This window comes from Salvia splendens, chromosome 14 (genome assembly GCF_004379255.2).
Source record: "Salvia splendens isolate huo1 chromosome 14, SspV2, whole genome shotgun sequence".
Taxonomy (NCBI): Eukaryota; Viridiplantae; Streptophyta; class Magnoliopsida; order Lamiales; family Lamiaceae; genus Salvia; species Salvia splendens.
Genome location: NC_056045.1, coordinates 2,017,973 through 2,122,373, shown reverse-complemented (window position 1 = coordinate 2,122,373; position 104,401 = coordinate 2,017,973). Strand labels below are relative to the sequence as shown.

The window sequence follows — 104,401 nt, the reverse complement described above, 5'->3', positions numbered from 1 at the left end:
ACTACACAATTCTCATCTAAATTCTCTCACTTCCATTCTTACAATTCTCAATCATTCTTTCACTCTTACAACAAAAAAATATCCGGCTCCGGCTATCACCCCTCCGACTCCCGCGGTTGGAACCAAGAATGGTTCGGCTCGCAACCATTTCCTAGTCCGGAAACGAAATTTTCGGCTCCTCCTCAAACCCAAAGTTCGCAAGCTCCGGATAGCTATCGGCCTTACCCGGTGGACGACCAAGATGCCCCCGATGGGAAATACGGGTGGGCACCCGAACCCAGATCGGGAGGGAGCATCGGCTCTCAAACTCCTCCTTTTCCTACTCCTACTTATACTCCTCGTGGTGTCCGCACCCTGTACACTCCAGCGGAGATGGATCAATTATTCAAAGCCTATTTGAGTATCTCCAAAGATCCGAAGGTTGACACGAACCAAAGCGGAGATAGGTTTTGGTGGCGCGTCTCTCGCCGGTACAATGAAAACCGCCCGGCTGGAACCATCGAGCGCAATGATAGTATGGTGCGCAATGCCATATACAGAGCCAACAAAGAGATCCAAAAGTTCCAGGGGTATTACCTCCAGGAAGAGCGATCGGCGGGAAGCGGCATGAGCGAGATTGATATCATCAGTGCCGTCTTGGCGACCTACCAATCCATAAATTACAAACCGTTCAAGTACCTCAGCGCTTGGCAGGAGGTGCGCGTGTGCATCCGAAGTATATGGGAGGTGTATCATCCTCCTCTAGCTCCTTCAACAAATGGTCGAGGTCGGTATCCCTATCCGACGCCGGCTCCAATGATGTGGCTAGTCAACTTGCCGGAGCTAACTTGGGTAGCCCCGACGCCGGCCCGAGCAGTTTCCAACGCCGGCCGCAAGGAAGGAAGAAGGCGACGGCCAACCGCTGTCGCGCCGCGACTCCATCCGACCCCGGTCCCTATGTGCCACCTCAACCCCCCACCAACTCATTGTGGGGGGTTTTAGCCCAACTCAATTTTGCCGATAGGTCAACTATGACCCCCCGAGCAACTTCGATCGCATGTGGCAATGATACGGGGTCTCCAAAGAACATTGGGGGTAGAGCCGGATGAATAGTCTTCCACGGGGGTATTTTTAGCCTTTAATTATGTAATTTTTATTTTTTAGGAGTTTAATTATGTAATTTTTATTTTTTACGAGTTTAATTATGTAATTTTTAATTTTTAGGAATTTAATTATGTAATTTTTATTTTTTTTATAATTTGTAATATTATTCCGGGTAATGTTAATGCATTTTAATATTGTGGAAATGTTTTTATTTAAATTGAATAATAAATGGTGGGACCATTGAGCTTGTCCTTACGGAAGAACACGGATGTGGGTGTTGTGCTCTTGCCTAAGAGCATGGAGTAAAAATGGGTCCGGACCTACATCCGTGCTCGTTGGCAAGAGCACGAATGGGGATGCTCTTAAACTCGAGTTTCCGAAACTCAGGATTACCAAATTCAGATATTAAAAAAAAAACATTTCAGGAGCCTTAATCATATTAATGCATAAAGAAATCCCTTCTTGAATTGGGACTCTTGAAGTTTTTTATTTTGTTCGTTAGTTTGGATTTGATTCGCACTGCAGGTTAATTTGGCCCAATTAATTAGTTATAAGTTATTAGGCCTAAAACATGGCCTCATTAATTGGTCATGTTGGGCTGAATTCCAAATAATGTCTATGTGATGATTAATGAACATGTACTCATTCGTACACGACGAATAGACTCGATAGAAATAATAAGATTTTAATAAAACAAATTAGGAAAATATGAGGCCACCCGCAATGTTTAATAAAAAAAATTAGGAAAATATGAGGCCACCGGCAACGGAAAATATGAGGCCACCCGCAACGCGTCACGCGGGTGGCCCGTATTCTGTCACTAAGGGACGCGACGGCGGCATGACGCGTCGCAGCGCCCCGTCTCGTCCCCAGCCCGTTTCTCGTTCCGTCCCGCCGTGACGAATGGCGAGACGTCTCGCCACGCGTCGAGGCGACGTATCGCGCTCCGGCGCCATGCGTGACGCCCACTCACCGGCCCGCGAGTGGACATCGTCACGCTGACGCAAAAAATTATTTTTTTTAAAATTCGAATTAAATAAAAAAATTAAAATTTTAAAAAAATGAAAAACGGTAATATTACCGTTATATTTACGTTTTTTCCTTTTTTTATATTTTTATATTTTTTTACTCTATAAATACTTCTAATTCATCCTCATTTCACACACAACTACACATCTATTCTTCCCAAATCATCTTCATTTCCTCTCCAATTTTCATCTAATCTCTCATCACAAAATGTCCAGCGACAGGAACTCTGGCGGTGGCGGCTCCGGCGGGTTCGACATCAACACATTCGGCGACTGGGGGGCATGTACAATGTCCTCGGTGGTGGTTCCGGTTCGTCGATGTCGGGCACCCAGGGTTCGTCGACGCCGGGGGGTACTAACCACCCCATTTTGATGTGGATGCATACGCCCGTCCCTCGACCCCGAGGTATTCGCAGGGATTATCCCAGATTCGGGAGGATTATTCCGTTGAACCCACTCCGGAAGAAGGCCGAGGCGGGGGAGGAGGCCGAGGCGGTGGAAGCTCCAGGGCAGAGGAGGAGGCGGACGAGGAGGAGGAGGATCTAGGCCGGCATCCGTACGGCCCCAAAGAAACGCTGGCGGTGTACAACGCCTGGATCAGCGTCTCGTACGATCCTATTGTCGGGAATCAACAACCCCGGAAGTGCTTCTGGGAAAAGGTCACCGAGGCCTACCACGAGATTAAGCCGAAGGGCTCCCGCCGCCGCACATATAAGATGCTCCGGCTCACTTTGACCGAGTCGACAGAGAGATCAAAAAATTATGCGCCATCTACAAGGATGAAGCGGCTCATTACCAAAGCGGAGCCACGGGAGCCGACATTCTGAGGTCGGCTTTGCGAGTCTACTTCGACGACACTGGTAAACAATTCAAATATGTCGATGTTTGGGAGGTCGTCAAAAACGAGGAAAGGTGGGCCGGCGGTGTGAGGTGAAGCTCAGGCTCGACCTCGAAGCGCACGAAGCACACGGCGGGTGGCCAATACTCGTCTAGTGAGGGCGGTTCAGGCAGCGCCGCATGCGAGTTTGCCTCGCAGGAGGTTGAGTGCACGACAGACGATGCCAGGGAGTCCTCCCGTGGGCGCCGTCGGCCGCAAGGGAGAAATGCAGCGAAGGCGGCTAGAGGGAGAAGGGGCCGAGGCGAATCAAGCCAGGCGGGCTCGGACTCGGGGGGACCCTCGAACTCCCTTATGTCTATGTACATGACCGCCACAATGACGGACACTTCCCGCATGACGCCTCCCCAATACCAAGCCTATCTTAACGGAATTGCGTTTATGGCAGCACAACTTGGCATTCCACCTCCTCAAGGCTTCAGTGCATCTCCACCGCCTTCAGGGGATGATTCGCCGGCTGAGTAGTTTTTTTATTTTCTATAAAATTGTATTTTAAATTATGTCATTTTTATTTTTTTAAGGTTTTAATTATGTGTTTTTTTTTTGAATTTTAAGTTGTATTTTTATTTTATGTTGTAATTTTATTTTATTTTTAATGAAGTGTGTTTTTTTAATTGAATTTGGTTGAAAATAAAAATAAAAAATGAAATTGAATTAATAGTAATTTAAGGGACGGTTAAGGGACGGAGGGTTGCAGGTTCCGTCCCTTAGTTAAGAGATGGAGTAAAAAAATACAGTGAAGTTCATGAATAGTAATTTAAGGGATGGTTAGGGACGGATAAGTGACAGCTTTGCCGATGGCACGAGAGAAAAAATAAAATATAAGAGTAAACTAATATCATTTCATCCCAATCGATTATAATACTAACAAGTAATACTACTATTTGGTTAGTTATAAGAAACGTGAATCATGATCTTTCGGCACATTTAATGTAACGTATAGATTAATATTAAAGTAACTATCTGTTTAAGTTTTTCTTCAAATAAAACTTAAAGATCTAGTGGGATATTTCATATTTATAGACACACACATAACATATTCCCCAGCAAAATTTTCCTGTCACAAATTAATAAAATGTGATATTTTCCAATTGATAATAATCAACTCACTCCCCCTCCCCCATCTTGTTTATACTTAAATGACTACTCTCAATTTTATGCCAAACATAATGAATGAAATTTATCACTTGTTTATATTTAAATGACTAGTCTTAATTTTCTACCAAACAACTTAATGTATTGAATTCATCACATAATCCACTTTTATTTAGTATTAATGACTATGCATTTAATTTGTAGTCGGCGTACAACAACTTGAGTGAACAATATTAAATTTTGACGATGGAATAGTAAAAATAATCTTTGGTAGGTTCAAAATAAAACAAGAGAAAAGCGAGGGCAAGTTAAACAAATGCGTTTTAAATACAACTATGCACTGTACATATTCATAGGGTAGAATAATGGAAGACCTAGTCGTATTTGTTCCAAAAAAGATAAATTAGTCATATTCAATGATTTGTGTATTTTATGTCGTTATATGCTAGTTACGCTACACATTATTTGAGTACGTGAGCACATTTAGTCAACAAAAGTATTTTCTTGTATGCCTCATAAAATATTTTCCTGTATTTTCTTGTATGTCTCAGTGAAGCATGAATAATTTATATGGTGTTTTATTAATAATAATAATAATAATAATGGAGGGCAAACATTGTCTTTCCTAATCTTAGTAAAATACAAAAAATACCAAACTATATTAAAATTAAAAAATCTGCTGGGACATTATTTTCAACGAAATTGAATAGATCAAACATACCAAACAATACATCACAAAGACAAAGAGAGTGAAGTAATAATTCCAAACTGCATGAATTAAATAAACCCAAAGTTGGCATGCCAAAAACATTCAATTTAATCAAGCAAACCATTAATTATCCTTTAACAATGTTTTGTTTGAATTTCAAGCATGGCTGCCTTTGGAAAAAGTCCACACGCCACATTCATATTTATATTTTCCTATATATATACATACATTCACTTCATATCATTCTCCAAGCAAAAACACAAACTAAGTTACTAAAACACTTCTCCTTTTCAAAAAAGTTCAATTTTTTCGGGCTAAGATGAAGTCGAAAGCGGGCCAGCAGAAGCGGTTCATGAAGTTCATCACTGTCCCGGTCCGGGCCCTGAGCAGAGCCCGGGATTTCTACGTCCGTAGCCTGTCGGACTACGCGGACAAGATGAACTACGGCAACAACGCCATGGCGATTCCGGTGACGGCGCAGGTCACGTCGCTGCCGAGGAGCTTCACCGTAACCTCGGGCCGACACGAGGCTGAGCCCGAACTGAACCGGGCCGCGTCGGCCCGGAGCGTGGGTGAGCGGGCCGAGGTGGAGTCGTTCATCAAGCAGCAGATGGGGGCTGGGGCGGGCCCATGGCCGGGCCCTCCGCCGAGGAGCGGGAGCGTGGCGATGGGGAGGATTGATGAAGATAGGGAGTCTGTGTATTTTGGTGATAATAATGTTAGTAGTACTATGTTTCCTAGGAGTAGAAGCCATGCTGTCTCTTCAAGAAGATTGCCAGCCTTTTGAATATTCTTGTGTATTGGTATGTAGAATGGAGAAAGGAAATGCTTTCTTTTGCTTTTGTATATAATAGTGTTGGTTGGGGTTTAATTGATGTGATTTATTTCTTTTTTTTTTAATAATTTGGGGGAGTTTGCTAATAAAGAATGATGATATCGTTTATTATTAGTATTCATAATAAATCTCGTAGCGCTTAGGGCACTCACAACGCAAGGGCTTATATCGGGACTGAGGCACGGGGCGTGGTAATGCAGGGCAGAATGCGTCGTTATTGTTGGAAAGAGAACATGCGAGTCCCAAGTATGTTGGGAAGAGAATAACATTTGTAGAGTTCCCGCAATATAGTTTCTAGGTATATTTATATTTAGAGTCCTATAAATACCTATGTGTACTGTATCAACAACAACAATTCAAGTGTAATACAATATACTCTATAAAGCTTTTAGTGTCTTTTATTTTCTGCATTTTACTTTTCAACAGTTATTTCTTCAACGAGCCACAATGAGGAGCACATGTATTTCGTCGGTGGTTCCATATGGGCATAGCTATAATGGTAGGGCAAATGATAAGAGTATTTCTAGCAAAGCCATGGCGATCTTAGTTGTGATCTTTGGCTTGACATCCAATCCCGAAAACACATCACATGGTGCTCCGTATAAATTCGGAGCATATAAAAAAACCGATGCACTTCTACTTGCAAAGAACGAGTTTGTAGCATGTATGTTTCGGCGTTTCAAACTTGTGACATGTGAATAGTATAAGTTGACAAAGAAGAGTTGCTTGCATTTTCTGTTAAGTGGCATAGATCTATGATCTAGCTAGAATTTGCAAGAGATGGTTATCCAATAAAGAAAATAAATTTAGCAAGACTCAGCCCACTTTTGGTACAATCCAATAAAAGAAACAACCCCCAAAAATAAAAAAACTACAAACCAAAAATAATATCCACAATTGTCTTTTTCAGAAGTAAATGAATGAATTGATTTAGGAAATTTACAGCCAACCAGCAGCACCACATTTAATTATAGATTCCATCATTCAATCAATTGCCGTATAAAGCAGGCTTGAAACCAATGACAAACTCTTCAACAAGAATCTTAACCTTTTGCTATATCGGTACGATTAATTCGATAAACAAAGGCGAAAATACAGCAGGCAAGATCATATTTCTTGTGGCTAATGCAGGGTGGATTCACTCTTGGTTACTGGCTAGACTTCAGTATGGAGTTCCATTACTGTATATCCAGCAAGGTCTCTGCTTTCTTTCACATGGTCAGGTGATATACCGCCATAGCTAATAGCCCTTGTTTCCACGAATTCGAGCTCTCATGTCAACCTGAAGGAAAGGGAAAAAGCTGTATTAACATCCATCTACAGAGGTGTGTTATCAACATAAAGGAAAGCAGACACATTTGCAGAGATGGCCTTTTTGTTACTAGGGCCTGAAACTTAAAACAGAACTCAAAAGGAGGATATCTAATCTTTGACTACATTAGCAAACTCTATTTGATAAGGAACTACCATGTGTAGGACGCACATTTCAACTTTTAATAAAGTATCTAGTTTGATCCCGAAACATATATAAAGGTGGGTTATGTTGAGAAAAAAATCATGTTGAGATTTTTTTTGGATAGTGAGAATTTTGTTCCTGAACTATACTCAGCACTTAGGAGGGATACTTGGGCAGTTCGAGGGTATCCTATGAAAAGTATCAATGGAGGTACAAGTGAATCTTGTGATTTATTTCAAATGTGGAAAAAACCATATAGGCATGCCTAAGCGTTCAGTAACATTCATTTAGTGGCAGTCTATAGGACACCCAAAACAGGCAAGGAGTCGATCTTTCATGAGATTGTCATCTGTTCACCAGAAAGATTGAAATAAACCAAAAGGTTGGCAAAGCAGATGAGCTTTTCATCAATGTGAACAGTGAGGTGAAGTCATAATAGCATATGGGAATAAGATAGGCCAAATATACAATAAACATGTAGAAAGAGGCAAATATAGTTGCATGTTATTGTCTTCCCCAGCATGTATGACCATAAAACAATAAAACATCATCACAAGAATGACAAAGCCAAGGATTTGTATAGTACTTCTTGGTCTATTCAAAAGCTAACATAATGCATAAGTATCCATTCCACAGAAAGATAGTAGACTGATCCTTGGAAGCTATTTTAGTTCATGCTTAATATTTCTTCGTGTAAAAAATTAAAATCTAGCCATCTCTTCTTTTTTTACCCATCATTTACGCATATTCCATTCCCTCCCCTGATTTCCAACTGTGTTATACTTACGTACTGACCCCTCTACCATGCTTGGCCCCATGTCCAGACCTGTATCTTCCCTCTAGCCACATTCCTCCATGCACAAGGCTCTCAAGACACCCTTCACTTTCTCTCGAGTGTGGGGCCGCATGTAAGTCCTATTCTATCTCAATATTAATCTGTCGAAATATGGCTTAAGTTTACTGGTGCACAATATTTAAAAAGCTATGGAAAAATCTACACAAAATCATATATGCGATTTCCATGACAGTTTATAGAAGGGACATTAACTTAATAGTAGTTGAGTAATATCTGTTTTTGAGCTTTGAATCTTATTTGTAAGGAAACTTCTAGAGTACATGACTTGACTTTTTTTTGCTAAACAAGTGCAAATACTGTTGCATGGGACACTGAAGCAACCCAAAAAAATCTAAAACTTTTCCTGAGCACGATGCTTTATGAGCACCTAGTAAATTTTTTGTTGATCTACGGAATTAAAAAATACCGAAAACAACCTACTATTATTATCCTTGAGCAAGTATTACAGCAGGACGTCTCGTGGAGGAAGGCAACCTAGGCAGCATACCAACGCATGAGCCAATAGACTCGCTTAAATTCAGGTGTAGGGAACAGTAACTATTTATAACAATCTATCATGTCTTTTCTGATGCCAAGAACACGAATAGATAGAAACTAAACATACTCCTAGATACTTAAGTTGAGATTATTAGATAGAATGTACTCCCTAAATTTGTCACTGAGCATAACTCAAAGCTAAAAACACTTAACATTATACTGCATAAAAAAAGGCAAAAGGAAATGAGAATAGGTCGCTATCTATATCTCCCGATTCATACGAATACCATATCATCATACAACTATGATCATCAAAAAATTACCAGATATATAACTGCCATTACAACAAAGAGTAAACGCAGTTAATCAACACGAATCAATTTTCAACTAAACTACGATAAAACAGCCTTTGTTCGCAACAAACAACATGAACAAACCACATCTGCAAACCAACTAACTGAGATAATGGTGGCGAGAGAGATTACATACCTGTCCTCTCTTGCAGTTGAAATACGTTTCTCTCAGCCCCACACACTCGCTCGAAATATTAGGGCTTTGCTCTTTAGCACACTCTCTGTACGGCCGGTTCTCCACCTACAAATGATTCATTCAAACTCTTTATAAACCAATCTAATTTTAAGCTCTCCAACTCTAAATCAAGCTGTGCAGTAAACCTTAATGCAATCCGATTCACTGAGACATTTGACGAGCTCCGTAGCCAGACCTTTGCAGGACTTCGCCATTTCCGAAAGGTTACTTACGAAAAATAGCCTATTTGGAAAAAAAAAAAATTCATAGTCTATATGTAGATCTCTAACATATATAGAAGCTCAATTGCAGGAAGGTATATGCAATTTTGCAACTTTCAACGAAATTGATAGCAGAAAAAAAAAAGAAATGAGCATTTACAATTCCAATATCAAATTGAAATTAAAATACTCAGCAAATAGCTTATTAAGAGCAGAGGGAGAACACCATACTCAGAGGCGGCTGCGTGCCACTTATAGATGAAATTCTTCGCCGGAATTTGAAGAAGAAAGTGAAGGAAGGAATCCAGAGACAGAGAGGGGCTTGGTTTGATGATGATTGAGAGGGCCAATTGGGCCTTGCTTAATTTAAAGATCAAATAATAGTAGTACATGTTTAACTTATTAATTTTGGTCACATTTTTATTAATTTAAAAAATATAATTAATGAAATAACATCGTTTTGTATACAGATATAATAATTGAGAAAATAAAATTTTCGTGATTTATTCGTTTTAAAATCTTATAAGACTCAATAGAATTTAACTAAATCTCAATAGCTATCATCTCTTATTATAGTGGCTTATCTCATTGTTAAATTTAATTGCCTATAAATCTATAAATAAACGGTTTAAATATTTGATCTTCATTTTCATCCTCATTATAGTCTTCCATTGAAAAAGAACAAAAAATTGAATCAGTGAAAATCCCTGGAATTAGGCAATAACCCAAATTATCGTCGCTTTGGGGGTCTTATTAGGGAAAAGCTTTCACATCATGAAATCAACTTCAATTAAAAAAAGTTAAAATTGAATGAATCTATAAGTATTTGATAGTAAAGAACATAGTCTAGTAGTTAGTATATTGTTGATAACACAATCACATTTAATGTGTCACCCTAATTCAAGACAAATAGTCAAAATATGGCTAGTTGTTAACAAAATATGAAAATACCATAATCATAAACCATCAATAACAATGTTTATTCAATCTTCAATCCATAGTGGGCTAGGGCCTGCTAGCAATGATGAGAACAACAAGGATGAGGCCTTGAGCAATCTTGCTGGCTTCCTTCAAGTCAGCCGGCATCTGATCACCGGGGTTCATCTCGAACGCATCATCGCACGTCGCGACATATGTTGCGGCCCCCGAGAGGGTGATCTGCATATCGTCTTTGTCCATCTTGGTCATATGGTTCAGTGTTTTGCCAACACTGTTCAATATGTCAATGGCGATGTTGCACACTTTCATGCACACACTGATCTCGCCCGTGTTGTTGAGGTCTTTGATCGACTTGGCTACATTCACAGTGTTTTTAACCGCGACTTTGGCTATCGTGATGGAAATTTGCTCTAAGGTGCCAAGAGTCGCCTCGTGGGAGCGTGGGTCCGACCTCATAAATCGGGCGCAGGTTGTGCTTGTGACTTTGACTGAGCACATATATCAGCATGACAACTCCATGAGAAAGCCAAAATTGAAAGAGAGGCTAATAGAAAGTTGAAGGACATTTGGATTATTTTTCTTTAATTATTTTTTTTGCATATGTTCATGTTTTTTTTACATTGAGTGGAACTAACTTTCGATGTTTATATAGTGGTGAAGTTGAGTGTAAATAGGACATGACACCATGGATATATTGATTTTAAAGAAAGATTATGAATTTAATTGTCAATAAAGTTTTGCAAGTTTGTGTGACATGTTTTTGTTCGACAATATATAGGTTTTTTCTTCTTTTTTCAGGGAGTATTATATTTTTTTTTTTACCATTGATCTTATATTTGGCACGCAAAAGTAAAAAAGAAGGTAAGATTTTTTCATATCAAGGAGTGTGCATGCATGTGAAGTGTTGTTATATTGATTACATATGCCTTATACCATTCTTTTGAAGGTTGAACAAAATATATGTAATCTGAATAATTGGATCAAACCAAATCGTAGCATATTAAATTCATTTAGATTTTTTTGGATTTTCAGCTCAGATTAGATGATTTTTCATCAGCATTCTGATTTTCAATTTGTATCAAATTGATTTTGGGGATGAATTAGATGTTTAAAAAATGAAAAAAAATAAATTACAAAGTGAAAAAACGGTAATAAAACCGTAATATATTTAGGAAGAGTAAAATTCTAAAAAAAAAAATCAAATTTTGCATTGGTAACGCCCACTCGGGGGCGATTGGGCGTCACGACCGCATCATGGGAGAGCTCCACGTCGGTGCAGGCGTGTGGCCTGCCTCATGGGAATAGCCCCTCATGTCGGGCGTCCCTTTGGGACGGTTCCACCACAACAACGGCAACCCGACGTAGTAACGGCTGACCTTTTCGAATGCTCTAAAGGATGTGTTCGGTGTGATGGCAAGCGATGGCATGCAACATTATTTTCCAAATTATAATTCATTGAATTATATAAAATACACGCAAAGAATTTAAAATGCTTTTGAGGCATACGATGAGATTCATGCGAAAATAATAAGAGTATGAGAATTTGGAATTTGTCTTGTGCCCGAGCTATAATTATATGATTATTTCATTTTTAATACTCTTTCCATTTAATTTAAGATTAATATCAAACACCATCATAAAAATACGTCTTTTAAGTAAAAACAAAATTGAAACAACCAAAAGTTCAATAAAATAGACGGCAAGAATTGCCTAAACAAATCAACATCAAATGCAAATTTATTAAATTTCATCTCTTATTAATAATTTAGATGGATAGATAATGTGTCACACATTACTCAAAAGCTATTAGCAATCACAAGAAACACATTGACGAGTTCCTTGGCTCTCTTGGTCGCTCCCTTCAACCTCGCCGGCCCGCCGCCTCCGAACGCGTCCTCGCACGTGACAACGTTGGCCGACGCGGCCGAGCCCCGGGTCTGCAGGTCGCCCTTGCAGCTGGCTCCGCCGCAGCTCCTGAGCAAGTCAGAGCACTTGTTCAGGTCGTAGATGGAGCGGCCGCATGTCTCCATGCACACGTTGGCCGCCCCGCCCCCGCCCGAGGATTTGACGACGCTCACGACGTCGCGGGCGGCGGCCACGGATTTCTCGAGCGCGATCTGGCCGAGGCCCACGAGATCGGCTCGAGAGGCGCGCGGGTCCGACCCGAGGGCTTGGTTGCATAGGGAAGGGTTGGTTGCTTGGGAGCAAATTTTATTGATTAAATCATTTGCTTGGGAGAAGTATAACAATGTGAGGAAGAGAGTGGAGAATAGGGAGATTGGGGGAGCCATGGATGAGCTAGGGTTTTGTTTTCTTTCTTTTGCTTGTTTAATTTGGGGGTTTTTACTATTGGGATATGATCCTATTTATAGAAAAATGTGATGGTGAAATGTGTTTTTATTCTTAAATGATATTAAATTTAAAGGCCGAGCTATGGAGAACTCGAACCAAAGATATTTGGCCTCGGACATTACCACTTAGCTAACTACATGTACATGTACTAAGAGCACTACTCTCGTTACTTTAATTTTTTAGTTTTATACATTTATTTCAGTTCTAAAAATTCAAAGTATTAATGTCATTAATTGTGTAAATTACAAAAAATTATAATTATGTAAAATTTGTGGAGGTCCTTGAATGGTTCTCGGTTAACGGTTAATCAATAATAGAATTAGAACTGATCAGTTATTAGTTAATCGGTACTAAGTGTTAGGATCGTCGACTGCAACATTAGTTTGATATTGTCCGCTTTGAATCAAGCCCGCACGGATTTGTTTTTGGGTCACTCCCAAAAGGTCTCAAACTAATTGGGGTTGGACAGGAATTATATACACCTTCCAACTTCCCTCACTCATCCGATGTGGGATATGTTTGTAACCCAACAAACTTCTCCTCAAACCGAGACCACATCGGGAACGCAGTCGACACAAACATGGGTCGTTCCAACCCTGGCCCCTGGGTCATCCTGGGCCAGACTCTAACCCGAGTCCTTCAGGGCCCGACCCTAACCGGGGCTCATCTAGGCACAACCCATAGCCACCTGGGCTCTGATACCACTTGTTAGGATCGTCGATTGCAACATTAGTTTGATATTGTCCGCTTTGGGTCAAGCCCTCACGGATTTGTTTTTGGGTCACTCCCACAAGGCCTCAAACTAATTGGGGTTGGACATGAATTATATACACCTTCCAACTTCCCTCACTCATCCGATGTGGGATAGGTTTGTAACCCAACAAACCTCCCCTCAAACCGAGACCACATCGGGAACGCAGTCGACACAAACATGGGTCGTTCCAACCCTGGCCCCTGGGTCATCCTGGGCCCGACTCTAACCCGAGTCCTTCAGGGCCCGACCCTAACCGGGGCTCATCCAGGCCCAACCCATAGCCACCTGGGCTCTGATACCACTTGTTAGGATCGTCGACTGCAACATTAGTTTGATATTGTCCGCTTTGGGTCAAGCCCGCACGGATTTGTTTTTGAGTCACTTCCAAAAGGCCTCAAACTAATTGGGGTGGACATGAATTATATACACCTTCCAACTTTCCTCACTCATCCGATATGGGATAGGTTTGTAACCCAACACTAAGAAATGTGGTTCGCTTGGTTCTTAGTTATAGTTTAGGGATCGAGATGTTAAAATAGAATTGAAATTGGTCCATTGTTGGTTAACCGATAATAAAAAAATAAATCATCAATCATAATCACGTGAGAGTAGTTCTCAGCTATAGTTCAGGGACCCGATCGATTAGAGCCGAAAATGATTGGTTTCATTTTGTAGGTGATATACACGATCATGTAAATATTAACCCAATACTGAAATTATGGGACATAGGATCTCATATCAAATTATGTAATTCAATTTAATGATTTATTGACTTATATTTTTTTGAAAATTATAAATTCACACAGTACCTAATTCATTTAAATTATGCAAACTTTTAACATATTAACTAAATACAAAATATCTTATTAATCAAGTGTTCGTGTTTTTATTTTTTTTTATGTGCTCCATGTATCCATTTCTTTAAATAATTCGAATTTCTAATTTTGTAACATTAGATTTTATCTGGAACTAGCTCTTCTCGACCGAGCACTTGGGCATTGAATATTTATTTACACTTAGGACCATACTCGATCTTAGAAATGGATAGTTGTCATCTTGAAAAAAATGTTAAATTCAAGTATCATATATTTAGATATATTTTTAATTAATAAAATTAAATTTCGATAATGAATATGCTAGAATAAAGGTTTTAGTTACTTACTTTTTTAGTCTCTTTTCATTGTATATATGGACTATGGAGAATTTGACTATTGAGTAATGTGCGTTTTGTGGATTTTATATAGTCAGTTCGTTCCTTTATTCGAATATGCAAAAGTCGAGAAAAATAATACCACAAATATGTATGACATCGTAACCGCTACGTGACATATATCATAACAGCAAATCTGCAAATGCAGTCACAAATTCTTTGAAAAATGGCAATTTTAGTATAAACACAAAAATGCTAGTTTAAAAAGCCATTTGCCAAAAAAAAAGTGTTTTAATTAACTGTAACTCTACTCTTAATTTTGATAAAATGCTAGCTCACCAATTGTTCTGTACACCCAATCAACCATGCACACTCTACTCATAACTCATGAAAACTCCCTTAAATTAATTAAATTACAAAATGATCAACAATGACAAAATCCACATCCTATCTGAATCCACAACAGCCTCCTTGCTCGAGTCGAGGCACGCGTCTCCCCTCGATCCTTATTCGATTAATTCACAAGTGATTTAGCCACTTTTATAGTAGAATAAGTGGTCGATCGCGCTTTATCTCGGCCAGCTCTCTAAGACCTGCTCCACGGGACTGCGAGAACGTGGGTTCGATCTTAAGGAGTTGTTAAGTAAGCCATTATATTTTGTTTAACTATAATAATATGTATGCTAGTTTATATTTCCTTTATATAGTTGGTGAAGATTGATTAGGTCAAAAAGTTGAAATGTTGTTTTGAGTTTTCATAGTTTTAGTTGGAGTTATTGTTTACATGTATTGAATTTGGTCGACTAATTAGTTAGTGCTTTGGTGTTTCTAATTATTAAGTAAATGTTTGATGATAAATAATTTCCCGAGTCCTATTTAAGAGGCAATAAATTGTTGAAATTTATGTGCACTGTTCAAGTATTTAAAAACATTTAAAGGTAGTCACGCTTTGTTAGGTTATAATTATAAAACCATGATCCCCTTTTGCCATGTTATTTAAAATAGTAAAATAAAAATTACACCAATGGCAGGCCTGGACCTCACCTTATTGGATCCAAATTTAGGCGAGCCCATTTTCAATTTCAATTTCAATTTCAATTAGTAGCATTAAAATTTTATTATTTATAGGTGGGTAAGATTAATAAGCAGTAGAGCTTATTACTAGGCTACCAAACACTTGCATTGTATACAACTATTGAATGAAAATTATTATGCTAATATCGCCATTGTACAACCTTTATTACAAAATATAAAGTTAATATGACACGAAATGAGTTTGTGTAAAAATAGTTGATGCATTATAAATGCTAATATATCTCACTTTATGGGGTGTTTTAATAGAACACTGATGCTTTTCTAGTCGATTAAAAAAAAATCATCTCAAAAGTCCATAGTCTTACCATAGAACAAAATTTAAGATAAAAAAGAGAAAATATCTACAAAATATTTGATTATAATAATCTAAAAAAGAAATACCGATTGCAGTGTAAATAAAAACGTTGATGACAAATTTGAATCCTAATTAAATACTCCTATTCCATTTGGAGTAAAAAACTTGTGTGTAAGTGAAACGAGAAGGATTGGAGCTTAAGTATAACTGTCGAAAAGTCAAAGATAAAACTATGAAGGGTTGTTGAGTCGATTAATGGAATTTCATGATGTCACTCATAGATCGATAGTAAGATTGGACGATCCTACCCTATTCCAATTCTATATGTCACTGATTATTATCTATAAATAAAAATGAGGTAATTTTATTGGTATCAAGATGACAAAATTGAAAATAATTTTTGAGAATGGAGAAAGTACTCCAAATTCCAAAACTCCCATTTTTCTTTTACTAATTTAATTTATTCGCTGACGATAAGAAAAAGAAAAAAGGATAATTAAAAAAGAAAAAAAGCTCAGCCTTCAGCCTTTCTTGTACGCCGGGAATTCGCCAGTCCTCTACCCTCCGCCACCGGCTGCCGTTTTATTCTGAGCTCCACCACAAATTTGGCGGAGCCACCACCTTCTTCACTTACCTCGTGGAATCTCCGCCGCCCAGGACTAACTAAAGGTAAGTTCTACTTTGTCTTGAAATTACCAATTCAGCACCCATTTCAACTATTCGAAGAAATGCACAAGAGAGAGCTCGGAATTTCCATTATAATCAGTTAATTGTTTACTTCCGTGTTCTTGTAAGCCATGGGTGAGTTATAACTAGTTGATTTCGAATTAGGTCCCTGAATTTTCATTGATGCAAATGCGACAAATTATATCATGATATGTGATTTCCCCCCTTTATACTAGTCCATTAGAATATCATTGTTGCACTCTATCCTTTTATCTTCTCTCAATTGATCGATGAAAACAACTGTTTTAAGCATGAATTGTCAACTTTGTAATTCATGAGTTATTTCTAGTTGATGTTGGATTGGGTCCCTGAGTTTTCATTAATGCAAATGTTAAATTATATTTTATGTGTCATTTTGATCTTTTTATCAGCCCATTATGTTCTTGCTTGCATTCCATAGCATTTGGCATGTTTATTGCATCATTGTAGCAGTCCATCAGTTTATCTTCTCTCAACTGAACGACGGGAGAAACTGTTTGAAGCATGAATTGTTTGATTCATTACTTTTCCCCAGGGAAAGCTTGCCAAAGCAAAAGAATTTGATTAACCTGTTAATTGGTAATTTGTTGCTGCGATGGTTGTTTATGTAAATTGTTTTAAGAATTCTTGGTGCACCATCCATTCAACCATCCAATGTGGAATGTACACCTTCTTTGATAATTTGTAAATCAGATGAATATCGTTGCTCCTTAGTTATGAATACGTAAAACAAAACATTCTAGTTGATTTCCTCTTACATATCTCTCTTGTGCAAAATGCAGGCGATTTCATATTTTATTTTTATTATTATTTGCTCTTGTAAGCTTTGTGACTATGCTTCTCTTTGCAGTTGACGTTGAGGGAGGAATGGCTAAACAATCCCAATATTTCTTCCTTGAAGAATGGTTGAAGAGTGTCGTTTCTATCAGTAGCAATGAGAATGGTTCGGTTCAATCCTCTACTTCCTCTGCTCAAGCATTAATCCAAGCTTGGGCCGACCTTAGAGACTCACTTAAATCCCCGGCCTTCCATGCTCGACACCTCCAGGCATTGGAGATTCTTATTGGTTCTCAAAATGCCCTTTATGTAGCAGATCCACAAGCAAAACTTATAATTTCAATTTTGTCTTCAGAAAGTCTCTCTCTTCCACAGGAATCTTATCCCTTATTCTTTAGGCTTTTATATGTTTGGGTGAGAAAATCGAGGCAAAATTCTTCGGTTGTTGAATCTGCCATCGAAGTGCTATCGCACATTTTCTCTAGCAAATCTTGTTGTGGACAAAGCTCCCTTTTCTTCTCCAATGGGATCCTACTCCTTGGTGCCCTTTCTTTCCAGACTTCTGCTTCTGAGAAGTCCAAAAGGCTTTGCTTGGAGTTGCTTTCGAAGTTACTCGAAGAGGATTACCGATCTATTTTCCTGTCCGATGAGCTAGCAACCAGTACTCTGGCAGGTGTTGGTTACGCTCTCACTTCCCCTGTTATAGTAAATTTTAGAAGAATTGTAGATATTCTGTTTAGGATCTGGGGCCGAGATGGTGGACCCTTTGGTATTTCTCAGGGACTCATGCTACTGCATGTGATCGAGTGGGTTCTATCGAATTCCGCAAACCTGCATTCCATGGATATTATTGATGATGTAAGAGAGCTTCTGGAGAATGTCAAGCCAGCTCATTCTTCAGTTGCTGTAGTCATGACTGCTGCTGGAGTGTTGAGGACTATAAATAGATCTGGATTGACTGGCTTCATGCCCATAAAGAATTCGGTAGAGGATTGTCTCGAGGTTGCGGCAAAAGAATTCGCTGCGACCAGAGGTGCTGACTATCATCTTGTGCACTGTATGGCACTAGCTTTGGCTCGAAGTGGTTCCGTCTCCTACAGACCTTCTATTCTCGCGACCCTTGCACTGGCGTTGTTGACCGAAGTATTCCCTTTGCAGCGTGTCTACGATAAGATCCTTAAATTTCCTGAAGAAAATCGGGCATCACTACATGATGAGATCAAAGACCACCTGTGTAGCTTCCTTTTCAAGGAAGCAGGAGCTATAACTGCCGTCTTCTGCAATCAGTATGCACATGCGAATGAAGATAGTAGAAGTTCGGTGGAGAGTCTGGTGTGGGATTACTGCAAATCAGTCTACTCATGGCATCGGCAGGCGACATTGTTGCTTAAGGGCCAGGGACATTATCAACTCATTAGTGACATGGAGAAAATTGCCGAATCTACTTTCCTTATGATTGTGGTTTTTGCATTAGGAGTAACAAAACATAGATTAGACACGAGAATAGACCAAGATACTCATTTACAAATCTCGGTGAAAATATTGGTTTCGTTATCATGCATGGAATATTTCCGTAGAATGCGCTTGCCTGAGTATATGGATACAATTAGAGCTGTTATTGTAAATGTTCAGGAGAATGAATCGGCATGTGCCACGTTCATAGAGTCTATGCCTTCCTATCATCATTTGATCACTTATGATGGTATTACCTTTTATATGCTTTTCTTTCTTTTTTGTCAAAGTTCTCAGCTTAGAATTCTCCCTGTATTTACTAACTCTTTGTAGGTTCTTCTAATCAACCTGAAATGGAGCATCCGTGGTCCACCGATGAGGTTCAAACTGCCCGTGTCGTATTCTATATGCGGGTTATACCTACTTGTGTTGATCGATTACATGCCTCTGTATTTAGGAATGCTGTGGCTCCCATTATGTTCCTGTATCCTTTATTAATTATGTTCCTGTATCCTTTATTAAACTGGGAAATTCTGAATCCTCAAAAGCCCTTCACCACTTTCTTGTGCAAAATTTCTCTGTATTTTGATCTTGTTAAATCCTTATACATCATCTAAGATATATGGGACATCCCAATGCAAAAGTTGCTAGATGTACACATTCAGTTTTCGCAGCTTTTGTCACTTCTGGGAAAGATCTTGATCAGGATGAAAGAGATTTACTGAAAGAGCAACTAGTTTTTTATTACATCCAGAGATCATTAGAGGTACTGATTCTTCTACGTTGTGCATGTCTGGTGAAAGCTAGTAGACCGTTTCTAGTTTGATAAATGAGTTGGAAATGCAGGGTTATCCCAGGATTACTCCATTTGAGGGAATGGCTTCCGGAGTAGCTGCACTTGCTCGGAATCTTCCTGCTGGTAGCCCATCTACATTTTATTGCGTTAGTAGTCTCATCCAGAAAGCAACCAGCCTCTGCAATGCAGTTGATGATCTCGATATTGATCTATGGAAGAGCTGGGAAGGAGAGTTGGAGCCTCCAAAGAAAGTGCTAGATCTGCTTTTACGACTACTTTCCCTGGTTGATATACAGGTATAGCATTCTCATATATACTTAATTGATCTGGCGTCACACATTCGGATCTTGGCTTTCAATTCAGTTAAATTCGGTGACCACTTGTAGGTTCTACCACATTTAATGAAGTTACTGGCCCAGCTGATTGTCCAACTACCCTCGACTGGACAGAATGCGCTCCTTAATCAACTGTATCAGCAAATCGCAGATTCTGACGATGTTATAAGGAAACCAGCTCTGGTTTCATGGGTGCAGTCTTTGTCTTACCTATGTTCTCAAGGTACCGACAGAAAAAGACCGGAATTGGTAGGAGAATCTGCATCTGCTAGCACCACGGGCATGATTAGCCTGAATAGAATCAGCGCACGATTGTAGACGTCTAGGTGGAAACTGGTTACGTCCTCTTCTGTGAACTCTATGCAGCTTGAACTTCTGAGTCACTAATCACTGCCAAGAATTGATTCGAACGGGATAGCTACCAGCCGGATGATGACTAACTCCGACGGCCTCAAAATCATTATTACATATGTAAAGAAGCAGACATAAGTTACAGGCCGACGTCAACATTGCTGTCTATGTCTCTCCTCCATTCTTGATTACCTGATTACTGAGGTATTTTGGTGTATACTTCATCAAGCCTGTTGAAATCTTGTGTAAATATTACATAGTTAGGACTCTAGGATATAATTATATGGTGGGTTTTAGGATGTAAGATTTTTTATATTTCTCAGTATTTGGATTCTGTGTGTAACATTCAACTACAGGTTACTGCTCTGGATCCTCAAGAAAGTTTCTTTACTTCAGTTACAAATAAGAGAATTATAGCTTTGGTTCAATTGGCTTTATAGTTGTATTTTTCGGTTATTAGCTCTTTTACTCACCCTATAAATCAATTATTTATATTCTAAATTTCTAAACCCCTGTGTTTCTCGTCTCTCTTTTTTTTTCATAATTTCTTAATTTTCATATAATTTATGTTTATGATATGGTGAGGGTAATTAATGATGATTGCAATTGATGGAGGAAGAAAGGGAACAAAAATCTCAATCACATGGCATAGAACAGCACACGTGTGGAACTAAAGCTGGTCCACACGATATCCGAATTTCCTAACATTCCAAACAATACAACATGAATTATATCATATGATTATATGATAAATCACAATTATTGATCCTCAAATGAAATTTCATTTTTTTTCTTAAAGTTAGTAGGAAAATCGAAATTACATCCAATGATAGTATATAATTGACATCTCAATTTTAATATAAATATATGTCAATTTAGATTTTGGGGATCATGGAAAATCGACAATAACATCAAAGTTTAGAGTATTTCTGACCAAATATTAACCAAAATCGCAACATACACATTACAGATTGAAGATGCTATCACTATATGGAAACGGCAAGATTAACCAAATTAAGGTAATATAATGTAATGAACAAAAATTTAAACTAAGTATATCATACAACTACATACTAGGTAATCCAAGCCCCTTGGCCTAGCGGTAAAGGGTGCTGGATACCGCGTCCATCCTGGAGGTCTCGAGTTCGAACCCATGGAGGTCTCGAGTTCGAACCCTGGGTGGCGTAATTTGTCTTTCCTCCTCCATCCTGGAGGTCTCGAGTTCGAACCCTGGGTGGCGTAATTTGTCTTTCCTCCTTGTTATAGGAGTTGATTTGTAATATGAAGTTAAATTTTTTTTAAAAAAAAATAAAAAATAAAATACAACTACATACTAGGTAAAAGTACATAGTTACATTTTTTATTAAATTAATAGATTGTCTGTTGTAAAAATAGCATCCGTTAAATTTTCAAATCCAATATTATTTGTTCTACTGCAAGAATGTGTTGTGATTAATTTGAGTACATGTATATATTAACTTATGATTATAAATGCAATATATATGACATAAACTAATATTAGTTGAATGATTGACGAAATGTGACGGGAGAGAAAAATCTACCCCACCTATAATTTAAAGTTGGCATTAAATCACTTCCAGGAATCCCTATCACTTCTATTATGAAAAGGGTGTAACAATTAATAATTAGCTGCATGAGAAAGACTGATCTTATAGAAAAATTGAAGTAGTAGGATATACTATTTTAAATGCAAAATGTAGGGATCAGATCACTTAGGATTCACTAATTACCGGGACCTCTTTTGTTTGTATCACCACTGAGATGGCTAATCTTAGCAAGTACAAGCCAGTTACAAAAACCAAAGTATTACACTAATACAACTTGAGACAAGCACATATGGTTCCTGGTGAAGCACAAGTACAGAATCCTTTCTGTTCCTATGGATATTAATACCCAAAATATTTTGAGCATCACCAAGATCATTCATATCAAGATTTTTCACATATAGGCAAGCATCAAAGGTACTTCTCATGAACCTAAGTTTTTGCATACAAGAATTAAATTTGATATTCCATTGTCTAGGGGATTGCTTTAAATCATATAAGGCATTTTTTAACAGGCAAACATGATTGGGATAGGGTCTACAAACCCTTCAGGCTGTTTCATGTAGATAGGCTTATCTAAATCTCCATGTAAAAAAGCTGTTTTTACATCCATCTGTTTCAGTTCCCAATCAAATGTGCACACAAAGCAAGCATGAGTCTAACAGTAGTAAATTTCACAACAGGAGCAAATATTTTAGTATAATCTACCCCCTCTTGTTGAGTAAACTCTTTGGCCACAAGTCTGGCCTTGTATCTCAGCCCATCTACCTCATGTTTAATCTTGTATAGCCATCTGCAATCAACAATAAAAGCACCAACAGGTAGAGGAACAAGCAGCCAAGTACAATTAACTTTCAAAGATAACATCTCATCTTCCATGACTTTCTGCCACTCATTCCAAAACTTAGATTTTACAGCATGTTTATATGAATGTGGCTCATCACAATCAGATTCATGCACATTAAAAGCTAAAGCAATCAAGTTGACCATACCAGAATATCTATTAGGTTCATTAATGTATCTTCTGACTCTATCTTTAGACATGAGATAATTCCTCAAGTCTGGACTAGGGTTAACAACATGTTGATCTACAACAACTTGGTCATCATGATGGATCACATTTTGGTTGTCAACTAAAGCAGGTTCAGGTTCAGGTTCAGGCTCAGGCTCAGGGTCATGGCTTATAGGGTTTGAATTCCAGAATTGCTCCACCTCAGTTGGAGTATCCTCAGACACCTCCACATCAGTGAGATTCTCAGCAGACTCCACCTCACTAAGAGGCTCATTGTCAGCACTTGTTGGAGTGGAATCAAGGGCAGTTTTAAGACAGGGAAATTCATCTTCATTGAAGATAACATCTCTACTTATAATGACCCTGAAACCAGACTTACTCCTATTCCAAATCCTATAACCCTTGACATCCTCAGGATATCCAAGTATTTCTTAGATCTGGGGTCCAACTTATCAGTTTTGGTATGAACAAAGGCACTACAGCCAAATACTCTTAAGTGTGACAGAGAAATCTTTCTACCAGTAAATACAGATTCAGGACATTTTCCCTTCAAGGGGATAGAAGGAGATCTATTTACTAGGTAGGCTGAGGTCATTAAGGCTTCACCCCAAAACTTTTTTAGACAAACCACTTTTAGACAAAAAGGCACCTAACTTTTTCTAGAAGGGTTCTGTTCATCCTTTCAGCAACTCCATTTTGCTGAGGGGTATAAGGGGCGGTCTTGTGTCTTTTAATCCCAAATTGAGAACACATTGAATTCATTTGGGAATTACAAAACTCAAGACCATTATTTGTCCTAATTACCTTAATGGTTTTTCCAGTTTGATTTTCAACAAAATTTTTCCATGTTAAAAACTTTTCAAAAACCTCAGACTTGTTTTTCATTAGAAAACACCAAAGTTTTCTGGAAAAATCATCAATTATAGACAGAAAATACACAGACCCTGAATGAGTTGAAACAGAGGTTGGACCCCACACATCCATGTGCAGGTATTCAATAACCCTGTGACTGATATTTTCAGTCACATGTGTTGAGAAAGACACTCTATGTTGTTTGCCCAAAACACAAGTGTCACAGAAGGGAACACCATTTTGAAAATCATTTTCAGACAACAACTCATTTTTCTTCAAAATATTAAGACCCTTCTCACTCATATGACCAAGCCTATTATGCCACAACATGGCTTTGTTAACTCTGACCACATTTGAGACATTATTTACACAGGCCAAGGGCTGAGCAGAACACACATAGAGATTACACTTTTTCACAACTTTAAACAAGCACATAGCACCTTTACAGATCTTCATAACTCCCCGCCCCCACTTACCATCTAGCCCATCTAGCTCTAAACAGGTACATGAAAGCAAGTTATAGCACAAATCAGACGCATATCTCACATCTTTCAAGCTTAGCACATAGCCATTACTGAATTTCAAACACACAGTACCAATGCCAAGAATTTGACATTTCTTATCATTTGCCATGGAAACAAAAGTATTTTCAACAGGTTTGAATTCAGAAAACACAGATTTGAAAGGCGATATGTGATAAGTGCATCCAGAATCAATCAGCTAGTCATTTATAGTAAAAGAACAGCCCAGGGAAGAGTTTACAGACAGAATATCATGAGTCATGAAGCAAACCCCTTCAGGATCATTATTCTTAGCTAGGTTAGCTATATAATCCAGATGATTGTTACCATTTTTCTGCCTTTTTAGATTGGGACAGTCCTTTTTATAGTGACCAACCTCTCCACAGTTAAAACATTTCCTATTAGCCTTCGGATTCTTGCTCTTAGACGTGAACCTACTCTTTCCTTTCTTTTTCCCATGGTCATTGAAATTACTGTCCTCATGACTCCCTCTAGTTTTAGACCTGCCCCTAACATACAAAGCTTTTGATTGAGCAAATTTAAAAGCAGGATTTTCTTTAATTTCAATTTCCTTTGATTTTAAAGAATTGATAATCAGATCCAGAGGGGCACTATCCCTTTCATATTTTATAGCAGCTTTGACATCATTATAAGAATCAGGGATAGCATTCATCAGAGCAATACTAGTATACTCATCAATAGTTTTGTCACCAGGTCTTTTAATATCTTGAACAAGTTTATGAAAAGTGTCAATGTTGTCATCAATGTCCTTTGAAAGATCAAGTTTAAATTTGAAAAGCTTTTCCAGCAAATACATTCTTGAGGACATTGAAGTTTCAGTAAATAAGGTATCTAGTTTTGCCCAAAGTTCAGAAGCAGAATCAATTGCTCCAACTTTCCTTATCACAGAGTCAGAAAGATTTAAAATTATAATTGATCTGGTCAATTCATTCATTTCTACAACCTTATCTTCAGTTTCAGTATCAGGAATGGTTCCTTCTACTGCCTTAAACACTTTTTGTTGAATCAAAATGCATTTTATTTTCTGTTTCCAGATTACAAAATCATTTTCCCATTAAAGAGCATAATGCCAACTGGCTGAGTCATTTTGAGAAAGAGTTTTACACACACAAAGACACCAGCAACACAGAAGGCACAACAAGCAACCCTACTATCACAGAGAGTGGACTTAAACACACAGCAATTAGAGAGTCCACTTAGAACAGTTATGTAGGGATTTTTCATGCAGATTTCACAGATGCAGATACACAGCTAAGGCACACACACAGGAGAACAATTCACACTATTCAAAGTGATTCCAGACACAAGAATCAGGTCAGAAACGAGTTCCTCCCTACCTGTCACGTGTACCCCGACAAGAGGATTTCCCAGCTCGCAATCACCCAATGTATGGGGGCGCAGGGGGTCACTCAAGGCGGTTAAGGCACAGGGTGGATAGGTAATTCACTCAAGACACAGAGATCAAACTCTGGAATACACACTTTGAATCCAAAAGAGAAAAGACAATCACAGAAGAGTCAACGGAAGCAAAGTAAGCAGTCACAACATCAAGAAGCATGAGAGAAGACGAGAGCACATCCACGGCCAGTGGCAACTACCAGCAACAACTACCCAATCCTAGACTAGAAAGCGGTAAGAGTTTTAGGGTTCACAGCCAATATACCAGAGCAGATGTCCTTCGTTAAGGAATACTCGTCTTACCTCAGGGTCTACACCGGGGGCCGAGCTTTACTCTGATGAGACCACCTCCTTATTAATTTGCGACCCGGCGTGCCCAAGTGATCCCCCCGTGGCTCTGATACCACTGTAGGGATCAGATCACTTAGGATTCACTAATTACCGGGACCTCTTTTGTTTGTATCACCACTGAGATGGCTAATCTCAGCAAATACAAGCTAGTTACAAAAACCAAAGTATTACACTAATACAAATTGAGACAAGTACAAGATTTACATCTATTGCCGAATCTTAACCGACTGCAATAGCACCGGATTTCTCCTCTGGAAATCACCTGCATAACTCAGTACACAATTTAGTAACACTACAGAAAGCATCCTCTCGGATCTAAGCAACAAAACTGACAACACAAGAAATATTGGAACACAAAGATCAGCGAATGGCTTAGGTCGCACACACGACTTCACTGGGCCAAGGACCTCCTCGATCTTATCCAACAAGTCATAAGAGAGCACCGTGAAACAATCTGACCCCGAGCTAGGGTTTCCCGATTACTACAACACGATAAACCGCCCCACGCATTCAAAGACTCACAACCACAGTCTCAAGCCTCAAAAACACTCGCAACATCCAGATCTATGGAATCAACCGAAGAACTCTCCAGAAACAAACTAGAAACGAACTCAACCGTTCGAATCTCACACAAATCTCCAGATCAACACATGAGTTGAGAGACGACACTCGATCCTCACTAAAACAGAGAAAGGAGCCACCGGAGAAGAAGATCGGACGGCATTTCAAAGAGAGAGAGAAGTGAGTTTAGAGAGAAGCTAGAGCAAAGTCGAGAAGAGAGGGAGATAGTACATGAACAAATTGAGGAGTCAGGGAGGCGGATAAGAGTATATAGACTTCAAACAAACATACCCTAAATCCAACGGTCCAGCTTCATGATCCACGTGGGAGGGCACACGTGCTAGCCATCGGGACAGTCAATTAAGTATTTGGCCAAATCCAGATTGGATCAATACACAATCACAAACGGGCCATCAAAATAAACCAGCCCAGCTGATTTAATTAGCAAAGCCCAAAAGTGTAGTCCATTATTTCACACAAAATATTTCAATTAGTTCACAGAAAAATCAAGGTTGCTCAAAAACTAAACGACTTAAAAAAAACCTATTTTTACAATGTGAGATTTAAAAAAAGAATTTTCAGACTTCATACTCCTATATGAATTATTAAGTAAAAAAATATCAATTTAAATATATAGTGAGTCACTCCTCTTATTATCGACTGGTTTTGCGACAGAATATAACTAGTGTTTGATTTGTCTCATCTTCATATATCTGGTACCTAGTCATAGTAAAAATTGACCGTATGACACTATTAGAGTAGACCTTATGCTCAAGTCGAATATGTTATTGGAGGTGACGGGACATAGGTGATCCTTGCTAAGATATTAACGGATCAGAGGTAACGAGGCATGGGTGATCGATCTTGTTAAGATATTAACAATTTAAGAAACGCACGTGCAAAAGATGCATTATATTGAGTGATAAGACATATTTCATGTATCGATTTAGGGGTAAAATATATGCTACTTGATCAGTTTATCTCGCAAAATGAGTATGAATTGTGCAGGAATGCCGCTTGACCAAGGGCAACAAGGCCAAGCTGATCAAGTTGGTACAAAAGGCAAAACAAACCAAAAATCGGGTGGAATGATCAATGGGGTGATCAAGCAGTTAGGCAGGGACCACTGTATTCTAGAATGAGAACACGTGAGGCTGATGCGCTGGATGGTGATCATCAATCGGTTATCAAGGACGACGTTCTAAGGGGACACATGCTGATACGTAAGACGCAAGGACGATGCTGAATCATCATTCTGTTATTAAGGAGCGACGTCATTCTAGAAGGAAGGCACGTATCAATCGATGAGACGCTCGATCACAGGGTGAGCAAATATTCTCTGCCGAAATCGTTATGCAGCTGGGGGTCGTTGCGACGAGCTTATAAATAGAGGATGTGCAACCATAATGAGGAGTTTCTTCTTCGGCTTTTAATCTTCTTCTTTTCTTTGAGCGTTTTTCTTTTCTTTTCCGTTTCTAGTTTAGTTTCCAGTTCCGAAGATAACTTAGTTAGAGAAATGATCAGTTAGAGAGAGCAACCGAAGGGAGCGCGACATAATACTCAATATCTGTTCGGCGCCGTCTCAAGTTTCCGACCGAGAGCTTCTCAGCTTTACTCGCTTTCTTATTTTCTGAAGTTGTTAGCTTAGTTTAATTCCGTATTGATCTGTAGTTAAAGAATCGATCTTTTTGTATTCAGCATGTTCACAGTACTATTTTGAGCATTGAGTATAACAATCGGAGTTATTTTGTTTTCGTCATCTCGATTACTATTCCAGTCTAGTTCAGCTTTAAAATCTCTGATCCAGTGTTTAATCACTATGAATGGCAAAGTGTTTTTTGTTTTCATAGCAAGCCTAGGTAGTTAAGTCTTTTTCCAGCATGATGAGTTACTTGATCAAGTAGATAGTTTATATTCTGCCTAGTGTAATCCAGTAGCTTAAAAAACTCCCAATTTAAAGCGTGACAGCAACCGACCCCTGTTCACTACTCACACACTCAACGCACCGGTTTCTCTGTGGGATTGACCCCGTACTTGCCGCTTTACTGTTAAAGTAGTGCATGTTTGGGAGTTAAAAATATATTTGCGGTGGGAACGAGAGAGAACGCCTTGATCAAGTGGCAACGATATTTGCTAACTGATCCACTCGGTTCAGTTATCTTCCATATAGCTTGATCCACTCTCGCGTCTTCAATCGAGTTCCGACCATTGAGATATTCACGTATAATTAAATTGACAGACGTCGAAAATGAAAGTAGAAAAAGATCAACATAAATCTATATTTCAGCAAGCCACTCATTCTATCATCATATACTTTTCAATGAATGTGATCGTAGATACATTAAATATAACATTTACAAACTAAACTAAAAATATTATGTGCTTAACATAAAATATCACAATAGTACGTGGTGATAGCTCCATGCAAGCTGTGAATGAATAGTAGGTTCTCTTGGGGCGTATCATCGACGTTGCTTTCTAATTATTGTTAGAGAATTGACATATTATAATATTTACAAAAATATTTCATCATTCATTGAATTGAAATGTTATTTAGTCATATGACATGACTTAAAGATACCAAATTGGGACAAGAAAGTTGGACCTTACTCTAACATCAGTTTTAAGTTACAGAAATTAGACTATGATTGATTGTGACAAAATAGGATCAAGTGAGGCTTTGGCATCTAGTAATAATATATCTTGAGCTGTGGAGACCTAAAACTTTTAAAATTTGCCAACATAAAAAAATTCACACCTAAAATCTCAATGAATATCATGTTAAACATGGGTGACCACAAACGTTTGTCAAGATCGATCGCACCTACTAGAGAGGGATTGGACTACGAATCGAATCGAATTATATTGATCATTATTTGATTTTAACTTATGTGTATAACTTTTCTTGATCAAATAAGTCAAATGAGAGTTTTACATTTTACGAAAAAATTCAAATGAAAATTTGACAAATTGGATGTATATATCGGATTTTTTTTGACATACTTAGATGTTGATGGAAGAAGTGAATATTTCTAAGAGAGGAGAGGCCTAATTGAATATGCAAATATGCTTGAAGAAGACATGTGTATATTGCATAATATGGAGAGGGAAATTTAGACAAAATTGATGTGAAAGGGTAGAGGTTTATTTGCCATTCGATTGATCAATGGAATTTGAAAATTTTGGTAAAAAATGTCGTGTTCTCATGCATAATATGGAGAGGGACATTTAGACAAAATTGATGTAAAAGGGCATATAGGTTTATTTGCCATTCAATTGATCAATGAAATTTGAAAAATATGGTAAAAAATGCTCTCATGAAAAATTATAGACTAAAGTCTATTTCGGTGAATTGTTGTGTTCGATTAGTTTGGTTTTTTGCGCGCTCTATTTTGATAGTTGATGTATTGGAGATTAAGCACGGCACATGTTGGTGTTTTGTTTATGTTATTCATAAAAGAATATGTGATCATTTTACGATTTCGCGCAAAAACATTACTACTAGCATTTAGTAGCTTTTGAACCTCAACATATGATTGGGGTCGATTTTAGACCAAAAAGTGATGGAGCTGCTAATTTTAACCGTCAACTCTTTTTTTACCTAACTAGTCAATTATTTTGTTCCTCGACATAATAAACTTACCGTATATTTAATTATGAATGTGAAAATGAATCGAATTTAAAGAAACTATCATCTGAAAATTGGGCCATATTGATCGAGTCTTTCATCCTCACAACAAGAGCTTCACTATTTACATATGGGTCAACTCAAGGAAAAAGTAAAACCATAAATAAATAAACAAAGCTGATTTCCATTTTCCTACAAGTATCTCAAATGTCACAATCACAATGAATAACAAATAAAAATATAATGAAACAAGTTAAAAGTTAAATCACATCACCAATTCAAACCAATCCATACATGTGGAGAAGGTTTGGCCACAAACACACACTTACACAAGGAAACATTGGAAGAAATGAAAAAATATTTAGGGAGATATATAACAAAATGTGACGAAACTACTTGACATTCGTTCTTGCATAACATAGACTAAGATGGTTAGGTTGAGGCGCGGATGCTTCGTTTGTGAAGACAAGATCATGAGTGGGAAAATTGAAATTAATTATGTCTTGATTGATTTCAAGAACTCATATGGTTGTCATGATAAGAGAATATATACATGTGGGATGATGATGTTATCAGCCATATGCATGTGTGTGTGTGTGTGTGTGTTCTTTCTTTTAAGTTGCAATTTGACATGTATGTAATTGAACATCTATGTATCTTTTGATTTTGACTAGGAACATATATATTTCTTATGTGGTTATACTAATGCCAAGATATATAATTAGCTAGCTCTTCCATACATGTGGTACCAAGGTTTTGAAAACCGGACTAGACCAACAATTAGACCGGTTCAGCCTAAACGACACATTGTTTAATGCGGTTTGGACATAGAAACCGTTGGAATTTTGAACGGTTATGAACTAAAGAAACTGACCAATTCGACCATGAACTGGTTGACTAAATGGTTTTTGTAGTACTCCCTCCGTCCCGCACTATTTGCACTTATTTTCTTTCTGGGCGTCCCAAGTTATTTGCATTCTTTCTATTTTTAGTAACAATTTATACCTACAGCCGTAATTGTTGACTTTGTCTATCACTCATTCCTTAATCTCCGTGCCCAAAAGGAAAGGTGCGAGTAGTGCGGGACGGAGGGAGTATTTTTTTTCAAAATTATCCCTTTTTCTTACTCTTTCCCGTGCGGCCTTTTCCTCTTACTTGCAATCCATGAGGATAACAACAAACATATCATCTTTTTTGGATATCATGCTTTGGATTCATAAGTTTTAGTTTGTTTGTTTTAAGAGATTTGATTTTAAAAAAAAACCTACTCTATGTTGTTTAGTATCTCATATTTGAATTTATTTGTACTTGCATACTTGTTGACATTTAACTTTAATAAGATTCAAGACTTGTGTTTTGCAATATCATTTTCATTTCTCATTTACTAAATTTCAATAATTTTATACAACCATTCATATTCATTATGATCCAATTAGTAGTTAGATGGGCCGACTGATTGAACCATGAACATATATCTTCGTCGGTTTGCTGACTAGTACTATCATTGTCCATGAATCTCTGTCATGCCCCAAAACAAAAGAACCAAAGTAGCCTAGACAACTGGCAAAATTGATTCCAACAGCAACAGATGTATAATACTAAGCAAAGGGATAGAGCCAAAGACACATTATTTTCTCCCACAAAATTCCTTCACACACACATGCACACATACACCTATCTATATAATAGTATTAAGGCAAAGGGATTTGAGAGTGATTTATTTGCTCTCACAAAATTCCTTCTCTTCCTTTAATCTCTCTTTCTCCCTAGCATTAGACAAAGACACATTTTATTCCATTTCAAACACACACATATCTATCTATATATCTTTACAAAGCCTTCACAAATCAATCACAAATCATTGAGGAATGAACACATCCACTTCTGATTGCACCAGCGGCTGCGAATCCGGGTGGACTACCTACTTGGTTCATCCCTCCAACTCGACAGATCCGTACACACACTACACGCACTACCAAGGCAAAGGAGCCAACGCGCATGATCAAGAAGATGAAGATGAAGATGACAAAGATGAAGAAGACCTTTCAATGGTCTCGGATGCCTCATCGGGGCCTCCACATTTCCCGCCCCCGCCTCAGCAAGACAAAAAACAGAAAAGTAAACCAAAAGAGACAAAGTTGAAGAAGAAGAAGAACAAGAAGCAACATAGCTTGTGCCTTGATGATACTGCCAGCTCTCATTTCTTGCAGGCAAGTCCAACAACTTACTATTATTATTATTAATTGTCAAATAAATTACGAAAGATGGTCAAATTCTAGTCATACTTTTCAACAAACTGAATTATAAAACCACTAGCCACGTTATCGTGGATGGTTGCAAAAATTACAAATTTAATGATTTATGATTTAGTTTTGAAATGTGTGATATACTAGAATTTGACTACCTTTCGTTCGTTTATTAATCAATTTGCTTTTGTTTTTTTAATATTAACCCAAATTTTGATTTAATTTTACATTTGATCAAAATGGAACGAGGAGTTACATTTGTTTTTTTATAATATTGTTTAGGAAGAGATCAAGATGCCAAAAAAGAAAATGGGATTCTTGAAATTATCAGGTGAGGATTTGGGTTAGTAGTATTTTTTATTTTATTTTTGTGACATGAAATTAATTGTTAGCCAATAATAAGGACTTGTGCATATTTGCAGGCAGTTTGCTGGGAAGAAAAAGGCAGTAACTAAGAAAGAAGGAAGACATATGTTTCTATCTCTCTCTCTCTCTCTGTGTCTATTTTGTTCTTCAATTTCTCAAGAAATTCTATTTCTCCTTTTATTTATTTATTTCCTTAAAGGAGTAACAAAATATTATTCTATGATTTCTATTACTATTAATTTGTACATAAGAGCTAGTGTTCAGCAACACACAGTAACTCATTTAACAGAAATTGAAGCATCTAAAAATTCAAGTACACTATATTCGATAACAACTTATTAATCTATTTATTTTATCAATTGTTTGAGCACTCGTGTGGGCACATCTCAATAGATGATAAGAAGACGAAAAATTAATACATACGAAAATAATAAAAATAGAGATACATAAAAAAATCATCCAAATAAAATCTTGGGAACAATGCTTTCTCCACATTCCTTTCTTTACACCAATGTCCAATAGAGACATGTTACCACTTATGATAGCAACATGGTGTGTGTGTGTTGCTATATATGCTATTTAGCCATGGTGCAAAATTTGGGAGAGGGGGTTCTTAATTCTCATTAATCATGTGTTGCTATATATGCTAAGATTGTGAAGCTCATATCTTAGATGAGATTTTGGGAAAGGGACAAGAGATCCCATTAATTATGTATAGTCTTATCAATCTCTCACTACATGGTGGTACCTCTAATAATTGAGAATAATATCATAGGGTGTAATTCAATTTAGTAGTACTATTATAAGATTATAACAGATTTTATTATGATTTGTGTAGATTTTTGTTTATGTGAACAAGTAATTAATTATGACTGACTGCTTCAGTTATAGTCAAATATTTGGCTAGAGGTTGATACATGCATTTGTCCACATCATAATAAAGAAAACAAGAGTTTGGCCATGGTGCATAATTATTATTTTCTCTAACATTTAGTGCACCAATTATTGAATCAATCCATGCACGCACGTGACCTACATTTTGTCACACCTACAAACTATCAAAGATGGACACCTTTAATGAAAAAAAATCCAACCTTGACAATATTATCAATTTTCACATTAAATTCTACCGTTACTATCTTTTTATTCTGATCGTATTTATTCTGATCAACAGAAACCACATGATTGATCGAATAATTATCTATTTATCATTGTCTACGCATTCTTCTAGGTTTACTAAGCCACATATTCTCAACTATTTTACTAAACTCAAGCGTCGGATACTCTTCTATCAACACCACATTAACCAAACTTAAAAAAGATGCTTGCGAAGAGGCTAATTAAAATTTGTATAGTTTATTAGTGAGAATTGTTTGACTAAGATCGATGTCAAACATGAAACTGGTAATATTTCTGACATTACAACTAGAAAGAATCTTTAAAATCCCTTCTACGCAATGCTATTGACTTTGTACTTTCATTGACTAAAATAAGTTACAAAACCTTTCATCAAAGCTGCAAGAAGTCAAGAACCGTTGTCTTTCCTCACCAGCTAGACCCGATCGAGATTGAGGTTGCGGTCGAGCACCAGTGCTAGGTGCCGATACAAGTGGGCCGCTTTAGGGGCTTAAGCCCATACCAAGCTATTTTTTTTTCTTTTCGTTATTGTTTAATTAGTTGAAATTGTCCTATCGAAATCATCTTTAAACTTTAATTAGATAACGTAGATGAATATCAGAGGTTAAAAATCCGATGAAGTTGAAATTAGTGAAAATATAGAAGAAAATGTTTGCAAAATATTGATTTGAGAAGAGAACATAAAAATATTAAAATTGAGAATATATAAATGAAAAGAAAATGGTATAAAAACCATCTTACATGGAGTATAATTTTAAGTTAAGCTAAGGTATTGTAGTAGTACTAGTTTTAAAAACCATTTTAAATGTAAAGCGACTAATGTTTTATACGTAATCCTGTGAAAGTTACATACCAATATTAAGTTAAAACGACACTCTTTCATAGGTAAATTCGTTTCTTACACATAAATTAGCAAAAGAAAATATGTGTAATTAAAAATTTCAAGTCTGGGCCGACAAATTAACCAAAAACCAAAAGTTTAGCCCAACCCAAATAACCAAATAGCCTGAGAATCCAATAGGGCTGGCCCAACCTAAACAGATTCGATTTAGGATCCACGACCCGTAATCCTGTCCTATTTAGATTTCCATGCCCTAAGAAACATATTAGTATCATTTATATCTCTATCCGTCCCAAGGTAGTTGAGATATTGCTTTTGGCACGAGATTTAAGAAATTGATGTGTTAAAGGTTTAAATAGAGAGAAGATAAAGATTTTACCAAAATAGGATATGATCAACTACCTTAGTACAACCAATAATAAATATGTACAACTCTACTACCTTGGTTATTACAATGTTCCAACATTTTTAAACTTTGGTTATTACATGAAATACAAGTAGTTTATTGGAAGAAACATGCATCAGAACCAGATCTAGAATAAATAATAGTAGTAAATTTGAAAAAACACTATTTCAATTAAAAATTACAAAATATATAAGCCTTACTTATGTAGAAATCTTATTTCCAACATCCATCATACACACAAAAGGCCTCACTCTCAAAGTTCCCACTGCTTTCCCAATCTCCATTTCATTCTCAAAAAACAACCAAAAACACAAGACACACAAACACATATAAAATCAATGTGGTCTCAATTCAAACACTATAATATGAGATGAATCATGATCTGGAGCTACACTACACCACTTGTGTTCTTGTTCTCACCTTCCAACTGGCTCAAGTTGCCCTTCTCTTTGATGAGTTGGATGTGGTGGTGCTTGCAGTAGAGCCGCCCCTCGTGAGCTATGTAGTTCGAGGGGCTAATCGTGCAACCCCCGTGGGTGCACTTGAAGCAACTCTTGTGGTAGGACGTCCCATTCACCGACACCTGCATGACATCATGGTATGAGGTTACATGTGATGAGACGAGCCCCTCAAAGTAAGTTCGTCTAAATGTCATGAGTTTGAATCCTATGTGCTAGTAACATAGAGGGGGCCAAGTATTGTCTCGTTTGTTGAAGCATACATGATACGAGATGGGGAAACCAATTAAACGACTCGCTGGTTATTTTAGTTGTTCTCTTGTTAAAATGTGACACTCTTTACACGCTTCCTCACATGTTAATCCTTCATATTTGTTTATATCCAAACCAGATCATCCATGGCCCCTCTGTCAATGGTATCACTCATGCCCCTTTTACCTTCCAATGCCACATTCATTCGTACTCATATCATCCATGCCTCATCAACATGAACACTCACGCCCCGTCAATAGGATCACCCATGCCCCTTCACCCCCGACCCACACATCCCTTCGTATTTGTTAATATCTGATCAGGATCACCCATGCCTCATCACTTCCACGGTACTTCAGCTCAAGATACCATGTTATAACTTTACGGGTTAGGTATGATTTCATTCATTGACTAACAGAAGGCTAGTGAAGTTTCCTTCCGAAATCAATTGGTGAAAGAATAATTGACTTGATAGGTATTTAAGTTGATATATTTTTACTTCACATTTTCGATCTACAACAGAATATCTTAACACACCGCTTTCAACGTACCTTCTCAGTGGGGTAGACGGTGTTCTTGCAGGCCAAGCATTTATCCCTTGTCCCAGCAAACATGCTTGAAACTTTTGCAGCATTTGGTTTCTACACCAACACTCAATCTTGATTACTTAACCAAAAACCATGAAACAAAACAAGCAAAAATCTGTTTCAGACACAAGAGTTTGCTTACCTCAAAATCCGAAGGCTTTTCCGGCTTCACAACTTTAGGTGTGCCTGAGGAGATAGAATCATGAGCACAATGTGAGTGTTCTTATCCTACAAAACATGATTTTTTGAGGTTGTTACAATGTTTTCCTTAGCTGAATCGATGATACCTTCAAAGCTTTTGTCGAGGCTGCCAGTTCTCTTGAAGAGCTGATCAAAATGAGGCCTGCAGTAGAGAACTCCCTCAAAAGAGTTGTAGTTCCCTAGCTGCAATCAACAACACATACTCATTGTTATTTCCCCCTTATGTTCTCACGGTACCAAAACCGATGGTTCCTGTTCGGCAGAAATGTGAACCGTTCAACTGTAACCGGCCAGTGAACGAATTATCCTATTCCAGTTCAAATCATGAACCACTGGTTCCGGTTCCAGAAGATGTAACTTAAATGCTTCTCCATCAGTCAAACCTAACTGTCTAAAGTCTCCTAAGATCTAAAATTAGCAAACTTTTAAATAATTTAGGCGGTTAACCAGCGATTCCGGTTCCTTTTATTCCTGAACCGTAACCGGCACAACTGAACCAATAGCATAGTTACGGTTTAACCACCCAACCACGGCTCTGAACCAGCAGTTAACCGTCGTTCGGGTTAAATCCCAGCATCACTACATTCCTCCATTAGCAAAGTCTTGTTTTATTTGGCTTAAAATTAGGCCTTAATTCCAAGACAAGATCTTGAAGTTAATTAGGCCTTAATTCCAAGACAAGATCCAAGAAAAAGTGGGTTAAGCAAATCTTGAAGAAAAAACTGAGGATTTGAAGTTAATTAGGCCTTAATTCCAAGACAAGATCCAAGATTTCTTGCTAAAGTCAAGTTCTTTCCAGCTATTACACTCATTCAGAATCAAGAAAATCGAAATAGATCGACCCAATATAGAAAAACTCATTAATGATGATTCAGCTACATGATTCAGAATCTACATAATAATAAAAATGGGATCTTGAAATACAAAATTGTGAAGCCTCCAAATTGTGAGCTCTAGGGCTTAAGCACATAAGCAAATAGTATTTCCAGATTCAATCAAGTAATCCAAAACTCATAAGTATATCTCTCTTACACACACATAAATGAAAGATAAACATGAAAAAATGAAGTAAAAAAAAGTGTAACCTTGAGAGTGCCTTTGCAGTGGTGGCATCTAAAGCAAGCCTTGTGGAAGATTCTGTTGTCTGCAGTGAGCTTGTCTACAAGATATACAGTCTTCTCACAAGCCATGCATTTCTGGGTAGTGCCTGCAAATGCCATGGCTTCTACAATACCAATGGGAAGAGATTGTGTGTGTGTGTTTGGTTTGAAGAGTAGGGAAGATGTGAGTGAATGTGAGGAGATAAAGGGATTTTTGTGATGAATGAATAATAATATGAGTGGGTTTCAAGGTTGGAAGAATTTTTTATATGGTCCCATTATAAAGATATTTACCTACCATTTTTTTTCTTTTTTATTTAAATCCTCTTCTCTATTTTTTTCTGTCTTGGAGCCACTTCACTAATTTTGGAGGCATTTGCTTTCCATTTTTTAATTTAATGGAAATATTTTGAAGAAAATAAGTTGTTTTGGTAAATCCACTACTGGAGATGGTCTGATTTTCTTTGTCTGTATTATGAATTGTCCAATGCAGAAGAATGGCGATCAACAACATTGTTATATATAAGTAAAAAGATAATTAAATGAAAGTGATAGTATTTGATTGTCCATAACATTTCTAATGAAGGTCTTAGTGCATTTTTTTTATAGCATGTTGGCCCCAAAAGGGAAAACCAATAATAAACTTGAGGGAAATGGCAGTTGATAATCCTGAATTTTCCAAATGGTGAATAAATAGGGCCATTTTCTTCCATTTAATAAGTTAATTAATGAGTCGAGTCATTATAGGTTCAGATGAAGAACTATAATTAATTATCTTTAAGAAAATCATGAATTTTCCAAATATAGTATTACATGGATAACATGGCGTTATAGTTCCACGTCTAATAATATGAGTCTTGCTTTTTTTAGGCATGCCTTTTATGAATGTGAATTAACATTTTAGTTAAATGGTCTCATTTTTATATACTACTATTATACTATTTATAATGAAATATGAGTATGATAAATTAATGGAATATGAAATTTATTTATGAGTGATAGCAAGAATGAAATAAGATTTATACAGTTAAATAATAAAATGAGACTTTTATTTTCAGATGAATGATAATTATTTATATATCTATATTGGTTGGTTCAAGAAATTAGAATCATGGCGTTAGAGGTTAGTTTCTTTCAAGGCACACATTAAATCGCATTATTGTTACTTCAAATATAATTGAAGTCACATTCTTGGTAGCAGGCAACAGCCAACAATTGATTGGTTAGAGCATCCGCAACTGTTGTATTACGTTGTCCGTCCGTCCTTGCCGCTGGCAAGGACACGCCTATCCGCCGCTGCGTTATTGTCGCTGGCACGGACGTGCTCTTAGCTAAAAGCACGTCCGTGCCAGCGAGCAGGACAACGTAGCGAATTTCTATTGGCCGTTGACATTTTCTTTTTTTCTTTTTTTAAAAAAAATCGAAAATAATACCAAAAATTAAAAAAATATATTTTCGGATTCTAAAAAATATAGCCGTTTTATTACCATTTTTTTTAAATGTTTTTTAAAAAAATTTAATCCCAAACTCATCTATAAATACACACATTCATCATCCATTTGGACGAAATTCGGCCACTTATGAATTTAATTATGTAATTTTTAATTTTTAAGACTTTAATTATGAAATTTTTTTATTTTAGGATTTTAATTATGTAATTTTTAATTTTTTAGTAATTAGTAATATTATTTTGGGTATTTTTAATGAATTTTAATATTGTGGAAATATTTTTATTTAAATTGAATAATAGAATCGTGGGACCCTTGTGCTCGTCCTTGCGGAAGAGAACGGATGTGGGTGTTGTGCTCTTGCCTAAGAGCAGGCAGAAAAAGTGGGTCCGGGCCTACATCCATGCTCGTTAGCAAGAGCACGGATGTCTCTTATTGACATTTCTTGACCGATCCACTATGTTAGAGTCTAATATTATTATATACTGTAATAGTATATTCAGTTTCTTGGTAGAAAGCTAAGTTGTTTTTATTTTTAAAAATGATTAATACTAGTAAATTTTCATTTATTCTTTGATCACAGTACTTCGAATGGCTAATTTATTAGTTAGAGGGCAATAATTTTGATAATTAATGACAAATGGACAAATGGTGCATAACTAAGATTGCTATGTGTTAAAAGTTACTATCAGATTTCATGTCCAACCAAAAATATTTTATTATTACAATTTTAGTTAATTATATATGAGAAATGTTGTCATAAAGATTGGTAGGTGTTAAAAGTTAGTACTCTAATTAAGAATTAATTTAAAATGATAACTTATTAGTTTGCTAATTCATTAATATTGACTTCATAAACATATAAATTATCAATACAGTATCAATTCGTTGGTTCATGAATATTAGATAAATTTTGTGAAATTAAAAGTCAACAACTTACATGTTTTATGTTGCTAACTGATATTCATGAATCAGCTAACAATTAAGTTTTCAAATTCTTAATTTAATTTATTTAATATTCATTACAAATATCTACTCAGTTATACATAATAAATGTTGTCACATAAATGGATCATGCAACATGAGTGAAGGTGGAGGACCACTTTTAATTCGTTGATATGAATTCAAAAATTCAAAAAAAAAATGAAAGTGATTGATGCTTATTATTTTGCCAGACAGAATTGGTTTGCACCCCCATAAAGATTCATGATTACTTAATTCTAAATCAGATAAAAGTGTGCTAAATCATTGAGACTTAGATATGAACATAATAATACATCGCACATGCCATACTTATTTGTACCAATTAAATTTCATTAATTGATAAAGGGGCAATAAAGCAACATACTATAAAGAAGAGATTCTTGAACTTTCCCTTACAAAATAATAGTGCTACATCTGGAGATGAAAGTATGAACAATAATTCAAATATAATAATAAATGATCAATAATTCAAATATAATAGTAAAGCTAGATCGACGAATAAAATGAATTTCGACTAAAATTTCTTGGTGGTCCATTTATTGATATAGATTCAAATTCATGCAAAAGTATAATAAAAAAAATTCGAACAGCTAGCTAATATATGAAAGCGAGTTAGAAAACTTATTTTCAAAATTTGATCAATTTAAATATCACAAAAATTGTATCAGATCGTCTGAAAACAAAAGACTCATTAAAATGCTTTATATACAATTCTAAGTCCAGATTTATGATTGTCATCGAATTGGAATATGTGAATTGATTGAAAAAAAAGAAACTCCACTCAATATAAGGCTAAAGAATAAGGTATGGTTGCTTCAATTTCACTTATATTTGATGTGTCCATTACAAAATCTTATTTTCAAAGCATATAATAGCGACAACAATCATTAGATGTCTTCTCACATAAAATAATATGAAAAAGATAGGAAAGTTTATCACAAGGGCATTTGGTCTTGTGGTATGATTCTCGTTTTGGGTGCGAGAGGTCCCGATTTCGATTCTCGGAATGCCTATTTATATCATATTTATTTTGTTTTATTTATTTTTTAAATTATCACATTAGTATTCTTTTAATAATATTCATAAATAAAACCTTTTATTCTAATCTAGAATTCACCTATTTTTTTGTTTACCTCCTAAACAACTCAAGTTGTGTCGACTTTTCCTACAAACATACTATCAATAATATTCAAACAGTACTCATATTTTCAAAATTATATTATAATCTTACTTTCTATATATTTTTCACTAATGAATCGTCAATTTGCTAGTGGAAATGCCATAAAAATTTACCATGAAACTTATCATGTAATGGATGAGGATTCCGAAAAATATACTCAAGCTATTAGTAATTTATCACATTTGACTTTAATCTTAATTTGTTAAATTAAAAAGTTATTTAATTACCCAACTAGAGAATCAAATTAAGGCTGAGAGAGCATTTGTAACTCGAAAAAGGTAGGGCTAATGGGCTTCTCAATAAATAGATTAGACTTCATCAAAAGATTATTTGATATCAAGATTAGAAGAAACATGAGCGATCTATTTTTGATATTCTCGAAAGATTCTAATTAAAAGTTAGTCTTGAAACATTTAACTTAAATAGAAGACTTCCTTTGATATCTAGAGTAGAAAGAAAGATAAAAAAAAGGGTCTTTATTCACAATTATTTACACATCTAATTAATGGCTATTTTTGCTCTAACTTTCAAATATTGGAGCCAAGAACAATAGCTAGGAGTCACATGTAAAGGTAATACGCATAATAAACATTTAATTTGTTTTTGGAGATAATTGAATTTTGATTTTTTTTATTTGCATTTTGTAATACGCATGTTTTTAAACATTATTGGAACTCGAATATCGAATTAATTAGAGAGTTGTGCCCTTAAATTTTGGGATTAGAAAGATCTTACAAATCATAGAAATATAACAAATTCCACTAGAGAGAGAGTAGTAGATCACACGACTTTATAAAAAAACAATTTATCACAATGTCGTGAACAAACCGCACTATCAAGTCCTCTTCTAGATTACCTTGATTTTCAATTATATTATTCTACTTCTAGATACCTTGATGAAGACTTTTTTTAATTTTCATGTGTAATTTTACTTCATGTAAATTTCTATTTCTATTTCTATTTCATATGTGAAGCATGAAAATTCTTGCACCACGTGGATAAATGAGCCATTTTGGCTTTATCACATGGCTGGGATTAAATTCTTTGGGATGTATCTACAATTATTGCACAAGTTAAATGATAGGAGAGTAGGAACAAAAAATAGTACTACTAAAATTTCCACACACATTAATAATTTCTTATGTTCATATTTAAATATTACTAGTACTCTCTCCCTCTGTCCAGCTAAGATAGACACATTTTTTGCACTTGTTTTGAAAAAATGTTGATAAATAATTAAAATAGTAAAAAAATAAAGTAAGTTAGAGAATATTGTAGAAAACACCGGTTTGACAGTGTCTTCCAGGAGGAGATTCAGCTTGGCGGGACGTCATTTTCTCGTAATCTCACTGGTTTGTACTCTGCTTTCTGTTTTTTAATTTTATTACTATCCGGTCATTTTATGTAGATCAATGTTATCTTGTCGTAGCCTTATTTATCTCTTGTTCTGTTTTGTTGATTCGTCAGAAGTGCAATGTACCTTTTTGGTATTTTATTTTATTTTTAGTTGGGTAATATTGTATAACAGCAATCTATCATTCTACCTTTGTATTTAAAGTAACCTGGGCTTGCCCTCAAGCATTCTTAGGACCTTTGTATTTGAAGTAATCTGGGATTGCCCTCCAGCATTTTCTTTGATCGAAAAATAACACACGATCCATAGTGGAGCATATATACCGAAAAAGTTTGGTATATCGATCAACATAATTTAAGTCGAGCCTAAATCTATAGACGAATTAATTAAATATTTGCTTTTGTAAGCACGCCGTTATAATAAAAGCATCTGGTCAGTGATTAATTTTAGTTAGGCAGTGAAATATAGTAATATAAATTGGATATATAGTACTCCCTCCGTCCCCTAAAAATATACAATTTGGGTTCGGCACGGGTTTTAATGCAAAATTGGAAAAGTAAGAGAGAGATAGAGAAAAAAATAATAATTAAAGTATTGTTAGTAGAGAATGAGTCCCACCTCACTAGAGTCAAAAGAGTTTCCAAAATTGGAAAGTGCATATTCTTGTGAGATGGACTGAAAAGGAAAGAGTGCATATTCTTGTGGGACGGAGGAAGTAAGTTATAGTCATCTAGACAATACTTGGAAATTATAATATTTTGAAAAATAGGGACTCAAGAAAAATACCCCATGAATATAAAAGAACAAAATCCCATGAATGAACTCAGAGTCAGCAAAGATCAACATAAACAACGAGAGTTCATAATAGAACAATCACATTCAATTAGAGAAAAAACAAAAAAAAAGGATAAGAAAATGACAATAACAACAACACATTGAAAAGCTTCGATGCATCCCCGACATAATATAGCAAAGATAAATGGCTGAAAAGTCTAAAACACATGCTGATGTTGTAATAATATTATTATTTATACATATATAACTCGTGTAGTTCTCTAAAAAGACCTATATTTTAAGTTTATATGATCCAAACCTGATTAAATGATCTTGGTATCCTTAAGCTTTTAAAGTGAGAATCAATAAAATAAACAAAACAAACTCAAATTTATATATCATTATTCGACTTGTAATTTAGTACTCCAAACAGGAGCGATGAAAAATGGAGTTACAATTAATTTAAATGAGTGATTTAATTATTTAGTGAGATAAAAAATACCCTATGTTGTGATTTAATAATTTAGTTAGATAAAAAATACCCTATGTTCAAATATCACTACTGCTTATTATAAAAACTGAAAAAAAATTTATGTAGTCAAAGTCGTTGCCTATGTTCTTGATTAACGTGGTACAACTAACAAGATATACCAGAATTTCGTCATTCTCTCCCTCATCCATTTTCATAAACTAGTACTACTACTTTTAGGAAAATTAATTAAAAATAAAATAAATGCTGCACGTTACAAATGGATCATGTGCTCTCGTTACACGATTTCAGGACTTTTTTTTTCAATAAAAATTTATTTCATCTACTTTACTAAATTATTAGTACTAACGATATTTTTCTTTTGCTTAACCAAAAAAATTGAAAAAAAAAAGAACCGGTAGCAGTTGGTAGCTTGCAAGTCACTCCACCTAATTATTTAATATCCAGCCGCCATATATGGTAGTAGTAATAAACGAAAATAGGGTTCCAAACTTAGTAGAATTGTTATATTTTTGTGATTTATCTTGATTTATGATTATCTTGATTTGCATTATCTAACTAAAAAATATGGGCCATATTTGACCGTTTTGGCATTGGTGACATCATAGCACTCTTCTAGAAATATAGACTGCAAGAGGGATCAATGACGCCATAATTATTAAGAAAACAATTAGAAAAAATATTATAAATTAACATATTTTAACTATAAGAAATATTAAGAGCTTTTAAACGAAATATAGGTTGCTAAAAATCTTCAGGTGTAGGCGTTCCAAATTAAATAAATAAACCAACTCTACGAGTAAATTAGGTATTCTGATTATTGCCTATATACATAGGTTGATTGGACATATTGAAAATATATTTATAAGTTGGACTATTTCATCAAATCAACGAATAACATCGAAATTATTTGACTAATGCATTAATTTACCATGTTCGACTAAGATTATAATTGGATATCTTTCTTCCATTTGTCGATTTCACATAATCACCGACTAATTGATAGAAGAAGCTTTGATATGGAAAAGAACTTGTCACTACTTCGAATCATATTCGAGAAACATCCACTATGAACCGCAAAAACAAAATTAAAATCTCTTGAGTTTTTGCACAATAACAACCTTCTCCAATAATATACTTAATAATTTAGGAGAGAAATCCAAAACATAATTTTGACACATGAAATCAATGCCGATTTGGCATGCATTTGCACGACTTGCCGTTTATGTTAGTTTTTCACTCAAATTGGAGAATGGTTGCAACATTTTCTGATCAACCTAATCGCCGGGAGTCAGCTGCCCCTCCGGCCCCTACCAAATCAGCCGGTGTCGTCGTCTTATTGATACTCGTATGAAAGTACGATCATAATATACACCATATATGTTACATTTCCGATTGATGATCACCTAACTTCATAATTTTCTGAAAAAAGAAAATTAAAATAAACTATTTACATAATCCGATGGACTTTTAACAAAATTGAAAACAAAAAAAATAAAAAGATCAAAATCTTCACCAAATTCATGATGTTCTACTGCTGCTGCCGAAGTTGAACTCAATTGAGTCCATTGATCACGCTTTTCGGCGAGGAAGGACCTACACTATTCACAACCGCTATCTTCTCACTCTTTCCCCTGACATACTCCTTCTTCCTCTTCGGTTTCCTCTCACTAGAAACCGCCGCCGCGCCGCTCCCTCCAGCGATCGTCGGAGCCAGATACCACCCGATCGACGTGCACAGGATCGCAAACGACCGGCCGTAGATCGCGAGAAACACCAGAATCAGAAACACCATCACCGGGAAATAGAAATGAGGTTGTTTCAGATCCTCAATTTTCAAACTCCCCTTGCACCTCAGCGATCTCTTCTTCCTCGTCGATTTCTCGCTCTTTGCCTCAATCGGCGTCGCCGCGCTGTTGAAACTGCTCTGGTCGGTGAAATTCTTCGCCGATTTAGGCAGATTCTTCTCCTTGAGCTTGACGACGATCGGTTTAACGACGTCGGAATCGCCGGTGTAGACAAATCGAACGAAGGAGATCTCTTCGGATCCTCTCTGCATGTAGATCTTCTGCTTCTTATCGTCGAGATCTGCTAGGAGCGCGTAGAATTTTTCGAGGCCTCTGTCGGCGTAGGGATTTTTGCTGCCGCTGTCTCTCCCCAAAATTCTGCAGAAGCTGGTGCTCCGCCGTGAGCGCTTCGGCGTGGGGCAGGGGCTGGCGTAGGCTTCGTGATCGCCGCCTTCATCTTGATTGCTGAAACTTCCACTTCCGCAAATGAACATCTGTTAAAAAAAATTCCCTAATTTTTGATTTTTTTTTGGATGATTTGATTGAATTCGCAGCAAAAACTGAGGGGTATGAGTAGGGGATATATTATATATATGTGGGGAGACGTGGGCGAATTAGTCAAAGAAATGGTAGTTTTTCTATGGGATAATCTGAGATATCATGGAAGCTTCTATTTTCTTGCTTATTGTATTTAATTATTTATGAATGTTTTGACTGAGGAATTAGCGCCATGTTTGAAAACATGGGCCAGGGGCCCTTAATTTAAGTGATATGGTGTTATTTATTGCGTGGGGATATAATGTTAGAGCATTAGCAGTGGTGCGATGTCCCGGCGGACATCCCAAAAACACCTCCTGCCATGTTTTACAGACATCCCACTGCGGATGTCACGTCATACGGATATCCCACTGCACAGTGGCGGACATCCCCAAGGACAACACAATTTAAAAAAAGAAATTAATGCAATAATCGGGACGTCCGCGCGGACGTCTGTGGGAGTCAACGCAATGGCGGGCGTCCGCACAGACGTCGCGACGGATATCCGCGGAACGCCGCGGAACTCCGGTGTCCATATTCGTGCCTCCCTTGCACAATGGCTGACGTCCCGCGCGGACTTCCGGCACGCCGGTCGAAATTCCGCCGGACGGGCGCCATTGCTAATGCTCTTAGAGCATGGATGCCCTAGTGGTTGCCACATCAGCATACCCCTTCTTTCTGCAATGGTTGCGCCCTAGGGTGAGTCCTAAGAATTATTCATTTTTTATTTAATTTTAATGTTATTGTTTTTTTATATTTTCACATATTATAAATTGAAAAATTAAATACTAAATTAAATGAAAAGCATGCATTACTTAATTTTAAAAAAAGAATTTATACATTTTATATTTAATTTTAATCAAATAAAAAATAGTAAAATATAAATACACTATTACAGAACACAATAAATTTAAATAAAACACATACATTAATCGAATAAAATGAGAAAAGTGTAATAAAGGTCAAAATAAAAATAATATGTTGAGTTTGGGGCTTGAACAACAACCTCTATAATTTTCCAAGATATATTTACCATTAGGCTAAACATACATTGTGTATTGAAATCAAAAAAATTTTTACATAAAGTAACAAAAAACTCTCTTGGAATTGAAAACCTATCTATAAAACTACCATTTATCCCACATCAAAGTTACAATGAAAGTTGGAGTTGAAAACCTATCTATAAAAGATTTACTCAAGCAATGCAAAACTTGCTCATTTAGTGTAAAGAATTATATTCTATAAAATATATTCTTTCACTAATTCAAGGATCCGTCTTTTAGTATGGATCATTGTGAAATTATTGTTTTTTTATTTCAAGTTAAAAAATGATTTTTTTTAATTTAAAAATTGATTTTTTAGAATTAAAAATCAGTTTTTATAATTAGAAATTGATTTTTTTATAATTTTTTTCCGGGATCGAGAGTCGCAATGGAAGCCCGATCAGGTGCCTGATGGATCGGGCACGACCGAAAGATCGGTCGCGCCCGACGATGCCCGAGCCCGTTCTCGGGCGATCGGGCATCCATTGTGGATGCTCTTAGATGCACGAATAATGTGCAATGTTTTCAGTGAAATTATTAGTTCGTAGTTCAATTAATCGGGCGAGTTTGATTATTGATCGAACGGAAATATTGTATCAAAAAAATTTAGATGTAGTAGCTTCATAATTGCAATTTAATTTATCTGAAATGGTCCTTACACTAAGAAGGAAATTTGAGTATCTTAAACAAGATGCACATAGTTGATGAAAATAGATACTAATTGAAACAGGACGTGACACGTCCAATTGAGTACCTGCTCTACTAGTCTAAGGAAACCATCTTGAAATTACGTTACATTTTCCTTAACATTGTTTTGGTGTGAAACACAAGTAACCAAATATGTTGATTTTATCCAATTCTATATAATTGACTGGTTCTTTTTTCTCATTGGTTCTAAGATCTATTTCACATTTCAGTTTTTTATTTCTTCCATGGTTTGATACGAATTTTCGCTTGTTTTACTCTGGTGTAAGTTTGTAAATATGGAATATTATTGGATATTACCTATAAAAGAATTTTATTTGGGAAACGAAAATTGTTAGGTTAATTATAATCTATTTTTTATTCTACATATATGATAGTTGTACGGTTTTGATCCAACATGTTATATTCGTTACCTTTTGTTTTTTCTGAATTTATTTTAAACTAATTTATTAATTTTTGAAAAATTAATTAAATTTATTTATAAGGTTGATCAAACATATTGAAAAAAAAATGGAAATATTGAGGGAGGGTGCAATTTAAAACAAAATTAGATGTAATAATTTAATTTACTTATTGGGTCAAACTTGAGTTGACCGTTAAAATTTAAGAAAATGAAAATACAATCATTAACAGTTGAATTTATAAATATTGAACTCAATTGACAAAATAAGACATTCAAACAACTACGCCATAAAATGTGACCAGGGTAGCAAAATTGAAAAAATTGGTGAAGATAGATTATAAATTAGTAAGAGATAATTAAAGTCAATTAATGTAGAGTAGGGTATAATTGTTAACAAATCTATTTACGCGACTCTATAAATTGCTCCATTGCCATAACCAATACCAACCCTCTATCCTACTTTTTACCTTTCACCTATTTATTTACTTTTAATTAATAATACTATAATCATTTTTTATATTTTATGAATTTTCACCTATCCTAAACCCTAAATTTAATTTTTAAAAATGAATACATTTAAAACCCAATTTTGGTAGTGGTTGAGGAGAGACTTTGGCGTGTATTTGTGATCAGATGAGAGTGAAAGTTCATGTATATTGAGTTGTTATTAGCCAACTAATCTTGCTTTCAATATTTAATTTTGTAGTAGGAGTACAAGTGAAAGTTTTTTTATTACTACTAAGTAACAACTATGGAATTATAAAATGGGTGGTTGAATGGCTACATAAAGTATAGTTATAATAAAACATAGTATTTGTTAAGGTCATCCCACTTTTCCATCACAATCTTTCTAATTAAGTTTACATTAGTATTTCGAAATATTGCACAAAAACCCTATAACTAGTGTATAACATTTTTGCTTAGAGAGGAGGAAAGGTATGAAATCTAAGGAAATAAATAGGCTGTTTTATTGGTAGATGAGACAAAGAATAAACTTTTGGTCTTTGAACAATATATCCTCGTGTTATTTCTTTATACATGTCTCAAATACTCAGTAATTGGAGTTAGAATCTGAAATATCCACTTTATTACTAAATCATCTGATGGATCAAGAATTTTTTTTAATTAATTGAAGGACTAATTAATTTATTTTGTGAAGTTAGTTGTCTGATTTTAAATTAAATGGTGTTTTACATTGCGTTGACTTAGTTTTTTTTAACTTCTTTCAGAGCATCTTCAAGTAATTAGAAAGGTAAATTTTTCAAAATAAAATTTTAATAATATCTTTAAAAAAAGATAATAGAATTAATTTAATAAGAAAATACTAATTTAAAAACTTTATTTAAAAATTGGACAGTTTTATAAGGTACGAAAATGAGATACAATTAGAAAGTTCTATTTAAACATAGTTTTATTAAAATAAATCTTTTTTTGATAATGAAACAAAGTCGTTTAATATTCACTTTCAAATCTTGATGACTCCAATTTAAGCAAATTTTATACTAGTAATTAAAATACCATAATATTTTTAGCGTGAGGAATATGTCCGAATCTAGAACATAAATACTAATCTCGTAACAGAAATTAATTTGACTTCACATATATCCATAAACTCAATCAAATCAATAACAGATAGATAGAGGAGAATCGTGATATGGGTTGCTTCGCTTGTTTCGATGGCGGAAGCAAGCAGCGTCGACGCGAAGAGGATCGTTTGGCCTCCGAAGAAGCCCGCGCCAAAGCCGCCGAAGCTGCCCAGAAAAGGTTTTCTCCCTTTCCTTTTAATTTCTATGCATTTTTTGTCGAATTAGGGCCTTTAGCTCTTGATTGGAGCAATTTTTACTTATCTCGGACTGTGATCGCATGAATTGAGAAATTATTATTCAGCCGTAGTTGATCAAGATTGCTTTTTTAGACAAGGTTTGATTTTGGATTAGTAATTTAGTTGGGCTTGATTGATTTCGTTTTTTTTTTCTGAATTCCCTTTTATGCATTTGATTGTTTTGATCGCTGTTATTGGTAATATTATTTAACCTGATGTATGAAGCTTTTTGTTCAATTTTTGTACTACAAGTTTCATATGCTTCTTTGAATTGATGAGCTAGTTTTAGTATGAGCTGTGTGTGAGGTGTTTTGAAAGGGAAATAGAGAAGATTAGGAAGGTTCCGGAATGGAAACGAGTCGAAAAAACACTTTTCTATGGTTATTTTCGTTGATATTTGTCACGGATTGATGAGTGTTTCGAATAGATATTGAATTTGAAATCTTGTGTGCCGTTGCTGAGGGGCACTCCTGCTGGTAGAAATGAAATGTCTGTATTGATAAGCAGAAAATGGGAATGCTCGATTGGAACTCGTAATGCTTATTACTTTTGGTGTTGTTATCCTTCTAATGATGCCACTGCAAAGACTTCATCAATGATTAAACTCATTATTGGAAATGTTGTCCTTTTTCTCTTGCTGATTTATGCAAACAGTTTTCTTAACGTATTAATTTGATCTTTTTTTCTTGATAAATGTTTTCTTGATATATGGAAAGATGATTAAAGGGAAATAGAGAAGACTAGGAAGGTCACGGAATAGAAACTAGTCGAAAAAAACACTTAAATGTGGTGCCTGTTCATTGGTTCGTATTGTGGATCAATGAGCATATCGAATAGATAGCGTCTTTGAAATCTTGTGTGTCGTTGCGAGGGCCTCTCCTACTAGTTGAAATGTGTGTAGTCACTGTAGTGATGAACAGAAACTGTGACTGCTCAATTGGAACTCATAATGCTTACTATGCTTAGGGTTATTATCCTTCTAATAATGCTACTGAAATGACTTCATCATTGATTAAACTCATAATGAAAATGTGTTTTTATCCCTTGCTGATCTATACAAACAGTTTTTTAACGTATTTGATCTTTTTTTTCTTGATAAATCTTTGAGCAAAGTAATATATGTCCATGAATCACAAGCCTAACGAGGAGCATAGATGTATGTGTTAATGATTGTCTCACTCAAAGGGAGTATATCTCGTAAAACAATGGTGTCTATGATTATTGCTGAATGGCCTTAAGATCCGTAAGAATTTTGTCAAAAGACACAGTTGATATGTTTGACACAATGTCACTCTCTACAGAAACCAAAAGGGATAACCAGAACCGTAATGCAGAAACTTAGGTGCCTTTTGGTTATTTAGCCCACCAACGTTCATCTCTAGTAAAGGGGGATATGTTTCAAGTGAAAATTCCATGTATTCTCTCTTTTGGAGAGAGTAGATTGTAGATGAAGGGACCATCAAGGAAACTAGTGAATAAGCCGGCCTCTTGGCTGGCTGACATAATAAAGAATGTATGGACTTTCAGTTGTCGAGTCTGCCAATTAGGATACCTTAGGTTTTACCTTAGGAGATTGTGAAACGGTGTTTTCGAGGTAGTGATGTTCTAGCGTAATATATTCAGGGTGGATATATGGTACAGACTCGTCCGTTAGGAATAGTATATTTTAGTCTGAAAACGTCAAATTCAGATGTTAATTACAATAAGTAATTTAGAACAGTTCTTGGAAATGTTAACTATTTTAGTTCCGTTTTCTCTGGGCTTCTGTCTGAGAAGTTGTGTTATAGTAGGGACAGCACGGTCATGAAGCAAGCAAAAATATGTAAAATATGACCATTTTCAGTCGTTGAGAATTTTATGATGCCACTTGCTTCTTGAATAAATAACCAGCTCGCCTGACAGCTTCCGAAAAATATTGTGTCATTATGTTCACGTTGAGTCGTTGAAAAAATTGACTGTTAGAATCATTAATACCTATGGCATTATGTTCAAACATTGTGTAATATGCCTTTATGACCCCGATTGTAGGCAAGAGCAATTTGAGCAATCCGCAGCAGGAAGAGCTGCAAAAGCGCAGATAGCGGCTGCTGCAAAACAAAACGCAAACACTAACAAAGGCGAACCAGTTCTTAAGGTAATGGTCCAAGTTGCAGATTCTCTACTTGATGGGCATTATTCTGATTTACGATGCTTCAACTTGCTTATTTTCGTTTCTTACTATAACTGCAGTGGCAAATGGGATGAGGTTACACTTCATTGATAGACCTTCAACTGTACTAAGTGAGTATACAAATTGTTTGCACAATGTTTTCGACTTTGCCCATTATTACGACTGTATAAACTCCTCTCGACTTCTTATGTGCTCGTAAGGCCGCATGGTGAAGATGCTGAAGCGCGACTTGATTATGTAATTTTCTCTCCTGCAGATTTATGAAGTTTGGCAAAGTTAATCCATCTATGAATGTGGAGTAGGCATCTTTTTATTCTTAAAATTGTAAGTCTCTGTATAGGAAGTGTGGATAAACCGAATAATTTCTCGTTGTATTATGTCAAGTTATTGCTCTGTAACTTTTGTTATTGTTATATAATATGATAATTCTCACTTTTCTTGAATGATAGGAGTATGTTTTTTGAAAGATCACCATTATACCCTAGCGACTCGAACCCTTGACCTATTACCAACTGAATCGTGTTTGAATCGCTTAATAAAATAAATTGCGCAGTTGTGAAAGATTGAAATTATAGGGACTAGAGCAATTTAGGTTTTTAGAATAACTAATTTTGAAGATATGAATATTCAATCCATTCTCAAAATCATTCTATAATAAGGGCTATTCTCAAATCAGGAAGGTATGATAATATTAATAGTGGAATTAGAAAACGAAAATTGTAATGTTAGATGGTGAAAAAAAAAATCATCTTTGGGGTGTCTGGAGGAAAATAGCGATGCGCATATGTTTATCATTTGTTTTTACCCACTAGTGAAAATGAGTTAGTGAAATATGAGGTCCATTACCAAAACTGTTAAAACGTGAAATGTGACAAATTTTGTAGGATGGACGGAAATTGAAAAATGTGACAAACTTTCTAGGACGGAGGGAGTATGTATGATGTAGAGGTTTGATACTTCTTGAGGGTTCGGTGGGGTTTTGATTTGTGGAAGGAGGCATTTGAGGTGTGCTCTTTTGTGATTTTGGTGTTTTTTTCTTTCTTTCTTTTTCTGTATGGCATATCTGCTTTTCTATTGTTGGTGTCTTGTTCTTGGTCGAGCGGGTGGTGTGGTTTTTTTTGAGCGATGGCTCGGGGTCGGGTTGTTGCTTGCTTGTAGTGTTAATTAATTAAATAAATAAGGAAGGGGACAAAACATCATATTGCTCTTTAAAGCTAGTTTATGAATTGAGTTTTTGTTTTATTTATTTATATATAATATGTTTTCGTCTTTTTCTAAGAAATAACAATTTTTCTAAATTTTATTGCCTTTTATTAATACAGTAAGTTTATTCGTTAATTATGATTAATACATAAATAAAAAATAAAAAATAGTTTGATGGAAGAACAACAAAATTCATCTGTTCAAAAGAAGTGCCATGCAAAATTCATCGGTCCAAAAGAAGATCCATGCAAAATTAAATTAAATTAAATTCACTACCTACCCGTTTCTATCCTTCTCTCTTATCCCACGTACCACTTTTCAATCAGTAAATTAGGAGTAGTAGATTTTTTTTAAAATCTCCAATCAACTCATGACACACGTACTCTTTTCTCACCGTATTTCTCTCTTCATTTCTCACCCTCTATTAATCAACGGCGATATCTTCACCGGCGATTGCATCCCCGATCTTGCCCGATTCGGTACCACACTCACACTCAAATACTATAATTAATCTTACTTTTTAGTTAACACTAGTATCACGCCCGTGCTATGCACGGCTTATTTTATTTTCTTCAAATTTGAATTAAGAAATAATATTGTTATATAGATATAAAATTATAAATGTAGTAATAATGATAAGATATACTACAACAAATAACCTCATACATATAATAAGATTTTAAAATAGTTTCAATGATATTTAATACTAATAAACATATACTACAATATTACTACATTTGATAAATATAATTAATTTGTTAAATAAGGTTGTGATATACTCCCATTGTGTAATTTGTGTAAAAAAATTAAGAATAATTTGGAGTACAAAATTATGAATTTAGTATAATTTGTGTAAAAAAATGAGAAGAATAATTTTATTATATAATGATAGTATTGATAAATGTTCATATATTTGTAATAAAGATACCAAAATTCAAATTTTATAGTATATTTTATTAGTGTTAACCCCGCACTATTAATTTGGCATTGTGAATACACTACTAAACTAAATAAAATAAGAAACAACATTATCACATAAGATTATAAAATTTAAAAATGTACTACTATATAGTAACATAAGTAAAATAATTATAAATATAAAATTAAATAAGTTTAAAATGAAACCAACACGAAAAATATTACACAGCACATAAATACTTTCTATATTTTTTGCTATCTTCTTATTCAAAACTTCTTTCTCCTGTTGCATTATTGGATTTTCTCAAACACTTATATAGGTCTTTACAATTAAGAAAATATCATCCTTAACAACATACTCGCTTGAATACTAAAAACTATCGAGTTCAAATTGATATAAAATATTTAATATACAATTAAAAAATATTCGGAGGACAATGATATTACACTAAAAAGATAAAAGATAAACTACAAACAAATAAAAAAACACACACACAAATATTAATAAAACTTAACATTAGAATACTAAAACAATAGTTCCTAAGTTAGGAAAAAACTTAAGTAAACAACATTAATAATATAATAAGAGGAATAGCAAAATAAAGAAAAAAAATAGTAAAGCACAAACTCAACCAAACACGCACCATCGAAGCGCCGCAACTTCTCTCCCCTACTTATTTCTACCCCATTGTCTCCCCCGGTCTATTTAATCTCCAAATTGTTGATTTATGCATGTGTGCAAGAACAATGTTATATTTTATGTTCTTCGTCTTCTTTGCTTCCTTTTGTCATATCATTGGCTTTGGGTTCGTTTTTTTTGTACCAAAACTATGAAAGTGACGACGAATGTGCAAAACATTAGCTTCAAAATATTATAGACAGTGAGATTCTATGACTTCTTTATTGAAAAAAAAAAGAACTATAAAACAGAATGAATTAAAACAAATTAACAACAAGAAAAAGTTTAAATATGAACTAACATCACTCAAACAAAGAATGATCCTCAAAATATGATTTAAAATTGATAGTTTCATTTCACCTTCATCTCAAAAACACATACACACCTCACTTTGATGGCCGATGCAGTATTGTTATTCCGCAGCTCATTAAGGAATGCGAATTCCGTATTGAAATTTTTTTTTCTTGTTGGAGAAAAATCCAATAATGTAACAGAAGAAGCTAATGAAGTTGTGAATAAGAAAATAGCAAATCAGACATATTTATAGGCATGTCATAATTATTATTTACGTTACTTCTAATTGACCATAACCGCCTAACATTTTTAAAATTCCAAGGAACGATGAAGGAAATTTTTTAACGGCTACTGCATTCTTAGAGAAATAATTTCATCATAAATTCCCATCACCATAACCGTCCAATTATATAGTACATGATTATGATTGTAATTTGTAATCAATTAACCAATTTAATAATTTTTGTTTATTGCATTTACATCCTTGGCATTAAATAGTTATACAAAACATCTCTAAATTCGTTTTTATATATGTATAGATACCATCTATATAAAGAAATATATAAAGAAAAATAGTGCGAGTACTTCTATATGTATGACTATTCAATTTGATATTTTGATGCATGATAGATTAATTGTCACATTGCATCTCGTCATGCATACATACTATTTTATGTAAAAATATGGACTGGACAAAGACTACCATATTTAATGAAAATATGTGATATATAGATACATCATTCACGAGCATCACATTTTTACTATCCCATTCCCAAATCTCATTCATTCTCAACTTTACAGATATCATGGAGGAGGAGGAGGAGACGCCACACGAATTACCACTAGGAGGCCAATCTCTTTCCTCGACAATTTATCATCTTTGGAAAATCAAAGAGAATAGCAATCACACTTTGTCGGTTTGAGCGGTATTGGAAAAAATGTGAAGGCGGGGTCGACTGGTTCTGTCACGACCCCATTTTTTATGGATAGAAAATTCTGTTGATGACGACTAGGGGTAGAAGACGGATCTCCAATCCGGCATTTTAATTCTTCTTTGGAATTGTTGGGCTACGGTTTTAACAACAATGTGTATTAAATTCATTTGCCTTATACTAGGAGAAAAGATGTTGTTTCACTTCTAATAAAATCGGAGATCAAGATGCTTAAGAAAATAAAATGGAATTTTTTCTTCACTCGGATTTCAAATACTTGATCCAGTAAAATGTGAAAGAACATGGACTTAAAAAAAAGTTTGGCTACACAACTGACGTTCTTTCAAATCAATTGAAAATGATAGGAAAAGTCGGGGTATTACAGGTTTCGCAAAGCAAAATCAGCCTCCGATCGGTCCATGTCAGACGCCGGATCCAAGTCCGGTCAGTTCATGTTACCCACGTGGACCTTGACAATCGCAAACACTACATAGAGAGCGTTGGATACTCGTTCCACATCTTTTTGTGTAAACTCATTTTTTTGGTCAAAACAAACTCTTTTCAGCTTATTAGTCAAAATGAGTTATTTCTCATCGCCCAAGTCTCCAATTTTATGAGTAGAACATAAATTAGATAGATTGAAGTTATATGTTGTTTGTTAAGTAGTTTATCATTAGCACTACAAAACATCTTTTTTTACCATACAACAAAGTAGTTGGCTAAAATTATGCTAAATAAGCCTTAATCACATATGGATCTAGTTAAATGTTATTTGTTCAGTAGTTTTGGATATAAAAAAGTTAAATATTTTTGTAGTTAAAGAGGTTAGATGTACTCTTTCTTTTACCGTGCACCAAAAGTAGTTAGTGCTACTATATAGGCAAAAAAAATGCTAATGTCTCTGTCCCACAATAAGAGTCACACTTTGTCATTTTGGTTTATCCTATAATAAAAGTCACACTTCATTTTTATTTTAAATGATAAGTAAGGTCTCACATTCCACTAACTCAGTTCATTCACATTTTATTATAAAACCAATATAAAAAAGTGAGTCTCATATTCCACTAACTATTCCAATCCACTATTCTTTACCTTTCTTAAAATTCATGTCTATAATAAGAGTGACTCCTATCGTGGTGATTAAGCAATTTTCGAGGTCGTCAAGTACACACCACTTTTCGGAATCTTAAATTATAAAAAATAAAAAAATTAGTAATCAATTTAAGGTAATGAAAGAATTGCTTCTTTTATGACCAAAATATCAGCATTCAGTTTACTGGAACGAAAGAATGTTTTTGCTGTCATAAAAAGCCTTGGACAGGGGCAGAGAGCTCGAGCTCGTGCGCAGCTTGGAACGCGTCTGCTGCTTGCTGCACCGATCCTTCCATCTTGTAGGCGAGTCCGAGATTCGACCATGCCTCGTGGCTAGTGGGCTCCAAGCGTAACGCGCTCATCAGGAAGCTTTTTGCTATGTGGAGCGACCGGCTGCTCATCTTCATCAGTATCCCGGCGGTCGAGATTATACTCGGGACGTAATCCGGAACAATCGATAAAGACACCGCGAACGCTGCAATCGCGTCTTGGTATTGTTGTTTGGCTTCAAAAAGTCTTCCTGCTAGCGTCCAAGTGAAGTAAGCACAAAATTGCATGAAACGATCGGGAATAGGGCAAATATCGTATTCTAATCTAACCTTTAAGACGACCCTAAAGGTCGGGTTAGAATACGATATTCGCCCGCAAATAATAAATGGAGGCACGGAAAGGTTTATTGACCTGTTTCGTGCCAGGTTCGAGCAGAGTAAAAATTAGTTGCCTTTGCCTTCCTAATGCAGATGTCCGCATCCAACCATAGCTCGTGACTCGAATAAAGTCGAGCCAAATCTAACCATGCATCTAACTCGATACTCGTCTCAGCTTCCACCTGCCAAGAAACAACGCCAACAATCAAGACATCGTTATCCACAGGAAATGTTCGTGCAGCAATGCAACGTTTGAAAGTGTGCAAACCTTATTCGCGCTTTTCTCTAGATTTTCGCCTTGTCCCCGAATCAGAGCTAGCAAGATCCTATAGGTTTCAATAGCCTGCTTCGGTTGCTCTTGAGTGATCTGAACGAGGGCTTTCAACCTAAGAAGCTCGAGCTGTTCGATGCTTTCTGTTTCATCCAATGCAAGATCAATGATGGCTTCTGCATCCACCAACCTCTGCTCAGCTGATGCAACGCGCGCCAAAAGCTTCCAGCCTCTTGCAGAGCTGCCAGAGCTCGTCTTTGAGTACACCATGGCTTGGTTGAAAGCCGAAGCTAAGTTTCTCTGTACAGCGTTTTCCAACCCGAGTTGGAAGCTGATCTCCGGATCTTCAATCCCAGCGCGTAATATATGGCTGAAAGAGTTAACCGAGTCTCTATGTAGAACGACTCTTTCAGAATCGGACGTGGATATCATCGCAGCATTCCCATAGCAGACGCCGAGAAACTTATGAGCTTGGCCGAGCATGTGCTCGTTGTGGTTTATCGAGGCATCAATTACTCTGCGCGCAAACTTCACCCCTTCCAGAGACTCGGCCGGATCTTGAGAGCATACCTTTGCTCCGAGCAAAAATGACGCTAAATGAGGCTTGTGATTACTCTCCGACAATCCGGACACTTTCTTTAAAAGATTCAGAGCCGTCGAATTCTGGCCTGCAGCGCTGTAGCAGAGTGCGAGAAAATACCACCTCTCGGCCCGATTGTATATCCCCGGCAGAACTTGCTCAACGTGATCTGCCAAAGGCTCGAACTCTCCACACATTGTGAGTGCAAAGGTTAAATGATCCATAATTTCAGGATCCCATTCGATTTCACCGTATACAACCTTCTGCATCAGTATAAACAACAGGAGAATCGACTCTTCCATGCTACTCTCGGGGAACGTGGCTCCAATAGGTTTAGACTCAGGAGGAATGCTTGCCTCGACACCTCCGTACAGCAATGTGGCTGCTAGGTCCTTCTGCACTTTCGCCAGCCTCTGAGGATCTAAATTCCACGGCCTCAGCAGCGCCCTCCGGTATGAAGCAATCGCCTCGTCAATGGATCCTGCTTGCAGCCATAGCTTGGGAAGCAGTTCGAGCGCCCTGTGAAACATCTCCAGCAGTTTACTATCTCCGTTTATCTCGCTATATGTGCCACAAGGAAGAGCTGATTCGACCGTGTCCAAGATAATCTTGCACTCGCTCGCGGCTTCTGCATTCGCAACAAGAAACGAGCCTATTAGAAGCCAAGAATGTCTCTACTCGTCAAGAATCTTACACACAAACTAACCTTATGATTATGATCAAATTCATGACAGCAGATAATCTATTATTGATCTCGAGAATTTCTTTACACATCAAGAATCTTATACAAATCAATTCATTTTCGCAAGAGTTTCAGTGACACCACATCAAATCCCAAGCTAAGCTAGTGATTTTAATCGAGTTCACAACTGCACGTAAACGATTATTGATCAAAGAAATGTCAAGAATCTATTTTTACATCAAGAATCACACAAATCAATTCGTCTTTACAAGAGTTTCAATGACGCAACATCAAATGCCAATCTAAAACAATTATGATCAAAGAGAAGTCAAGAATCTCTCTACTCATCAACAATCTTACACCACATCAAATGGCAAGCTAAGTTAGCGATTTTAATGGAGTCCACAACTGCAGATAAACGATTATCGATCACCAAGAAGTCAGGAATCCGTTTAGTCATCACGAATCCTACACAAATCAATACAACTTTACAAGAGTTTCATTGACACCACATCAAACAGCTAATGATATTGATCGAGCTCACAACTGCAGATAAACGATAGTTGACAAATGAAACCCGAAAAAAGCTCAACTTAGACATCAAATGAGAAGTGATGAAAACCTTTAACACGTCCCAGCTCCGCCAGAGAATTGGCCTTGAGCAGCATTGCTTCAAGAAGTAAGCTCACTGAATGCAGCGACATCACACCAGTGAGCACATTCCTCCCTCGAGACGACCGCGATTTCCGTGGCCGAGTCCTCTCCGAAATGGCCTTGGACATTCTAGGCGACAGCAGCCTGATATCAATCCCTTGAAAAACTTGAAGGGCAGCATCAAAATTGCCTCTTTGGTACTCAAGTCTTCCCAGCAAAGCTCTCGCTTCCTAAAATCCACCAATTTTTCATCACTCCTTCACTCAGACACGAAGCAATGTCACAAGAGAAACGATGAAAATACCTCGTAATTCAGAGAAAGCGCCTCCTTCAACGTGGATTCCGCTTCATCGACCTGAGCATCTTCGAGCTTGGATTCCCAATCGCCGTTTCCAGTCCTTGAAGAGATTCCACTGGCGGAGAAATCCCTTGTAGCCAGCGATTCAGGAGACTGCGGGATCGCCTCTTCGAGCTTGAATTGCTCCCCGGAACACGCGCACAACATGCTTGATGTTTTTCCCCACAGAAGCAAAGACGAAAAATCCCAATTCTCTCCCTTCTTTTTCACCAACTCTCACAAAGAAAAGGTGGGTGGTGAAGAAAGATTCATGAGTTCCATTGTAAAGAAGCTGAAATTTGGGAAAAGGATGAAATTATGAAAAACAGAGGAGGTAGCAAAAGATCAAAGCTTTTTCACATGCTGTGTAAGATTCATTGGGAAAAGGGAGGTGGGTGTGAAAAGGAAGAGTATTTGAAGATGTGGAGATCTGGGGTTTGAGTTTGAAATATCATTGCTGTGAAAAGAAAATGGCTTTGTTTGGTAGCAACAGTTATGGGCAGTTTTGAGTGACAGTACAGAGAAAGAGCTTTTGTAATGGTGGATTGTTACAAACTAGGCACCCACCTGCTGTCTTAAGATTCCCTCTGTCACTTTTGTGCTTTTTTTGGGTTTGAGGTGTTCTCAAATCTTGATTTGAGAACTTGTTTCAAATTTGACTTTGTCATAATTAACAACCCTTATTATTGTTATGATAACACCACACCCTTTTCTTCATTTTTATTAACAATGAACCAATAACTTTATTGATTCATTTGATGATTTGGTTTTTTAAACGCTGGAAATTTCGTCTGAATTACAACATCAGTAGAACTGAAAGAGACATGGTTGGCGGAAAAGCTTATATGAACTGATCGTACATGTACAAAAGTTGTGGTGAATAGACATTTAAGGCACGTTCGTCTATCTAGAAATGAGCTTAATTCTTCGTATATGTAGTCTGGTATCACGTAAATCACCTTGGTAGGACCCACGAAATTGGCAAATACATGCTCTATTCATCAGGAAATAATGGCTTATTCGTTGAGAAAGACAACAACACACGCCTCTTCTTTTTGGTTTAGACATTCGTTTAGGATTTGAAAGGCATGCAAAAATAGATTTCACTGTATAAGTGAACATATTGAAGATTATGTTGGCACGTCACCTAGTTCATTCATCGACGGTTTATGGCATCAGACATTTTCACTAGCTCGCTTGAACGGCTGGTTATGTACTATTTTGGCTATCATATCAGTTTTAATTTTGATCAATTATGGTGACTAAATAATAAGAAAATGAAGTTATGAGGATACAGCCTGTAACAAGTCTTATAGAGGTAATGAGGTTATAACTAGTGTTAGATTTAGATTAGGATGGATTCAAATGATTAAAGTGGAATTAAATGATTTTAATTCATTAGCCTTTTTGACCTTTTGGCAATCTGTGACATTTTCTATTGAAAATTTGAAATCATATTAAATGAATCATAAAATACAAACCTAAACTTTGAATATAATTATCGCCATAATTAGGAGTAGTTGAAGGGTGACACGTGTTGGTTGGCACACTCATTATCAATCTAATTAATTTCTTATCCATCAAGGAAAAATATCAATTTCTCCTTAACCTTTTTAATAGAAAAATCTAAATTATCAATTTTAAAAATCTCATCTCATTATGAAACTCTCTATGGCTAGCAATACGATACATTTGATATGAAAGTGGAGACAATAGATTGAATAAAATAAAATAAAATAAAATAAAATAATGAAAGATTGTTTCTAATAGATGTATGTTTATATTTCATGTATTGAAATACTACATCTAACTTGTAGATCTAGGTGTGATGAAGAGTCATATTGAGATAAGTTCCCACCAAATTTGTATTCTAAAAAGGATGATTTAGTTGGTGTTAGTGCATATATGTTCAAAGATTCTCTTGGAGACTTGCATAATGGTGCATGGATTTGTGGAAATTAGGTGTATTGTCTAATTAATAGATTAGGCTCTAATTTTCATATAAAGTTAGTAATCATGTTACAAATCATTGATCCACAATCGATCATAGTAAACGAGTTCATGACAAAAAAAAATTGCTTAAATTTTCAGAAGTAATCCACCTGCGATAATATAATAAACAATTTCCGTCTGAAAATATAGTGAAGTACAATTAAATATAACTATTTTATAACTGTGAAATAGTAGTACTCCTAAATATAACCATTGTAGAATGAGATAGTGGTTATTATTTATAGATCATAATTTTATGTACAAGTGAAGGAATTAGCTGAGTATCATCATAATGTTAATTTGTTTGTCTATTGTATTGCAATTTTACATGGTTATAAAAATGGAAGTAATAGTTCACAATTTTTTTATTGAATCAAGAAATACAAGTTTCTCAAATACTCCGTATTTTTGTATATAAAAGATTACCCAAATTGTAAACTTAAATGATAGTAGTACTGTTTCTTGAATTTTCAGTTAATGATAAGATTAATACCACATGAAAATATATTATGCCATTATGGTACCCAATCAGTTAGTAATTGATAAGTCAAATGAAACTGTTGGATCTTGAGAATTTAAATTAGTAGGGTTTAATATTTAATCATATCTTCTTTGAGATATTTGCATAATTGAATAACATTATTTCTTTGACTACTCGACATTATAGTAGAATCCAAAATATTAATTCTATCTAATTGTCCATTTCATACTGTGTCAAAAAGCAGGCACGGCACTCAAGAACATATAGTTCCAAATTCAAAAACTAAGACGAAAGGAGCATGCTCATGAGAAGAAAAATACTACTAGCACTTATGCTTTTTATTTAGAAAAATACTCTAGCACTTATGCTTTTTATTTCACATAATTGCTCCAAGGTGTGGTCCAATTTTCTTTAAATTCAATATATTTTCCTGAACAGTCCCACTTTAAACACGAAGTTTTTTCTAATCATAAAATGAATTATTTGAAATAAATGTTACTCCATGTTTGAGGAGAGGAAAAATATATGTGTAGCATATTTATTTTAATTGGTTGATTTCTTAATGATTGCCGATTGGTGTATTGTTGCAGAACTTGCAGCAGTAGCTTTTTTAGTTATTATTATTTTTATTTTTTGGTTTGATCATAGGTGTACCAAATCTGACTAATCTTCTGACTAATCTTGCTTAACCGGGACCGGGTTTGCGGATTAAGGTCGAAAGTCTCCCAGCGGGTGACGGGTTTGAACCCGTGACCTCAATGTCACCACAGTTCCGCACTGCCAACTGCGCTACGACCCGTTGGCGTTAAAATTTTCTTTAAGAATAGATAAAATCAAAATAACAAGATCGATATAAATCATACAATAAAGGTAAAGTCAATCTAATCTCTATATGTGCAAGTGGAGTGATTATTACGAATTTGTCAAGTGTCGAACACACTATTGGAGCTCATAAAAGTAAAATTTTAAAGGGTAATAAAAGAACAAAAGTTAAATAACTCATCTACTTTTAAAAACTTTTACTATAAAACAGCAAAAGCTTATCCAACACCAAATTTCTGGTTTTTAAACTGTCAGATAGAAGATGTATGTTTAAAATGCAAATTATAACAACCAAATCATGTTTCAACAGAATAGCACAAAACTTCTTCCAGATTGTCCAAAAACTCCTAGTAAAATAGTTACCAGACAACTATTTTGACTGAAACGATCAACGGTAACGGCGGAGGGACAGGGTCTGGTTTCTCTTCCATGTGGCTCTCCTTGATGGGCGTGCCTTGTGGTGCAAGTGACCCCTGCCTCTGAGACCCCTGTACTTCTTTCCAGCAGAGGTAAGTCCTCGAAGCTCTCTATGTTTGTGGACCGGGTTAACGATCCAGTTGATCCTTGGGTCGTTGCGGATGGTAGTGTGAGCTGGGTCGATCAAGATTACTTCAAAGTACTTGTAGGTTGAGTCCTGCAACAACAAGAAAAAGCCAGTGAGACATATAAGAAACAAAAGGAACAAAAGAGTGATGTGAAGTATATGCAAACCTCATTGATCCAGTAAGAACTCAGGACCCTAAGGCCACCTAATTTCCGTCCAGCACGTTCCTCAGCAACTGATCTCTTGCTACGTTGGAACTTGAGCTGGGTGACTCCCTGGTTGGTTGGCTTTCCGTACACAATACCCTTGGAGACTGGCCTCTTCCTTCCACCTCTTCTGATACGAACTCGGTAGATCACATATCCCTATGAGAGAGTATTCAATGATCAATCACAATACAATAAAAATGAAAGGTAACTTAATTAAAATAAATAAATCAGTGAAGAACTTCAATATAGGTTCAAACTATCAGGAGACGATCTAAGAAATATTCTAACTCTCAACGAATTCCAATAGTTTTAGGTGAGAAGGGGACTGATTATTTCCACTTCTCAGGAAGCTCAATCAATCATATATTGTTTTGATGCTCGATATTACAAAAAGAAATACATTTACATTGTTTAAAAGCAATTACTATGGAGTATATTTTACAAAAGAAATGGTATTTCAACTGTGAGGATGGGGAGATTACTGAATGTTTGTTAACCTCGAAAAGCAACTATCTTGGTTCTAGAAAATGAACCATATTTGATGAGGTGTACACCAAAATGTGAACAAATCTGTTTTAAAAGTTGTGTTCATTGCAATTTGCAATGACACACAAAACAAGTCTTGTACATGTAGGGCGTCTTATTGCAATTTTTTAAAATGATCACTTGCTAGCAAATTGATTTGAGCAAAATAATGTTCAGGACACTTTCAACACCTGAAATGCTTTGGCAGCTATTATACCACAACAGACTGAGCTTCACTTCTACATTATATTTCAATACCTCAACTAAACAATAGGGTCAAATGTAGAAAAAAAACAAGCAAACTCTAGAGTAACATTGTACCGAAAAAGCGTTTAGAAGAAGATCAGATTTATCACACAATCAAATAACCCAATCAGCCAAACTGTAACCCAAAAATCTACACATTAGCCTATCACCAGGAGCAACAATGCACACGAAAATCATGCAACAACCCTAATTGAATCCTATAAAAACTCATTTTCTCAATTCGTTAACAAAAACCACTCAGGTAACAAACAAAATCGATCAATTAATAAACCTAACCTACGCATCAAAAGCACGACTTTTCCAATTTCAAATATTCAGCACAAAACAATTCCTACGGCTAAGAGTGAAAATGTACCTGCTTGGCCTTGTATCCGAGGCGGCGCGCCTTGTCGGGGCGGGTGGGGCGAGTAACGCGAACAACAGCGGGAAGCTGGCGATACTCCCAGCAGCGAACCCTAAGCAGGAAGCGCATCACATCGGATTGCTTCTTCTTCCATAGCTCCGACACATAAGTGTATGCACCTGCAGAATGCGAGACAACACGATCAGAAAATAGGAGTCGGTAAATGGAATTCAACGCCGACGGCGGCGCGGCGGAGATATTTACCCATGGTTGTAGCCGCTGCAGTGTGATGGGAAGCGGAGCCTAGAGAATTATGGCCTTTGGGATTGGGAAAGCTAGGGTTTTAGTTCAGTTTATTTGGGCCTTCATACTGTTTGGATTGAGTTGGGCTGTTATTGAAAATGGATTCTTTTGGGCCTCTGTACAAAGTTAGAAATAAATGGTGGTATAAAATATTTTATTTTAAATATATGGGTGTTAAACAAAATATTACTATTAAAGTTAACTTTTTTTGTATATTAAGCGTAATTTATTGTTTTTGCTATTTTGGGATTTTAGAAAGACCAATCTAAGCAGAATCCAAACTAGAATTTTGAAGAACTGATCCTAAAATTCAAATCCAAATCAACATTTTGATTTGGTGGCTTAGTTATTGCCTTTTGTGAATTTTTTTTATTTCAATCATAAATATTAAAATTCAAGTATTTAATTAGAAAATTAGGTGAAGATCAGGTCTAACAAACTTTCAAACTTTGTTCTAAAAGAGATCAAATTGAACGAAATACTAGAAATTGCAACAACAAAGGGTCTTTATATTGCATGGTAATTGTTGCATTTATCACCAATAATTGTGGCTAATTTTCTTCGTCTTGTAATGTGTAGTCTATCTACTTCTGATTAAAACCACCAACAAAGTAAAGGTAGAGGGACAAAGGATTCAAGTAAAATAACAACACATATTTTGGCTTGTTTAAATATTGCTGTGTTGGTAATTTTATTATTCGTTTTTAGTTATTTTAGGGTTGGATTAAACGTTGAACACTTGAACCTTTTGTGTTCACTATCTTTTATGTTTTTAGTCTTTTATCCCATAAGAAAAATGATTCATAACATATTTGTGGTGGATGCACTTTGATTTAAGTATAGGTTGGTTGAATCTATTACTTATCAAATAAAAGCGTTGATAAAAAAGTTGTTGCTATAATTTTTTGTGTATGGAATTGTTATACCATAGGCTACAGTAGTTAGGGCTGTCTAGTGTCTATATCTTGAGTTTAATTTAACATTTATAGGTCTGTCGTGTATAATTTGAATCACATAAGTAAGTGGTACTAACGAATTGGCAATATGACACGTCACATCATAAGGGGCGGACGCAAGAATTTTTATTAATAGGGGCTTCACTATATACCCTCATTATCTACGAAAAATAATTTTATGGACAAAACAAGTTTTAATGTTTATTGGTAGCGTAAAAAGATAAAGAGAAACAAGGATAAGGTATAATAGGAGGGGAGAAAAATTGGTGGAAATCTTTCTATAAATAAAAAGGATAATAAATTTGGTGAATATACCAAAAAAAAGACTATTTTTGTTAACGGGTGTTTAGTGTTTTTTTTATAATAAAAATATACTAGTAAAAATACAAGATATTTTTGCATAATTAAGTTGAAAAGAAAAAGGTCTTAAAATTTAATTTATGGATTAAAGTCACTAAGAAAATAAGAATTGAGTTTACATCGATTATTTGGAAAGAAAATTAAAATAATACTTTGTACTTTATGGTTCTGGAAAAAGTTATAAAGGAGACGAAAAATTAAAATTCACTAATTGAAAACTAAGTTATTAAATTGAAATTTAATTTACTCTCCCAAGTCCAAAGAAAGTTTAACTAAACACATTTTTAAACAAATACAAATATTTCTATTAAAACGAATAGACTTTATAATTTAATTTAGTATTCAATAAACGAATCGGTAATTTTTGGAAAAGCATACCATCTTGACACATTTTACTAGGAAGTTTATGATATTAATTGTAATCAAGTCATCTTCTTCCTCAAACTCATCTAAGTAAATCATTGTTCTTCATTTTATTCACAGTAATTTTTTACTTTTTGATTCATTTCAGCCCCTCTTAATATTCAATTTTTGATGATTATTCTTCAATATCATTAATTTAGTGAGGGCTAGAGATAAATTAAAAAAATTAATCATTTTCAAAGTAGAAAAAAATCCAAAAAATATTTTGGGTAGGCGCTTAAGCCCTCCCCCATGTGTACGTGTTTCCGCCAGTGCACATCATGTGGTGTGCAACGTACTAAGTGTTACGGACATTGGTACGTATGTATTTGCATTATGATACATAACGATGAGATAAAATATAAAATTAGATTAGTATTCCTCCGTCCTTATTAATGGTTCACTTTTGCCATTTTTATCCTTCCACAATAATTTCCTATTCACTTTTATCATTTAATAGGTCTCATATTTCACTAACTCATTTCACTCACATTTTATTATCCATAAAACTAGTAATAATTATATAAAGTGAGACTTATATTCCACCAACTTTTTCTACCTACTTTCTTAAAGTACATTTCTTAAAACTCTTGACGGAATCAAAGTGGACAATTAATGAGGGATGAAGTTAATATATGCTTATTTTTTCTTCATTTTTCAAATTTGGTTTGATATTTGACAATGATGAAGTGAGTATATGATTATTTTTTCTTCATTTTTCAAATTTGGTTTGATTTCAATTATCAGTAGTGTCAAAATTCCTCTTTCTCAAATATCCAATATTCACCATTTTTTCTTGTTAATACCACGTATTTGCGTCATGTAATTTGTATGATTGAGGCCCCAATGGAAAATTCCTTGTTTTCTTCACACATAATTTCAATATTGTCAAAATTGACATATTATTTTCACACATGAATCCCAAAAAATATGTCTCACTCTCTCAATTTCAGAAAAAAATTGAATCAATCACAATTTGACATTTTTTCTTGAAATACAAATAATTATAACATGAGAGAAAAATTGACAGCATTGTATTGTATGCATTAAAGTCAGCGAAAAATAATTTAATTTGCTTACTCATTCAAAATTTCCACATTTCCAACCAGGACAAGCGTTCTTCCAAATAAAATACTCTAAAATTTTATTTTGCTGTATTTCATATACATAAAATAATATATACACGGTCGAAAACGAATAAGATGGAATATATAGTAAAAAAATACATAGCGATCATCCCAACCGATTTTATCAACCAATCATTTCTATAGCATTTGTTTCCAGCTACTATTCATATGGTCAAATTTTCTATTTTTGACGAAGATGATATATAGCCTTTAAGCAAAGTGGAAGAAATCCATTTGAGAGTAATCAATACATATCCAAGTTGCAACTATATTAATTATGTACGACCACGCCTTCCATTTAACTCTAAACTCCTAATTATTTTTATTATATACTCCGTCCCATTAAATATGCAACATTTGCTTTTCGGCATGAGATTTTATGTAGTGTTGTTTTGTGAGTTAATGAAGAGAGAGTAAAGTAAGATAGAAGAAAAAGTAGAGAGCGTATTGTTTCCATTTTTAGAAATGTTTCATTTTTAATGGGACAGACCAAAAAGAAAAACATTTCATTTCTAATGGGACAGAGGGAGATGTCTGCGCACAGTGAGTGTGGGTCAAACCCGATCCGGATCTGAGTTTAACCCGGCTAGAGAGGAGGTGGCGGTGGCGATGAAGGAGAGGGTAAACAAATCCTTTGTAGATGGGAGAAACATCTCTTAAACTACAATGTTAGACTGTGATCCTTGTTTTATGTGAATTATTATTGTTTTTAATATACCCTTTACACCATCAATAATTGTGACATATTAAAGCCTTTTTTTACTTTCTTCTCCTTGTTTTATCCCTATAATGAACATTTGCTGGCTGACTGATATATCACACGTTTTATAATTGCTAATAAATTGAAAAATATTATAATACTCCTACATTTAATAGAACTTGAACTGAATTAACTAACTATGTTGGTGGTTGACTGGTTGTGGCTGCTTAAATATCCAGTCATTTAAAGCAAACTAACTAATTACTTACTACAATTATTAAAACAAGCCTAATCTATATGATGATAAGGATAACAAAACTCACCAGTTTTCATACCATATCATAGTTTTCATCTGTCTCTGCTAGTCAACAAAATCTCCCCTGTTTTCATACCACAGCATGGTTTTCATCAATCTCTTTTAATTTCCCTTCCAGTTTTCCAACTCCCTCTCTCTCTCTAGAACATCATGGAGATTGACTAACTCCTAAGCAAGAGAGGTGGTGGTGGTGATGACAACCATGGATGGTCGGATATGGAGCAAGCTTCCCGATCATCTCCTCGAACACGTCCTCTCCCTCCTCCCTCTCAAAACCTTCCTCGCCCTCCGATCAACCTGCAAACACTTCAACTCCCTCCCCTTCACCCCCTACTTCATCTCCCGCCACTCCCTCCCCCACTCCCCGCCGCCCTTCTCCCCCCTCCTCATCCTCTCCCACCCACACTTCCACCACTCCTCCCCCATCTTCAACACCTCCCTCAACACCTGGTGCTCCCTCCTCCTCTCCTTCCCCCCCATGCCCCCCTCCTCCCTCCTCCTCTCCTCCTCCCACGGCCTCCTCTGCTTCTCCCTCCCCTCCACCTCCTCCTTCCTCGTCTGCAACCTCCTCACCCGCTCCCTCCGCCGCATCAAGTTCCCCGCCTCCCCCTTCTCCTTCGACCTCCCCACCGTAGTACCCTCCTCCCCCTCCTCCGCCGCCGACGGATACAAGCTCTTCATGCTCTCCACCACCGGATCATTCCACCACGCCCTCGTCTACTCCTCCTCCACCGGCTCATGGGCGCGTTTCCCCGGCCCCGAGCCATCCTCGATCATCAACGAGAACCACCACCAGAAGGGCGTCCTCTACAGCGGAGGGATTCTCTTCACGACGCCCGAGCCTTTCCACATTGTGAGCTTCCAGCTGGAGAGCGGCGGGTGGGAGACGCTGCTTATTGATCTTCCCGATGGGCTTGCGTTCGCGCGGCTGGCTGGGGACGGGGACCGGAAGCTGTACCTGGTGGGCGGGGTCGGGGCGAGCGGGATCTCAAGGAGCATTAAGCTGTGGGAGCTGGGGGAGGGGTGGGTGGAGGTGGAAACAATGCCGGAAATGGTGTGCAGGAAATTTCTATCTGTTTGCTACCATAACTATGAGCATGTGTACTGTTTCTGGCATCAAGGTTTAATCTGTCTGTGCTGCTACACATGGCCTGAGATATTATACTACAAAGTTTCTAGAAGAACCTGGCATTGGCTGCCTAAATGCCCTTCTTTGCCTGACAAATGGAGCTGTGGATTCAGGTGGTTTTCCTTCACACCTCAGCTCTATGCCTCTGTATAAAAACACTTCAATTTTGTTTCATATGTTATAGATTTAAGTATATGGATATTTGGTATGAGATGTATACATGTATTACTATATCAGTAATTCAACATATTTGTTTTAAATTTACAGAATAATGTACAGGAAAGAATTGAGTTCAGAAATGAAATCTAACTATATGAAAACTAAGGTATTGCTGGAATGATCTTTGTATAAGTAGACAAGCATGATGTACTACTGTTTAGGGCTTGAGAGAGAGTGTCAAGCCAAACCTTGGGGTTTTTTCCATGGCCAAGGTGTCGAAACTGCCAGAAATGGTGAGGAGAGATTTGGGTTTCAGTTCATGCTGGGCGAGGGCAGCAAGATGGCCGTGGTTGTTGAGTTTTGCCTTCACAGTTGTGTGTGGATCGACTTCATAAGAGCATCCTACTGTTAACGTGTTCTCGTTCGTAGAGAACTTTCTGGAAATCTCGCCCACGGCAGTTCCTTTATTCAGCTGATCCAGATGGCGCAAGTACGACACCCTTACTGCATCTCCTTTGTCAAGCCTAGAGGTAGCAAGCAATAAGAGATGTGCCATTCAAGCAGTCATTTATAAGATACAAATCCCAGTGGATCGATTCCCTGCATAAATTTAAGACTAACCAAAGTGCAGTGCAGGCATAAAACATACACAAACTCAGCACTGATGATTGTGAAAAATCAAAACTGGGTAAGGCAAAAATGACTAGATTGTAGAGGACTAAGCCACATAGGCAATTTTGTTAGCAAATAACTCAAACCAACTCCTGCTTCACTAAAATGGTGCTAAGTTGAAATCGATTTCTTCCTAACGACATGTTGAAAATGCATCAAAAGCTTGAAGTGGCACAACATAACAAAATCTCAATATGGCAATATGCTGTATCTCTTTTTATTCTAATACAGAATTTATCTTCATACAAATAACTGGCCAAAAAGTACAACCAAAATATCATTGCCATTCTAGAGTTCACATTTAAGAAATAGGCTATCAATTTTTTCAGAAGTTGACATCAAAAATCAAATTCATTTATAAGCCAAATGACCTTAACTACATCAGAGTAAGAAGCTTACAGAATAGCAGAAACAACAGCATCGGGTGTCTTCAAGCTGAATCCGGCATTGTACTTTGCGAAATTTCCAGAAGAAACCATATAACTTGCTTCTGTACCAAATGCTACACTAGGGGTACCTATAGTAGCTGAAACATCAATAGCAGGAGACTTGTTGAGACCAACAGCTGTACTTAAACTTGCATGATTGTGTAAATATTGAACTTCAATCTGCAAAGCCCAAAAGAGTATCACCCATTAGCAAATAAATGGATGGTAAATCCACAAGTTATCATAGTTTTAAATAGCATTAGTACCTTGCCAGAGTTATAATCTGGAAATTTGCATGAGGCAATGGTCCTAGATGATGGGAAGATATTGGTCACAACAAGGGTTGTCCATATCTACATACACGAGGTTATATAAAAATGAATGCATGCTTTATAAAAGGAAACAACAAGTTATACAACAAATGTGGGAACATACAGTTGATTCGGTATCAAACTTGACATCAATCGCGCCATTTCTAAATGTGAATTTTGCAGCAACATCTCCGCTGGAGAGTCCACCCTTTTTCGCTAGAGTCGAACCTATGGCCTGGAAATTGATTTCAAGTAAATAAAATGACAGTTATGTCATACTGAAGCAACAATTATAAAAAATAAAAATAAAAACTATTAATATAAAGATCTTTTTAGGTTTGCATTGACAAAGCAGTAAAGAAAAGCAATAGAGCTTGACAGTATAGAATGTAAAGACGACCATATAGAGAGAGTCAGAGAGGCATAGCATCAAATAAAGCTATACAACAAGGTTCATAAACACCATTTTCTCTTAAGCAGTTTGTCTCTCAAACACTTACAATAGTGTTAGGAATTTTTTCCCAATTCATTTCATCTAGCATAAAGATCAGATTAAATGTACATTAAGGTGAATATAATCACAGAGAGAAATAACTCAAATTCAAAAAATGCTGTTGTTGAATGCAGCAACTCTGGCAATTTTATTTGGAAGGAGAGAGATTCTCTCATTAACAATAAGTAAATTATTCGACGCAAAGCGAGACTGCTACTCATAGAAGATCATAAACTTGATACGGATTGAAAACACATGCTGGTGTTTTACATATACGTCGAACCAAATTACAATTCTAAGTTATGAAGTTCCACATTTGATTTCTTATTGTTACAACACCAGTCAAATAGCAGCTCTATTCAACAATAATTACTCCAAAATTCAATTTTTCACATGTTTTGAACCTATCAACTTATCACACATATCTAAACAAATGCTCAGCTGCTCAAGTACACACATACACTGTCAACTAAAGTAATCAGCAAACCAAATGTCTCCAGTTAATGAGAACAACTAGTGATAATTTCCTAGAAAAATTAGATAAAACTTAGTGAAATCAATGAATGCTTGATCAGAACCATATTCAGTAAACCAACACACACGAAATTATCACGCATACATACCTTTTATGAGTAACAAACAGTAAATGATAATAATAATCAGAAAAAAAACAGTTAAAATAAATATATTCAGAGCACCAGAGCAAGGGAGCTCTAGAACTCATAACTCGGATTTCACAATTACTGAAAAACTACATCACCGAAAACAGAGCACTCGATTACAAACGAGAAACACAAACGAAATATTCATTCATCTGCCGTAGCTTACCAATCCGGTATCACTCTGGCTAGAAATAATCAGCTTCTGATAATCGCTGTAGTCCTTAAACAAAATTTCTGCAGCATACGATACGTGTCTCAGCGCACATAAATGTATAAATGCAAATATGAGTGAGAGAGAGAGAGAGAGGGAGACCTTTAGCTTTGTTACCGAAGTCGGAGAAGAGGCCGGGTCCGGTCATTTTCGGCGGCGATTTTATTCTTCTTTATTGGGATTCTGATGAAGATTCTGCACCCCTAAATAAGAACCGGAGATTCTGTGGGGCGGGTGAAATTTCAGCGCTTTCCGTTTTTCACTGCGGTAGCTGAGAACATATAGGGGTGGGGAAACGTCCCGATTCTCGATTAACTGATGACCGAACCTTACTTTTCCGGTTCTCGGTTAACTAAGAACCGATAAAACAAGGTTAAGGTTCAGTTTCGGTTATTGAGTTTTGGATTTAGGCCGTTCTCTGTTCTAGCCGAGAACCGAAAGGTTATAACCGAAGAACAGTAATAGTTGATTGAATTTTAATTTTTCACTATATTCATTTTAATCAATCATCTATCAAATTAAATAAAAATTGTGAAAGACCCTAAGCCATTAACTAAGAAGGACGGTTGCTGCTCTTTCTAAAAAAGAATCATCGTTGTTCTCTGTTGCTGTTCCGACGCGGCTGCTGCGCCGACCGACGCTGGTTCTCCGATCGCCGTTGCTCTCTCGTCGTCGTCACTCTTCTTTGTTGTTGATATCCAATGCGTCTGCTGCACCTACTGCCATTGCTCTCTCCTCCTTGCCACTGTTCTCGGTAGCTGTTGTTCCGATGTGGTTGCTGCACCCACCGCCGCTGCTTCTCTCTCCTCCTAGCCACTCTTCTCTGTTGTTGTTGTTCCGACGCTGCTACTGCGTCGACCGCCGCTATTGCTGCTCCGCTTCTCCGACCACAATTGATTTCGGTTCCTTCGGTGGAACCGAAGAACCTGAAGGTCCGAACCGATCGGTTCCTTGAGGAACCGAACTGACTAAGGGTTTGGTTTCGGTTCTAGATTTCAGAAAAAATGGGAGTCGGTTAACCGACAAATTGGTTCTGTCGGAACCGAACCGACCGAATCCCATGCCTACAAACATATATAATCTTATTTTGTATATGCAATAATGTACGTACTTTCAAGTCAATGCATTAATAATAGAGTAAAAGTCAAAATTGGTCATAAACATATAGTTATTTTACGATTTTGGTCCTAAACATTACGCTTTGAATTATTGCATCCCACACATTTCAACTGGGGTCAAAATCAGTCTATTTTGGATAGCTCCGTCTAAAATTAACGGTCAACGACTTTTAATCAAATTTTAACTCGATTAAACTCTTAATTTTGACTATTAGCGCTCTTTATTTTTATTAGCAACTAATTAATCTAAAATACTAAACAAATGAATTAAAATACACAAAATGCAAAACAAAAAGATTATTAATTGCAATTATATGAAAAATCAAAAACGCAAAAAAGACCTTTTCTGCTATAATGAGGAAGAGCTCAAGCTTCCCCTGAGAAGATTCATCACTCTTTCTCTTGTGTCTCACCCAACCTCCACCTTCACCTCCAACCCCATCAAACGCTCCTCCTCCCCTCATTCAGCCGCGCATCTCCAATTCTCCCCACATGAAGAAGGCCACAAGTCTCACAATACTCCCCACTCCCACTTCTCCGACTCCCCCACCCTCTCCCCGATGATTGAGGACGATACCGACACCGCGCTCGAGGCCTCGCCCCCCTCGACGCCGGCTGATGAAGCTGATGACGACGCTGCACGACTCCCTACTGGCAAGCACGACTGCTGACGGCGGCAACCCGAAGAGGAGCAAGTGGAGGAAAGGTACAAGTCACGTTATTTGGAATATTAATTAGATGATTTACTCATGCGTAGTCCAGCTTTGATAGATACATACGGTATTAATTATTTTATTGAAACTATTAAACAATCAATAACCTTTTTCTTCTCTTCGTACAAAAATAAAGGTTGGAATATGATGCTTTGATAGAAACTTGTTCAATAATGTCTTAGCGTTTGTTGCTTTTGAATATGCTAGTGGAATACCTTTTAAAATGACTACCTTTAACTATCCTTTAATGTATGTCGTATATATATTACACATTAGTCTAGTTGTCCATACTTAATTAATTGTTCCATTATCCTTAATCATATTAGTACTAAGATCCGGGAAATGAAACTCGTGTAATCCTAAAGAGTAAACGGTTCAAAAGGAAGAGATAGTGCAACAATTGTCTCATCGAAAGACGACAAAAAACGGTTCATTAACAATTTCAAAGAAAAAAATAAATGAATTTTTTACTCTTATGAGGTGACCAGAGAGCAATTGTTTATGATGTATTAATATTAAATTAATAATTTTCAAATTATCATATACTAACAATCATTAGTGCTTTAACCTAAAAATGATTGGAGTCCATAGCCTTGTTGCGGTAAGAAACTTAGACATTATTGTATGAGGTGCTGAGTTCGAGTCCTCCTCCTTTCTATAGAAGTTTATTTGAAAAAAAATAGTGTTTAAAAACAAATATCAAATAATTAAATATACATGTAAGCTTTCGATTGAGATTTTTGTCTAATTTGTATTGGTTAGAAAGTCTAATTTCTTTTATGCAAAATATATCAAGACTAAATTAATTTTCCAAAATCCAAACCCAAAAAACAGTAATCCGAACAATAAAATCGTATTCTAAAAAAAAAATCCAAAATTACAAAATAAATATCCCAAAGCACGAAATATCTTAATATCCTAAGCTAAAATTGTCTTGAATTTCGAAATTTTCCCGTCACTATCATATTCAATTCGAAAATTTTAAATTTGTTAAAAATATAATTCTATTTTAAAAATGGATGTGATTTTAGATTCGGATTCCAAATACCTTTTGTTCACGCGTCAAACACTTTATAGCAAAAGATTTCCATAACTGTAAGTCTGTAGTGAAACAGCAGCTCAGTTTCCTCCTTTGTATAGTTGGAATTTCGCAAGAAACTAGTCCGAAACTTTGAATCAATCGTTTGCAGTTGACTCGCGTCGCCTTCTCCGACGACTGCTGTCTCCTTCTCCCAAGATACGCTTTTTTAATACCTTTTCAACCCATTCCCGCTGCACATTTCAAACAAGGCAGCAAAGCCGTTGCGTTTCATAATCTGCAGCTGAGATTCTCGATCTGCGGCGATGGGGAGCTATTTGAAGGATTTCTCCGACGTGAAGCCGAAGAACTCGACCGAGGAGGCGCTGCAGCGGTGGAGGAAAGCTTGTTGGCTGGTGAAGAATCGGAAGAGGAGATTCCGCTTCACTGCTAATCTTTCCAAGCGTTTCGAAGTTCGTGAGATCCAGAAATCCAATCAGGTTAATTATTTTTTGTTTCGATTGATTGAATTCGGCTTAATCAACTATTTTGCCAGTGATTTGAAGTGGAAAAGTGAACAGTTTTGGTATATTAGTACTAATTGGTTAATAATTAGGTTAGATTAAAATTAATCTAGATGTTATATAGATTTGGAATTTGAGTGATTGATGTTGCTGTATTGCAAATTTGCAGGAGAAGCTTAGAGTTGCAGTATTGGTTTCCCAAGCTGCTCTTAGTTTTATTCAGAGTAAGATTTCTACGACGTGAATCGCGTGATTTTGCTCCAGTTTTTCTCTGTTTTTTATTTGATTCTACCCGAATATGCCTCAGGTATAAGTTACAGTGTGCCTGAGGATGTCAAGGGGGCAGGTTTCGATATAGATGCAGATGAATTAGGGTCGATTGTCGAGGGTCATAACGTAAGGAAGTTGAAAGTTCATGGTGGTGTTGAGGGTCTAGTAGGGAAGCTATCAACCTCAGTCGATAACGGGATTGATAACTCTGTGGAGGCGCTTAGTCGTAGAAGAGAAGTTTATGGGATTAATAGGTTTATGGAGAGCCCGGCTAAGGGCTTTTGGCTTTTCGTGTGGGAAGCTCTGCAAGATACTACCCTTATGATACTTGCTGTTTGTGCCGTGGTCTCTCTGATTGTTGGCATTGCAACGGAGGGATGGCCAAAGGGTGCTCATGATGGACTTGGCATTGTAGCGAGTATACTTCTTGTTGTGTTCGTCACTGCTACAAGTGATTATAAACAGTCGTTGCAGTTCAAAGATTTGGATAAGGAAAAGAAAAAGATTACGGTTCAGGTTACTAGAAACGGGTACAGGCAAAAGATTTCAATATTTGATTTACTCGCGGGTGACATAGTTCATCTTGCTATCGGGGATCAGGTCCCGGCTGATGGACTCTTTGTTTCAGGTTATTCGTTGTTGATCAACGAGTCTAGTTTAACTGGAGAGAGTGAGCCGGTAAATGTATCTGTTGAGAACCCCTTTCTTCTGTCTGGGACTAAAGTGCAGGATGGATCTTGCAAAATGCTTATTACTACCGTTGGGATGAGAACTCAATGGGGGAAACTAATGGCTACTCTTTCTGAAGGTGGTGATGACGAGACCCCTTTGCAAGTTAAACTGAATGGAGTCGCAACGATAATTGGAAAGATAGGTCTCTTTTTCGCTGTTATCACTTTTTCTGTTCTTGTGCAAGGTCTGTTTAGCAAGAAGATGATTCAAGGTACCGTATGGAGCTGGTCGGCTGACGAGGCACTGGAGATGCTAGAATACTTTGCTATTGCAGTGACTATTGTTGTCGTTGCTGTCCCTGAGGGGCTGCCTTTAGCTGTTACGTTGAGCCTTGCGTTTGCCATGAAGAAGATGATGAACGACAAGGCACTTGTCCGTCACTTAGCAGCTTGTGAGACGATGGGATCAGCCACGACCATATGTAGTGACAAGACAGGCACTCTTACTACCAATCACATGACAGTTGTGAAAGCATGCTTTTGTGGGAAAGTAAAAGAAATCAGTAGCTCGATGAAGAAATCCGCCTTCTGCTCAGACATTCCGGATTCTGTTGTTACAATGATTCAGAAGTCGATATTCAACAACACCGGAGGAGATATTGTTCTGACTGAGGATGGGAAAATCGAAGTCCTTGGCACGCCCACTGAGGCAGCACTTCTTGAGTTTGGCCTCTTCCTCGGAGGAGATTTCAACGCGGAGAGACTGGCATCGAAGCTCGTCAAAGTCGAGCCATTTAATTCTGAGAAAAAGCGCATGGGGATAGTTTTGGAACTACCCGGAGATTGTTTTCAGGCGCATTGCAAAGGCGCGTCTGAGATTATTTTGTCTGCATGTGACAAGACCCTGAATTCAGCTGGTGAGGTTGTTCCTCTAGATGAAAAATCGTATAATTATCTGAATGACACGATCGAGCAGTTTGCTAATGAAGCTCTGCGAACTCTGTGCCTCGCGTACAAGGATATTGAAGGTGACTACAAGGCTGATAGTCCTGTTTCCTTTGAGGGTTACACTTTGATTGGAATTGTGGGCATCAAAGATCCCGTTCGTCCTGGAGTCAAGGAGTCGGTTGCAATCTGTAGGTCGGCTGGAATTATGGTTCGAATGGTCACAGGAGACAACATTAACACAGCTAAGGCAATAGCTAGAGAATGCGGAATATTGACTGATGATGGCCTTGCAATTGAAGGCCCAGATTTCCGAATGAAGAGTGACGAGGAACTGCAGGAGATCATCCCTAAACTACAGGTAGTTCTTACATTTAATGCATACTGTTAGTGACTTTACTGCATTGCTTTTCTTAAGTTGATGATAGTTAGTAATTTTAAGCATCGGGTGAAGATTTCAGCATTTGTCCATTTTGTTAATGGTAACAACTTAACGCCATAGCTGGCTTGACTACTGGTTGCGTACACGTTTATCTTAGACAGATTAGTCGATATTGGTGATATAGCATTCATTAGTAATACGCGTTTTCTGTATTTTCGTCTTAAGGTAATGGCTCGTTCGTCACCTATGGATAAGCATACCCTTGTCAGGCATCTTCGGTCCACATTTCAGGAGGTCGTTGCAGTGACTGGGGACGGGACAAACGATGCCCCAGCACTTCACGAAGCAGATATTGGTCTCGCAATGGGAATTTCTGGAACTGAGGTATTTCTAAAAATTTATGACAGAGTTATGAAGTTGGTTATGTTAAGTAGTCATATTGAAATTCTAGAAATATAGTCTTGTTTTTCTTATTACTCCACCTTTTACTGTCGTATCAAACGAAACTAGAAGTACGAACCGCGATATACCTACTGCTCGGTTTATATTTTCCAGGTTGCCAAGGAGAGTGCCGATGTTATAATTTTGGACGATAATTTCTCCACCATCGTGACTGTTGCCAAGTGGGGCCGCTCTGTATATGTGAACATTCAAAAGTTCGTCCAGTTTCAGCTCACGGTCAATGTGGTCGCACTGATCGTCAACTTTTCTTCCGCTTGCTTGACAGGTGAACAACACCATTCACTTCATCAGCATTCTGTTTCATATTGATTGATTTCTGTTTACGTTGACAACTAATTTCTGCTGCTGTTTCGCGCTTTCAGGTCAAACGCCTCTCACAGCCGTCCAGCTTTTGTGGGTGAACATGATCATGGACACGCTCGGGGCACTTGCACTCGCCACGGAGCCTCCCACCAACGACTTGATGAAGAGAACTCCAGTCGGAAGGAAAGGGAACTTCATCAGCAACGCCATGTGGAGGAACATCTTCGGGCAGTCTATCTACCAGTTTGTCGTCATTTGGTACCTCCAAACCGCTGGAAAGGCAGCGTTCCGCCTCCATGGAGACGATTCCAACCTCATTCTCAACACAATCATATTCAACTCGTTCGTCTTCTGTCAGGTAATCTTCGTTTAGTTAACTTGTGTCCATCGACCACATGTAACTCAGAGGTGAACTTGCATGTACGTGGTGCAGGCATTCAACGAGATAAACTCGAGAGACATGGAGAAGATAAACGTGTTCAAAGGCATACTCGACAACTATGTCTTTGTTGGAGTGCTGAGCTGCACAGTCGTCTTCCAGGCCATTATTGTCGAGTTTCTGGGCACGTTTGCAAACACGCATCCTCTCACGTGGCAGCAGTGGCTAGCGAGCGTGTTGATCGGGCTTCTTGGCATGCCGATTGCTGCAGCCATCAAAATGATCCCGGTAGGATGAAGGTAAAAACCAGCCTTATAGATTAGGAGTATGGCGTTTATGCTTTAGAGATTAGGTGTTTTATTATTTGAAGTTTCTCTGTAAATTTAAAAGCGTGTCTTTTCGTCGTTGAATTTGGTGACGATAATTCTAAGGTAGTCTTGGTTTGAGAAGTTCTCTTATCAATATAGTTCTTGTTTTCGAGCGCCAATCGCCTTTACTCTATTAGAATTTGAGAGCACTCGAGTTTCTGCCATAAGGCCATCCACAACGCTGTTCCTATATCGTTCCTTAAACCACTATTTGAGAGTCCCACTGTACTTTTTTACTCCATTCCTTAACTAAGGAACGGAACCTGCAACCCTCCGTTCCTTAACCGTTCCTTAAATTACTATTAATTCAATTTCATTTTTTTTTATTTCCAACCCAATTCAATTTAAATAAACACACTTTAATAAAAAACACACACACTTTATTAAAAAACACACAACATTAAAAAAACACAAAATAAAAAGCACACAATTAAACGTGGGAAAATAAAAAAACTACTCCACCGGCGAATCATCCTCCGGAGGCGGTCGAGGTTTAGGGGGAGGAGGAAGACCAAGTAGTCCTGCCATATGCACAATTCCGTTCCACCAGGCCGTGAATTGGGCGTACGAGAAGCGGGAAGTGTCCGCCATTGTGGCGGTTATGTACGCCACCATAAGTGTGTCCGAGCCTCCCCGCGAGCCCGATCCCGAGGCCGACTGGCTTGATTCGCCTCGACCCTTCCTCGCTCTAGCCGCCTTCGCCGCCTTCGTCCCTTGTGGCCGACGGTGCCCACGGCTGGATCCCCCGTATTCGTCTGGCGTTGGATCCCCCGTACCCCCAAACACCTGCGGTTCACCCTCGCTGGCCTCACCGGTGTCACCAGACGAGTAGTTGCCGCTCGCCGTGTGCTTCGTGCGCTTTGAGGTTGAGCCCGAGCTCGAGCGGACACCGCCGGCCCACCTTTCCTCGTCCTTGACGAGCTGCCAAATATCAACATATTTGAACTGTAGACCGGTGTCCTGGTAGAAGACGCGCAAAGCCGCCCTCAGAATGTCGGCGCCCGAAGCTCCGCTTTGGTAGTTCGCCGCTTCGGCCGAGTAGATGCCGCAAAATTTTTTGACCTGTACGTCGACTCGGCCAAAGTGGCACGGAGCATTGTATATTTGCGCTTCCGGGCCCCTTTCGGCTTAGTCTGGTGGTAGACATCACGGACCTTTTCCCAGAAGCACTTGGCGGCTTGTTGGTTCCCGACGATGGGATCGTACGAGACGGTGAGCCAGGCGGTGTACACCGCCTTAGTTTCTTCGTTGTTGTACGGATGCCGGCCCAGATCCTCCAGTTCCTCCTCCTCCTCCTCGGGTGCCTCAGACGAAGCCCTAGAGCTTCCACCGCCTCGACCTCCTCCCTGGGTGGGTTCAACGGGGATATCCTCCCGAATCTGGGACAAACCTTGAGAAAGCCGCGAGCCGGGTGGTCGAGCGTAGGCATCCACATCGAAAGTGGGTGGTTGGTACCCACCCGGCGTCGCCGACCCCAGGGTGCCCGGCGTCGACGACCCGGAACCACCAAGTGTGTTGTACATGGTCTCCCAATCGCCGAACGCGTTGAGATCCCACCCACCGGAGCCGCCACCGCCGTAATTCCCGTCGCCGGACATTTTGTGAAGGAGATTGAAATAGAAAATTGGAGAGGAATTGATGTTGATTTAGGAAGAGTAGATGTGTAGTTGTGTGTGAAATGTAATAAATTAGGTGTATTTATAGAATAAGAAAATAAAAATAAAAATAAAAAAAATTAAAAAAAAGTTTAAAAAACGGTAATATTACCGTTAATTTTTTTTTTTTTAAAATCAAAATTTTTTTAAAAAAATTAATTATTGCATCATCTGCTGACGTGTCCCACTCGCGGGCCGGCGAGTGGGAAGCACGCACGAAGCGGGGAGCGCCACGTCGCCCCAGCGCGTGGCGGCACAAGCCGTGCCGCGTTACGTGCCGTCCGCACCCGGCACGGAATGGGAACGGAATGGGAGCGGAATGGTGCGCCGCAACGCGTTCCGCGGCGAAACCGTTCAGGCGGAACGGCACGCGGAACGCCGGCGGTACGCGTTGCGGGTGCTCTAATACATTGCCCTCAGAAATTCATTTATCCACACGTACACATTATAAAATCAATTTAAAGTACAATCAGTTTTTTAAAAAGAAATAGTGAAAAAAAACTTTAAAATGATTAGTAAATGTGTTTCTTTCTTGAAAGTAAGAGAGCCTTTAGACCATTCACAAAGAGAAATGCTCTTCCAAAAGCCCAGCCTAAAATTCTTCCTCCCACGTCATCATGCCTCTTCTACAGCGCAGCCAATGCCATAGTCTTCCAAACAGCCCTCCAATTTTACTAGCTGGATTTTAATATCACTAGACGTTCCTAAACCTAGACGTAAATAATAGAAATTCATGAGTTCCATCCTAAAATCAATTGAAAGTTGAATGAAAACATAAACCATTTCAACAGTAAGCATATTGATTGAACTTTTACCCTATTTCTCTCTCAACCTTTATTATATTTCCTCTATTTCTAAAAATTTGCCACCTTTCTTTTTTACTGGAGTATTATTTTTGGTAGTGGATCTCACGTTTCACTAATTCATTCTCACTTATATTTTATTATAAAATTAATATATAAAAGTATGACCACGTACTAATAACTTTTTCAATCCTTTTTTTTTATTATATATATTTTTTAAATTCATTCTAATTTAAATGGTGACAAATTATTAGGGACATCAGCAAGAGGGAGTACTCTCGAGACATAAGTTTCCAAGCATGAAAAATCCAGGCTAAAGGAAATGCGGAGGATGAAGAATCACAAGATATATAATGAATACTCGATGCTCATAAGGATATTATTTGATATAAAATCAAGCCCCATAAATAAAATTAAATTAAAATACAAGGATATGATATTACAGAAAAATAAATAAATAACCAAAAAACAGAATATATAGTCACGACTGATAAATGTGAAAATAATATTATTTTTTCCATCTTGAATTAAAATTACCACCTTAGATTTCTTACCGCAAGAATCTCATGATTCATCTGAAAATTTTTACATATATTAATGGAGAAATTGTGTATCCATTGCACCAAGGAGGAATCCATAATTCATATTGCAGATTCTCCATTTCCAATTTTATTCATAATTCTCCAATCGATCAATATTTTATTCAATTTTATTTCTTCTGACATCGATCGGAGTAATTGAAGTTGGATCAATGGGGAGAAGTAAGTGCTTCATACTCTGTGATTCAGTTTTTGTAATCATTCCCCTTTTACCAAGAGAAAAATGGAATCTTTATGTTAATTGGAAATTTATTGCGGAATGGATAACGGTTGTGAGTTTTGTGTTTCTTTAATTGAAGTTGGAATTCAGGATTAGTTTATTTTTATATGCATTGGTTGTTTAAGCTTGTATATTGATCTGGAAATTAACAAATCTTGATAGATTGTTTTTTATTGCTTTTGGAAGTGGGAATCATTGTAATTTTATTTTGTGGATATTTTCAGATTTTGTTGCTGTTACTGCGTTTATATATGTTGCTTCAATTGAACTTAGGAAGATTAATTGTTGACATTGAAGATTTTGTACTTTTATTGAACATACACAGTAGATTTCTGTTCAATTTCCTCAAATGCATATGTATTGTTACTTCCATGCTTGCTACCTAATATATCTACATATATATGTAGTATACTATCATCTACAAGCGGCCTTCAAACTTTATACGTTGTGATTATGCGACCTTTAGTTCTATTCTGAAAGACTGTAGAAATGTGAAAAATATGGCTTTGAAATTACATCCTTTTCTTTTCTTGATATATAGTTTGGGTAGGATTTTAGTTTTCACGTTTCAAGGATGATTTATTTGCATCGAGGTTTCTTCTGTAGGATGCTGCTTTCTGAAACTTATGCTTTTTCTGTCTTCGGATAAGTGTAGTAGCTAATTGCTTTAGTCAATGTGCATGAACACATTAGGAAAATCTCCAAAAAAGAATTCTGCAATGCTGGATTCCGATGATCTAGATAGCTTGAGCTTGTCATCACCTACTAAGCACTTCGACAATGTAATGTACCCTGGCGTGGAGGAAGTGCTGGTTGATCGAGAGTCTTTGCTTGATCAATACTTGGATGCTTTATATGAGAAAAGGTAACGTATAATGTGATATACGAGTAGGTATGCACAATAGTTCAGATCAATTGGCCATTGTAAATAATATTTGAGGTTCTTTAACAGAGACAGAGAATATATCGTTAATGCGTTTGCTTTTTTCTTGTTCTTTTTCCCGCAGAGGTTCTACTAGAGAAAATGCTTTGGCGTCAACTATTGAAGTCTTCAACAATAGCATACAACACGAGTTCACTGAACGCAAGTATGCATTGTCTCTGTTTTATCAATTTTATTCTAAACCTGATAACTTTGATTTCTCGTAGGACAATTTTAGCGAGTTAGGATGTGTAAGTCATCGGTTATAAGTTCATTTAAAATGAAAATGAATGCTTCCATTTGGCATATATGTTATGTACTAGTTTCTCGTCTTACCTAACATGTTTACTACTTTTAGAATAACTATAGAGTCACTCCAAGGGAGCTTCATTTATTGACCAAATCACGATATGATAATTTGATAACCAAATTGAGTCTTTTGTCACTTTTCTTCCCAAATCCTACCTTTGATGTAGGTGTGTGTGCGCGCGCACGTTGAGAGAAAAGGGGAAAGTTGGTTCATATTACTGTAAATGTGAACCCTAAAAGTTAGCTTCAATATAAAAGTTCATAATGCTATTGTTTTCTCCATCTAGGTTTGCTACATTGTTGCATCAGTGCTTAAATTCAATCAAGAAGGGTTCTCCGAAGGAGGTTGCCTTGGCATGTCACGTGATAGGTTTTTGCTAAGGCGCTTAAATTTTCAGCTTTTATTTCCATGTTCGGTATATCCTGACAGCCATTTGTTCTTTTAGGGCTTCTAGCACTTACTGCTGGTTCCGGGGAGAAAGCACGAGAAATCTTTGAAGAATCGGTCTCTCCAATATCAGAAGCTCTTAAATCAACATTTGAAACATCTATAATATTATCAGTACGTAAATAAAGCTGGTTGCACTTGGCGCCACTTGTTTGCATTCGTCTTATCCCCCGAATTCAGCCTTTTTCTAATTTTTTTGATTTTCTTTCCTCAAAATACAGTTGCTTGCATGTTTGGCTGTTATTACTTTTGTTGGTGGAGAAGAAGCAGAGCATGCAGAGAAATCGATGCAAATAATGTGGCAAGTAGCTCATCCGAAATTGGGTTCCAATGTATGCATTTTCTTTTCTCAACTGGGTCGTTATGATTTACTATCTCTTATATTTGCAAAATAACAAGACCTGTTGATGTGCAAAAATGATGGTGTTTTATAGAGGCTGGTTTTTTAGTTATTTTTGTTTTTTGAAGGTCAATCTTTGTATTACAGGTTGTTGCTGCTAAACCTCCAGCAGCTGTGATAAGTATGGTGGTCACCGCATGGTCGTTTCTTCTTACCACAGTGGATGAAAGGGCACTCAACCCTAGAAGCTGGCAAGAGTTAGTATTGATTAACCATAATTTATTTCTTTTTAGATATTACTCCCTCCTTCCCATAATAGATGACACACTTGGATAATGGCACGAGATTTTAGGAGATATTTTGTGTGCTAAGTGGAGAGAGAAAATAGTATTTATAATAATGTGAGGGAGAATTTTTTCCAAAAAAGGAAATGTGACATCTGTTATGGGACAAACCATCTATTGTGGGACGGAGGGAGTACTACACGTTCTTTGTGGAGAGTGCTGATGTATTCTAAAAATATGTCAGTTCACTGTCCTTCCTTTCCACTCTACTGGAGAAGAACGACAGGTCAGTTCGCATTGCTGCTGGTGAAGCACTTGCATTAATCTTCGAGATGGGGAGCCTGGAGAAGTTCTGTGGGGAGTCGAAAGTCTCTGGTCATCATACTTGTATTGAAGGGGACGGTTCTCGGAAAATAATGTTCGTAAATGGATTAAAGACTAAAGTCATTAACCAAATGAAAGATCTCTCCGCTGAGGCAGGTGGTAGAGGTTCCGCCAAGAAAGATCTGAATAACCAGAGGAACAAATTTCATGATGTTGTGGATTTTCTAGAGGTATGCGGACGCCATTGTCTAATACAGTAACACTCCACTTAATTCTTTTGCTGAAATACCGAACTTCATTGGTTCGGAATATCAGAATGGTCCCGCCCCAGAAACCTCGACAAAGATCGGCCATGAATTATTACATACAAGGTCATGGTCTCAAATGATACAGGTCTATCTTCTTTTTTTTTTCGTGCAGTTTTTTTTACTTGTAAATCATAGCGTAACGTTTCTGATATCTTTGAGTTCTTCAATAGCTGAACTTCCTCAAGCATTTTCTTGCTGGTGGATTTGTTAAGCACATGCATGTAAGTTTTCGAACTTCTAACTAGTGGCTGCCTTGTCTTATATCTTATGTTACCGACTGTCATCGTTCCCATCTGTCTTGTTTTGACAGGAGAATCCGTTTCTTCATGATGTATTTGATTTCACTCCAGAGATAAAGCTTGATCACCAATTGTCTGCAGTTGAAAAGGTGTGTAATAGTCTATTTAGGCTTGTCGGCTTTTACCATTCACACTGTTCCTGTTACAATCAATCGTGTTTTGCTACTAACCACACGCGTCTTCGACTTTCTGTCTCATGCTCTGTATATTTAAGTTTCATCTATTATTTGTCTTAATTTTTTTGACAGAGGATGTACAAGTCACCTAACTCGGCTCTCAACAAGGCTCGGACACAGTTTCTTAACAAGCAGCGAATGATATCCAAGGTTCGTTTACACTCCAATTGCATTTCCGGCTTCTTCACTGTCATTTTTCGTTTGTTCTTTTGCCTCTTCAAAAGGAAAATGAGATAAACGATAAACGAGGGAAAATCAACACCAAAAATATGTGAAAGTATTAAGTATTACTACCATAGAAACTCCATGGAGCATACAATTCAGAGTAATATATGTGCAGTTTACTTAATTATTTTGTTAATGTGCAGGAGAAGCATGATGGCTACTATGCGGTTGGTCTCGTCGATGCTTGATATGAGATGCTCGGATGTTTAGAGGTGGAGCTTATCTCGGTGTGGCCGTCGCACTGCCTGAAAGAAGGGTTGGTTGTAGTAGTATTTATGTAAGCTTTTCTACCCAGTAATGCAATGAAAGAGGATTTGCATCTTCTGAGGTGTTAGGATTATTGACTGTAATGAAGCAATCTAAATTGATTGCATTTTGAATGAAAATGAAATGAAAAAGGCTGAAAATTCAGTAACAATTGAAATAAAACAAATGGGCCCACGCCAATTAATTACAAAGAGCTACATTAATTTTAAGTAAAATAAAATAGGGACTCAAGCCATCTACCCACAAAAGGCCCACTTAATGAATATCTCGGCCCAACTGATTGAAACCCGGCCCAGTTACGTAATCATGTGAAACCCTGATCCATCTCTTCTCTGGCTACGGGCCTGCGGGCCTCTCATCACGGCCCGGCCTCTTGTCAATTTGTAATGAAGCTGCTTAAAGAGTTTAAGCTTGAACGTAACGAATCATTGTTTTTATGGACGCCATATATGTCTTGGAGAAATTTTTGCAATTAGGTCATCATTTAAAGACTATAGTTATACTCCTACAATACAACGTTTCAATATTTATGTTACGTAACCAAAATATATATCGTCTTATCATTCAAAAACTAACTGCCGAGAACTCATTATTATATGCAGTTGCTTAATAATTATGAGCATACATACTAGTTGTATATTTCATGTCACAATTTTAATTAGTACTAGTACTTTATATATGAAGTATGTACACACTATATATATGATTTGGTAATTATTTTTAGGCTATGATTCACTATTAATTCATAATGTTGTCTTTTATTTGGTTTTAAAATATCGAAATACTATTAACTATGCTATTCACCCACAGTTTATTTATACCAATTAGTATACTTTAAGCTTGGATCAATTCAATTAGTTATGTTAATGATCAAATTATTATTAGTAATTGATCCAGTACCCATAATGTTATATAAAAAACTTTCACGATCATAATCAAACAGTGGCGGATCCATGTTTCGGAAATGGAGTACTAGCTTGAATTGGGGCGAACATGACTAGTTTTTTGGTCTTCCGGGAAATGTCGGAGGCAGACAAAGGGGACGGACATGACAATTTTACGTCCGTATAGGGGGGGTAATTATTCGCATCGCCCCCTAGATCTATACAGGTAGAGTTTGTAAATTGAGAGTAAGTGATCAATGCAATGAATTGCAGATACATAAATTGGGTGCATTTCATTCATATCCTTAGATTTTAATTTGAAATCTCAATATAGAGTTTACTACTTTACTATCAATAAATATAAATAAAGAAAATTGGGTGGAAGCAGTTGGATTAATTAGGGTTTGCAATAAGTAAAACATGGCTGCATGTTTACTCATGTATAAAACCACCCATTTTTCGCTGCATGGATTATCTCTCAAAATATTTCACTTCCCTCAGCATTTCTCTTAGCCACCATTAACACAAAAATCTCTTCCTACTTAAATAAATTATAACACCATGAGAGTTCCAACACAACCTCTGATCGATCAAAACGGCGTCGTCAATGTTCCTCAACAGCATCAAACTCCCATAATCCAAGTAAGTGAAAATCTCAATTCCAATTCAGGTGGTGCAGTTTCAAAAAAGAGAAAAAGAAAGAGGGTGAATTGGACCGAATCTGAAGACAGGTATGTTTATTGTGTTAGGATATCTTTGTGTCACAAAGATAGGGGAGGAATTGCCTCCATTCCAATTGCTTTTGTATTTTTAATTTTTTTTTTGAAAACTCGAATTTGAGTCGATGCAGTAGACTGAAGAGCTTGGTCGACGTATACGGACATGAAGCCTGGGCTACCGTTGCCAAATCTATGGACCAAAGAAACAGAAGGCAGTGTAAAAACCGATGGCGAAATCATCTATGTCCATCTATTAAGGTTTTATATATTTCTATTCACTCTTTACTGTTTATATAACACTCCATCCGTCCCACAAGAATATGCATTTTTTTAATTTTATAAACTCTTCTACCTCTAATGAGATGAGATCCATTCTCTACTAACAATACTTTAATTATTTTTGTTCTCTAACTCTCTCTTACTTTATCAATTTTGTATTAAAATCTGTGTCGAACTCAAAGTGCATTTCTTTTGGGATGGATGAAGTATTTTTAAAGTATTCTATACAGATATACTATATGATATCATGTGTTGAAAATCCGAAAAAGGAAGACTTATTTTTTTGGTTGCTTTCTCTAATGTATGAAATTAATTAAGGGCATTGAAATATTTATTTCCGAGTAGCAAGCCATTAAAAATGGAGTAAAGCTTATTGGACATAAGGAAAAAAACACAGGTAAGCTTATTAAAGGTTTTTATTACTGATTTATAGTATTTACTACTTCAGAGTAGAAAATCTAGTGTTTGGTACTTAGTTTAATTTATCATTATGGCATTTATGCCATTAAAGTGAGGGAAACACTTATTGGACAACAGAAAAACAACCGGTATGCTTATTTGCCAGCTACCACTAATAAATAGTACTATATTTCCATATGAGAAAAACTTAATCTATTGTTAAAAGTGACTTTTTTTAATAATATAATAATAGGAGTTTTGATCCATGTAAAATTAGATCTAAATACTAAAACGCAGAAAAAAATCATACGAAGGGCATTTTTAGGTCATTTTAATAAATAATGACCTAAACTGATCTAAAAATGATATCAAACCCATATTTTATAAAATTACCTTCTGTGTTTTTGGATTATTGACCATCAGATCACCAAATTTTAGGGCTATGATTTGGGCTGCATTTCAAGATTTAGATGCATTCTTGTTGGGATTTATTACTTAATTTTTCAAAAAAACTTCTTCTCACCAAAGCTAGGGCAGTCATTTTTTATTCGCAAATCCTTACTGTATTTCTTGTTATATGATGGGATACGAACTAAACAACTAAACAATAATTGCGAGCCCAATAGCAGTGACGACCCATCAGCCCAAAACCCAAGAAAGAGTATCAGTTCGGCACAACCAAAGAGTTCGGTCACAGCCTATAGCTCGGTAAAAGCCGACCAATCGAGCTCAACTCTCAGATCGGCAAAAGCTGATCGGCAAAGTTCAGCAGTTCGGTCTCAGTATTCGACCGAACAAGGAGATAGTGGACCCATGCAGGATCTCCACGACCTCCATTACACCCACGATCTATTTAGTGGTATTAAGCAGTTATCAACCCCCCTACCAGGGCTGCAAACCACGATCTTAGTTCGAATGTATAAATAGAACTTAGATCAGATAGACCAGGGTTAAGTTCTCTAGATCCTGAATCTCATATAGCAAATCAGTATTGTAATCTGTAAGCTAGATCAAGCAATACAAATTTGCCCTCTATTCTTCCCGTGGACGTAGATTTACCTCAGTAAATCGAACCACGTAATTTTCAGTGTTGTGATCTTCATTTATTACTTGCATTTATTCCCATCAAAAATTCGCTAAATCATCACTGGCGCCGTCTGTGGGAACACAGAAAACCAAAACTGTGATAAAAGCGAGTTTTTGATCCTCTTCCACCAAAAAATGCGTACCAGATCACATAATACCCATACTTCCGTCCGTGATGAACGTGAGGAAGCTAGTCCAGCCCGTAGGTCTGGAAAACAGCCTCTGGAGAAATCTGCCTCCAGTTCTCACGGTGAAAGAACAAACCACTCAAAAAGTCATCGCACCGAGCCTCCCCAGCAGCTCGATTTGAATGAGGCTGTCAAGTTGTTCTTGGCTGAGAAGCAGGATGAGTTCTTAACATTCCTGCAAAAGAGCCAGAAGCCGGAGAAGAAAACGGCGGATTCTCCCTCCCCCTCCAGACATGAAAGTCACTACCGCAGTAGTGTCGTATCTTCCAGGAGAAAGAATCCTCACCACCGATATGTTCCTTCTCCTCCTTGTTACCGAAATCACAGGAGAACTCCATCTCCACCATACCGTAGAGATGTCGGATTCGCTATGTATGGAGCGCTGAAGACTCCATTTTCGGATGATATCACCAGAACTCCGTTGCCACAGAATTACCGAACTCCGTCAGTGACTTATGACGGGTTAGTGGATCCTCATGATTTCCTGGGACGCTATCAGTATAATATGGCGAACCAAGGTCTCAATGAGGTTCATATGTGTAAGCTGTTTCCCGAGCTGCTCATCGGGAACGCAAGAAGGTGATTTGATAGCCTCCCTCAAGGCAGCATTAGATCTTACAGAGATCTAATGGATGCTTTTCATAGGAGGTTCTTCCAGAAAGCTGAAACCCGAATCACTTCGGCTCAGCTGCTTTCTATACGTCAAGGTCGCGATGAAAAGATTAGCGACTTCATGACAAGATTCCACAATGAATGCCTACAAGTAGATGATCTCAATGATCTACTTGTCATTTCGGCATTCCAAAATGGAATTCTGCCAGGAGCTCTCTACAGAAAGCTCGTTGAATGCAGTCCGCAAACAGCTCAAGAGATGTGGGACATTGCGGACCAGTTTTCTCGTGCTGATGAGGCAGACCGTCGAAAACGGTCTTTAGACAGCTCTTCCAGAGGAGACAAGAGGAAGCCCGATCATAGCGATCAGGGACATCCTCGCCGAACTCCTTTTGAAAGAATTCAAAGGGCACCGGTACAAGACAGATTGGGACCACGTCTCAATCCTGAGAAACCACCCGCTCAGTTCGTACCATTGAACAAGTCGAGAGCGGAAATTTTCGAACTGCATTCTGATATGTTCGAAAAACCAAAGCCGATGACGAAATCGGCCACGCGCCGAAGTCAGGATAAATATTGCTCCTTCCATCAAGACCACGGTCACGATACCGAGGAGTGCCGAAATTTGGCAGCAGATATTGATGTTCTTGTGAAAGCAGGGACGTTAAAAAAATACCAAAGCAAGCCGCCGAAAAAGAATAAGAAACAGAGAAGTGCGAACTGCGCTCCTCAGGATCCTAAAAGGCAACAGGATCCCGAAGACGATGACGAGCCGCAATATGATGGAGTGATCCAGACTATTGACGCTCTCCCAGTCGGGAAGACTAAATCGTCTCTAAAATCAGAGCGCAGAGGCTTCAATCGAGAGGAGCCAACACATAAAAGGCTGAAGAAGGAGGAAGTAATTACATTTTCAGATGCAGATCCCGTCCCGGCCATTTCTCCTCATCAAGACGCTATTGTCATTCAAGCTGGAGTGGCAAACAAACTGATCCACAGAGTGTTTGTGGATACAGGAGCGTCGGTTAGCATTCTTTTTAAAGAATGTTTTGATAAACTGGAAGTGGATCCAGCTCGGCTCAGTCCGGCCCCACTTCCTCTGAAAAGTTTCGCCCAGGAGGACACCCGCCCTGAAGGTATTATCAGCCTTCCGATTTCGGTAGGAAGAGCGCCTACTAGCTCCAGTACGGTGATCGAGTTTTTTGTGGTAAAAGCTCGATCCCCGTATAACATTATACTGGGAAGAGACTGGCTCAACACAGTTCGGGCCATTTGCTCTACTTATCACCTCACAATCAAGATCCCCACTAAAGGAGGGATAGCAGTCATCCGAGGTGATCAAAAGAGAGCAAAAGAATGTTTGCAGATTGATCTTAAAAGTGCCGAACAATCAGATCGGCACCATCAAGCATAGCAATCACAGCAGCCGGAGTCAGAGGCAGGCGAAATGAACGAAGTCACACCGGAGCCGAACTCGATGAAAGTTCAGTTATACGAAGATGATCCATCCAGAACGGTCAAGATCGGTTTCGCGGGAACACCTCTACTCCGGGAAAAGACCATCCAGCTCCTCAAAGAGTACAAAGATGTCTTTGCGTGGTCTCCGCTGGACATGACTGGAGTGTCTCCTGAGGTAATTACACATCGGTTAAATATTGATCCTTCAGTCCGGCCTATAAAACAGAAGCAAAGACTCTTTGCGACAGAAAGAAATCAAGTCATCCATGACGAAGTCCGCCAATTACTGAAAGCGGATGTATTATTTGAAGTAAAATATCCTTCTTGGGTGGCCAATCCTGTGATGATCAAGAAAAAAGAAGGAGGATGGCGGATGTGCATAGATTTTACGGATCTAAATAAGCACTGTCCTAAAGATTGCTACCCCCTTCCCAACATAAATAAAAAAGTAGAAGCTCTGATAGGCTTCGAAATTTTCTGTTTTCTTGATTTGTATAAAGGATACCACCAAGTTTTAATGGATGAGAATGATGCTTCAAAAACGGCTTTCATTACTGACTTCGGTATTTTTGCTTATAAAAAGATGTCATTTGGTTTAAAGAATGCCGGAGCCACATATCAAAGGATGGTAGATAAGCTATTTCGGCACCTGATCGGAAAAGAGGTTGAAGTATATGTTGACGACATAGTTGTTAAAAGCAGAAGCACTTCGGAGTACGAAAACAATCTCAAATCCACTCTCGACGTGCTCAAAAAAGCCAACCTCAAACTCAATCCCCAAAAATGTACCTTTTTGGTAGATTCGGGAAAATTTCTGGGTTGTTGGGTTTCAAAGGAAGGACTCAAGGCAAATCCCCTAAAGGTTCAAGTTGTTCAGAACATGGCAATGCCGAAGTCCATACATGATGTGCAAAGGCTAACTGGATGTCTAGCCGCACTGAATAGATTCCTTTCCCAAGCAGCCGAAAAGCAAATGCCGTTCTTCAATGTTTTGAAGAAGGCACCAAAGTTTGAGTGGGGAGCCGAACAGAAAAAGGCTTTTGACGAACTCAAAAGTTATTTAACCGAACTTCCTATTCTCTCTGCTCCAACAGATGCCGAAGTGATATTCTTATATTTAGCAGCATCAGATCAAACCATTAGCGCGGTGCTTGTACGAGAAGAAGGCCTAAAACAGCGTCCTATCTACTTTACAAGCCGAGCATTAAGAGGTCCCGAAACAAGGTATCAACCTCTGGAAAAAATTGCTCTGGCATTAGTAAATGCAGCAAGGAGACTGCGGCCATATTTCTATGCTCACAAAGTATGCGTCTTAACCGATCTTCCACTTCGGCAAGTTTTGACTAAGCCAGAAGCATCAGGCAGAATTGCCAAGTGGGCCATAGAGTTGGGAGAACATTCAATAGAATATCTACCTCGGAAAGCCATCAAGGGACAAGCCTTGGCAGATTTTCTTGTAGAGGCAAAGTTCGATCAGGCAATCCCTATTATTGCCGAACAGAAAAATCCTACCAATGATGAACTAACACAGCCCCAGAAACCCGAAGTAGAGCCGCCGGACTGTTGGATTGGATTCGTAGATGGAGCTTCGAATAAGACAGGAAGTGGAGCTGGTATTCTACTTATCGCTCCCGACGGACACGAAGTAACTTATTCACTTCGGTTCTTATTCCCAACCACTAATAACGAAGCCGAATACGAAGCCCTTCTTGCCGAACTTCAGCTAGCGCAACGTCTACTTGTCAAATCTCTCAAAATTCATTGTGATTCACAAGTCATAGTGAATCACATGCTGGGTACAAGTGAAGCCCGTGGTGAAAGGATGAAAAAATACTTGGACAAAGCGCAAAGTATTAGCTGAAATTTCTCTTATTTTCGGATAATCCGCATTCCCAGAGCGGGAAATAGCCGAGCAGATACTTTAAGTAAGTTGGCCTCATATCCGAGCTCAAAGGTGGAGGAATTACCGCACAGAAGCATTGATGAAGCTGAAGTACACTCAGTAACCAGTTCACCAAACTGGATGACGCCAATATTAAAGTATCTAGATCAAGGACAACTGCCCGAGGATAAGAGAGAAGCAAGGAAAATCACATGCCGAGCACGTCGGTATGAACTTCATGAAGGAGTCCTATATAGAAAGTCCTACCTTCAACCGTTATTGCGATGTGTAGGACCAGAAGAGACGGATTACATCCTTAGAGAAGTTCATGAAGGATCTTGCGGTAGCCACATCGGAGCTAGAGCATTAGCTAAAAAAGTTCTGAGATGGGGATATTATTGGCCAACTTTGGTACAAGAAGCAGTACAGCTAGTTAAGAAATGTACGAAATGCCAAATCCATGCAAATATCCCAAGGACGCCGCAGACTAATCTATGTGCTATGCAAAGCCCTTGGCCTTTTATGCAATGGGGCATAGACATAGTAGGACCACTACCACAAGCTCCCCGGCAAATGAAATTCTTGATCGTTGCCGTGGATTACTTCACAAAGTGGGTGGAGGCTGAACCATTAGCTACGATAACAAGCTCAAAGGCATTAGATTTTGTCTGGAAGAACATAGTTTGCCGATTTGGCATACCCCATATCCTCATTTCAGATAATGGGACTCAGTTTACTGACAAAACATTCAAGAATTGGTGCCAAGAGTTGAATATTCAACAGCGGTTCACTTCAGTCTCTCACCCACAAGCAAACGGACAAACGGAAGTAACAAACCGTACTTTGGTGAAAGGATTAAAAACTCGGTTAGAACAAGCCAAAGGACAATGGGTAGAAAATCTTCCTCAAGTCCTATGGTCTTACCGAACTACACCAAAAACCTCCAACGGTGAAACTCCGTACAGTCTAGTGTACGGCACTGAAGCCGTAATTCCGGTTGAGATCGGCATACCCAGCCCCCGAACCCTTAATTTCTCAACAGAACTGAATGACGACGGACTGAGAGCCGAACTAGATCTTGCCGAAGAAAGAAGAGAATTGGCCTTCATAAAAGAAGCCAAGTACAAGGAGCAAGTAACCCGGTATTATAACCAAAGGGTGAAAAAGCTGCAGTTTCAAGTGGGAGATCTCGTATTGAGAAACAATGAAGTAAACCGAGCAGAAAAGCTGGGCAAACTTGAACCCACATGGGAAGGTCCGTATCGGGTGTCAGAAGTCTTGGGAAAAGGGTCTTATAAATTAACTCACATGTCAGGAGAACAAGTACCCCGAACATGGCATATTTCCAACCTCAAGAAGTTCTATTTGTAAGAGACAAGATCATGTATTAAAGACAATTGTGAGTCCAAGCTTCTAAGGAAGATACAGGATTCCACAATTCAGCTTAAGAAACAAGCAATTCGTCTGAAACGAACTGCAATAAGCCGAAAACCACTCCGGTTAACTAGGGAAAGTCCAATCCAAGCGATAAAACTCGCCAAATAAGGACACTAACTAAGTCCGGTCAAAGAAGAGTTTACTTCATAAGACCGAGGACGAGTACAATAAATGAAATAAAAAATCGCTGAACTGTAAATACGCAGTGATAGAAGCGAAATGAAAAAATTTCATTTACTAAGTCTTGTGGGGCATACAATTCCGCTGCCCTACGAGAATGCGTTACACCATTACAAAGGACTATTCTACTGTCTACGATTGCTAAAGTTGAGCCACCTATCCGAAAAATCCTCATGATGCTGAGTTCGGGCGTTCCGAGCAGTTGAAGAATAAGTAGGTGGACGAGATGCTCTGATCGACCTACCGCCTCTTCCCTGAGTCCGGGAAGTTCTAGCACCTCGGCGGCGAAGAGTCTCTTCACGAAGCATTCGCTGATCTTGCTCACTCATATTCACAACTCCTCTACGAACTTCAGGGCGTTCTTGTCTTGACGTTTCCGGTTGCTCCTGAGTCCGTTGCTGATTTGGAGTAGAATTTTGAGTAAGTGGATTAGAGGTTTGAGTTGGAGTGTGAGCATCTGTTAGCGGGAAACGGCTAAGGAATCTCTCGATTGAGGGACGCCGGGAAAGAATGATGTCGTACAGAGAAGCCAAGCGCCGCAATGATTTCACAACTTGTTGGCAAGCCGAGCTCTCCAGCACATTGTTCTTCCGGAGTACATGAAGCTTCTCCCACAGTTCATCAACTTGATTCTGAACTTCAGATATAGTCATTCCCCCGCGCCCGCAGATGAAATCTTCATATGCAGTCCTCTCAGCGATGACAGTATTCAGCTCGGCCTCCAGATCTTTCTTTATGGACTCTAAGTCCTTATTGTTGGACTCCAGCTCCACTAAACGAGCCAAGAGTTCATCATACTTCATCTGGTCATCTATAGCTTTTTTCTCAGCTTCATTTAAAGCCAAAGAGTATAGCCGCTTCCAGTGAAGTACCTCCAGCTCCTTAGAGTTAAGAATACGAAGCAGCTATGTCAGTTCGGCATTTCAGTTTACCGAGCAGGCAGTAAACCACAATAGGAGTAAAAGAGATTAAGAAAAGCTATAAGGAAGACACGAGTGTAGAAAGAAGAATTTTTTTCATTCACAAGAAAAAATTTACACAAGGAGGGCTTCAAGGCCATTTTACAAATAGAAAGAAAGAAACTAAACTAAGAGAAGGGAGACGAAATCATACTCCGCCAGTTTCGTCTCCGGCTTCCCTGTGGGTTTCAGCTTCTTTCTCCTTGTCGACCTCGGTCTCAACCTCGGCCTCCCTCCTCCCTCCCTCCTGCTCGGCGCCCCCATCGCCGATCTGCTGCACCTCTTGCTCGGCGTGCCCGTCGCCGGTCTGCTGATCCTTCTGCTCGGTCTCCTTGCCGGCCTCATTTTCCTGCTCACCCTCTTCTTTGAAAATTGAAGCGGGTGAAACAGGCCCCAAGGAGGCAAAGATGGCCTCCATGTTCTCGTCACGGTCAGCACGGCAATTACGGACTCGTTCAGCAGAAAGCAGGACCGATGAAGACGCAAGCTCCTCAAGGAGCGGCAGACTCTGGAGACGCGCTGCAATCTCTCGGCCATACAGCGGCAAGACGACTTCGGGTTCCTGCTCAACATTATCGGTCATCAATTTCAGCAGATCACCGATAAGGGCCGAAAATTGATTGCTCAAAAAGAGTTTCTCCGTGTAAACACGGAGAGCCTCCCCCTGAGCAACCACGGCAGCCGCCTCCCTCTGTTTCGACCGCTCTCTCTGGATGATGAGCTGGTCTTTGGCACGCTGGGCTTCATCCTGAGCCGAGATCATAGCGGCCCTTGCCCTCTCAAAGTCTGCCCGAGCCTGTTCGGCCTGGTGACGAGCAGCATTCAAATTCCTCTGCATCTCATCATAATCGCTGGACGCTTTAGAGAGTTCAACTGTGACGAGTTTGCAGAGCATATTGTTCCTCTGAAAATGGAAAAAGGAAAAAGTCAACAGAGGGGCCACAAAAAAAATATAGGAAAGAAGCAAAGCCAGAAAATCAAGAAGAAAATTCACCTCTACAAAGTCCTTTGGCCATAAAAAGGGCTCAGAGATATGTTCCGAAGTGGCCGTAACCACTCCTGATCCATAACCCCCTGGACAATGTCTCTCTCTGGCGCTTTTGGGGGTTTCTGAGTCTTCGCCTTCCCCCTTGCCGAGGTCGATCCCGGCTTTTTTGGATCCGAAGACTGACTCGAAGAGGTCTTCTGCCTCTTCGGATTCTTCTCGGCATCAGACGCCGAGCTGGTGGTTTTCTGTTTCTCCGGCTCCTTTGATTCGGAGGATTTGCGACCAAGCTTGCTTAGCATGTTCACTGCCAAAAAGCAAGAAAACAAAGTTAGTTTTCGCTGCTAAAGCAGTAAAGCATAAAAAAGAAATCCTCACCCTCAGTCTCTTCGTCCGAAGACGAGGAGTCGAACACGAAGTCACCCTTGACGAGCTCAGATTCCAAATACTGTTTCCTAATCATGGGAATCTTATTGAGCCCGCCCTCGAGCTCGTCCAACGGTTCTACCCGAGGATGAGGAATTACGGACTTCGGCCCTCTCCAGGAAAAGTCCGGAGCCGCTGTCCTATTGTAAAAAAAGAAGCGATTTTTCCACATCGGCCATTTGGTTTTACAGAAGGCTCTAAAGGGCTGTAAAGGGATCAAGTAAAACCAGGATCCCTTTCTCTTAAACTGAAAGAAATTAAGGATTGCCCTCAGAGACAGATCCTTTTCTAGTCTACGCAGCTCGGCAGCAAAGGCCGATAAGTGCCTCCAAGAATTTGGAGTCACCTGACCTAAAGGAAGTTGGAAAAGATCAAGAAGCTCTACAAAGGCGGGGGGAAGAGGGAAACGAAGCCCGCATTCTAAGCAGGCTTCGTAAACGGTGGCATAACCCTCCGGCGGCGAGTTAGCCCTATGAGTGTCGTCGGGAATCACCACTAACCCCCCAGGAAGAAAATATTTTCTGTGTAAGGATATCACAGTATCCTTACTCAAAATGCTGTGAAAATATTCTACCGTCTTCTCCCCGGACTTTTTCCGGCCAGAAGATCCCTTACCCCCCTTCCTACCACTACCTGATTCAGAAACAGTTTCAGAAGAAGAAGACATGATTCTTACTCTTTGATGGTCGAAAGTCTCTGAAGAAATTCTTGAAGAAGCGGAAGAAAATTTTACGAAAAAGAGAGAGAATGCAGAAGAAATAATCGCAAAAGTGTTCCAATGATGAAGAAAGGAAATATTTATCAGATTCGCAGAGGCGTTTCAAATTCGTCGCACCGTTTCAAATCCCACTTTTTCTGGATTCTCTGGCCGGATTTGCTGTCACATTTAATGCAGACACGTGTAGAGCACGTCCCCTGACGTCAGCCTCCCCCTTACACTTATCCAAAATGCCGAAGTGATTCACTTCGCTTTTCGGGGGGGGGGGTGGTGATGGGATACGAACTAAACAACTAAACAATAATTGCGAGCCCAATAGCAGTGACGGCCCATCAGCCCAAAACCCAAGAAAGAGTATCAGTTCGGCACAACCAAAGAGTTCGGTCACAGCCTATAGCTCGGTAAAAGCCGACCAATCGAGCTCAACTCTCAGATCGGCAAAAGCTGATCGGCAAAGTTCAGCAGTTCGGTCTCAGTATTCGACCGAACAAGGAGATAGTGGACCCATGCAGGATCTCCACGACCTCCATTACACCCACGATCTATTTAGTGGTATTAAGCAGTTATCAACCCCCCTACCAGGGCTGCAAACCACGATCTTAGTTCGAATGTATAAATAGAACTTAGATCAGATAGACCAGGGTTAAGTTCTCTAGATCCTGAATCTCATATAGCAAATCAGTATTGTAATCTGTAAGCTAGATCAAGCAATACAAATTTGCCCTCTATTCTTCCCGTGGACGTAGATTTACCTCAGTAAATCGAACCACGTAATTTTCAGTGTTGTGATCTTCATTTATTACTTGCATTTATTCCCATCAAAAATTCGCTAAATCATCATTATAATTACTCAGAAAAATAAAGCTTGGAGCGAAGAAGAAGAAAGGAAATTAGGTGAAGGGCACACGAAATTTGGAGGAAATGAATTGGCGAAGATAGCAGAAAGCATTCCAGGCAAAAGTGGAAGTGAGGTTAGTAAACAGTGGAACAGGACAATGAAATGGATCAAAAACAATCGATCCACAGTTTTGGAAAGCTACATGAGAGAAATGCTCATCAACGATGAAAACAATTCCCTATTAGTACCAAACGGCTCTACTCAACGCAAATACCCTAATCGAACCATTCCCCGGAGACAATGCCCAGCTTCCTCTCTCTCCGTTGATGATTTTGGAATCGAGATCACATCTCAGTTCGTGACCGAGGAGGCGGAGACGGTGGACCCGGTCCCGGAGAATTACTTCTTGTGGGACCCGGTCCCGGAGAATTACTTCTTGCTATGAAAAATAAAAATACATGTGTTTTGTTTACCAGGATTTTGAACTTACTATATCAACTAATATTTATTGAAACGGATTTTATATCTAACTCATGAATGTCATGAGATTTATCCCTCTATTTTAATTAAAGAATTATTACAATTATTAGATGAAAAAAACAAATAGAGAGAGAAATATCTACCTCATGAACGTCTTTAGCTTTATTCCTGCAGTTAAAATAAGGAATTATTACAATGATTTAGATTAAAAAACATGTAGAGAGATGTTGTATTGGGAAAGGGTTTTCCTTTAGCCAAATTGATCCAATTATTTATTCTTGATATGCTTGATAGAAGTTTATTCTAAATTAATTACTTAACTAACTTAGGGAATCAGTCTTACAAAATGAATTGAGCTTGAAACGAACATTGATTGAAATATTAAAAAAGACCTAAAATTGGCTTTCGTTTTTTGAAAATTGTAGCTTAAGATAAACTTGGTTAATTACTTGATTATGAAGTTGGATATGGTTAAGTTCAACCCCTAATTATGTTTGATGAAAATAGTTCATTTTATAAAATACTAGGTAGTATTTGGAATTTGAAATTTAAGGTCAAGGTTGGAATAGTGGGCTTTGACCAAAAATTCATTTCTATATGGATAAATTAAAATTTAATATCTTGGGAAACTGAATTGATTTGGAAAAAACTGAATGGAGAATTGATTTATTCATGACTGAATTTAGTTGAAGGATGAAGGTGAGAAACTAAAAACTTTAGTTGAAGAGGATGAAGTTAAGAGAAGAACAAAGACACTTTTAAATAGTATATTTATAGCTAGGTTTTATTTATCAATGTTTTATAAATGGTATAAATTAATTGGATTATATTTGAATATGAGAATCAAAACATTTAGGGAATTAGGGAAATAAGGTTAAAAATATAAAAGTTGCATAAAATTAAAATGGTAAGAGCATTTGAAGGCATGTAGCTAATAATTAGTAATATTTGTGATATGAAGTGTATGTGCTTCCCGTGAAAATTTAAAGGGACAGGAAAGAACCAAGAGTAAAGGAATCTTCAATCTAGGATAGAGACATCAAAATTTTGAAAATTTAGTAGAGAGAATTCGTGGGAAAGGGTTTTTCTTTTTTCCCAAGTAGATTCACTTGTTAATTTTATAGTGATGTATTAAAAAATGTTTAAGCAAATGTATTAGGTGATTTTTTGGATATTTATGTGGGTTCATCCAACTAATTCATTTTACACTAATATAAATAATACTATCATTACTTATTTGTACTCTTTATTTACTCAAATATTTAACAAGATTTCTCTACATAAAGTATCATCTACTATCTTCTTATGATGTCAAATATCTCTACATAAATTTCCAACAAATGGTCTAGAGCCTAGTCATTCTTGTTATCAAAGCGTAAAAAATGACAAATCTTGGAACAAGTCAACAATTTTTGTGTCTTTGCCTAAATTTCTGGAGTGTTAAAATTATAGACATTTTTTCAGTTACAAATTTCCGATTCCATAGCCTTGCAAATTCGGAAATTTGAATACAACTATACATAATGGCGGATGCAAAAATAAAGTATGGATATGTGTATATAAATACAAGTTTGTTTTAAAATGACAACACCATTTAAAATGACAATGTACCACCAAGGACAACCGTTAGATTTAGAAGCAGATTCAACCTCAGCCTGACACATGGCAGACTTGCTTGCCTATGTATCGTCAGTGGCGTATCCAGCTTGGAACAAGGGGGTACAACTGTACCCCAAATCAGCATACTAATACCATGTATTAAGCTACATTTCTAAGAAATCGTTGGTGGTCTAGTGGTTCTGCTCTCAACTTTTAGTACAGAGGCTCTGAGTTCGTTCAAATCCTCTTGCTGCATCTAGTTTCAAATTTTTATTTTTTGTTTTGATTTCTTTACCCTCTTTTCTTGGTTTATTCTATTCTAATTAATTGAAAGTTTTATTATGTTACTTATTTCAATTCTTTTTCTCTTTTGTTTTGTTAAAATAATTTATTTACTTTTCTATTCATGTATTGTTTTATTCAAACGATTAAAAGTTCTATAGCCTTTTAATACATCTTTTTCTTATCTTATTTTATTAAAACTATGGATTTATTGTTTATGTTTAATTTTAACCAAACAATTAAAAAAATAAATGTATTACGATCTTTATGTTTGTTAAAGCAATTGAAAGATTAAATTTATGTTCTTCATAAGCAACTATATGCTTTCTTGTTTAGTCATTATATTCACATTTATACAAGATATTCGTATTCAAGAGAATGAAAAGGATTGTCTGGATTTTAAAACTCCCATATTATTTATCATACCCTAAATCGAAAATTCTGGATACGCCACTGTGTATCGTAGATTGCTTGATTATCTTTGGCTTCGTATCGCATATTGCTTGAAACCATATGCCGAGTTGCTTACCTATGTATCGAAGAATGCTTGCCTATGTATCGCAGATTGCTTGC

General features: G+C 37.4%; 13 protein-coding genes across 15 annotated transcripts; 7 read left to right on the top strand and 6 right to left on the bottom strand.

Annotated features, from left to right (window-relative positions):
- Positions 1-5,129: 5,129 nt before the first annotated feature.
- LOC121765650 lies at positions 5,130-5,597 on the top strand. The gene has a single exon (XM_042161852.1). It carries the CDS (start codon positions 5,130-5,132, stop codon positions 5,595-5,597), a length of 468 nt encoding a protein of 155 aa, XP_042017786.1.
- A 6,321-nt stretch (positions 5,598-11,918) lies between these two features.
- LOC121765649 (pectinesterase inhibitor-like) lies at positions 11,919-12,413 on the bottom strand. The gene has a single exon (XM_042161851.1). It carries the CDS (start codon positions 12,411-12,413, stop codon positions 11,919-11,921), a length of 495 nt encoding a protein of 164 aa, XP_042017785.1.
- A 3,851-nt stretch (positions 12,414-16,264) lies between these two features.
- Positions 16,265-20,612, top strand: LOC121765885. 2 transcript variants are annotated; one of them, XM_042162166.1, is made up of 6 exons: positions 16,265-16,437; positions 17,324-18,952; positions 19,036-19,186; positions 19,321-19,468; positions 19,549-19,794; positions 19,885-20,612. In XM_042162166.1, exons 2-6 carry the CDS (start codon positions 17,341-17,343, stop codon positions 20,149-20,151), a joined length of 2,424 nt encoding a protein of 807 aa, XP_042018100.1. In that variant the 5' UTR covers positions 16,265-16,437; positions 17,324-17,340; the 3' UTR covers positions 20,152-20,612. The 2 variants fall into 2 exon arrangements, with proteins under 2 accessions (XP_042018100.1, XP_042018099.1); XM_042162165.1 differs by having other exon boundaries at positions 19,036-19,210.
- Positions 20,613-31,715: 11,103 nt separating this feature from the next.
- On the top strand, positions 31,716-32,889 carry LOC121763973 (protein SOB FIVE-LIKE 5-like). Its single transcript, XM_042160064.1, has 3 exons — positions 31,716-32,303; positions 32,622-32,670; positions 32,762-32,889. The coding sequence occupies exons 1-3, from the start codon at positions 31,962-31,964 to the stop codon at positions 32,788-32,790; spliced, it is 420 nt and encodes a 139-aa protein (XP_042015998.1). The 5' UTR covers positions 31,716-31,961; the 3' UTR covers positions 32,791-32,889.
- A 2,328-nt stretch (positions 32,890-35,217) lies between these two features.
- LOC121766098 (LIM domain-containing protein WLIM1-like) lies at positions 35,218-37,926 on the bottom strand. The gene is made up of 5 exons (XM_042162440.1): positions 37,673-37,926; positions 36,674-36,770; positions 36,529-36,572; positions 36,351-36,440; positions 35,218-35,672 (listed from the first exon to the last, which is right to left on the bottom strand). Exons 1-5 carry the CDS (start codon positions 37,805-37,807, stop codon positions 35,478-35,480), a joined length of 561 nt encoding a protein of 186 aa, XP_042018374.1. The 5' UTR covers positions 37,808-37,926; the 3' UTR covers positions 35,218-35,477.
- A 7,322-nt stretch (positions 37,927-45,248) lies between these two features.
- On the bottom strand, positions 45,249-46,251 carry LOC121763971. Its single transcript, XM_042160063.1, has 2 exons — positions 45,434-46,251; positions 45,249-45,339 (listed from the first exon to the last, which is right to left on the bottom strand). Exon 1 carries the CDS (start codon positions 46,196-46,198, stop codon positions 45,473-45,475), a length of 726 nt encoding a protein of 241 aa, XP_042015997.1. The 5' UTR covers positions 46,199-46,251; the 3' UTR covers positions 45,249-45,339; positions 45,434-45,472.
- A 3,709-nt stretch (positions 46,252-49,960) lies between these two features.
- LOC121763522 lies at positions 49,961-52,827 on the top strand. The gene is made up of 3 exons (XM_042159551.1): positions 49,961-50,156; positions 52,243-52,348; positions 52,444-52,827. The coding sequence occupies exons 1-3, from the start codon at positions 50,047-50,049 to the stop codon at positions 52,456-52,458; spliced, it is 231 nt and encodes a 76-aa protein (XP_042015485.1). The 5' UTR covers positions 49,961-50,046; the 3' UTR covers positions 52,459-52,827.
- Positions 52,828-57,630: 4,803 nt separating this feature from the next.
- On the bottom strand, positions 57,631-61,314 carry LOC121763801 (protein NPGR1-like). The gene is made up of 5 exons (XM_042159885.1): positions 60,641-61,314; positions 60,305-60,566; positions 58,418-59,628; positions 58,184-58,331; positions 57,631-58,022 (listed from the first exon to the last, which is right to left on the bottom strand). The coding sequence occupies exons 1-5, from the start codon at positions 60,839-60,841 to the stop codon at positions 57,712-57,714; spliced, it is 2,133 nt and encodes a 710-aa protein (XP_042015819.1). The 5' UTR covers positions 60,842-61,314; the 3' UTR covers positions 57,631-57,711.
- Positions 61,315-64,141: 2,827 nt separating this feature from the next.
- On the bottom strand, positions 64,142-66,219 carry LOC121763246 (60S ribosomal protein L15-like). Its single transcript, XM_042159204.1, has 4 exons — positions 66,121-66,219; positions 65,869-66,035; positions 64,680-64,877; positions 64,142-64,602 (listed from the first exon to the last, which is right to left on the bottom strand). The coding sequence occupies exons 1-4, from the start codon at positions 66,122-66,124 to the stop codon at positions 64,357-64,359; spliced, it is 615 nt and encodes a 204-aa protein (XP_042015138.1). The 5' UTR covers positions 66,125-66,219; the 3' UTR covers positions 64,142-64,356.
- Positions 66,220-69,705: 3,486 nt separating this feature from the next.
- LOC121766071 (F-box/kelch-repeat protein At5g43190-like) lies at positions 69,706-71,411 on the top strand. The gene has a single exon (XM_042162405.1). The coding sequence runs from the start codon at positions 70,214-70,216 to the stop codon at positions 71,300-71,302; it is 1,089 nt and encodes a 362-aa protein (XP_042018339.1). The 5' UTR covers positions 69,706-70,213; the 3' UTR covers positions 71,303-71,411.
- Positions 71,358-76,068, bottom strand: LOC121766072 (mitochondrial outer membrane protein porin 2-like). The gene is made up of 6 exons (XM_042162406.1): positions 74,188-76,068; positions 74,041-74,108; positions 72,844-72,954; positions 72,675-72,761; positions 72,380-72,588; positions 71,358-71,832 (listed from the first exon to the last, which is right to left on the bottom strand). The coding sequence occupies exons 1-6, from the start codon at positions 74,231-74,233 to the stop codon at positions 71,526-71,528; spliced, it is 828 nt and encodes a 275-aa protein (XP_042018340.1). The 5' UTR covers positions 74,234-76,068; the 3' UTR covers positions 71,358-71,525.
- Positions 76,069-76,966: 898 nt separating this feature from the next.
- LOC121765168 (calcium-transporting ATPase 1-like) lies at positions 76,967-81,357 on the top strand. The gene is made up of 7 exons (XM_042161215.1): positions 76,967-77,434; positions 77,628-77,682; positions 77,766-79,705; positions 79,952-80,110; positions 80,282-80,453; positions 80,551-80,849; positions 80,925-81,357. Exons 1-7 carry the CDS (start codon positions 77,261-77,263, stop codon positions 81,165-81,167), a joined length of 3,042 nt encoding a protein of 1,013 aa, XP_042017149.1. The 5' UTR covers positions 76,967-77,260; the 3' UTR covers positions 81,168-81,357.
- Positions 81,358-83,931: 2,574 nt separating this feature from the next.
- LOC121766064 (interferon-related developmental regulator 1-like) lies at positions 83,932-88,561 on the top strand. 2 transcript variants are annotated; one of them, XM_042162396.1, is made up of 13 exons: positions 83,932-84,457; positions 85,187-85,380; positions 85,523-85,603; positions 86,034-86,116; positions 86,193-86,308; positions 86,416-86,526; positions 86,682-86,791; positions 87,063-87,372; positions 87,458-87,535; positions 87,621-87,671; positions 87,761-87,838; positions 87,998-88,075; positions 88,294-88,561. In XM_042162396.1, the coding sequence occupies exons 2-13, from the start codon at positions 85,190-85,192 to the stop codon at positions 88,336-88,338; spliced, it is 1,332 nt and encodes a 443-aa protein (XP_042018330.1). In that variant the 5' UTR covers positions 83,932-84,457; positions 85,187-85,189; the 3' UTR covers positions 88,339-88,561. The 2 variants fall into 2 exon arrangements, with proteins under 2 accessions (XP_042018330.1, XP_042018331.1); XM_042162397.1 differs by having other exon boundaries at positions 83,933-84,457; positions 85,209-85,380.
- Positions 88,562-104,401: the final 15,840 nt, after the last annotated feature.

Bases quoted from the DNA above. Each gene is read 5' to 3' on its own strand.
- LOC121766098 (XM_042162440.1), bottom strand. From the start codon at position 37,807: ATGGCATTTGCAGGCACTACCCAGAAATGCATGGCTTGTGAGAAGACT. The intron at 36,771-37,672 runs GTTACACTTTTT...TGTTGATTGCAG, and splicing joins ACTGCAAAGGCACTCTCAAG to CTAGGGAACTACAACTCTTT. The intron at 36,441-36,528 runs GTAAGCAAACTC...GTGTTGGTGTAG, and splicing joins AAAAGCCTTCGGATTTTGAG to AAACCAAATGCTGCAAAAGT.
- LOC121763971 (XM_042160063.1), bottom strand. From the start codon at position 46,198: ATGTTCATTTGCGGAAGTGGAAGTTTCAGCAATCAAGATGAAGGCGGC.
- LOC121765168 (XM_042161215.1), top strand. From the start codon at position 77,261: ATGGGGAGCTATTTGAAGGATTTCTCCGACGTGAAGCCGAAGAACTCG. The intron at 77,435-77,627 runs GTTAATTATTTT...GCAAATTTGCAG, and splicing joins AGATCCAGAAATCCAATCAG to GAGAAGCTTAGAGTTGCAGT. The intron at 80,454-80,550 runs GTGAACAACACC...TCGCGCTTTCAG, and splicing joins TTCTTCCGCTTGCTTGACAG to GTCAAACGCCTCTCACAGCC.
- LOC121763246 (XM_042159204.1), bottom strand. The intron at 64,878-65,868 runs GTACATTTTCAC...ACTCTCTCATAG, and splicing joins TCGGATACAAGGCCAAGCAG to GGATATGTGATCTACCGAGT. The intron at 64,603-64,679 runs GTTTGCATATAC...TTGTTGTTGCAG, and splicing joins GTTCTTACTGGATCAATGAG to GACTCAACCTACAAGTACTT.
- LOC121766064 (XM_042162396.1), top strand. From the start codon at position 85,190: ATGTGCATGAACACATTAGGAAAATCTCCAAAAAAGAATTCTGCAATG. The intron at 86,309-86,415 runs GTACGTAAATAA...CTCAAAATACAG, and splicing joins AAACATCTATAATATTATCA to TTGCTTGCATGTTTGGCTGT. The intron at 86,527-86,681 runs GTATGCATTTTC...TTTGTATTACAG, and splicing joins ATCCGAAATTGGGTTCCAAT to GTTGTTGCTGCTAAACCTCC.
- LOC121763973 (XM_042160064.1), top strand. From the start codon at position 31,962: ATGAACACATCCACTTCTGATTGCACCAGCGGCTGCGAATCCGGGTGG. The intron at 32,304-32,621 runs GCAAGTCCAACA...AATATTGTTTAG, and splicing joins CCAGCTCTCATTTCTTGCAG to GAAGAGATCAAGATGCCAAA. The intron at 32,671-32,761 runs GTGAGGATTTGG...GCATATTTGCAG, and splicing joins GGGATTCTTGAAATTATCAG to GCAGTTTGCTGGGAAGAAAA.
- LOC121765649 (XM_042161851.1), bottom strand. From the start codon at position 12,413: ATGGCTCCCCCAATCTCCCTATTCTCCACTCTCTTCCTCACATTGTTA.
- LOC121763522 (XM_042159551.1), top strand. From the start codon at position 50,047: ATGGGTTGCTTCGCTTGTTTCGATGGCGGAAGCAAGCAGCGTCGACGC. The intron at 50,157-52,242 runs GTTTTCTCCCTT...CCCCGATTGTAG, and splicing joins GCCGAAGCTGCCCAGAAAAG to GCAAGAGCAATTTGAGCAAT.
- LOC121766072 (XM_042162406.1), bottom strand. From the start codon at position 74,233: ATGACCGGACCCGGCCTCTTCTCCGACTTCGGTAACAAAGCTAAAG. The intron at 72,762-72,843 runs GTATGTTCCCAC...TCGTGTATGTAG, and splicing joins AGTTTGATACCGAATCAACT to ATATGGACAACCCTTGTTGT. The intron at 71,833-72,379 runs GTAAGCTTCTTA...TGCTACCTCTAG, and splicing joins GCTGTTGTTTCTGCTATTCT to GCTTGACAAAGGAGATGCAG.
- LOC121765650 (XM_042161852.1), top strand. From the start codon at position 5,130: ATGAAGTCGAAAGCGGGCCAGCAGAAGCGGTTCATGAAGTTCATCACT.
- LOC121763801 (XM_042159885.1), bottom strand. From the start codon at position 60,841: ATGTTGTGCGCGTGTTCCGGGGAGCAATTCAAGCTCGAAGAGGCGATC. The intron at 59,629-60,304 runs GTTTTCATCACT...TTGCGAATGCAG, and splicing joins GGAGCTGGGACGTGTTAAAG to AAGCCGCGAGCGAGTGCAAG. The intron at 58,023-58,183 runs GTCAATAAACCT...GGACGCTAGCAG, and splicing joins TCGAACCTGGCACGAAACAG to GAAGACTTTTTGAAGCCAAA.
- LOC121766071 (XM_042162405.1), top strand. From the start codon at position 70,214: ATGACAACCATGGATGGTCGGATATGGAGCAAGCTTCCCGATCATCTC.
- LOC121765885 (XM_042162165.1), top strand. From the start codon at position 17,341: ATGGCTAAACAATCCCAATATTTCTTCCTTGAAGAATGGTTGAAGAGT. The intron at 18,953-19,035 runs GTATTACCTTTT...AACTCTTTGTAG, and splicing joins TCATTTGATCACTTATGATG to GTTCTTCTAATCAACCTGAA. The intron at 19,795-19,884 runs GTATAGCATTCT...GACCACTTGTAG, and splicing joins TTTCCCTGGTTGATATACAG to GTTCTACCACATTTAATGAA.